We start from the raw sequence: 144,179 nt of genomic DNA on the forward strand, positions 1-144,179 counted from the left end.
TGCAGGTAGCTGTAGGAACATTTTCATATATGATATAAAACATTTCACTACAGCTATAGGAGACTATATATATAAAGTTTATTAAATGAAAGAACACTGTGGTGTAACCAGATTGCTTGTAGCTATTTAGGAGTATCTTCATACAAGTCTTTTCAAACATTTCAGTGTATTCCATCCAGAATGGTTATCACTTCCATAAAATGAAAGAACGATGTTAAGAACCCAGCTGGAAAGTTGTCTTTTAGAAATATCTTTTTATAAGTCTTAACAAATATTGCGCTATGGTCATGACAGAATGATTTTAATATTCACTCAAGGAAAGAAGGATGAGCTGAACCCTTGTTTCCTAGTATCTGTTTAGGAAGAACTTCATAAAATACTTAAAAAATTACACTACAGACTTGAAAAATATCCATAAGATTCAGACACTAAAGGAACTCTGGTGAAACAAATGTGCTTACAGCTGTTTAGGGGCATATTCACATAAGACAGTTCAAACATTTCAGCATATGCCCTACAGATGACCTATCAATTACTAACAATGTGAGAACGCTGTTCTAAGCCCAGTTTGCGGGTAGCTGTTTAGGAACATGTTCATATAAGACTTAACAAACATTTCATTGCATGTGGGACAGAATATATATAGCATTTGTTCACTGAGAGAAAACTGTGGTGAAACCATCTTACTTGCAGCCATTAAGGATCATCTTCGTATTAGTCATTATAACCATTTCAATATTTGCTGTTCTGATTCAATATGAGTTTCCAACAATGAAAGAAACACTGTGCTGAATCCAGCTTGCAAGTAAGTTTTAACTAACACTTCACTACAAGTGTCACAGAATATCTGCAATATTGTTTCACTGAAAGACCTCTGTGGTGAAAGCATCTTGAAGCTATTATTAGGAACATTTGTATTTGAGACATTTCTCACATTTCAGTATATGCCATAATGAATGGGTATCATTTTCCTACAATGAAAGAACACTGTGCTAAATAGAGCTCACAGATAGCTATCTAGGAACGTTTTTACATAAGACTTATCAAACATTTTACAATAGTCGTGACAGACTATACATAACATTCAGTCACTGAAAGAAAACTGTGGAGAAACAATCTTGCTTGTATATATTTAGAAACTTCTTCATGTTCACCATTTCAAGCATTTCCATATAAGACATACTGAATGAATATCACTTTGAGACAATGACATAACGTGCTGAAGCCAGATTGCAGGCAGCTGTTTAGGAACCTTTTCATAAGAGACTTATCATACATTTCACTACAAAGTATCTGTTACATCCATTCAGTGAAAGAACACTATTGTGAAGCCAGATTGCTGGTAGCTAATTAGGAACATCTTGATATAAGGCTTTTCTAATATTTCAGTTTATGCCAAACAGAATGACTATCATTTTCTTAAAATGAAATAACACTGTGTTGAACTCATCTTGCAGGAAGCCATTTAGGGTTTCTTCATACAAAACACCAAACATGTCACTACTGCTCTGACAGAATCTCTGTAAGATTCCTTCACTGAGGAACACACTCTGGTGAAACCAGATTGCTCATAAGTTTTTAGGAATATCTTTATATAAGGCTATTCAAACACATCATATGCTATACAGAACGATTATCACTTCCATTAAATTAAACAACATTGTGATGCAACCAGCTGGCACATGCTATTTATGAACATTTTGTGTGTGTCTTATCAAACGTTTCTCTGCAGCCACAATGTGATAATTATTGCATTCATTCAATGAAATACTGTGTTGAAAAAGCCTGCTTGTGGCTGTTTAGAAACATCTTCATGTAAGTGTTCATGCAAGCCTTATCAAACATTTCACTACAGGCATGACAGAATATCTATAACATTCAATGTCTGTAAGAAGACTGCTGTGAAACCATTTTGCTTGTAGCTACTTAGGGACATCTTCATAAAACTTATCCAGCATTTCACTACGGGTGTGATAGACTATCTATAACATCCATTCACTGAAAGAACATTGTCTGGAAAACACCTAGCAAGTAGCTCTTAAGGAACATCTTCACATATGCCATTTCAAACATTTCAGTATATGCCACAAGGAACGGCTATCACTTTCTTACAATGAAAGCGCATTGTGCTTAATCAAGCCAACAGGTAGCTGTTTAGGGATATTTTCACATAAATCATATCAAACATTTGACTACAGATGTGACAATGTCTATAACATTTGTTATCTGAAAGAAAATTATGCAAAAACCATCTTCTTTTCACTGTTTAGGAACATCTGCACATAGTACACTTCAAATACTTAAGTATATTCCACACAGAGCGACTATCATTTTCACAAAATGAAAGAACACATGCTGAATCCAGTTTATGGGTAGCTGTTTAGGAACATCATATATCAAATATTTCACCACAGATGTGACAATATCTAGAACATTCATTCACTGAAAGAACACTGTGAAGAAACCATCTTGCTTGTTAGCTGTTTAAGAATATAAATAAAAGGCTCTTCAAACATATCACTTTATGCCATACAGAATGGCTATCATCTCCATAGCCAGAAAAGAATACTGTGATGAACCCAGCTTGCAAGTAATTGTTTATTAATATTTTGCTCAAGTCTTATCAGACATTTGCCTACAGTCATGACAGGATATCTTTAATGTCTATTCAATGTAATAACACTATATTTAAAAGAATTTCCTTGTAGCTGTTTAGAAACATCTTCATGTAAGACTTATTAAACATTCCTTTGCAGGAATGACAGAATCTCTAAACATTCACTCATTGAATGAACACAGGGATGAAAGCAGTTTTCTTGTAACTGTTGAGGAACATCTTCATATAAAGCTTTTCAAGCATTTCAGTATATGGCATACAGCATGGCCATACCCTTCTTACAAGGAAAGAAGGTTGTGTTTAATAGCTTTCAGGTAGATTATTAGGAGCATTTTTATGTAAGACCTATTGAACTTTTAACTACAGGCATGACAGAATATCTATTACATCCATTCAATGAAAGAACACTATGGTGAAAGTGGCTTGGTTTGACTGTTAAGGAAGATCTTCATTTAAGTCCTTTTCAGCATTTCTGTATATGCCATACTAAACGGCTGTCACTATCTTATGATGAAATTATTCTGTCCTGAACACGTCTTGTTGGATTCTATTTAGGAACATCTTCATATAAGACCTCTCTAACATTTAAGCATATGCCATACAGAAGGGCTCTCACTTACTTACAGTTAAAGGACACTGTGCTAAACCCGGCTTGCTGGCGGCTGTTTGAAACCTCTTCATATAAGACTTATTAAACATTTCACTACAGGCATGACAGACTAGCTATAACACTCGTTCACTGAAAGAACACTGTGGTGAAGCCAGATTACTTCTGGCGCCTTGGGAATGTCTTCGTATAAGGCTCTTCAAACACTTCATTATGCCTACAGAATGGCTATCACTTCCATATCCAGAAAGAACGTTCTGATGAAACCAGTGGCTCTTTATGAGCATTTCATTTATGTCTTATCAAACGTTTCTCTACAGCCGCAACATGATATCCATAACATTCATTCAAGGAAACCACACTATGTTGAAAAAGCTTGCTTGTAGCTGTTCAGGAACACTCTCACCTAAGACATCAAATAGTTCTCTTGAGGCATGACAGAATACGTATAACATTCATTTTCTGAATGAACACTGTGGTGAAAACACCTTGCTTGCAGCTGTTTAGGGGAATCTTCAAATAAGTCCTATCAAACATTTCACTACGGGCATGATGGAATATCTATAACATTCACTCATTGAAAGAATGCTGTGGTGAAACCAACTTCCTTGTAGCTTTTAAGGAACATCTTCATGTAAGTCTTTTCTAGCATTTCAGTATGAGCCATAGAGAACAGCTATACTTTCTTAAAATGAACAAACATTGTACCTAACTCAGCTTTCAGGTAGACTTATAGTAACATTTTCATGTAAGATTTATTGAAAATTTCACAACATGTGCGACAGAATATCTATTACATTAATTCAATGAAAGATCACTATTGTGAAACCAGCTTGCTTGTATCTCTTTAGAAATACACTCATATAAGTCTTTTCTGACATTTCAGTGTATGCCATACAAAGTAACTATCACTTTATTACAATGAAAAGTCAGTGTGCTGATCCCAGCTTGCAGGTAGCTGTAGGAACCTTTTCATATATGATATAAAACATTTCACTACAGCTATAGGAGACTATATATATAAAGTTTATTAAATGAAAGAACACTGTGGTGTAACCAGATTGCTTGTAGCTATTTAGGAGTATCTTCATACAAGTCTTTTCAAACATTTCAGTGTATTCCATCCAGAATGGTTATCACTTCCATAAAATGAAAGAACGATGTTAAGAACCCAGCTGGAAAGTTGTCTTTTAGAAATATCTTTTTATAAGTCTTAACAAATATTGCGCTATGGTCATGACAGAATGATTTTAATATTCACTCAAGGAAAGAAGGATGAGCTGAACCCTTGTTTCCTAGTATCTGTTTAGGAAGAACTTCATAAAATACTTAAAAAATTACACTACAGACTTGAAAAATATCCATAAGATTCAGACACTAAAGGAACTCTGGTGAAACAAATGTGCTTACAGCTGTTTAGGGGCATATTCACATAAGACAGTTCAAACATTTCAGCATATGCCCTACAGATGACCTATCAATTACTAACAATGTGAGAACACTGTTCTAAGCCCAGTTTGCGGGTAGCTGTTTAGGAACATGTTCATATAAGACTTAACAAACATTTCATTGCATGTGGGACAGAATATATATAGCATTTGTTCACTGAGAGAAAACTGTGGTGAAACCATCTTACTTGCAGCCATTAAGGATCATCTTCGTATTAGTCATTATAACCATTTCAATATTTGCTGTTCTGATTCAATATGAGTTTCCAACAATGAAAGAAACACTGTGCTGAATCCAGCTTGCAAGTAAGTTTTAACTAACACTTCACTACAAGTGTCACAGAATATCTGCAATATTGTTTCACTGAAAGACCTCTGTGGTGAAAGCATCTTGAAGCTATTATTAGGAACATTTGTATTTAAGACATTTCTCACATTTCAGTATATGCCATAATGAATGGGTATCATTTTCCTACAATGAAAGAACACTGTGCTAAATAGAGCTCACAGATAGCTATCTAGGAACGTTTTTACATAAGACTTATCAAACATTTTACAATAGTCGTGACAGACTATACATAACATTCAGTCACTGAAAGAAAACTGTGGAGAAACAATCTTGCTTGTATATATTTAGAAACTTCTTCATGTTCACCATTTCAAGCATTTCCATATAAGACATACTGAATGAATATCACTTTGAGACAATGATATAACGTGCTGAAGCCAGATTGCAGGCAGCTGTTTAGGAACCTTTTCATAAGAGACTTATCATACATTTCACTACAAAGTATCTGTTACATCCATTCAGTGAAAGAACACTATTGTGAAGCCAGATTGCTGGTAGCTAATTAGGAACATCTTGATATAAGGCTTTTCTAATATTTCAGTTTATGCCAAACAGAATGACTATCATTTTCTTAAAATGAAATAACACTGTGTTGAACTCATCTTGCAGGAAGCCATTTAGGGTTTCTTCATACAAAACACCAAACATGTCACTACTGCTCTGACAGAATCTCTGTAAGATTCCTTCACTGAGGAACACACTCTGGTGAAACCAGATTGCTCATAAGTTTTTAGGAATATCTTTATATAAGGCTATTCAAACACATCATATGCTATACAGAATGATGATCACTTCCATTAAATTAAACAACATTGCGATGCAACCAGCTGGCACATGCTATTTATGAACATTTTGTGTGTGTCTTATCAAACGTTTCTCTGCAGCCACAATGTGATAATTATTGCATTCATTCAATGAAATACTGTGTTGAAAAAGCCTGCTTGTGGCTGTTTAGAAACATCTTCATGTAAGTGTTCATGCAAGCCTTATCAAACATTTCCCTACAGGCATGACAGAATATCTGTAACATTCAATGTCTGTAAGAACACTGTTGTGAAACCATTTTGCTTGTAGCTACTTAGGGACATCTTCATAAAACTTATCCAGCATTTCACTACGGGTGTGATAGACTATCTATAACATCCATTCACTGAAAGAACATTGTCTGGAAAACACCTAGCAAGTAGCTCTTAAGGAACATCTTCACATATGCCATTTCAAACATTTCAGTATATGCCACAAGGAACGGCTATCACTTTCTTACAATGAAAGAGCATTGTGCTTAATCAAGCCAACAGGTAGCTGTTTAGGGATATTTTCACATAAATCATATCAAACATTTGACTACAGATGTGACAATGTCTATAACATTTGTTATCTGAAAGAAAATTATGCAAAAACCATCTTCTTTTCACTGTTTAGGAACATCTGCACATAGTACACTTCAAATACTTAAGTATATTCCACACAGAGCGACTATCATTTTCACAAAATGAAAGAACACATGCTGAATCCAGTTTATGGGTAGCTGTTTAGGAACATCATATATCAAATATTTCACCACAGATGTGACAATATCTAGAACATTCATTCACTGAAAGAACACTGTGAAGAAACCATCTTGCTTGTTAGCTGTTTAAGAATATAAATAAAAGGCTCTTCAAACATATCACTTTATGCCATACAGAATGGCTATCATCTCCATAGCCAGAAAAGAATACTGTGATGAACCCAGCTTGCAAGTAATTGTTTATTAATATTTTGCTCAAGTCTTATCAGACATTTGCCTACAGTCATGACAGGATATCTTTAATGTCTATTCAATGTAATAACACTATATTTAAAAGAATTTCCTTGTAGCTGTTTAGAAACATCTTCATGTAAGACTTATTAAACATTCCTTTGCAGGAATGACAGAATCTCTAAACATTCACTCATTGAATGAACACAGGGATGAAAGCAGTTTTCTTGTAACTGTTGAGGAACATCTTCATATAAAGCTTTTCAAGCATTTCAGTATATGGCATACAGCATGGCCATACCCTTCTTACAAGGAAAGAAGGTTGTGTTTAATAGCTTTCAGGTAGATTATTAGGAGCATTTTTATGTAAGACCTATTGAACTTTTAACTACAGGCATGACAGAATATCTATTACATCCATTCAATGAAAGAACACTATGGTGAAAGTGGCTTGGTTTGACTGTTAAGGAAGATCTTCATTTAAGTCCTTTTCAGCATTTCTGTATATGCCATACTAAACGGCTGTCACTATCTTATGATGAAATTATTCTGTCCTGAACACGTCTTGTTGGATTCTATTTAGGAACATCTTCATATAAGACCTCTCTAACATTTAAGCATATGCCATACAGAAGGGCTCTCACTTACTTACAGTTAAAGGACACTGTGCTAAACCCGGCTTGCTGGCGGCTGTTTGAAACCTCTTCATATAAGACTTATTAAACATTTCACTACAGGCATGACAGACTAGCTATAACACTCGTTCACTGAAAGAACACTGTGGTGAAGCCAGATTACTTCTGGCGCCTTGGGAATGTCTTCGTATAAGGCTCTTCAAACACTTCATTATGCCTACAGAATGGCTATCACTTCCATATCCAGAAAGAACGTTCTGATGAAACCAGTGGCTCTTTATGAGCATTTCATTTATGTCTTATCAAACGTTTCTCTACAGCCGCAACATGATATCCATAACATTCATTCAAGGAAACCACACTATGTTGAAAAAGCTTGCTTGTAGCTGTTCAGGAACACTCTCACCTAAGACATCAAATAGTTCTCTTGAGGCATGACAGAATACGTATAACATTCATTTTCTGAATGAACACTGTGGTGAAAACACCTTGCTTGCAGCTGTTTAGGGGAATCTTCAAATAAGTCCTATCAAACATTTCACTACGGGCATGATGGAATATCTATAACATTCACTCATTGAAAGAATGCTGTGGTGAAACCAACTTCCTTGTAGCTTTTAAGGAACATCTTCATGTAAGTCTTTTCTAGCATTTCAGTATGAGCCATAGAGAACAGCTATACTTTCTTAAAATGAAAAAACATTGTACCTAACTCAGCTTTCAGGTAGACTTATAGTAACATTTTCATGTAAGATTTATTGAAAATTTCACAACATGTGCGACAGAATATCTATTACATTAATTCAATGAAAGATCACTATTGTGAAACCAGCTTGCTTGTATCTCTTTAGAAATACACTCATATAAGTCTTTTCTGACATTTCAGTGTATGCCATACAAAGTAACTATCACTTTATTACAATGAAAAGTCAGTGTGCTGATCCCAGCTTGCAGGTAGCTGTAGGAACCTTTTCATATATGATATAAAACATTTCACTACAGCTATAGGAGACTATATATAAAGTTTATTAAATGAAAGAACACTGTGGTGTAACCAGATTGCTTGTAGCTATTTAGGAGTATCTTCATACAAGTCTTTTCAAACATTTCAGTGTATTCCATCCAGAATGGTTATCACTTCCATAAAATGAAAGAACGATGTTAAGAACCCAGCTGGAAAGTTGTCTTTTAGAAATATCTTTTTATAAGTCTTAACAAATATTGCGCTATGGTCATGACAGAATGATTTTAATATTCACTCAAGGAAAGAAGGATGAGCTGAACCCTTGTTTCCTAGTATCTGTTTAGGAAGAACTTCATAAAATACTTAAAAAATTACACTACAGACTTGAAAAATATCCATAAGATTCAGACACTAAAGGAACTCTGGTGAAACAAATGTGCTTACAGCTGTTTAGGGGCATATTCACATAAGACAGTTCAAACATTTCAGCATATGCCCTACAGATGACCTATCAATTACTAACAATGTGAGAACACTGTTCTAAGCCCAGTTTGCGGGTAGCTGTTTAGGAACATGTTCATATAAGACTTAACAAACATTTCATTGCATGTGGGACAGAATATATATAGCATTTGTTCACTGAGAGAAAACTGTGGTGAAACCATCTTACTTGCAGCCATTAAGGATCATCTTCGTATTAGTCATTATAACCATTTCAATATTTGCTGTTCTGATTGAATATGAGTTTCCAACAATGAAAGAAACACTGTGCTGAATCCAGCTTGCAAGTAAGTTTTAACTAACACTTCACTACAAGTGTCACAGAATATCTGCAATATTGTTTCACTGAAAGACCTCTGTGGTGAAAGCATCTTGAAGCTATTATTAGGAACATTTGTATTTGAGACATTTCTCACATTTCAGTATATGCCATAATGAATGGGTATCATTTTCCTACAATGAAAGAACACTGTGCTAAATAGAGCTCACAGATAGCTATCTAGGAACGTTTTTACATAAGACTTATCAAACATTTTACAATAGTCGTGACAGACTATACATAACATTCAGTCACTGAAAGAAAACTGTGGAGAAACAATCTTGCTTGTATATATTTAGAAACTTCTTCATGTTCACCATTTCAAGCATTTCCATATAAGACATACTGAATGAATATCACTTTGAGACAATGATATAACGTGCTGAAGCCAGATTGCAGGCAGCTGTTTAGGAACCTTTTCATAAGAGACTTATCATACATTTCACTACAAAGTATCTATTACATCCATTCAGTGAAAGAACACTATTGTGAAGCCAGATTGCTGGTAGCTAATTAGGAACATCTTGATATAAGGCTTTTCTAATATTTCAGTTTATGCCAAACAGAATGACTATCATTTTCTTAAAATGAAATAACACTGTGTTGAACTCATCTTGCAGGAAGCCATTTAGGGTTTCTTCATACAAAACACCAAACATGTCACTACTGCTCTGACAGAATCTCTGTAAGATTCCTTCACTGAGGAACACACTCTGGTGAAACCAGATTGCTCATAAGTTTTTAGGAATATCTTTATATAAGGCTATTCAAACACATCATATGCTATACAGAATGATGATCACTTCCATTAAATTAAACAACATTGCGATGCAACCAGCTGGCACATGCTATTTATGAACATTTTGTGTGTGTCTTATCAACCGTTTCTCTGCAGCCACAATGTGATAATTATTGCATCATTCAATGAAATACTGTGTTGAAAAAGCCTGCTTGTGGCTGTTTAGAAACATCTTCATGTAAGTGTTCATGCAAGCCTTATCAAACATTTCACTACAGGCATGACAGAATATCTGTAACATTCAATGTCTGTAAGAAGACTGCTGTGAAACCATTTTGCTTGTAGCTACTTAGGGACATCTTCATAAAACTTATCCAGCATTTCACTACGGGTGTGATAGACTATCTATAACATCCATTCACTGAAAGAACATTGTCTGGAAAACACCTAGCAAGTAGCTCTTAAGGAACATCTTCACATATGCCATTTCAAACATTTCAGTATATGCCACAAGGAACGGCTATCACTTTCTTACAATGAAAGAGCATTGTGCTTAATCAAGCCAACAGGTAGCTGTTTAGGGATATTTTCACATAAATCATATCAAACATTTGACTACAGATGTGACAATGTCTATAACATTTGTTATCTGAAAGAAAATTATGCAAAAACCATCTTCTTTTCACTGTTTAGGAACATCTGCACATAGTACACTTCAAATACTTAAGTATATTCCACACAGAGCGACTATCATTTTCACAAAATGAAAGAACACATGCTGAATCCAGTTTATGGGTAGCTGTTTAGGAACATCATATATCAAATATTTCACCACAGATGTGACAATATCTAGAACATTCATTCACTGAAAGAACACTGTGAAGAAACCATCTTGCTTGTTAGCTGTTTAAGAATATAAATAAAAGGCTCTTCAAACATATCACTTTATGCCATACAGAATGGCTATCATCTCCATAGCCAGAAAAGAATACTGTGATGAACCCAGCTTGCAAGTAATTGTTTATTAATATTTTGCTCAAGTCTTATCAGACATTTGCCTACAGTCATGACAGGATATCTTTAATGTCTATTCAATGTAATAACACTATATTTAAAAGAATTTCCTTGTAGCTGTTTAGAAACATCTTCATGTAAGACTTATTAAACATTCCTTTGCAGGAATGACAGAATCTCTAAACATTCACTCATTGAATGAACACAGGGATGAAAGCAGTTTTCTTGTAACTGTTGAGGAACATCTTCATATAAAGCTTTTCAAGCATTTCAGTATATGGCATACAGCATGGCCATACCCTTCTTACAAGGAAAGAGGGTTGTGTTTAATAGCTTTCAGGTAGATTATTAGGAGCATTTTTATGTAAGACCTATTGAACTTTTAACTACAGGCATGACAGAATATCTATTACATCCATTCAATGAAAGAACACTATGGTGAAAGTGGCTTGGTTTGACTGTTAAGGAAGATCTTCATTTAAGTCCTTTTCAGCATTTCTGTATATGCCATACTAAACGGCTGTCACTATCTTATGATGAAATTATTCTGTCCTGAACACGTCTTGTTGGATTCTATTTAGGAACATCTTCATATAAGACCTCTCTAACATTTAAGCATATGCCATACAGAAGGGCTCTCACTTACTTACAGTTAAAGGACACTGTGCTAAACCCGGCTTGCTGGCGGCTGTTTGAAACCTCTTCATATAAGACTTATTAAACATTTCACTACAGGCATGACAGACTAGCTATAACACTCGTTCACTGAAAGAACACTGTGGTGAAGCCAGATTACTTCTGGCGCCTTGGGAATGTCTTCGTATAAGGCTCTTCAAACACTTCATTATGCCTACAGAATGGCTATCACTTCCATATCCAGAAAGAACGTTCTGATGAAACCAGTGGCTCTTTATGAGCATTTCATTTATGTCTTATCAAACGTTTCTCTACAGCCGCAACATGATATCCATAACATTCATTCAAGGAAACCACACTATGTTGAAAAAGCTTGCTTGTAGCTGTTCAGGAACACTCTCACCTAAGACATCAAATAGTTCTCTTGAGGCATGACAGAATACGTATAACATTCATTTTCTGAATGAACACTGTGGTGAAAACACCTTGCTTGCAGCTGTTTAGGGGAATCTTCAAATAAGTCCTATCAAACATTTCACTACGGGCATGATGGAATATCTATAACATTCACTCATTGAAAGAATGCTGTGGTGAAACCAACTTCCTTGTAGCTTTTAAGGAACATCTTCATGTAAGTCTTTTCTAGCATTTCAGTATGAGCCATAGAGAACAGCTATACTTTCTTAAAATGAAAAAACATTGTACTTAACTCAGCTTTCAGGTAGACTTATAGTAACATTTTCATGTAAGATTTATTGAAAATTTCACAACATGTGCGACAGAATATCTATTACATTAATTCAATGAAAGATCACTATTGTGAAACCAGCTTGCTTGTATCTCTTTAGAAATACACTCATATAAGTCTTTTCTGACATTTCAGTGTATGCCATACAAAGTAACTATCACTTTATTACAATGAAAAGTCAGTGTGCTGATCCCAGCTTGCAGGTAGCTGTAGGAACATTTTCATATATGATATAAAACATTTCACTACAGCTATAGGAGACTATATATAAAGTTTATTAAATGAAAGAACACTGTGGTGTAACCAGATTGCTTGTAGCTATTTAGGAGTATCTTCATACAAGTCTTTTCAAACATTTCAGTGTATTCCATCCAGAATGGTTATCACTTCCATAAAATGAAAGAACGATGTTAAGAACCCAGCTGGAAAGTTGTCTTTTAGAAATATCTTTTTATAAGTCTTAACAAATATTGCGCTATGGTCATGACAGAATGATTTTAATATTCACTCAAGGAAAGAAGGATGAGCTGAACCCTTGTTTCCTAGTATCTGTTTAGGAAGAACTTCATAAAATACTTAAAAAATTACACTACAGACTTGAAAAATATCCATAAGATTCAGACACTAAAGGAACTCTGGTGAAACAAATGTGCTTACAGCTGTTTAGGGGCATATTCACATAAGACAGTTCAAACATTTCAGCATATGCCCTACAGATGACCTATCAATTACTAACAATGTGAGAACACTGTTCTAAGCCCAGTTTGCGGGTAGCTGTTTAGGAACATGTTCATATAAGACTTAACAAACATTTCATTGCATGTGGGACAGAATATATATAGCATTTGTTCACTGAGAGAAAACTGTGGTGAAACCATCTTACTTGCAGCCATTAAGGATCATCTTCGTATTAGTCATTATAACCATTTCAATATTTGCTGTTCTGATTCAATATGAGTTTCCAACAATGAAAGAAACACTGTGCTGAATCCAGCTTGCAAGTAAGTTTTAACTAACACTTCACTACAAGTGTCACAGAATATCTGCAATATTGTTTCACTGAAAGACCTCTGTGGTGAAAGCATCTTGAAGCTATTATTAGGAACATTTGTATTTGAGACATTTCTCACATTTCAGTATATGCCATAATGAATGGGTATCATTTTCCTACAATGAAAGAACACTGTGCTAAATAGAGCTCACAGATAGCTATCTAGGAACGTTTTTACATAAGACTTATCAAACATTTTACAATAGTCGTGACAGACTATACATAACATTCAGTCACTGAAAGAAAACTGTGGAGAAACAATCTTGCTTGTATATATTTAGAAACTTCTTCATGTTCACCATTTCAAGCATTTCCATATAAGACATACTGAATGAATATCACTTTGAGACAATGACATAATGTGCTGAAGCCAGATTGCAGGCAGCTGTTTAGGAACCTTTTCATAAGAGACTTATCATACATTTCACTACAAAGTATCTGTTACATCCATTCAGTGAAAGAACACTATTGTGAAGCCAGATTGCTGGTAGCTAATTAGGAACATCTTGATATAAGGCTTTTCTAATATTTCAGTTTATGCCAAACAGAATGACTATCATTTTCTTAAAATGAAATAACACTGTGTTGAACTCATCTTGCAGGAAGCCATTTAGGGTTTCTTCATACAAAACACCAAACATGTCACTACTGCTCTGACAGAATCTCTGTAAGATTCCTTCACTGAGGAACACACTCTGGTGAAACCAGATTGCTCATAAGTTTTTAGGAATATCTTTATATAAGGCTATTCAAACACATCATATGCTATACAGAATGATTATCACTTCCATTAAATTAAACAACATTGTGATGCAACCAGCTGGCACATGCTATTTATGAACATTTTGTGTGTGTCTTATCAAACGTTTCTCTGCAGCCACAATGTGATAATTATTGCATTCATTCAATGAAATACTGTGTTGAAAAAGCTTGCTTGTGGCTGTTTAGAAACATCTTCATGTAAGTGTTCATGCAAGCCTTATCAAACATTTCACTACAGGCATGACAGAATATCTATAACATTCAATGTCTGTAAGAAGACTGCTGTGAAACCATTTTGCTTGTAGCTACTTAGGGACATCTTCATAAAACTTATCCAGCATTTCACTACGGGTGTGATAGACTATCTATAACATCCATTCACTGAAAGAACATTGTCTGGAAAACACCTAGCAAGTAGCTCTTAAGGAACATCTTCACATATGCCATTTCAAACATTTCAGTATATGCCACAAGGAACGGCTATCACTTTCTTACAATGAAAGCGCATTGTGCTTAATCAAGCCAACAGGTAGCTGTTTAGGGATATTTTCACATAAATCATATCAAACATTTGACTACAGATGTGACAATGTCTATAACATTTGTTATCTGAAAGAAAATTATGCAAAAACCATCTTCTTTTCACTGTTTAGGAACATCTGCACATAGTACACTTCAAATACTTAAGTATATTCCACACAGAGCGACTATCATTTTCACAAAATGAAAGAACACATGCTGAATCCAGTTTATGGGTAGCTGTTTAGGAACATCATATATCAAATATTTCACCACAGATGTGACAATATCTAGAACATTCATTCACTGAAAGAACACTGTGAAGAAACCATCTTGCTTGTTAGCTGTTTAAGAATATAAATAAAAGGCTCTTCAAACATATCACTTTATGCCATACAGAATGGCTATCATCTCCATAGCCAGAAAAGAATACTGTGATGAACCCAGCTTGCAAGTAATTGTTTATTAATATTTTGCTCAAGTCTTATCAGACATTTGCCTACAGTCATGACAGGATATCTTTAATGTCTATTCAATGTAATAACACTATATTTAAAAGAATTTCCTTGTAGCTGTTTAGAAACATCTTCATGTAAGACTTATTAAACATTCCTTTGCAGGAATGACAGAATCTCTAAACATTCACTCATTGAATGAACACAGGGATGAAAGCAGTTTTCTTGTAACTGTTGAGGAACATCTTCATATAAAGCTTTTCAAGCATTTCAGTATATGGCATACAGCATGGCCATACCCTTCTTACAAGGAAAGAAGGTTGTGTTTAATAGCTTTCAGGTAGATTATTAGGAGCATTTTTATGTAAGACCTATTGAACATTTAACTACAGGCATGACAGAATATCTATTACATCCATTCAATGAAAGAACACTATGGTGAAAGTGGCTTGGTTTGACTGTTAAGGAAGATCTTCATTTAAGTCCTTTTCAGCATTTCTGTATATGCCATACTAAACGGCTGTCACTATCTTATGATGAAATTATTCTGTCCTGAACACGTCTTGTTGGATTCTATTTAGGAACATCTTCATATAAGACCTCTCTAACATTTAAGCATATGCCATACAGAATGGCTCTCACTTACTTACAGTTAAAGGACACTGTGCTAAACCCGGCTTGCTGGCGGCTGTTTGAAACCTCTTCATATAAGACTTATTAAACATTTCACTACAGGCATGACAGACTAGCTATAACACTCGTTCACTGAAAGAACACTGTGGTGAAGCCAGATTACTTCTGGCGCCTTGGGAATGTCTTCGTATAAGGCTCTTCAAACACTTCATTATGCCTACAGAATGGCTATCACTTCCATATCCAGAAAGAACGTTCTGATGAAACCAGTGGCTCTTTATGAGCATTTCATTTATGTCTTATCAAACGTTTCTCTACAGCCGCAACATGATATCCATAACATTCATTCAAGGAAACCACACTATGTTGAAAAAGCTTGCTTGTAGCTGTTCAGGAACACTCTCACCTAAGACATCAAATAGTTCTCTTGAGGCATGACAGAATACGTATAACATTCATTTTCTGAATGAACACTGTGGTGAAAACACCTTGCTTGCAGCTGTTTATGGGAATCTTCAAATAAGTCCTATCAAACATTTCACTACGGGCATGATGGAATATCTATAACATTCACTCATTGAAAGAATGCTGTGGTGAAACCAACTTCCTTGTAGCTTTTAAGGAACATCTTCATGTAAGTCTTTTCTAGCATTTCAGTATGAGCCATAGAGAACAGCTATACTTTCTTAAAATGAACAAACATTGTACCTAACTCAGCTTTCAGGTAGACTTATAGTAACATTTTCATGTAAGATTTATTGAAAATTTCACAACATGTGCGACAGAATATCTATTACATTAATTCAATGAAAGATCACTATTGTGAAACCAGCTTGCTTGTATCTCTTTAGAAATACACTCATATAAGTCTTTTCTGACATTTCAGTGTATGCCATACAAAGTAACTATCACTTTATTACAATGAAAAGTCAGTGTGCTGATCCCAGCTTGCAGGTAGCTGTAGGAACATTTTCATATATGATATAAAACATTTCACTACAGCTATAGGAGACTATATATATAAAGTTTATTAAATGAAAGAACACTGTGGTGTAACCAGATTGCTTGTAGCTATTTAGGAGTATCTTCATACAAGTCTTTTCAAACATTTCAGTGTATTCCATCCAGAATGGTTATCACTTCCATAAAATGAAAGAACGATGTTAAGAACCCAGCTGGAAAGTTGTCTTTTAGAAATATCTTTTTATAAGTCTTAACAAATATTGCGCTATGGTCATGACAGAATGATTTTAATATTCACTCAAGGAAAGAAGGATGAGCTGAACCCTTGTTTCCTAGTATCTGTTTAGGAAGAACTTCATAAAATACTTAAAAAATTACACTACAGACTTGAAAAATATCCATAAGATTCAGACACTAAAGGAACTCTGGTGAAACAAATGTGCTTACAGCTGTTTAGGGGCATATTCACATAAGACAGTTCAAACATTTCAGCATATGCCCTACAGATGACCTATCAATTACTAACAATGTGAGAACACTGTTCTAAGCCCAGTTTGCGGGTAGCTGTTTAGGAACATGTTCATATAAGACTTAACAAACATTTCATTGCATGTGGGACAGAATATATATAGCATTTGTTCACTGAGAGAAAACTGTGGTGAAACCATCTTACTTGCAGCCATTAAGGATCATCTTCGTATTAGTCATTATAACCATTTCAATATTTGCTGTTCTGATTGAATATGAGTTTCCAACAATGAAAGAAACACTGTGCTGAATCCAGCTTGCAAGTAAGTTTTAACTAACACTTCACTACAAGTGTCACAGAATATCTGCAATATTGTTTCACTGAAAGACCTCTGTGGTGAAAGCATCTTGAAGCTATTATTAGGAACATTTGTATTTGAGACATTTCTCACATTTCAGTATATGCCATAATGAATGGGTATCATTTTCCTACAATGAAAGAACACTGTGCTAAATAGAGCTCACAGATAGCTATCTAGGAACGTTTTTACATAAGACTTATCAAACATTTTACAATAGTCGTGACAGACTATACATAACATTCAGTCACTGAAAGAAAACTGTGGAGAAACAATCTTGCTTGTATATATTTAGAAACTTCTTCATGTTCACCATTTCAAGCATTTCCATATAAGACATACTGAATGAATATCACTTTGAGACAATGATATAACGTGCTGAAGCCAGATTGCAGGCAGCTGTTTAGGAACCTTTTCATAAGAGACTTATCATACATTTCACTACAAAGTATCTATTACATCCATTCAGTGAAAGAACACTATTGTGAAGCCAGATTGCTGGTAGCTAATTAGGAACATCTTGATATAAGGCTTTTCTAATATTTCAGTTTATGCCAAACAGAATGACTATCATTTTCTTAAAATGAAATAACACTGTGTTGAACTCATCTTGCAGGAAGCCATTTAGGGTTTCTTCATACAAAACACCAAACATGTCACTACTGCTCTGACAGAATCTCTGTAAGATTCCTTCACTGAGGAACACACTCTGGTGAAACCAGATTGCTCATAAGTTTTTAGGAATATCTTTATATAAGGCTATTCAAACACATCATATGCTATACAGAATGATGATCACTTCCATTAAATTAAACAACATTGCGATGCAACCAGCTGGCACATGCTATTTATGAACATTTTGTGTGTGTCTTATCAAACGTTTCTCTGCAGCCACAATGTGATAATTATTGCATTCATTCAATGAAATACTGTGTTGAAAAAGCCTGCTTGTGGCTGTTTAGAAACATCTTCATGTAAGTGTTCATGCAAGCCTTATCAAACATTTCACTACAGGCATGACAGAATATCTGTAACATTCAATGTCTGTAAGAAGACTGCTGTGAAACCATTTTGCTTGTAGCTACTTAGGGACATCTTCATAAAACTTATCCAGCATTTCACTACGGGTGTGATAGACTATCTATAACATCCATTCACTGAAAGAACATTGTCTGGAAAACACCTAGCAAGTAGCTCTTAAGGAACATCTTCACATATGCCATTTCAAACATTTCAGTATATGCCACAAGGAACGGCTATCACTTTCTTACAATGAAAGAGCATTGTGCTTAATCAAGCCAACAGGTAGCTGTTTAGGGATATTTTCACATAAATCATATCAAACATTTGACTACAGATGTGACAATGTCTATAACATTTGTTATCTGAAAGAAAATTATGCAAAAACCATCTTCTTTTCACTGTTTAGGAACATCTGCACATAGTACACTTCAAATACTTAAGTATATTCCACACAGAGCGACTATCATTTTCACAAAATGAAAGAACACATGCTGAATCCAGTTTATGGGTAGCTGTTTAGGAACATCATATATCAAATATTTCACCACAGATGTGACAATATCTAGAACATTCATTCACTGAAAGAACACTGTGAAGAAACCATCTTGCTTGTTAGCTGTTTAAGAATATAAATAAAAGGCTCTTCAAACATATCACTTTATGCCATACAGAATGGCTATCATCTCCATAGCCAGAAAAGAATACTGTGATGAACCCAGCTTGCAAGTAATTGTTTATTAATATTTTGCTCAAGTCTTATCAGACATTTGCCTACAGTCATGACAGGATATCTTTAATGTCTATTCAATGTAATAACACTATATTTAAAAGAATTTCCTTGTAGCTGTTTAGAAACATCTTCATGTAAGACTTATTAAACATTCCTTTGCAGGAATGACAGAATCTCTAAACATTCACTCATTGAATGAACACAGGGATGAAAGCAGTTTTCTTGTAACTGTTGAGGAACATCTTCATATAAAGCTTTTCAAGCATTTCAGTATATGGCATACAGCATGGCCATACCCTTCTTACAAGGAAAGAAGGTTGTGTTTAATAGCTTTCAGGTAGATTATTAGGAGCATTTTTATGTAAGACCTATTGAACTTTTAACTACAGGCATGACAGAATATCTATTACATCCATTCAATGAAAGAACACTATGGTGAAAGTGGCTTGGTTTGACTGTTAAGGAAGATCTTCATTTAAGTCCTTTTCAGCATTTCTGTATATGCCATACTAAACGGCTGTCACTATCTTATGATGAAATTATTCTGTCCTGAACACGTCTTGTTGGATTCTATTTAGGAACATCTTCATATAAGACCTCTCTAACATTTAAGCATATGCCATACAGAAGGGCTCTCACTTACTTACAGTTAAAGGACACTGTGCTAAACCCGGCTTGCTGGCGGCTGTTTGAAACCTCTTCATATAAGACTTATTAAACATTTCACTACAGGCATGACAGACTAGCTATAACACTCGTTCACTGAAAGAACACTGTGGTGAAGCCAGATTACTTCTGGCGCCTTGGGAATGTCTTCGTATAAGGCTCTTCAAACACTTCATTATGCCTACAGAATGGCTATCACTTCCATATCCAGAAAGAACGTTCTGATGAAACCAGTGGCTCTTTATGAGCATTTCATTTATGTCTTATCAAACGTTTCTCTACAGCCGCAACATGATATCCATAACATTCATTCAAGGAAACCACACTATGTTGAAAAAGCTTGCTTGTAGCTGTTCAGGAACACTCTCACCTAAGACATCAAATAGTTCTCTTGAGGCATGACAGAATACGTATAACATTCATTTTCTGAATGAACACTGTGGTGAAAACACCTTGCTTGCAGCTGTTTAGGGGAATCTTCAAATAAGTCCTATCAAACATTTCACTACGGGCATGATGGAATATCTATAACATTCACTCATTGAAAGAATGCTGTGGTGAAACCAACTTCCTTGTAGCTTTTAAGGAACATCTTCATGTAAGTCTTTTCTAGCATTTCAGTATGAGCCATAGAGAACAGCTATACTTTCTTAAAATGAACAAACATTGTACCTAACTCAGCTTTCAGGTAGACTTATAGTAACATTTTCATGTAAGATTTATTGAAAATTTCACAACATGTGCGACAGAATATCTATTACATTAATTCAATGAAAGATCACTATTGTGAAACCAGCTTGCTTGTATCTCTTTAGAAATACACTCATATAAGTCTTTTCTGACATTTCAGTGTATGCCATACAAAGTAACTATCACTTTATTACAATGAAAAGTCAGTGTGCTGATCCCAGCTTGCAGGTAGCTGTAGGAACATTTTCATATATGATATAAAACATTTCACTACAGCTATAGGAGACTATATATATAAAGTTTATTAAATGAAAGAACACTGTGGTGTAACCAGATTGCTTGTAGCTATTTAGGAGTATCTTCATACAAGTCTTTTCAAACATTTCAGTGTATTCCATCCAGAATGGTTATCACTTCCATAAAATGAAAGAACGATGTTAAGAACCCAGCTGGAAAGTTGTCTTTTAGAAATATCTTTTTATAAGTCTTAACAAATATTGCGCTATGGTCATGACAGAATGATTTTAATATTCACTCAAGGAAAGAAGGATGAGCTGAACCCTTGTTTCCTAGTATCTGTTTAGGAAGAACTTCATAAAATACTTAAAAAATTACACTACAGACTTGAAAAATATCCATAAGATTCAGACACTAAAGGAACTCTGGTGAAACAAATGTGCTTACAGCTGTTTAGGGGCATATTCACATAAGACAGTTCAAACATTTCAGCATATGCCCTACAGATGACCTATCAATTACTAACAATGTGAGAACACTGTTCTAAGCCCAGTTTGCGGGTAGCTGTTTAGGAACATGTTCATATAAGACTTAACAAACATTTCATTGCATGTGGGACAGAATATATATAGCATTTGTTCACTGAGAGAAAACTGTGGTGAAACCATCTTACTTGCAGCCATTAAGGATCATCTTCGTATTAGTCATTATAACCATTTCAATATTTGCTGTTCTGATTGAATATGAGTTTCCAACAATGAAAGAAACACTGTGCTGAATCCAGCTTGCAAGTAAGTTTTAACTAACACTTCACTACAAGTGTCACAGAATATCTGCAATATTGTTTCACTGAAAGACCTCTGTGGTGAAAGCATCTTGAAGCTATTATTAGGAACATTTGTATTTGAGACATTTCTCACATTTCAGTATATGCCATAATGAATGGGTATCATTTTCCTACAATGAAAGAACACTGTGCTAAATAGAGCTCACAGATAGCTATCTAGGAACGTTTTTACATAAGACTTATCAAACATTTTACAATAGTCGTGACAGACTATACATAACATTCAGTCACTGAAAGAAAACTGTGGAGAAACAATCTTGCTTGTATATATTTAGAAACTTCTTCATGTTCACCATTTCAAGCATTTCCATATAAGACATACTGAATGAATATCACTTTGAGACAATGATATAACGTGCTGAAGCCAGATTGCAGGCAGCTGTTTAGGAACCTTTTCATAAGAGACTTATCATACATTTCACTACAAAGTATCTGTTACATCCATTCAGTGAAAGAACACTATTGTGAAGCCAGATTGCTGGTAGCTAATTAGGAACATCTTGATATAAGGCTTTTCTAATATTTCAGTTTATGCCAAACAGAATGACTATCATTTTCTTAAAATGAAATAACACTGTGTTGAACTCATCTTGCAGGAAGCCATTTAGGGTTTCTTCATACAAAACACCAAACATGTCACTACTGCTCTGACAGAATCTCTGTAAGATTCCTTCACTGAGGAACACACTCTGGTGAAACCAGATTGCTCATAAGTTTTTAGGAATATCTTTATATAAGGCTATTCAAACACATCATATGCTATACAGAATGATGATCACTTCCATTAAATTAAACAACATTGCGATGCAACCAGCTGGCACATGCTATTTATGAACATTTTGTGTGTGTCTTATCAACCGTTTCTCTGCAGCCACAATGTGATAATTATTGCATTCATTCAATGAAATACTGTGTTGAAAAAGCCTGCTTGTGGCTGTTTAGAAACATCTTCATGTAAGTGTTCATGCAAGCCTTATCAAACATTTCACTACAGGCATGACAGAATATCTGTAACATTCAATGTCTGTAAGAAGACTGCTGTGAAACCATTTTGCTTGTAGCTACTTAGGGACATCTTCATAAAACTTATCCAGCATTTCACTACGGGTGTGATAGACTATCTATAACATCCATTCACTGAAAGAACATTGTCTGGAAAACACCTAGCAAGTAGCTCTTAAGGAACATCTTCACATATGCCATTTCAAACATTTCAGTATATGCCACAAGGAACGGCTATCACTTTCTTACAATGAAAGAGCATTGTGCTTAATCAAGCCAACAGGTAGCTGTTTAGGGATATTTTCACATAAATCATATCAAACATTTGACTACAGATGTGACAATGTCTATAACATTTGTTATCTGAAAGAAAATTATGCAAAAACCATCTTCTTTTCACTGTTTAGGAACATCTGCACATAGTACACTTCAAATACTTAAGTATATTCCACACAGAGCGACTATCATTTTCACAAAATGAAAGAACACATGCTGAATCCAGTTTATGGGTAGCTGTTTAGGAACATCATATATCAAATATTTCACCACAGATGTGACAATATCTAGAACATTCATTCACTGAAAGAACACTGTGAAGAAACCATCTTGCTTGTTAGCTGTTTAAGAATATAAATAAAAGGCTCTTCAAACATATCACTTTATGCCATACAGAATGGCTATCATCTCCATAGCCAGAAAAGAATACTGTGATGAACCCAGCTTGCAAGTAATTGTTTATTAATATTTTGCTCAAGTCTTATCAGACATTTGCCTACAGTCATGACAGGATATCTTTAATGTCTATTCAATGTAATAACACTATATTTAAAAGAATTTCCTTGTAGCTGTTTAGAAACATCTTCATGTAAGACTTATTAAACATTCCTTTGCAGGAATGACAGAATCTCTAAACATTCACTCATTGAATGAACACAGGGATGAAAGCAGTTTTCTTGTAACTGTTGAGGAACATCTTCATATAAAGCTTTTCAAGCATTTCAGTATATGGCATACAGCATGGCCATACCCTTCTTACAAGGAAAGAAGGTTGTGTTTAATAGCTTTCAGGTAGATTATTAGGAGCATTTTTATGTAAGACCTATTGAACTTTTAACTACAGGCATGACAGAATATCTATTACATCCATTCAATGAAAGAACACTATGGTGAAAGTGGCTTGGTTTGACTGTTAAGGAAGATCTTCATTTAAGTCCTTTTCAGCATTTCTGTATATGCCATACTAAACGGCTGTCACTATCTTATGATGAAATTATTCTGTCCTGAACACGTCTTGTTGGATTCTATTTAGGAACATCTTCATATAAGACCTCTCTAACATTTAAGCATATGCCATACAGAAGGGCTCTCACTTACTTACAGTTAAAGGACACTGTGCTAAACCCGGCTTGCTGGCGGCTGTTTGAAACCTCTTCATATAAGACTTATTAAACATTTCACTACAGGCATGACAGACTAGCTATAACACTCGTTCACTGAAAGAACACTGTGGTGAAGCCAGATTACTTCTGGCGCCTTGGGAATGTCTTCGTATAAGGCTCTTCAAACACTTCATTATGCCTACAGAATGGCTATCACTTCCATATCCAGAAAGAACGTTCTGATGAAACCAGTGGCTCTTTATGAGCATTTCATTTATGTCTTATCAAACGTTTCTCTACAGCCGCAACATGATATCCATAACATTCATTCAAGGAAACCACACTATGTTGAAAAAGCTTGCTTGTAGCTGTTCAGGAACACTCTCACCTAAGACATCAAATAGTTCTCTTGAGGCATGACAGAATACGTATAACATTCATTTTCTGAATGAACACTGTGGTGAAAACACCTTGCTTGCAGCTGTTTAGGGGAATCTTCAAATAAGTCCTATCAAACATTTCACTACGGGCATGATGGAATATCTATAACATTCACTCATTGAAAGAATGCTGTGGTGAAACCAACTTCCTTGTAGCTTTTAAGGAACATCTTCATGTAAGTCTTTTCTAGCATTTCAGTATGAGCCATAGAGAACAGCTATACTTTCTTAAAATGAAAAAACATTGTACCTAACTCAGCTTTCAGGTAGACTTATAGTAACATTTTCATGTAAGATTTATTGAAAATTTCACAACATGTGCGACAGAATATCTATTACATTAATTCAATGAAAGATCACTATTGTGAAACCAGCTTGCTTGTATCTCTTTAGAAATACACTCATATAAGTCTTTTCTGACATTTCAGTGTATGCCATACAAAGTAACTATCACTTTATTACAATGAAAAGTCAGTGTGCTGATCCCAGCTTGCAGGTAGCTGTAGGAACATTTTCATATATGATATAAAACATTTCACTACAGCTATAGGAGACTATATATAAAGTTTATTAAATGAAAGAACACTGTGGTGTAACCAGATTGCTTGTAGCTATTTAGGAGTATCTTCATACAAGTCTTTTCAAACATTTCAGTGTATTCCATCCAGAATGGTTATCACTTCCATAAAATGAAAGAACGATGTTAAGAACCCAGCTGGAAAGTTGTCTTTTAGAAATATCTTTTTATAAGTCTTAACAAATATTGCGCTATGGTCATGACAGAATGATTTTAATATTCACTCAAGGAAAGAAGGATGAGCTGAACCCTTGTTTCCTAGTATCTGTTTAGGAAGAACTTCATAAAATACTTAAAAAATTACACTACAGACTTGAAAAATATCCATAAGATTCAGACACTAAAGGAACTCTGGTGAAACAAATGTGCTTACAGCTGTTTAGGGGCATATTCACATAAGACAGTTCAAACATTTCAGCATATGCCCTACAGATGACCTATCAATTACTAACAATGTGAGAACACTGTTCTAAGCCCAGTTTGCGGGTAGCTGTTTAGGAACATGTTCATATAAGACTTAACAAACATTTCATTGCATGTGGGACAGAATATATATAGCATTTGTTCACTGAGAGAAAACTGTGGTGAAACCATCTTACTTGCAGCCATTAAGGATCATCTTCGTATTAGTCATTATAACCATTTCAATATTTGCTGTTCTGATTGAATATGAGTTTCCAACAATGAAAGAAACACTGTGCTGAATCCAGCTTGCAAGTAAGTTTTAACTAACACTTCACTACAAGTGTCACAGAATATCTGCAATATTGTTTCACTGAAAGACCTCTGTGGTGAAAGCATCTTGAAGCTATTATTAGGAACATTTGTATTTGAGACATTTCTCACATTTCAGTATATGCCATAATGAATGGGTATCATTTTCCTACAATGAAAGAACACTGTGCTAAATAGAGCTCACAGATAGCTATCTAGGAACGTTTTTACATAAGACTTATCAAACATTTTACAATAGTCGTGACAGACTATACATAACATTCAGTCACTGAAAGAAAACTGTGGAGAAACAATCTTGCTTGTATATATTTAGAAACTTCTTCATGTTCACCATTTCAAGCATTTCCATATAAGACATACTGAATGAATATCACTTTGAGACAATGATATAACGTGCTGAAGCCAGATTGCAGGCAGCTGTTTAGGAACCTTTTCATAAGAGACTTATCATACATTTCACTACAAAGTATCTATTACATCCATTCAGTGAAAGAACACTATTGTGAAGCCAGATTGCTGGTAGCTAATTAGGAACATCTTGATATAAGGCTTTTCTAATATTTCAGTTTATGCCAAACAGAATGACTATCATTTTCTTAAAATGAAATAACACTGTGTTGAACTCATCTTGCAGGAAGCCATTTAGGGTTTCTTCATACAAAACACCAAACATGTCACTACTGCTCTGACAGAATCTCTGTAAGATTCCTTCACTGAGGAACACACTCTGGTGAAACCAGATTGCTCATAAGTTTTTAGGAATATCTTTATATAAGGCTATTCAAACACATCATATGCTATACAGAATGATGATCACTTCCATTAAATTAAACAACATTGCGATGCAACCAGCTGGCACATGCTATTTATGAACATTTTGTGTGTGTCTTATCAACCGTTTCTCTGCAGCCACAATGTGATAATTATTGCATTCATTCAATGAAATACTGTGTTGAAAAAGCCTGCTTGTGGCTGTTTAGAAACATCTTCATGTAAGTGTTCATGCAAGCCTTATCAAACATTTCACTACAGGCATGACAGAATATCTGTAACATTCAATGTCTGTAAGAAGACTGCTGTGAAACCATTTTGCTTGTAGCTACTTAGGGACATCTTCATAAAACTTATCCAGCATTTCACTACGGGTGTGATAGACTATCTATAACATCCATTCACTGAAAGAACATTGTCTGGAAAACACCTAGCAAGTAGCTCTTAAGGAACATCTTCACATATGCCATTTCAAACATTTCAGTATATGCCACAAGGAACGGCTATCACTTTCTTACAATGAAAGAGCATTGTGCTTAATCAAGCCAACAGGTAGCTGTTTAGGGATATTTTCACATAAATCATATCAAACATTTGACTACAGATGTGACAATGTCTATAACATTTGTTATCTGAAAGAAAATTATGCAAAAACCATCTTCTTTTCACTGTTTAGGAACATCTGCACATAGTACACTTCAAATACTTAAGTATATTCCACACAGAGCGACTATCATTTTCACAAAATGAAAGAACACATGCTGAATCCAGTTTATGGGTAGCTGTTTAGGAACATCATATATCAAATATTTCACCACAGATGTGACAATATCTAGAACATTCATTCACTGAAAGAACACTGTGAAGAAACCATCTTGCTTGTTAGCTGTTTAAGAATATAAATAAAAGGCTCTTCAAACATATCACTTTATGCCATACAGAATGGCTATCATCTCCATAGCCAGAAAAGAATACTGTGATGAACCCAGCTTGCAAGTAATTGTTTATTAATATTTTGCTCAAGTCTTATCAGACATTTGCCTACAGTCATGACAGGATATCTTTAATGTCTATTCAATGTAATAACACTATATTTAAAAGAATTTCCTTGTAGCTGTTTAGAAACATCTTCATGTAAGACTTATTAAACATTCCTTTGCAGGAATGACAGAATCTCTAAACATTCACTCATTGAATGAACACAGGGATGAAAGCAGTTTTCTTGTAACTGTTGAGGAACATCTTCATATAAAGCTTTTCAAGCATTTCAGTATATGGCATACAGCATGGCCATACCCTTCTTACAAGGAAAGAAGGTTGTGTTTAATAGCTTTCAGGTAGATTATTAGGAGCATTTTTATGTAAGACCTATTGAACTTTTAACTACAGGCATGACAGAATATCTATTACATCCATTCAATGAAAGAACACTATGGTGAAAGTGGCTTGGTTTGACTGTTAAGGAAGATCTTCATTTAAGTCCTTTTCAGCATTTCTGTATATGCCATACTAAACGGCTGTCACTATCTTATGATGAAATTATTCTGTCCTGAACACGTCTTGTTGGATTCTATTTAGGAACATCTTCATATAAGACCTCTCTAACATTTAAGCATATGCCATACAGAAGGGCTCTCACTTACTTACAGTTAAAGGACACTGTGCTAAACCCGGCTTGCTGGCGGCTGTTTGAAACCTCTTCATATAAGACTTATTAAACATTTCACTACAGGCATGACAGACTAGCTATAACACTCGTTCACTGAAAGAACACTGTGGTGAAGCCAGATTACTTCTGGCGCCTTGGGAATGTCTTCGTATAAGGCTCTTCAAACACTTCATTATGCCTACAGAATGGCTATCACTTCCATATCCAGAAAGAACGTTCTGATGAAACCAGTGGCTCTTTATGAGCATTTCATTTATGTCTTATCAAACGTTTCTCTACAGCCGCAACATGATATCCATAACATTCATTCAAGGAAACCACACTATGTTGAAAAAGCTTGCTTGTAGCTGTTCAGGAACACTCTCACCTAAGACATCAAATAGTTCTCTTGAGGCATGACAGAATACGTATAACATTCATTTTCTGAATGAACACTGTGGTGAAAACACCTTGCTTGCAGCTGTTTAGGGGAATCTTCAAATAAGTCCTATCAAACATTTCACTACGGGCATGATGGAATATCTATAACATTCACTCATTGAAAGAATGCTGTGGTGAAACCAACTTCCTTGTAGCTTTTAAGGAACATCTTCATGTAAGTCTTTTCTAGCATTTCAGTATGAGCCATAGAGAACAGCTATACTTTCTTAAAATGAAAAAACATTGTACCTAACTCAGCTTTCAGGTAGACTTATAGTAACATTTTCATGTAAGATTTATTGAAAATTTCACAACATGTGCGACAGAATATCTATTACATTAATTCAATGAAAGATCACTATTGTGAAACCAGCTTGCTTGTATCTCTTTAGAAATACACTCATATAAGTCTTTTCTGACATTTCAGTGTATGCCATACAAAGTAACTATCACTTTATTACAATGAAAAGTCAGTGTGCTGATCCCAGCTTGCAGGTAGCTGTAGGAACATTTTCATATATGATATAAAACATTTCACTACAGCTATAGGAGACTATATATAAAGTTTATTAAATGAAAGAACACTGTGGTGTAACCAGATTGCTTGTAGCTATTTAGGAGTATCTTCATACAAGTCTTTTCAAACATTTCAGTGTATTCCATCCAGAATGGTTATCACTTCCATAAAATGAAAGAACGATGTTAAGAACCCAGCTGGAAAGTTGTCTTTTAGAAATATCTTTTTATAAGTCTTAACAAATATTGCGCTATGGTCATGACAGAATGATTTTAATATTCACTCAAGGAAAGAAGGATGAGCTGAACCCTTGTTTCCTAGTATCTGTTTAGGAAGAACTTCATAAAATACTTAAAAAATTACACTACAGACTTGAAAAATATCCATAAGATTCAGACACTAAAGGAACTCTGGTGAAACAAATGTGCTTACAGCTGTTTAGGGGCATATTCACATAAGACAGTTCAAACATTTCAGCATATGCCCTACAGATGACCTATCAATTACTAACAATGTGAGAACACTGTTCTAAGCCCAGTTTGCGGGTAGCTGTTTAGGAACATGTTCATATAAGACTTAACAAACATTTCATTGCATGTGGGACAGAATATATATAGCATTTGTTCACTGAGAGAAAACTGTGGTGAAACCATCTTACTTGCAGCCATTAAGGATCATCTTCGTATTAGTCATTATAACCATTTCAATATTTGCTGTTCTGATTGAATATGAGTTTCCAACAATGAAAGAAACACTGTGCTGAATCCAGCTTGCAAGTAAGTTTTAACTAACACTTCACTACAAGTGTCACAGAATATCTGCAATATTGTTTCACTGAAAGACCTCTGTGGTGAAAGCATCTTGAAGCTATTATTAGGAACATTTGTATTTGAGACATTTCTCACATTTCAGTATATGCCATAATGAATGGGTATCATTTTCCTACAATGAAAGAACACTGTGCTAAATAGAGCTCACAGATAGCTATCTAGGAACGTTTTTACATAAGACTTATCAAACATTTTACAATAGTCGTGACAGACTATACATAACATTCAGTCACTGAAAGAAAACTGTGGAGAAACAATCTTGCTTGTATATATTTAGAAACTTCTTCATGTTCACCATTTCAAGCATTTCCATATAAGACATACTGAATGAATATCACTTTGAGACAATGATATAACGTGCTGAAGCCAGATTGCAGGCAGCTGTTTAGGAACCTTTTCATAAGAGACTTATCATACATTTCACTACAAAGTATCTATTACATCCATTCAGTGAAAGAACACTATTGTGAAGCCAGATTGCTGGTAGCTAATTAGGAACATCTTGATATAAGGCTTTTCTAATATTTCAGTTTATGCCAAACAGAATGACTATCATTTTCTTAAAATGAAATAACACTGTGTTGAACTCATCTTGCAGGAAGCCATTTAGGGTTTCTTCATACAAAACACCAAACATGTCACTACTGCTCTGACAGAATCTCTGTAAGATTCCTTCACTGAGGAACACACTCTGGTGAAACCAGATTGCTCATAAGTTTTTAGGAATATCTTTATATAAGGCTATTCAAACACATCATATGCTATACAGAATGATGATCACTTCCATTAAATTAAACAACATTGCGATGCAACCAGCTGGCACATGCTATTTATGAACATTTTGTGTGTGTCTTATCAACCGTTTCTCTGCAGCCACAATGTGATAATTATTGCATTCATTCAATGAAATACTGTGTTGAAAAAGCCTGCTTGTGGCTGTTTAGAAACATCTTCATGTAAGTGTTCATGCAAGCCTTATCAAACATTTCACTACAGGCATGACAGAATATCTGTAACATTCAATGTCTGTAAGAAGACTGCTGTGAAACCATTTTGCTTGTAGCTACTTAGGGACATCTTCATAAAACTTATCCAGCATTTCACTACGGGTGTGATAGACTATCTATAACATCCATTCACTGAAAGAACATTGTCTGGAAAACACCTAGCAAGTAGCTCTTAAGGAACATCTTCACATATGCCATTTCAAACATTTCAGTATATGCCACAAGGAACGGCTATCACTTTCTTACAATGAAAGAGCATTGTGCTTAATCAAGCCAACAGGTAGCTGTTTAGGGATATTTTCACATAAATCATATCAAACATTTGACTACAGATGTGACAATGTCTATAACATTTGTTATCTGAAAGAAAATTATGCAAAAACCATCTTCTTTTCACTGTTTAGGAACATCTGCACATAGTACACTTCAAATACTTAAGTATATTCCACACAGAGCGACTATCATTTTCACAAAATGAAAGAACACATGCTGAATCCAGTTTATGGGTAGCTGTTTAGGAACATCATATATCAAATATTTCACCACAGATGTGACAATATCTAGAACATTCATTCACTGAAAGAACACTGTGAAGAAACCATCTTGCTTGTTAGCTGTTTAAGAATATAAATAAAAGGCTCTTCAAACATATCACTTTATGCCATACAGAATGGCTATCATCTCCATAGCCAGAAAAGAATACTGTGATGAACCCAGCTTGCAAGTAATTGTTTATTAATATTTTGCTCAAGTCTTATCAGACATTTGCCTACAGTCATGACAGGATATCTTTAATGTCTATTCAATGTAATAACACTATATTTAAAAGAATTTCCTTGTAGCTGTTTAGAAACATCTTCATGTAAGACTTATTAAACATTCCTTTGCAGGAATGACAGAATCTCTAAACATTCACTCATTGAATGAACACAGGGATGAAAGCAGTTTTCTTGTAACTGTTGAGGAACATCTTCATATAAAGCTTTTCAAGCATTTCAGTATATGGCATACAGCATGGCCATACCCTTCTTACAAGGAAAGAAGGTTGTGTTTAATAGCTTTCAGGTAGATTATTAGGAGCATTTTTATGTAAGACCTATTGAACTTTTAACTACAGGCATGACAGAATATCTATTACATCCATTCAATGAAAGAACACTATGGTGAAAGTGGCTTGGTTTGACTGTTAAGGAAGATCTTCATTTAAGTCCTTTTCAGCATTTCTGTATATGCCATACTAAACGGCTGTCACTATCTTATGATGAAATTATTCTGTCCTGAACACGTCTTGTTGGATTCTATTTAGGAACATCTTCATATAAGACCTCTCTAACATTTAAGCATATGCCATACAGAAGGGCTCTCACTTACTTACAGTTAAAGGACACTGTGCTAAACCCGGCTTGCTGGTGGCTGTTTGAAACCTCTTCATATAAGACTTATTAAACATTTCACTACAGGCATGACAGACTAGCTATAACACTCGTTCACTGAAAGAACACTGTGGTGAAGCCAGATTACTTCTGGCGCCTTGGGAATGTCTTCGTATAAGGCTCTTCAAACACTTCATTATGCCTACAGAATGGCTATCACTTCCATATCCAGAAAGAACGTTCTGATGAAACCAGTGGCTCTTTATGAGCATTTCATTTATGTCTTATCAAACGTTTCTCTACAGCCGCAACATGATATCCATAACATTCATTCAAGGAAACCACACTATGTTGAAAAAGCTTGCTTGTAGCTGTTCAGGAACACTCTCACCTAAGACATCAAATAGTTCTCTTGAGGCATGACAGAATACGTATAACATTCATTTTCTGAATGAACACTGTGGTGAAAACACCTTGCTTGCAGCTGTTTAGGGGAATCTTCAAATAAGTCCTATCAAACATTTCACTACGGGCATGATGGAATATCTATAACATTCACTCATTGAAAGAATGCTGTGGTGAAACCAACTTCCTTGTAGCTTTTAAGGAACATCTTCATGTAAGTCTTTTCTAGCATTTCAGTATGAGCCATAGAGAACAGCTATACTTTCTTAAAATGAAAAAACATTGTACCTAACTCAGCTTTCAGGTAGACTTATAGTAACATTTTCATGTAAGATTTATTGAAAATTTCACAACATGTGCGACAGAATATCTATTACATTAATTCAATGAAAGATCACTATTGTGAAACCAGCTTGCTTGTATCTCTTTAGAAATACACTCATATAAGTCTTTTCTGACATTTCAGTGTATGCCATACAAAGTAACTATCACTTTATTACAATGAAAAGTCAGTGTGCTGATCCCAGCTTGCAGGTAGCTGTAGGAACATTTTCATATATGATATAAAACATTTCACTACAGCTATAGGAGACTATATATATAAAGTTTATTAAATGAAAGAACACTGTGGTGTAACCAGATTGCTTGTAGCTATTTAGGAGTATCTTCATACAAGTCTTTTCAAACATTTCAGTGTATTCCATCCAGAATGGTTATCACTTCCATAAAATGAAAGAACGATGTTAAGAACCCAGCTGGAAAGTTGTCTTTTAGAAATATCTTTTTATAAGTCTTAACAAATATTGCGCTATGGTCATGACAGAATGATTTTAATATTCACTCAAGGAAAGAAGGATGAGCTGAACCCTTGTTTCCTAGTATCTGTTTAGGAAGAACTTCATAAAATACTTAAAAAATTACACTACAGACTTGAAAAATATCCATAAGATTCAGACACTAAAGGAACTCTGGTGAAACAAATGTGCTTACAGCTGTTTAGGGGCATATTCACATAAGACAGTTCAAACATTTCAGCATATGCCCTACAGATGACCTATCAATTACTAACAATGTGAGAACACTGTTCTAAGCCCAGTTTGCGGGTAGCTGTTTAGGAACATGTTCATATAAGACTTAACAAACATTTCATTGCATGTGGGACAGAATATATATAGCATTTGTTCACTGAGAGAAAACTGTGGTGAAACCATCTTACTTGCAGCCATTAAGGATCATCTTCGTATTAGTCATTATAACCATTTCAATATTTGCTGTTCTGATTGAATATGAGTTTCCAACAATGAAAGAAACACTGTGCTGAATCCAGCTTGCAAGTAAGTTTTAACTAACACTTCACTACAAGTGTCACAGAATATCTGCAATATTGTTTCACTGAAAGACCTCTGTGGTGAAAGCATCTTGAAGCTATTATTAGCAACATTTGTATTTGAGACATTTCTCACATTTCAGTATATGCCATAATGAATGGGTATCATTTTCCTACAATGAAAGAACACTGTGCTAAATAGAGCTCACAGATAGCTATCTAGGAACGTTTTTACATAAGACTTATCAAACATTTTACAATAGTCGTGACAGACTATACATAACATTCAGTCACTGAAAGAAAACTGTGGAGAAACAATCTTGCTTGTATATATTTAGAAACTTCTTCATGTTCACCATTTCAAGCATTTCCATATAAGACATACTGAATGAATATCACTTTGAGACAATGATATAACGTGCTGAAGCCAGATTGCAGGCAGCTGTTTAGGAACCTTTTCATAAGAGACTTATCATACATTTCACTACAAAGTATCTATTACATCCATTCAGTGAAAGAACACTATTGTGAAGCCAGATTGCTGGTAGCTAATTAGGAACATCTTGATATAAGGCTTTTCTAATATTTCAGTTTATGCCAAACAGAATGACTATCATTTTCTTAAAATGAAATAACACTGTGTGAACTGTTCTTGCAGGAAGCCATTTAGGGTTTCTTCATACAAAACACCAAACATGTCACTACTGCTCTGACAGAATCTCTGTAAGATTCCTTCACTGAGGAACACACTCTGGTGAAACCAGATTGCTCATAAGTTTTTAGGAATATCTTTATATAAGGCTATTCAAACACATCATATGCTATACAGAATGATGATCACTTCCATTAAATTAAACAACATTGCGATGCAACCAGCTGGCACATGCTATTTATGAACATTTTGTGTGTGTCTTATCAAACGTTTCTCTGCAGCCACAATGTGATAATTATTACATTCATTCAATGAAATACTGTGTTGAAAAAGCCTGCTTGTGGCTGTTTAGAAACATCTTCATGTAAGTGTTCATGCAAGCCTTATCAAACATTTCACTACAGGCATGACAGAATATCTATAACATTCAATGTCTGTAAGAAGACTGCTGTGAAACCATTTTGCTTGTAGCTACTTAGGGACATCTTCATAAAACTTATCCAGCATTTCACTACGGGTGTGATAGACTATCTATAACATCCATTCACTGAAAGAACATTGTCTGGAAAACACCTAGCAAGTAGCTCTTAAGGAACATCTTCACATATGCCATTTCAAACATTTCAGTATATGCCACAAGGAACGGCTATCACTTTCTTACAATGAAAGCGCATTGTGCTTAATCAAGCCAACAGGTAGCTGTTTAGGGATATTTTCACATAAATCATATCAAACATTTGACTACAGATGTGACAATGTCTATAACATTTGTTATCTGAAAGAAAATTATGCAAAAACCATCTTCTTTTCACTGTTTAGGAACATCTGCACATAGTACACTTCAAATACTTAAGTATATTCCACACAGAGCGACTATCATTTTCACAAAATGAAAGAACACATGCTGAATCCAGTTTATGGGTAGCTGTTTAGGAACATCATATATCAAATATTTCACCACAGATGTGACAATATCTAGAACATTCATTCACTGAAAGAACACTGTGAAGAAACCATCTTGCTTGTTAGCTGTTTAAGAATATAAATAAAAGGCTCTTCAAACATATCACTTTATGCCATACAGAATGGCTATCATCTCCATAGCCAGAAAAGAATACTGTGATGAACCCAGCTTGCAAGTAATTGTTTATTAATATTTTGCTCAAGTCTTATCAGACATTTGCCTACAGTCATGACAGGATATCTTTAATGTCTATTCAATGTAATAACACTATATTTAAAAGAATTTCCTTGTAGCTGTTTAGAAACATCTTCATGTAAGACTTATTAAACATTCCTTTGCAGGAATGACAGAATCTCTAAACATTCACTCATTGAATGAACACAGGGATGAAAGCAGTTTTCTTGTAACTGTTGAGGAACATCTTCATATAAAGCTTTTCAAGCATTTCAGTATATGGCATACAGCATGGCCATACCCTTCTTACAAGGAAAGAAGGTTGTGTTTAATAGCTTTCAGGTAGATTATTAGGAGCATTTTTATGTAAGACCTATTGAACATTTAACTACAGGCATGACAGAATATCTATTACATCCATTCAATGAAAGAACACTATGGTGAAAGTGGCTTGGTTTGACTGTTAAGGAAGATCTTCATTTAAGTCCTTTTCAGCATTTCTGTATATGCCATACTAAACGGCTGTCACTATCTTATGATGAAATTATTCTGTCCTGAACACGTCTTGTTGGATTCTATTTAGGAACATCTTCATATAAGACCTCTCTAACATTTAAGCATATGCCATACAGAAGGGCTCTCACTTACTTACAGTTAAAGGACACTGTGCTAAACCCGGCTTGCTGGCGGCTGTTTGAAACCTCTTCATATAAGACTTATTAAACATTTCACTACAGGCATGACAGACTAGCTATAACACTCGTTCACTGAAAGAACACTGTGGTGAAGCCAGATTACTTCTGGCGCCTTGGGAATGTCTTCGTATAAGGCTCTTCAAACACTTCATTATGCCTACAGAATGGCTATCACTTCCATATCCAGAAAGAACGTTCTGATGAAACCAGTGGCTCTTTATGAGCATTTCATTTATGTCTTATCAAACGTTTCTCTACAGCCGCAACATGATATCCATAACATTCATTCAAGGAAACCACACTATGTTGAAAAAGCTTGCTTGTAGCTGTTCAGGAACACTCTCACCTAAGACATCAAATAGTTCTCTTGAGGCATGACAGAATACGTATAACATTCATTTTCTGAATGAACACTGTGGTGAAAACACCTTGCTTGCAGCTGTTTAGGGGAATCTTCAAATAAGTCCTATCAAACATTTCACTACGGGCATGATGGAATATCTATAACATTCACTCATTGAAAGAATGCTGTGGTGAAACCAACTTCCTTGTAGCTTTTAAGGAACATCTTCATGTAAGTCTTTTCTAGCATTTCAGTATGAGCCATAGAGAACAGCTATACTTTCTTAAAATGAACAAACATTGTACCTAACTCAGCTTTCAGGTAGACTTATAGTAACATTTTCATGTAAGATTTATTGAAAATTTCACAACATGTGCGACAGAATATCTATTACATTAATTCAATGAAAGATCACTATTGTGAAACCAGCTTGCTTGTATCTCTTTAGAAATACACTCATATAAGTCTTTTCTGACATTTCAGTGTATGCCATACAAAGTAACTATCACTTTATTACAATGAAAAGTCAGTGTGCTGATCCCAGCTTGCAGGTAGCTGTAGGAACATTTTCATATATGATATAAAACATTTCACTACAGCTATAGGAGACTATATATATAAAGTTTATTAAATGAAAGAACACTGTGGTGTAACCAGATTGCTTGTAGCTATTTAGGAGTATCTTCATACAAGTCTTTTCAAACATTTCAGTGTATTCCATCCAGAATGGTTATCACTTCCATAAAATGAAAGAACGATGTTAAGAACCCAGCTGGAAAGTTGTCTTTTAGAAATATCTTTTTATAAGTCTTAACAAATATTGCGCTATGGTCATGACAGAATGATTTTAATATTCACTCAAGGAAAGAAGGATGAGCTGAACCCTTGTTTCCTAGTATCTGTTTAGGAAGAACTTCATAAAATACTTAAAAAATTACACTACAGACTTGAAAAATATCCATAAGATTCAGACACTAAAGGAACTCTGGTGAAACAAATGTGCTTACAGCTGTTTAGGGGCATATTCACATAAGACAGTTCAAACATTTCAGCATATGCCCTACAGATGACCTATCAATTACTAACAATGTGAGAACGCTGTTCTAAGCCCAGTTTGCGGGTAGCTGTTTAGGAACATGTTCATATAAGACTTAACAAACATTTCATTGCATGTGGGACAGAATATATATAGCATTTGTTCACTGAGAGAAAACTGTGGTGAAACCATCTTACTTGCAGCCATTAAGGATCATCTTCGTATTAGTCATTATAACCATTTCAATATTTGCTGTTCTGATTCAATATGAGTTTCCAACAATGAAAGAAACACTGTGCTGAATCCAGCTTGCAAGTAAGTTTTAACTAACACTTCACTACAAGTGTCACGGAATATCTGCAATATTGTTTCACTGAAAGACCTCTGTGGTGAAAGCATCTTGAAGCTATTATTAGGAACATTTGTATTTGAGACATTTCTCACATTTCAGTATATGCCATAATGAATGGGTATCATTTTCCTACAATGAAAGAACACTGTGCTAAATAGAGCTCACAGATAGCTATCTAGGAACGTTTTTACATAAGACTTATCAAACATTTTACAATAGTCGTGACAGACTATACATAACATTCAGTCACTGAAAGAAAACTGTGGAGAAACAATCTTGCTTGTATATATTTAGAAACTTCTTCATGTTCACCATTTCAAGCATTTCCATATAAGACATACTGAATGAATATCACTTTGAGACAATGACATAACGTGCTGAAGCCAGATTGCAGGCAGCTGTTTAGGAACCTTTTCATAAGAGACTTATCATACATTTCACTACAAAGTATCTGTTACATCCATTCAGTGAAAGAACACTATTGTGAAGCCAGATTGCTGGTAGCTAATTAGGAACATCTTGATATAAGGCTTTTCTAATATTTCAGTTTATGCCAAACAGAATGACTATCATTTTCTTAAAATGAAATAACACTGTGTTGAACTCATCTTGCAGGAAGCCATTTAGGGTTTCTTCATACAAAACACCAAACATGTCACTACTGCTCTGACAGAATCTCTGTAAGATTCCTTCACTGAGGAACACACTCTGGTGAAACCAGATTGCTCATAAGTTTTTAGGAATATCTTTATATAAGGCTATTCAAACACATCATATGCTATACAGAATGATGATCACTTCCATTAAATTAAACAACATTGCGATGCAACCAGCTGGCACATGCTATTTATGAACATTTTGTGTGTGTCTTATCAACCGTTTCTCTGCAGCCACAATGTGATAATTATTACATTCATTCAATGAAATACTGTGTTGAAAAAGCCTGCTTGTGGCTGTTTAGAAACATCTTCATGTAAGTGTTCATGCAAGCCTTATCAAACATTTCACTACAGGCATGACAGAATATCTGTAACATTCAATGTCTGTAAGAAGACTGCTGTGAAACCATTTTGCTTGTAGCTACTTAGGGACATCTTCATAAAACTTATCCAGCATTTCACTACGGGTGTGATAGACTATCTATAACATCCATTCACTGAAAGAACATTGTCTGGAAAACACCTAGCAAGTAGCTCTTAAGGAACATCTTCACATATGCCATTTCAAACATTTCAGTATATGCCACAAGGAACGGCTATCACTTTCTTACAATGAAAGAGCATTGTGCTTAATCAAGCCAACAGGTAGCTGTTTAGGGATATTTTCACATAAATCATATCAAACATTTGACTACAGATGTGACAATGTCTATAACATTTGTTATCTGAAAGAAAATTATGCAAAAACCATCTTCTTTTCACTGTTTAGGAACATCTGCACATAGTACACTTCAAATACTTAAGTATATTCCACACAGAGCGACTATCATTTTCACAAAATGAAAGAACACATGCTGAATCCAGTTTATGGGTAGCTGTTTAGGAACATCATATATCAAATATTTCACCACAGATGTGACAATATCTAGAACATTCATTCACTGAAAGAACACTGTGAAGAAACCATCTTGCTTGTTAGCTGTTTAAGAATATAAATAAAAGGCTCTTCAAACATATCACTTTATGCCATACAGAATGGCTATCATCTCCATAGCCAGAAAAGAATACTGTGATGAACCCAGCTTGCAAGTAATTGTTTATTAATATTTTGCTCAAGTCTTATCAGACATTTGCCTACAGTCATGACAGGATATCTTTAATGTCTACTCAATGTAATAACACTATATTTAAAAGAATTTCCTTGTAGCTGTTTAGAAACATCTTCATGTAAGACTTATTAAACATTCCTTTGCAGGAATGACAGAATCTCTAAACATTCACTCATTGAATGAACACAGGGATGAAAGCAGTTTTCTTGTAACTGTTGAGGAACATCTTCATATAAAGCTTTTCAAGCATTTCAGTATATGGCATACAGCATGGCCATACCCTTCTTACAAGGAAAGAAGGTTGTGTTTAATAGCTTTCAGGTAGATTATTAGGAGCATTTTTATGTAAGACCTATTGAACTTTTAACTACAGGCATGACAGAATATCTATTACATCCATTCAATGAAAGAACACTATGGTGAAAGTGGCTTGGTTTGACTGTTAAGGAAGATCTTCATTTAAGTCCTTTTCAGCATTTCTGTATATGCCATACTAAACGGCTGTCACTATCTTATGATGAAATTATTCTGTCCTGAACACGTCTTGTTGGATTCTATTTAGGAACATCTTCATATAAGACCTCTCTAACATTTAAGCATATGCCATACAGAAGGGCTCTCACTTACTTACAGTTAAAGGACACTGTGCTAAACCCGGCTTGCTGGCGGCTGTTTGAAACCTCTTCATATAAGACTTATTAAACATTTCACTACAGGCATGACAGACTAGCTATAACACTCGTTCACTGAAAGAACACTGTGGTGAAGCCAGATTACTTCTGGCGCCTTGGGAATGTCTTCGTATAAGGCTCTTCAAACACTTCATTATGCCTACAGAATGGCTATCACTTCCATATCCAGAAAGAACGTTCTGATGAAACCAGTGGCTCTTTATGAGCATTTCATTTATGTCTTATCAAACGTTTCTCTACAGCCGCAACATGATATCCATAACATTCATTCAAGGAAACCACACTATGTTGAAAAAGCTTGCTTGTAGCTGTTCAGGAACACTCTCACCTAAGACATCAAATAGTTCTCTTGAGGCATGACAGAATACGTATAACATTCATTTTCTGAATGAACACTGTGGTGAAAACACCTTGCTTGCAGCTGTTTAGGGGAATCTTCAAATAAGTCCTATCAAACATTTCACTACGGGCATGATGGAATATCTATAACATTCACTCATTGAAAGAATGCTGTGGTGAAACCAACTTCCTTGTAGCTTTTAAGGAACATCTTCATGTAAGTCTTTTCTAGCATTTCAGTATGAGCCATAGAGAACAGCTATACTTTCTTAAAATGAACAAACATTGTACCTAACTCAGCTTTCAGGTAGACTTATAGTAACATTTTCATGTAAGATTTATTGAAAATTTCACAACATGTGCGACAGAATATCTATTACATTAATTCAATGAAAGATCACTATTGTGAAACCAGCTTGCTTGTATCTCTTTAGAAATACACTCATATAAGTCTTTTCTGACATTTCAGTGTATGCCATACAAAGTAACTATCACTTTATTACAATGAAAAGTCAGTGTGCTGATCCCAGCTTGCAGGTAGCTGTAGGAACATTTTCATATATGATATAAAACATTTCACTACAGCTATAGGAGACTATATATATAAAGTTTATTAAATGAAAGAACACTGTGGTGTAACCAGATTGCTTGTAGCTATTTAGGAGTATCTTCATACAAGTCTTTTCAAACATTTCAGTGTATTCCATCCAGAATGGTTATCACTTCCATAAAATGAAAGAACGATGTTAAGAACCCAGCTGGAAAGTTGTCTTTTAGAAATATCTTTTTATAAGTCTTAACAAATATTGCGCTATGGTCATGACAGAATGATTTTAATATTCACTCAAGGAAAGAAGGATGAGCTGAACCCTTGTTTCCTAGTATCTGTTTAGGAAGAACTTCATAAAATACTTAAAAAATTACACTACAGACTTGAAAAATATCCATAAGATTCAGACACTAAAGGAACTCTGGTGAAACAAATGTGCTTACAGCTGTTTAGGGGCATATTCACATAAGACAGTTCAAACATTTCAGCATATGCCCTACAGATGACCTATCAATTACTAACAATGTGAGAACGCTGTTCTAAGCCCAGTTTGCGGGTAGCTGTTTAGGAACATGTTCATATAAGACTTAACAAACATTTCATTGCATGTGGGACAGAATATATATAGCATTTGTTCACTGAGAGAAAACTGTGGTGAAACCATCTTACTTGCAGCCATTAAGGATCATCTTCGTATTAGTCATTATAACCATTTCAATATTTGCTGTTCTGATTCAATATGAGTTTCCAACAATGAAAGAAACACTGTGCTGAATCCAGCTTGCAAGTAAGTTTTAACTAACACTTCACTACAAGTGTCACGGAATATCTGCAATATTGTTTCACTGAAAGACCTCTGTGGTGAAAGCATCTTGAAGCTATTATTAGGAACATTTGTATTTGAGACATTTCTCACATTTCAGTATATGCCATAATGAATGGGTATCATTTTCCTACAATGAAAGAACACTGTGCTAAATAGAGCTCACAGATAGCTATCTAGGAACGTTTTTACATAAGACTTATCAAACATTTTACAATAGTCGTGACAGACTATACATAACATTCAGTCACTGAAAGAAAACTGTGGAGAAACAATCTTGCTTGTATATATTTAGAAACTTCTTCATGTTCACCATTTCAAGCATTTCCATATAAGACATACTGAATGAATATCACTTTGAGACAATGACATAACGTGCTGAAGCCAGATTGCAGGCAGCTGTTTAGGAACCTTTTCATAAGAGACTTATCATACATTTCACTACAAAGTATCTGTTACATCCATTCAGTGAAAGAACACTATTGTGAAGCCAGATTGCTGGTAGCTAATTAGGAACATCTTGATATAAGGCTTTTCTAATATTTCAGTTTATGCCAAACAGAATGACTATCATTTTCTTAAAATGAAATAACACTGTGTTGAACTCATCTTGCAGGAAGCCATTTAGGGTTTCTTCATACAAAACACCAAACATGTCACTACTGCTCTGACAGAATCTCTGTAAGATTCCTTCACTGAGGAACACACTCTGGTGAAACCAGATTGCTCATAAGTTTTTAGGAATATCTTTATATAAGGCTATTCAAACACATCATATGCTATACAGAATGATGATCACTTCCATTAAATTAAACAACATTGCGATGCAACCAGCTGGCACATGCTATTTATGAACATTTTGTGTGTGTCTTATCAACCGTTTCTCTGCAGCCACAATGTGATAATTATTACATTCATTCAATGAAATACTGTGTTGAAAAAGCCTGCTTGTGGCTGTTTAGAAACATCTTCATGTAAGTGTTCATGCAAGCCTTATCAAACATTTCACTACAGGCATGACAGAATATCTATAACATTCAATGTCTGTAAGAAGACTGCTGTGAAACCATTTTGCTTGTAGCTACTTAGGGACATCTTCATAAAACTTATCCAGCATTTCACTACGGGTGTGATAGACTATCTATAACATCCATTCACTGAAAGAACATTGTCTGGAAAACACCTAGCAAGTAGCTCTTAAGGAACATCTTCACATATGCCATTTCAAACATTTCAGTATATGCCACAAGGAACGGCTATCACTTTCTTACAATGAAAGAGCATTGTGCTTAATCAAGCCAACAGGTAGCTGTTTAGGGATATTTTCACATAAATCATATCAAACATTTGACTACAGATGTGACAATGTCTATAACATTTGTTATCTGAAAGAAAATTATGCAAAAACCATCTTCTTTTCACTGTTTAGGAACATCTGCACATAGTACACTTCAAATACTTAAGTATATTCCACACAGAGCGACTATCATTTTCACAAAATGAAAGAACACATGCTGAATCCAGTTTATGGGTAGCTGTTTAGGAACATCATATATCAAATATTTCACCACAGATGTGACAATATCTAGAACATTCATTCACTGAAAGAACACTGTGAAGAAACCATCTTGCTTGTTAGCTGTTTAAGAATATAAATAAAAGGCTCTTCAAACATATCACTTTATGCCATACAGAATGGCTATCATCTCCATAGCCAGAAAAGAATACTGTGATGAACCCAGCTTGCAAGTAATTGTTTATTAATATTTTGCTCAAGTCTTATCAGACATTTGCCTACAGTCATGACAGGATATCTTTAATGTCTATTCAATGTAATAACACTATATTTAAAAGAATTTCCTTGTAGCTGTTTAGAAACATCTTCATGTAAGACTTATTAAACATTCCTTTGCAGGAATGACAGAATCTCTAAACATTCACTCATTGAATGAACACAGGGATGAAAGCAGTTTTCTTGTAACTGTTGAGGAACATCTTCATATAAAGCTTTTCAAGCATTTCAGTATATGGCATACAGCATGGCCATACCCTTCTTACAAGGAAAGAAGGTTGTGTTTAATAGCTTTCAGGTAGATTATTAGGAGCATTTTTATGTAAGACCTATTGAACTTTTAACTACAGGCATGACAGAATATCTATTACATCCATTCAATGAAAGAACACTATGGTGAAAGTGGCTTGGTTTGACTGTTAAGGAAGATCTTCATTTAAGTCCTTTTCAGCATTTCTGTATATGCCATACTAAACGGCTGTCACTATCTTATGATGAAATTATTCTGTCCTGAACACGTCTTGTTGGATTCTATTTAGGAACATCTTCATATAAGACCTCTCTAACATTTAAGCATATGCCATACAGAAGGGCTCTCACTTACTTACAGTTAAAGGACACTGTGCTAAACCCGGCTTGCTGGCGGCTGTTTGAAACCTCTTCATATAAGACTTATTAAACATTTCACTACAGGCATGACAGACTAGCTATAACACTCGTTCACTGAAAGAACACTGTGGTGAAGCCAGATTACTTCTGGCGCCTTGGGAATGTCTTCGTATAAGGCTCTTCAAACACTTCATTATGCCTACAGAATGGCTATCACTTCCATATCCAGAAAGAACGTTCTGATGAAACCAGTGGCTCTTTATGAGCATTTCATTTATGTCTTATCAAACGTTTCTCTACAGCCGCAACATGATATCCATAACATTCATTCAAGGAAACCACACTATGTTGAAAAAGCTTGCTTGTAGCTGTTCAGGAACACTCTCACCTAAGACATCAAATAGTTCTCTTGAGGCATGACAGAATACGTATAACATTCATTTTCTGAATGAACACTGTGGTGAAAACACCTTGCTTGCAGCTGTTTAGGGGAATCTTCAAATAAGTCCTATCAAACATTTCACTACGGGCATGATGGAATATCTATAACATTCACTCATTGAAAGAATGCTGTGGTGAAACCAACTTCCTTGTAGCTTTTAAGGAACATCTTCATGTAAGTCTTTTCTAGCATTTCAGTATGAGCCATAGAGAACAGCTATACTTTCTTAAAATGAACAAACATTGTACCTAACTCAGCTTTCAGGTAGACTTATAGTAACATTTTCATGTAAGATTTATTGAAAATTTCACAACATGTGCGACAGAATATCTATTACATTAATTCAATGAAAGATCACTATTGTGAAACCAGCTTGCTTGTATCTCTTTAGAAATACACTCATATAAGTCTTTTCTGACATTTCAGTGTATGCCATACAAAGTAACTATCACTTTATTACAATGAAAAGTCAGTGTGCTGATCCCAGCTTGCAGGTAGCTGTAGGAACATTTTCATATATGATATAAAACATTTCACTACAGCTATAGGAGACTATATATATAAAGTTTATTAAATGAAAGAACACTGTGGTGTAACCAGATTGCTTGTAGCTATTTAGGAGTATCTTCATACAAGTCTTTTCAAACATTTCAGTGTATTCCATCCAGAATGGTTATCACTTCCATAAAATGAAAGAACGATGTTAAGAACCCAGCTGGAAAGTTGTCTTTTAGAAATATCTTTTTATAAGTCTTAACAAATATTGCGCTATGGTCATGACAGAATGATTTTAATATTCACTCAAGGAAAGAAGGATGAGCTGAACCCTTGTTTCCTAGTATCTGTTTAGGAAGAACTTCATAAAATACTTAAAAAATTACACTACAGACTTGAAAAATATCCATAAGATTCAGACACTAAAGGAACTCTGGTGAAACAAATGTGCTTACAGCTGTTTAGGGGCATATTCACATAAGACAGTTCAAACATTTCAGCATATGCCCTACAGATGACCTATCAATTACTAACAATGTGAGAACGCTGTTCTAAGCCCAGTTTGCGGGTAGCTGTTTAGGAACATGTTCATATAAGACTTAACAAACATTTCATTGCATGTGGGACAGAATATATATAGCATTTGTTCACTGAGAGAAAACTGTGGTGAAACCATCTTACTTGCAGCCATTAAGGATCATCTTCGTATTAGTCATTATAACCATTTCAATATTTGCTGTTCTGATTCAATATGAGTTTCCAACAATGAAAGAAACACTGTGCTGAATCCAGCTTGCAAGTAAGTTTTAACTAACACTTCACTACAAGTGTCACAGAATATCTGCAATATTGTTTCACTGAAAGACCTCTGTGGTGAAAGCATCTTGAAGCTATTATTAGGAACATTTGTATTTGAGACATTTCTCACATTTCAGTATATGCCATAATGAATGGGTATCATTTTCCTACAATGAAAGAACACTGTGCTAAATAGAGCTCACAGATAGCTATCTAGGAACGTTTTTACATAAGACTTATCAAACATTTTACAATAGTCGTGACAGACTATACATAACATTCAGTCACTGAAAGAAAACTGTGGAGAAACAATCTTGCTTGTATATATTTAGAAACTTCTTCATGTTCACCATTTCAAGCATTTCCATATAAGACATACTGAATGAATATCACTTTGAGACAATGACATAACGTGCTGAAGCCAGATTGCAGGCAGCTGTTTAGGAACCTTTTCATAAGAGACTTATCATACATTTCACTACAAAGTATCTGTTACATCCATTCAGTGAAAGAACACTATTGTGAAGCCAGATTGCTGGTAGCTAATTAGGAACATCTTGATATAAGGCTTTTCTAATATTTCAGTTTATGCCAAACAGAATGACTATCATTTTCTTAAAATGAAATAACACTGTGTTGAACTCATCTTGCAGGAAGCCATTTAGGGTTTCTTCATACAAAACACCAAACATGTCACTACTGCTCTGACAGAATCTCTGTAAGATTCCTTCACTGAGGAACACACTCTGGTGAAACCAGATTGCTCATAAGTTTTTAGGAATATCTTTATATAAGGCTATTCAAACACATCATATGCTATACAGAACGATTATCACTTCCATTAAATTAAACAACATTGTGATGCAACCAGCTGGCACATGCTATTTATGAACATTTTGTGTGTGTCTTATCAAACGTTTCTCTGCAGCCACAATGTGATAATTATTGCATTCATTCAATGAAATACTGTGTTGAAAAAGCCTGCTTGTGGCTGTTTAGAAACATCTTCATGTAAGTGTTCATGCAAGCCTTATCAAACATTTCACTACAGGCATGACAGAATATCTATAACATTCAATGTCTGTAAGAAGACTGCTGTGAAACCATTTTGCTTGTAGCTACTTAGGGACATCTTCATAAAACTTATCCAGCATTTCACTACGGGTGTGATAGACTATCTATAACATCCATTCACTGAAAGAACATTGTCTGGAAAACACCTAGCAAGTAGCTCTTAAGGAACATCTTCACATATGCCATTTCAAACATTTCAGTATATGCCACAAGGAACGGCTATCACTTTCTTACAATGAAAGCGCATTGTGCTTAATCAAGCCAACAGGTAGCTGTTTAGGGATATTTTCACATAAATCATATCAAACATTTGACTACAGATGTGACAATGTCTATAACATTTGTTATCTGAAAGAAAATTATGCAAAAACCATCTTCTTTTCACTGTTTAGGAACATCTGCACATAGTACACTTCAAATACTTAAGTATATTCCACACAGAGCGACTATCATTTTCACAAAATGAAAGAACACATGCTGAATCCAGTTTATGGGTAGCTGTTTAGGAACATCATATATCAAATATTTCACCACAGATGTGACAATATCTAGAACATTCATTCACTGAAAGAACACTGTGAAGAAACCATCTTGCTTGTTAGCTGTTTAAGAATATAAATAAAAGGCTCTTCAAACATATCACTTTATGCCATACAGAATGGCTATCATCTCCATAGCCAGAAAAGAATACTGTGATGAACCCAGCTTGCAAGTAATTGTTTATTAATATTTTGCTCAAGTCTTATCAGACATTTGCCTACAGTCATGACAGGATATCTTTAATGTCTATTCAATGTAATAACACTATATTTAAAAGAATTTCCTTGTAGCTGTTTAGAAACATCTTCATGTAAGACTTATTAAACATTCCTTTGCAGGAATGACAGAATCTCTAAACATTCACTCATTGAATGAACACAGGGATGAAAGCAGTTTTCTTGTAACTGTTGAGGAACATCTTCATATAAAGCTTTTCAAGCATTTCAGTATATGGCATACAGCATGGCCATACCCTTCTTACAAGGAAAGAAGGTTGTGTTTAATAGCTTTCAGGTAGATTATTAGGAGCATTTTTATGTAAGACCTATTGAACTTTTAACTACAGGCATGACAGAATATCTATTACATCCATTCAATGAAAGAACACTATGGTGAAAGTGGCTTGGTTTGACTGTTAAGGAAGATCTTCATTTAAGTCCTTTTCAGCATTTCTGTATATGCCATACTAAACGGCTGTCACTATCTTATGATGAAATTATTCTGTCCTGAACACGTCTTGTTGGATTCTATTTAGGAACATCTTCATATAAGACCTCTCTAACATTTAAGCATATGCCATACAGAAGGGCTCTCACTTACTTACAGTTAAAGGACACTGTGCTAAACCCGGCTTGCTGGCGGCTGTTTGAAACCTCTTCATATAAGACTTATTAAACATTTCACTACAGGCATGACAGACTAGCTATAACACTCGTTCACTGAAAGAACACTGTGGTGAAGCCAGATTACTTCTGGCGCCTTGGGAATGTCTTCGTATAAGGCTCTTCAAACACTTCATTATGCCTACAGAATGGCTATCACTTCCATATCCAGAAAGAACGTTCTGATGAAACCAGTGGCTCTTTATGAGCATTTCATTTATGTCTTATCAAACGTTTCTCTACAGCCGCAACATGATATCCATAACATTCATTCAAGGAAACCACACTATGTTGAAAAAGCTTGCTTGTAGCTGTTCAGGAACACTCTCACCTAAGACATCAAATAGTTCTCTTGAGGCATGACAGAATACGTATAACATTCATTTTCTGAATGAACACTGTGGTGAAAACACCTTGCTTGCAGCTGTTTAGGGGAATCTTCAAATAAGTCCTATCAAACATTTCACTACGGGCATGATGGAATATCTATAACATTCACTCATTGAAAGAATGCTGTGGTGAAACCAACTTCCTTGTAGCTTTTAAGGAACATCTTCATGTAAGTCTTTTCTAGCATTTCAGTATGAGCCATAGAGAACAGCTATACTTTCTTAAAATGAACAAACATTGTACCTAACTCAGCTTTCAGGTAGACTTATAGTAACATTTTCATGTAAGATTTATTGAAAATTTCACAACATGTGCGACAGAATATCTATTACATTAATTCAATGAAAGATCACTATTGTGAAACCAGCTTGCTTGTATCTCTTTAGAAATACACTCATATAAGTCTTTTCTGACATTTCAGTGTATGCCATACAAAGTAACTATCACTTTATTACAATGAAAAGTCAGTGTGCTGATCCCAGCTTGCAGGTAGCTGTAGGAACATTTTCATATATGATATAAAACATTTCACTACAGCTATAGGAGACTATATATATAAAGTTTATTAAATGAAAGAACACTGTGGTGTAACCAGATTGCTTGTAGCTATTTAGGAGTATCTTCATACAAGTCTTTTCAAACATTTCAGTGTATTCCATCCAGAATGGTTATCACTTCCATAAAATGAAAGAACGATGTTAAGAACCCAGCTGGAAAGTTGTCTTTTAGAAATATCTTTTTATAAGTCTTAACAAATATTGCGCTATGGTCATGACAGAATGATTTTAATATTCACTCAAGGAAAGAAGGATGAGCTGAACCCTTGTTTCCTAGTATCTGTTTAGGAAGAACTTCATAAAATACTTAAAAAATTACACTACAGACTTGAAAAATATCCATAAGATTCAGACACTAAAGGAACTCTGGTGAAACAAATGTGCTTACAGCTGTTTAGGGGCATATTCACATAAGACAGTTCAAACATTTCAGCATATGCCCTACAGATGACCTATCAATTACTAACAATGTGAGAACGCTGTTCTAAGCCCAGTTTGCGGGTAGCTGTTTAGGAACATGTTCATATAAGACTTAACAAACATTTCATTGCATGTGGGACAGAATATATATAGCATTTGTTCACTGAGAGAAAACTGTGGTGAAACCATCTTACTTGCAGCCATTAAGGATCATCTTCGTATTAGTCATTATAACCATTTCAATATTTGCTGTTCTGATTCAATATGAGTTTCCAACAATGAAAGAAACACTGTGCTGAATCCAGCTTGCAAGTAAGTTTTAACTAACACTTCACTACAAGTGTCACAGAATATCTGCAATATTGTTTCACTGAAAGACCTCTGTGGTGAAAGCATCTTGAAGCTATTATTAGGAACATTTGTATTTGAGACATTTCTCACATTTCAGTATATGCCATAATGAATGGGTATCATTTTCCTACAATGAAAGAACACTGTGCTAAATAGAGCTCACAGATAGCTATCTAGGAACGTTTTTACATAAGACTTATCAAACATTTTACAATAGTCGTGACAGACTATACATAACATTCAGTCACTGAAAGAAAACTGTGGAGAAACAATCTTGCTTGTATATATTTAGAAACTTCTTCATGTTCACCATTTCAAGCATTTCCATATAAGACATACTGAATGAATATCACTTTGAGACAATGACATAACGTGCTGAAGCCAGATTGCAGGCAGCTGTTTAGGAACCTTTTCATAAGAGACTTATCATACATTTCACTACAAAGTATCTGTTACATCCATTCAGTGAAAGAACACTATTGTGAAGCCAGATTGCTGGTAGCTAATTAGGAACATCTTGATATAAGGCTTTTCTAATATTTCAGTTTATGCCAAACAGAATGACTATCATTTTCTTAAAATGAAATAACACTGTGTTGAACTCATCTTGCAGGAAGCCATTTAGGGTTTCTTCATACAAAACACCAAACATGTCACTACTGCTCTGACAGAATCTCTGTAAGATTCCTTCACTGAGGAACACACTCTGGTGAAACCAGATTGCTCATAAGTTTTTAGGAATATCTTTATATAAGGCTATTCAAACACATCATATGCTATACAGAATGATTATCACTTCCATTAAATTAAACAACATTGTGATGCAACCAGCTGGCACATGCTATTTATGAACATTTTGTGTGTGTCTTATCAAACGTTTCTCTGCAGCCACAATGTGATAATTATTGCATTCATTCAATGAAATACTGTGTTGAAAAAGCCTGCTTGTGGCTGTTTAGAAACATCTTCATGTAAGTGTTCATGCAAGCCTTATCAAACATTTCACTACAGGCATGACAGAATATCTATAACATTCAATGTCTGTAAGAAGACTGCTGTGAAACCATTTTGCTTGTAGCTACTTAGGGACATCTTCATAAAACTTATCCAGCATTTCACTACGGGTGTGATAGACTATCTATAACATCCATTCACTGAAAGAACATTGTCTGGAAAACACCTAGCAAGTAGCTCTTAAGGAACATCTTCACATATGCCATTTCAAACATTTCAGTATATGCCACAAGGAACGGCTATCACTTTCTTACAATGAAAGCGCATTGTGCTTAATCAAGCCAACAGGTAGCTGTTTAGGGATATTTTCACATAAATCATATCAAACATTTGACTACAGATGTGACAATGTCTATAACATTTGTTATCTGAAAGAAAATTATGCAAAAACCATCTTCTTTTCACTGTTTAGGAACATCTGCACATAGTACACTTCAAATACTTAAGTATATTCCACACAGAGCGACTATCATTTTCACAAAATGAAAGAACACATGCTGAATCCAGTTTATGGGTAGCTGTTTAGGAACATCATATATCAAATATTTCACCACAGATGTGACAATATCTAGAACATTCATTCACTGAAAGAACACTGTGAAGAAACCATCTTGCTTGTTAGCTGTTTAAGAATATAAATAAAAGGCTCTTCAAACATATCACTTTATGCCATACAGAATGGCTATCATCTCCATAGCCAGAAAAGAATACTGTGATGAACCCAGCTTGCAAGTAATTGTTTATTAATATTTTGCTCAAGTCTTATCAGACATTTGCCTACAGTCATGACAGGATATCTTTAATGTCTATTCAATGTAATAACACTATATTTAAAAGAATTTCCTTGTAGCTGTTTAGAAACATCTTCATGTAAGACTTATTAAACATTCCTTTGCAGGAATGACAGAATCTCTAAACATTCACTCATTGAATGAACACAGGGATGAAAGCAGTTTTCTTGTAACTGTTGAGGAACATCTTCATATAAAGCTTTTCAAGCATTTCAGTATATGGCATACAGCATGGCCATACCCTTCTTACAAGGAAAGAAGGTTGTGTTTAATAGCTTTCAGGTAGATTATTAGGAGCATTTTTATGTAAGACCTATTGAACTTTTAACTACAGGCATGACAGAATATCTATTACATCCATTCAATGAAAGAACACTATGGTGAAAGTGGCTTGGTTTGACTGTTAAGGAAGATCTTCATTTAAGTCCTTTTCAGCATTTCTGTATATGCCATACTAAACGGCTGTCACTATCTTATGATGAAATTATTCTGTCCTGAACACGTCTTGTTGGATTCTATTTAGGAACATCTTCATATAAGACCTCTCTAACATTTAAGCATATGCCATACAGAAGGGCTCTCACTTACTTACAGTTAAAGGACACTGTGCTAAACCCGGCTTGCTGGCGGCTGTTTGAAACCTCTTCATATAAGACTTATTAAACATTTCACTACAGGCATGACAGACTAGCTATAACACTCGTTCACTGAAAGAACACTGTGGTGAAGCCAGATTACTTCTGGCGCCTTGGGAATGTCTTCGTATAAGGCTCTTCAAACACTTCATTATGCCTACAGAATGGCTATCACTTCCATATCCAGAAAGAACGTTCTGATGAAACCAGTGGCTCTTTATGAGCATTTCATTTATGTCTTATCAAACGTTTCTCTACAGCCGCAACATGATATCCATAACATTCATTCAAGGAAACCACACTATGTTGAAAAAGCTTGCTTGTAGCTGTTCAGGAACACTCTCACCTAAGACATCAAATAGTTCTCTTGAGGCATGACAGAATACGTATAACATTCATTTTCTGAATGAACACTGTGGTGAAAACACCTTGCTTGCAGCTGTTTAGGGGAATCTTCAAATAAGTCCTATCAAACATTTCACTACGGGCATGATGGAATATCTATAACATTCACTCATTGAAAGAATGCTGTGGTGAAACCAACTTCCTTGTAGCTTTTAAGGAACATCTTCATGTAAGTCTTTTCTAGCATTTCAGTATGAGCCATAGAGAACAGCTATACTTTCTTAAAATGAACAAACATTGTACCTAACTCAGCTTTCAGGTAGACTTATAGTAACATTTTCATGTAAGATTTATTGAAAATTTCACAACATGTGCGACAGAATATCTATTACATTAATTCAATGAAAGATCACTATTGTGAAACCAGCTTGCTTGTATCTCTTTAGAAATACACTCATATAAGTCTTTTCTGACATTTCAGTGTATGCCATACAAAGTAACTATCACTTTATTACAATGAAAAGTCAGTGTGCTGATCCCAGCTTGCAGGTAGCTGTAGGAACATTTTCATATATGATATAAAACATTTCACTACAGCTATAGGAGACTATATATATAAAGTTTATTAAATGAAAGAACACTGTGGTGTAACCAGATTGCTTGTAGCTATTTAGGAGTATCTTCATACAAGTCTTTTCAAACATTTCAGTGTATTCCATCCAGAATGGTTATCACTTCCATAAAATGAAAGAACGATGTTAAGAACCCAGCTGGAAAGTTGTCTTTTAGAAATATCTTTTTATAAGTCTTAACAAATATTGCGCTATGGTCATGACAGAATGATTTTAATATTCACTCAAGGAAAGAAGGATGAGCTGAACCCTTGTTTCCTAGTATCTGTTTAGGAAGAACTTCATAAAATACTTAAAAAATTACACTACAGACTTGAAAAATATCCATAAGATTCAGACACTAAAGGAACTCTGGTGAAACAAATGTGCTTACAGCTGTTTAGGGGCATATTCACATAAGACAGTTCAAACATTTCAGCATATGCCCTACAGATGACCTATCAATTACTAACAATGTGAGAACACTGTTCTAAGCCCAGTTTGCGGGTAGCTGTTTAGGAACATGTTCATATAAGACTTAACAAACATTTCATTGCATGTGGGACAGAATATATATAGCATTTGTTCACTGAGAGAAAACTGTGGTGAAACCATCTTACTTGCAGCCATTAAGGATCATCTTCGTATTAGTCATTATAACCATTTCAATATTTGCTGTTCTGATTGAATATGAGTTTCCAACAATGAAAGAAACACTGTGCTGAATCCAGCTTGCAAGTAAGTTTTAACTAACACTTCACTACAAGTGTCACAGAATATCTGCAATATTGTTTCACTGAAAGACCTCTGTGGTGAAAGCATCTTGAAGCTATTATTAGGAACATTTGTATTTAAGACATTTCTCACATTTCAGTATATGCCATAATGAATGGGTATCATTTTCCTACAATGAAAGAACACTGTGCTAAATAGAGCTCACAGATAGCTATCTAGGAACGTTTTTACATAAGACTTATCAAACATTTTACAATAGTCGTGACAGACTATACATAACATTCAGTCACTGAAAGAAAACTGTGGAGAAACAATCTTGCTTGTATATATTTAGAAACTTCTTCATGTTCACCATTTCAAGCATTTCCATATAAGACATACTGAATGAATATCACTTTGAGACAATGATATAACGTGCTGAAGCCAGATTGCAGGCAGCTGTTTAGGAACCTTTTCATAAGAGACTTATCATACATTTCACTACAAAGTATCTGTTACATCCATTCAGTGAAAGAACACTATTGTGAAGCCAGATTGCTGGTAGCTAATTAGGAACATCTTGATATAAGGCTTTTCTAATATTTCAGTTTATGCCAAACAGAATGACTATCATTTTCTTAAAATGAAATAACACTGTGTTGAACTCATCTTGCAGGAAGCCATTTAGGGTTTCTTCATACAAAACACCAAACATGTCACTACTGCTCTGACAGAATCTCTGTAAGATTCCTTCACTGAGGAACACACTCTGGTGAAACCAGATTGCTCATAAGTTTTTAGGAATATCTTTATATAAGGCTATTCAAACACATCATATGCTATACAGAATGATGATCACTTCCTTTAAATTAAACAACATTGCGATGCAACCAGCTGGCACATGCTATTTATGAACATTTTGTGTGTGTCTTATCAAACGTTTCTCTGCAGCCACAATGTGATAATTATTGCATTCATTCAATGAAATACTGTGTTGAAAAAGCCTGCTTGTGGCTGTTTAGAAACATCTTCATGTAAGTGTTCATGCAAGCCTTATCAAACATTTCACTACAGGCATGACAGAATATCTATAACATTCAATGTCTGTAAGAAGACTGCTGTGAAACCATTTTGCTTGTAGCTACTTAGGGACATCTTCATAAAACTTATCCAGCATTTCACTACGGGTGTGATAGACTATCTATAACATCCATTCACTGAAAGAACATTGTCTGGCAAACACCTAGCAAGTAGCTCTTAAGGAACATCTTCACATATGCCATTTCAAACATTTCAGTATATGCCACAAGGAACGGCTATCACTTTCTTACAATGAAAGAGCATTGTGCTTAATCAAGCCAACAGGTAGCTGTTTAGGGATATTTTCACATAAATCATATCAAACATTTGACTACAGATGTGACAATGTCTATAACATTTGTTATCTGAAAGAAAATTATGCAAAAACCATCTTCTTTTCACTGTTTAGGAACATCTGCACATAGTACACTTCAAATACTTAAGTATATTCCACACAGAGCGACTATCATTTTCACAAAATGAAAGAACACATGCTGAATCCAGTTTATGGGTAGCTGTTTAGGAACATCATATATCAAATATTTCACCACAGATGTGACAATATCTAGAACATTCATTCACTGAAAGAACACTGTGAAGAAACCATCTTGCTTGTTAGCTGTTTAAGAATATAAATAAAAGGCTCTTCAAACATATCACTTTATGCCATACAGAATGGCTATCATCTCCATAGCCAGAAAAGAATACTGTGATGAACCCAGCTTGCAAGTAATTGTTTATTAATATTTTGCTCAAGTCTTATCAGACATTTGCCTACAGTCATGACAGGATATCTTTAATGTCTATTCAATGTAATAACACTATATTTAAAAGAATTTCCTTGTAGCTGTTTAGAAACATCTTCATGTAAGACTTATTAAACATTCCTTTGCAGGAATGACAGAATCTCTAAACATTCACTCATTGAATGAACACAGGGATGAAAGCAGTTTTCTTGTAACTGTTGAGGAACATCTTCATATAAAGCTTTTCAAGCATTTCAGTATATGGCATACAGCATGGCCATACCCTTCTTACAAGGAAAGAAGGTTGTGTTTAATAGCTTTCAGGTAGATTATTAGGAGCATTTTTATGTAAGACCTATTGAACTTTTAACTACAGGCATGACAGAATATCTATTACATCCATTCAATGAAAGAACACTATGGTGAAAGTGGCTTGGTTTGACTGTTAAGGAAGATCTTCATTTAAGTCCTTTTCAGCATTTCTGTATATGCCATACTAAACGGCTGTCACTATCTTATGATGAAATTATTCTGTCCTGAACACGTCTTGTTGGATTCTATTTAGGAACATCTTCATATAAGACCTCTCTAACATTTAAGCATATGCCATACAGAAGGGCTCTCACTTACTTACAGTTAAAGGACACTGTGCTAAACCCGGCTTGCTGGCGGCTGTTTGAAACCTCTTCATATAAGACTTATTAAACATTTCACTACAGGCATGACAGACTAGCTATAACACTCGTTCACTGAAAGAACACTGTGGTGAAGCCAGATTACTTCTGGCGCCTTGGGAATGTCTTCGTATAAGGCTCTTCAAACACTTCATTATGCCTACAGAATGGCTATCACTTCCATATCCAGAAAGAACGTTCTGATGAAACCAGTGGCTCTTTATGAGCATTTCATTTATGTCTTATCAAACGTTTCTCTACAGCCGCAACATGATATCCATAACATTCATTCAAGGAAACCACACTATGTTGAAAAAGCTTGCTTGTAGCTGTTCAGGAACACTCTCACCTAAGACATCAAATAGTTCTCTTGAGGCATGACAGAATACGTATAACATTCATTTTCTGAATGAACACTGTGGTGAAAACACCTTGCTTGCAGCTGTTTAGGGGAATCTTCAAATAAGTCCTATCAAACATTTCACTACGGGCATGATGGAATATCTATAACATTCACTCATTGAAAGAATGCTGTGGTGAAACCAACTTCCTTGTAGCTTTTAAGGAACATCTTCATGTAAGTCTTTTCTAGCATTTCAGTATGAGCCATAGAGAACAGCTATACTTTCTTAAAATGAACAAACATTGTACCTAACTCAGCTTTCAGGTAGACTTATAGTAACATTTTCATGTAAGATTTATTGAAAATTTCACAACATGTGCGACAGAATATCTATTACATTAATTCAATGAAAGATCACTATTGTGAAACCAGCTTGCTTGTATCTCTTTAGAAATACACTCATATAAGTCTTTTCTGACATTTCAGTGTATGCCATACAAAGTAACTATCACTTTATTACAATGAAAAGTCAGTGTGCTGATCCCAGCTTGCAGGTAGCTGTAGGAACATTTTCATATATGATATAAAACATTTCACTACAGCTATAGGAGACTATATATATAAAGTTTATTAAATGAAAGAACACTGTGGTGTAACCAGATTGCTTGTAGCTATTTAGGAGTATCTTCATACAAGTCTTTTCAAACATTTCAGTGTATTCCATCCAGAATGGTTATCACTTCCATAAAATGAAAGAACGATGTTAAGAACCCAGCTGGAAAGTTGTCTTTTAGAAATATCTTTTTATAAGTCTTAACAAATATTGCGCTATGGTCATGACAGAATGATTTTAATATTCACTCAAGGAAAGAAGGATGAGCTGAACCCTTGTTTCCTAGTATCTGTTTAGGAAGAACTTCATAAAATACTTAAAAAATTACACTACAGACTTGAAAAATATCCATAAGATTCAGACACTAAAGGAACTCTGGTGAAACAAATGTGCTTACAGCTGTTTAGGGGCATATTCACATAAGACAGTTCAAACATTTCAGCATATGCCCTACAGATGACCTATCAATTACTAACAATGTGAGAAGACTGTTCTAAGCCCAGTTTGCGGGTAGCTGTTTAGGAACATGTTCATATAAGACTTAACAAACATTTCATTGCATGTGGGACAGAATATATATAGCATTTGTTCACTGAGAGAAAACTGTGGTGAAACCATCTTACTTGCAGCCATTAAGGATCATCTTCGTATTAGTCATTATAACCATTTCAATATTTGCTGTTCTGATTGAATATGAGTTTCCAACAATGAAAGAAACACTGTGCTGAATCCAGCTTGCAAGTAAGTTTTAACTAACACTTCACTACAAGTGTCACAGAATATCTGCAATATTGTTTCACTGAAAGACCTCTGTGGTGAAAGCATCTTGAAGCTATTATTAGGAACATTTGTATTTAAGACATTTCTCACATTTCAGTATATGCCATAATGAATGGGTATCATTTTCCTACAATGAAAGAACACTGTGCTAAATAGAGCTCACAGATAGCTATCTAGGAACGTTTTTACATAAGACTTATCAAACATTTTACAATAGTCGTGACAGACTATACATAACATTCAGTCACTGAAAGAAAACTGTGGAGAAACAATCTTGCTTGTATATATTTAGAAACTTCTTCATGTTCACCATTTCAAGCATTTCCATATAAGACATACTGAATGAATATCACTTTGAGACAATGATATAACGTGCTGAAGCCAGATTGCAGGCAGCTGTTTAGGAACCTTTTCATAAGAGACTTATCATACATTTCACTACAAAGTATCTGTTACATCCATTCAGTGAAAGAACACTATTGTGAAGCCAGATTGCTGGTAGCTAATTAGGAACATCTTGATATAAGGCTTTTCTAATATTTCAGTTTATGCCAAACAGAATGACTATCATTTTCTTAAAATGAAATAACACTGTGTTGAACTCATCTTGCAGGAAGCCATTTAGGGTTTCTTCATACAAAACACCAAACATGTCACTACTGCTCTGACAGAATCTCTGTAAGATTCCTTCACTGAGGAACACACTCTGGTGAAACCAGATTGCTCATAAGTTTTTAGGAATATCTTTATATAAGGCTATTCAAACACATCATATGCTATACAGAATGATGATCACTTCCTTTAAATTAAACAACATTGCGATGCAACCAGCTGGCACATGCTATTTATGAACATTTTGTGTGTGTCTTATCAAACGTTTCTCTGCAGCCACAATGTGATAATTATTGCATTCATTCAATGAAATACTGTGTTGAAAAAGCCTGCTTGTGGCTGTTTAGAAACATCTTCATGTAAGTGTTCATGCAAGCCTTATCAAACATTTCACTACAGGCATGACAGAATATCTATAACATTCAATGTCTGTAAGAACACTGTTGTGAAACCATTTTGCTTGTAGCTACTTAGGGACATCTTCATAAAACTTATCCAGCATTTCACTACGGGTGTGATAGACTATCTATAACATCCATTCACTGAAAGAACATTGTCTGGCAAACACCTAGCAAGTAGCTCTTAAGGAACATCTTCACATATGCCATTTCAAACATTTCAGTATATGCCACAAGGAACGGCTATCACTTTCTTACAATGAAAGAGCATTGTGCTTAATCAAGCCAACAGGTAGCTGTTTAGGGATATTTTCACATAAATCATATCAAACATTTGACTACAGATGTGACAATGTCTATAACATTTGTTATCTGAAAGAAAATTATGCAAAAACCATCTTCTTTTCACTGTTTAGGAACATCTGCACATAGTACACTTCAAATACTTAAGTATATTCCACACAGAGCGACTATCATTTTCACAAAATGAAAGAACACATGCTGAATCCAGTTTATGGGTAGCTGTTTAGGAACATCATATATCAAATATTTCACCACAGATGTGACAATATCTAGAACATTCATTCACTGAAAGAACACTGTGAAGAAACCATCTTGCTTGTTAGCTGTTTAAGAATATAAATAAAAGGCTCTTCAAACATATCACTTTATGCCATACAGAATGGCTATCATCTCCATAGCCAGAAAAGAATACTGTGATGAACCCAGCTTGCAAGTAATTGTTTATTAATATTTTGCTCAAGTCTTATCAGACATTTGCCTACAGTCATGACAGGATATCTTTAATGTCTATTCAATGTAATAACACTATATTTAAAAGAATTTCCTTGTAGCTGTTTAGAAACATCTTCATGTAAGACTTATTAAACATTCCTTTGCAGGAATGACAGAATCTCTAAACATTCACTCATTGAATGAACACAGGGATGAAAGCAGTTTTCTTGTAACTGTTGAGGAACATCTTCATATAAAGCTTTTCAAGCATTTCAGTATATGGCATACAGCATGGCCATACCCTTCTTACAAGGAAAGAAGGTTGTGTTTAATAGCTTTCAGGTAGATTATTAGGAGCATTTTTATGTAAGACCTATTGAACTTTTAACTACAGGCATGACAGAATATCTATTACATCCATTCAATGAAAGAACACTATGGTGAAAGTGGCTTGGTTTGACTGTTAAGGAAGATCTTCATTTAAGTCCTTTTCAGCATTTCTGTATATGCCATACTAAACGGCTGTCACTATCTTATGATGAAATTATTCTGTCCTGAACACGTCTTGTTGGATTCTATTTAGGAACATCTTCATATAAGACCTCTCTAACATTTAAGCATATGCCATACAGAAGGGCTCTCACTTACTTACAGTTAAAGGACACTGTGCTAAACCCGGCTTGCTGGCGGCTGTTTGAAACCTCTTCATATAAGACTTATTAAACATTTCACTACAGGCATGACAGACTAGCTATAACACTCGTTCACTGAAAGAACACTGTGGTGAAGCCAGATTACTTCTGGCGCCTTGGGAATGTCTTCGTATAAGGCTCTTCAAACACTTCATTATGCCTACAGAATGGCTATCACTTCCATATCCAGAAAGAACGTTCTGATGAAACCAGTGGCTCTTTATGAGCATTTCATTTATGTCTTATCAAACGTTTCTCTACAGCCGCAACATGATATCCATAACATTCATTCAAGGAAACCACACTATGTTGAAAAAGCTTGCTTGTAGCTGTTCAGGAACACTCTCACCTAAGACATCAAATAGTTCTCTTGAGGCATGACAGAATACGTATAACATTCATTTTCTGAATGAACACTGTGGTGAAAACACCTTGCTTGCAGCTGTTTAGGGGAATCTTCAAATAAGTCCTATCAAACATTTCACTACGGGCATGATGGAATATCTATAACATTCACTCATTGAAAGAATGCTGTGGTGAAACCAACTTCCTTGTAGCTTTTAAGGAACATCTTCATGTAAGTCTTTTCTAGCATTTCAGTATGAGCCATAGAGAACAGCTATACTTTCTTAAAATGAACAAACATTGTACCTAACTCAGCTTTCAGGTAGACTTATAGTAACATTTTCATGTAAGATTTATTGAAAATTTCACAACATGTGCGACAGAATATCTATTACATTAATTCAATGAAAGATCACTATTGTGAAACCAGCTTGCTTGTATCTCTTTAGAAATACACTCATATAAGTCTTTTCTGACATTTCAGTGTATGCCATACAAAGTAACTATCACTTTATTACAATGAAAAGTCAGTGTGCTGATCCCAGCTTGCAGGTAGCTGTAGGAACCTTTTCATATATGATATAAAACATTTCACTCCAGCTATAGGAGACTATATATAAAGTTTATTAAATGAAAGAACACTGTGGTGTAACCAGATTGCTTGTAGCTATTTAGGAGTATCTTCATACAAGTCTTTTCAAACATTTCAGTGTATTCCATCCAGAATGGTTATCACTTCCATAAAATGAAAGAACGATGTTAAGAACCCAGCTGGAAAGTTGTCTTTTAGAAATATCTTTTTATAAGTCTTAACAAATATTGCGCTATGGTCATGACAGAATGATTTTAATATTCACTCAAGGAAAGAAGGATGAGCTGAACCCTTGTTTCCTAGTATCTGTTTAGGAAGAACTTCATAAAATACTTAAAAAATTACACTACAGACTTGAAAAATATCCATAAGATTCAGACACTAAAGGAACTCTGGTGAAACAAATGTGCTTACAGCTGTTTAGGGGCATATTCACATAAGACAGTTCAAACATTTCAGCATATGCCCTACAGATGACCTATCAATTACTAACAATGTGAGAACGCTGTTCTAAGCCCAGTTTGCGGGTAGCTGTTTAGGAACATGTTCATATAAGACTTAACAAACATTTCATTGCATGTGGGACAGAATATATATAGCATTTGTTCACTGAGAGAAAACTGTGGTGAAACCATCTTACTTGCAGCCATTAAGGATCATCTTCGTATTAGTCATTATAACCATTTCAATATTTGCTGTTCTGATTCAATATGAGTTTCCAACAATGAAAGAAACACTGTGCTGAATCCAGCTTGCAAGTAAGTTTTAACTAACACTTCACTACAAGTGTCACAGAATATCTGCAATATTGTTTCACTGAAAGACCTCTGTGGTGAAAGCATCTTGAAGCTATTATTAGGAACATTTGTATTTGAGACATTTCTCACATTTCAGTATATGCCATAATGAATGGGTATCATTTTCCTACAATGAAAGAACACTGTGCTAAATAGAGCTCACAGATAGCTATCTAGGAACGTTTTTACATAAGACTTATCAAACATTTTACAATAGTCGTGACAGACTATACATCACATTCAGTCACTGAAAGAAAACTGTGGAGAAACAATCTTGCTTGTATATATTTAGAAACTTCTTCATGTTCACCATTTCAAGCATTTCCATATAAGACATACTGAATGAATATCACTTTGAGACAATGACATAACGTGCTGAAGCCAGATTGCAGGGAGCTGTTTAGGAACCTTTTCATAAGAGACTTATCATACATTTCACTACAAAGTATCTGTTACATCCATTCAGTGAAAGAACACTATTGTGAAGCCAGATTGCTGGTAGCTAATTAGGAACATCTTGATATAAGGCTTTTCTAATATTTCAGTTTATGCCAAACAGAATGACTATCATTTTCTTAAAATGAAATAACACTGTGTTGAACTCATCTTGCAGGAAGCCATTTAGGGTTTCTTCATACAAAACACCAAACATGTCACTACTGCTCTGACAGAATCTCTGTAAGATTCCTTCACTGAGGAACACACTCTGGTGAAACCAGATTGCTCATAAGTTTTTAGGAATATCTTTATATAAGGCTATTCAAACACATCATATGCTATACAGAATGATGATCACTTCCATTAAATTAAACAACATTGTGATGCAACCAGCTGGCACATGCTATTTATGAACATTTTGTGTGTGTCTTATCAAACGTTTCTCTGCAGCCACAATGTGATAATTATTGCATTCATTCAATGAAATACTGTGTTGAAAAAGCCTGCTTGTGGCTGTTTAGAAACATCTTCATGTAAGTGTTCATGCAAGCCTTATCAAACATTTCACTACAGGCATGACAGAATATCTATAACATTCAATGTCTGTAAGAAGACTGCTGTGAAACCATTTTGCTTGTAGCTACTTAGGGACATCTTCATAAAACTTATCCAGCATTTCACTACGGGTGTGATAGACTATCTATAACATCCATTCACTGAAAGAACATTGTCTGGAAAACACCTAGCAAGTAGCTCTTAAGGAACATCTTCACATATGCCATTTCAAACATTTCAGTATATGCCACAAGGAACGGCTATCACTTTCTTACAATGAAAGCGCATTGTGCTTAATCAAGCCAACAGGTAGCTGTTTAGGGATATTTTCACATAAATCATATCAAACATTTGACTACAGATGTGACAATGTCTATAACATTTGTTATCTGAAAGAAAATTATGCAAAAACCATCTTCTTTTCACTGTTTAGGAACATCTGCACATAGTACACTTCAAATACTTAAGTATATTCCACACAGAGCGACTATCATTTTCACAAAATGAAAGAACACATGCTGAATCCAGTTTATGGGTAGCTGTTTAGGAACATCATATATCAAATATTTCACCACAGATGTGACAATATCTAGAACATTCATTCACTGAAAGAACACTGTGAAGAAACCATCTTGCTTGTTAGCTGTTTAAGAATATAAATAAAAGGCTCTTCAAACATATCACTTTATGCCATACAGAATGGCTATCATCTCCATAGCCAGAAAAGAATACTGTGATGAACCCAGCTTGCAAGTAATTGTTTATTAATATTTTGCTCAAGTCTTATCAGACATTTGCCTACAGTCATGACAGGATATCTTTAATGTCTATTCAATGTAATAACACTGTGTTTAAAAGAATTTCCTTGTAGCTGTTTAGAAACATCTTCATGTAAGACTTATTAAACATTCCTTTGCAGGAATGACAGAATCTCTAAACATTCACTCATTGAATGAACACAGGGATGAAAGCAGTTTTCTTGTAACTGTTGAGGAACATCTTCATATAAAGCTTTTCAAGCATTTCAGTATATGGCATACAGCATGGCCATACCCTTCTTACAAGGAAAGAAGGTTGTGTTTAATAGCTTTCAGGTAGATTATTAGGAGCATTTTTATGTAAGACCTATTGAACATTTAACTACAGGCATGACAGAATATCTATTACATCCATTCAATGAAAGAACACTATGGTGAAAGTGGCTTGGTTTGACTGTTAAGGAAGATCTTCATTTAAGTCCTTTTCAGCATTTCTGTATATGCCATACTAAACGGCTGTCACTATCTTATGATGAAATTATTCTGTCCTGAACACGTCTTGTTGGATTCTATTTAGGAACATCTTCATATAAGACCTCTCTAACATTTAAGCATATGCCATACAGAATGGCTCTCACTTACTTACAGTTAAAGGACACTGTGCTAAACCCGGCTTGCTGGCGGCTGTTTGAAACCTCTTCATATAAGACTTATTAAACATTTCACTACAGGCATGACAGACTAGCTATAACACTCGTTCACTGAAAGAACACTGTGGTGAAGCCAGATTACTTCTGGCGCCTTGGGAATGTCTTCGTATAAGGCTCTTCAAACACTTCATTATGCCTACAGAATGGCTATCACTTCCATATCCAGAAAGAACGTTCTGATGAAACCAGTGGCTCTTTATGAGCATTTCATTTATGTCTTATCAAACGTTTCTCTACAGCCGCAACATGATATCCATAACATTCATTCAAGGAAACCACACTATGTTGAAAAAGCTTGCTTGTAGCTGTTCAGGAACACTCTCACCTAAGACATCAAATAGTTCTCTTGAGGCATGACAGAATACGTATAACATTCATTTTCTGAATGAACACTGTGGTGAAAACACCTTGCTTGCAGCTGTTTAGGGGAATCTTCAAATAAGTCCTATCAAACATTTCACTACGGGCATGATGGAATATCTATAACATTCACTCATTGAAAGAATGCTGTGGTGAAACCAACTTCCTTGTAGCTTTTAAGGAACATCTTCATGTAAGTCTTTTCTAGCATTTCAGTATGAGCCATAGAGAACAGCTATACTTTCTTAAAATGAACAAACATTGTACCTAACTCAGCTTTCAGGTAGACTTATAGTAACATTTTCATGTAAGATTTATTGAAAATTTCACAACATGTGCGACAGAATATCTATTACATTAATTCAATGAAAGATCACTATTGTGAAACCAGCTTGCTTGTATCTCTTTAGAAATACACTCATATAAGTCTTTTCTGACATTTCAGTGTATGCCATACAAAGTAACTATCACTTTATTACAATGAAAAGTCAGTGTGCTGATCCCAGCTTGCAGGTAGCTGTAGGAACATTTTCATATATGATATAAAACATTTCACTACAGCTATAGGAGACTATATATATAAAGTTTATTAAATGAAAGAACACTGTGGTGTAACCAGATTGCTTGTAGCTATTTAGGAGTATCTTCATACAAGTCTTTTCAAACATTTCAGTGTATTCCATCCAGAATGGTTATCACTTCCATAAAATGAAAGAACGATGTTAAGAACCCAGCTGGAAAGTTGTCTTTTAGAAATATCTTTTTATAAGTCTTAACAAATATTGCGCTATGGTCATGACAGAATGATTTTAATATTCACTCAAGGAAAGAAGGATGAGCTGAACCCTTGTTTCCTAGTATCTGTTTAGGAAGAACTTCATAAAATACTTAAAAAATTACACTACAGACTTGAAAAATATCCATAAGATTCAGACACTAAAGGAACTCTGGTGAAACAAATGTGCTTACAGCTGTTTAGGGGCATATTCACATAAGACAGTTCAAACATTTCAGCATATGCCCTACAGATGACCTATCAATTACTAACAATGTGAGAACACTGTTCTAAGCCCAGTTTGCGGGTAGCTGTTTAGGAACATGTTCATATAAGACTTAACAAACATTTCATTGCATGTGGGACAGAATATATATAGCATTTGTTCACTGAGAGAAAACTGTGGTGAAACCATCTTACTTGCAGCCATTAAGGATCATCTTCGTATTAGTCATTATAACCATTTCAATATTTGCTGTTCTGATTGAATATGAGTTTCCAACAATGAAAAAAACACTGTGCTGAATCCAGCTTGCAAGTAAGTTTTAACTAACACTTCACTACAAGTGTCACAGAATATCTGCAATATTGTTTCACTGAAAGACCTCTGTGGTGAAAGCATCTTGAAGCTATTATTAGGAACATTTGTATTTGAGACATTTCTCACATTTCAGTATATGCCATAATGAATGGGTATCATTTTCCTACAATGAAAGAACACTGTGCTAAATAGAGCTCACAGATAGCTATCTAGGAACGTTTTTACATAAGACTTATCAAACATTTTACAATAGTCGTGACAGACTATACATAACATTCAGTCACTGAAAGAAAACTGTGGAGAAACAATCTTGCTTGTATATATTTAGAAACTTCTTCATGTTCACCATTTCAAGCATTTCCATATAAGACATACTGAATGAATATCACTTTGAGACAATGATATAACGTGCTGAAGCCAGATTGCAGGCAGCTGTTTAGGAACCTTTTCATAAGAGACTTATCATACATTTCACTACAAAGTATCTATTACATCCATTCAGTGAAAGAACACTATTGTGAAGCCAGATTGCTGGTAGCTAATTAGGAACATCTTGATATAAGGCTTTTCTAATATTTCAGTTTATGCCAAACAGAATGACTATCATTTTCTTAAAATGAAATAACACTGTGTTGAACTCATCTTGCAGGAAGCCATTTAGGGTTTCTTCATACAAAACACCAAACATGTCACTACTGCTCTGACAGAATCTCTGTAAGATTCCTTCACTGAGGAACACACTCTGGTGAAACCAGATTGCTCATAAGTTTTTAGGAAGATCTTTATATAAGGCTATTCAAACACATCATATGCTATACAGAACGATGATCACTTCCATTAAATTAAACAACATTGCGATGCAACCAGCTGGCACATGCTATTTATGAACATTTTGTGTGTGTCTTATCAAACGTTTCTCTGCAGCCACAATGTGATAATTATTGCATTCATTCAATGAAATACTGTGTTGAAAAAGCCTGCTTGTGGCTGTTTAGAAACATCTTCATGTAAGTGTTCATGCAAGCCTTATCAAACATTTCACTACAGGCATGACAGAATATCTATAACATTCAATGTCTGTAAGAAGACTGCTGTGAAACCATTTTGCTTGTAGCTACTTAGGGACATCTTCATAAAACTTATCCAGCATTTCACTACGGGTGTGATAGACTATCTATAACATCCATTCACTGAAAGAACATTGTCTGGAAAACACCTAGCAAGTAGCTCTTAAGGAACATCTTCACATATGCCATTTCAAACATTTCAGTATATGCCACATGGAACGGCTATCACTTTCTTACAATGAAAGAGCATTGTGCTTAATCAAGCCAACAGGTAGCTGTTTAGGGATATTTTCACATAAATCATATCAAACATTTGACTACAGATGTGACAATGTCTATAACATTTGTTATCTGAAAGAAAATTATGCAAAAACCATCTTCTTTTCACTGTTTAGGAACATCTGCACATAGTACACTTCAAATACTTAAGTATATTCCACACAGAGCGACTATCATTTTCACAAAATGAAAGAACACATGCTGAATCCAGTTTATGGGTAGCTGTTTAGGAACATCATATATCAAATATGTCACCACAGATGTGACAATATCTAGAACATTCATTCACTGAAAGAACACTGTGAAGAAACCATCTTGCTTGTTAGCTGTTTAAGAATATAAATAAAAGGCTCTTCAAACATATCACTTTATGCCATACAGAATGGCTATCATCTCCATAGCCAGGAAAGAATACTGTGATGAACCCAGCTTGCAAGTAATTGTTTATTAATATTTTGCTCAAGTCTTATCAGACATTTGCCTACAGTCATGACAGGATATCTTTAATGTCTATTCAATGTAATAACACTGTATTTAAAAGAATTTCCTTGTAGCTGTTTAGAAACATCTTCATGTAAGACTTATTAAGCATTCCTTTGCAGGAATGACAGAATCTCTAAACATTCACTCATTGAATGAACACAGGGATGAAAGCAGTTTTCTTGTAACTGTTGAGGAACATCTTCATATAAAGCTTTTCAAGCATTTCAGTATATGGCATACAGCATGGCCATACCCTTCTTACAAGGAAAGAAGGTTGTGTTTAATAGCTTTCAGGTAGATTATTAGGAGCATTTTTATGTAAGACCTATTGAACATTTAACTACAGGCATGACAGAATATCTATTACATCCATTCAATGAAAGAACACTATGGTGAAAGTGGCTTGGTTTGACTGTTAAGGAAGATCTTCATTTAAGTCCTTTTCAGCATTTCTGTATATGCCATACTAAACGGCTGTCACTATCTTATGATGAAATTATTCTGTCCTGAACACGTCTTGTTGGATTCTATTTAGGAACATCTTCATATAAGACCTCTCTAACATTTAAGCATATGCCATACAGAAGGGCTCTCACTTACTTACAGTTAAAGGACACTGTGCTAAACCCGGCTTGCTGGCGGCTGTTTGAAACCTCTTCATATAAGACTTATTAAACATTTCACTACAGGCATGACAGACTAGCTATAACACTCGTTCACTGAAAGAACACTGTGGTGAAGCCAGATTACTTCTGGCGCCTTGGGAATGTCTTCGTATAAGGCTCTTCAAACACTTCATTATGCCTACAGAATGGCTATCACTTCCATATCCAGAAAGAACGTTCTGATGAAACCAGTGGCTCTTTATGAGCATTTCATTTATGTCTTATCAAACGTTTCTCTACAGCCGCAACATGATATCCATAACATTCATTCAAGGAAACCACACTATGTTGAAAAAGCTTGCTTGTAGCTGTTCAGGAACACTCTCACCTAAGACATCAAATAGTTCTCTTGAGGCATGACAGAATACGTATAACATTCATTTTCTGAATGAACACTGTGGTGAAAACACCTTGCTTGCAGCTGTTTAGGGGAATCTTCAAATAAGTCCTATCAAACATTTCACTACGGGCATGATGGAATATCTATAACATTCACTCATTGAAAGAATGCTGTGGTGAAACCAACTTCCTTGTAGCTTTTAAGGAACATCTTCATGTAAGTCTTTTCTAGCATTTCAGTATGAGCCATAGAGAACAGCTATACTTTCTTAAAATGAACAAACATTGTACCTAACTCAGCTTTCAGGTAGACTTATAGTAACATTTTCATGTAAGATTTATTGAAAATTTCACAACGTGTGCGACAGAATATCTATTACATTAATTCAATGAAAGATCACTATTGTGAAACCAGCTTGCTTGTATCTCTTTAGAAATACACTCATATAAGTCTTTTCTGACATTTCAGTGTATGCCATACAAAGTAACTATCACTTTATTACAATGAAAAGTCAGTGTGCTGATCCCAGCTTGCAGGTAGCTGTAGGAACATTTTCATATATGATATAAAACATTTCACTACAGCTATAGGAGACTATATATATAAAGTTTATTAAATGAAAGAACACTGTGGTGTAACCAGATTGCTTGTAGCTATTTAGGAGTATCTTCATACAAGTCTTTTCAAACATTTCAGTGTATTCCATCCAGAATGGTTATCACTTCCATAAAATGAAAGAACGATGTTAAGAACCCAGCTGGAAAGTTGTCTTTTAGAAATATCTTTTTATAAGTCTTAACAAATATTGCGCTATGGTCATGACAGAATGATTTTAATATTCACTCAAGGAAAGAAGGATGAGCTGAACCCTTGTTTCCTAGTATCTGTTTAGGAAGAACTTCATAAAATACTTAAAAAATTACACTACAGACTTGAAAAATATCCATAAGATTCAGACACTAAAGGAACTCTGGTGAAACAAATGTGCTTACAGCTGTTTAGGGGCATATTCACATAAGACAGTTCAAACATTTCAGCATATGCCCTACAGATGACCTATCAATTACTAACAATGTGAGAACACTGTTCTAAGCCCAGTTTGCGGGTAGCTGTTTAGGAACATGTTCATATAAGACTTAACAAACATTTCATTGCATGTGGGACAGAATATATATAGCATTTGTTCACTGAGAGAAAACTGTGGTGAAACCATCTTACTTGCAGCCATTAAGGATCATCTTCGTATTAGTCATTATAACCATTTCAATATTTGCTGTTCTGATTGAATATGAGTTTCCAACAATGAAAAAAACACTGTGCTGAATCCAGCTTGCAAGTAAGTTTTAACTAACACTTCACTACAAGTGTCACAGAATATCTGCAATATTGTTTCACTGAAAGACCTCTGTGGTGAAAGCATCTTGAAGCTATTATTAGGAACATTTGTATTTGAGACATTTCTCACATTTCAGTATATGCCATAATGAATGGGTATCATTTTCCTACAATGAAAGAACACTGTGCTAAATAGAGCTCACAGATAGCTATCTAGGAACGTTTTTACATAAGACTTATCAAACATTTTACAATAGTCGTGACAGACTATACATAACATTCAGTCACTGAAAGAAAACTGTGGAGAAACAATCTTGCTTGTATATATTTAGAAACTTCTTCATGTTCACCATTTCAAGCATTTCCATATAAGACATACTGAATGAATATCACTTTGAGACAATGATATAACGTGCTGAAGCCAGATTGCAGGCAGCTGTTTAGGAACCTTTTCATAAGAGACTTATCATACATTTCACTACAAAGTATCTATTACATCCATTCAGTGAAAGAACACTATTGTGAAGCCAGATTGCTGGTAGCTAATTAGGAACATCTTGATATAAGGCTTTTCTAATATTTCAGTTTATGCCAAACAGAATGACTATCATTTTCTTAAAATGAAATAACACTGTGTTGAACTCATCTTGCAGGAAGCCATTTAGGGTTTCTTCATACAAAACACCAAACATGTCACTACTGCTCTGACAGAATCTCTGTAAGATTCCTTCACTGAGGAACACACTCTGGTGAAACCAGATTGCTCATAAGTTTTTAGGAAGATCTTTATATAAGGCTATTCAAACACATCATATGCTATACAGAACGATGATCACTTCCATTAAATTAAACAACATTGCGATGCAACCAGCTGGCACATGCTATTTATGAACATTTTGTGTGTGTCTTATCAAACGTTTCTCTGCAGCCACAATGTGATAATTATTGCATTCATTCAATGAAATACTGTGTTGAAAAAGCCTGCTTGTGGCTGTTTAGAAACATCTTCATGTAAGTGTTCATGCAAGCCTTATCAAACATTTCACTACAGGCATGACAGAATATCTATAACATTCAATGTCTGTAAGAAGACTGCTGTGAAACCATTTTGCTTGTAGCTACTTAGGGACATCTTCATAAAACTTATCCAGCATTTCACTACGGGTGTGATAGACTATCTATAACATCCATTCACTGAAAGAACATTGTCTGGAAAACACCTAGCAAGTAGCTCTTAAGGAACATCTTCACATATGCCATTTCAAACATTTCAGTATATGCCACATGGAACGGCTATCACTTTCTTACAATGAAAGAGCATTGTGCTTAATCAAGCCAACAGGTAGCTGTTTAGGGATATTTTCACATAAATCATATCAAACATTTGACTACAGATGTGACAATGTCTATAACATTTGTTATCTGAAAGAAAATTATGCAAAAACCATCTTCTTTTCACTGTTTAGGAACATCTGCACATAGTACACTTCAAATACTTAAGTATATTCCACACAGAGCGACTATCATTTTCACAAAATGAAAGAACACATGCTGAATCCAGTTTATGGGTAGCTGTTTAGGAACATCATATATCAAATATGTCACCACAGATGTGACAATATCTAGAACATTCATTCACTGAAAGAACACTGTGAAGAAACCATCTTGCTTGTTAGCTGTTTAAGAATATAAATAAAAGGCTCTTCAAACATATCACTTTATGCCATACAGAATGGCTATCATCTCCATAGCCAGGAAAGAATACTGTGATGAACCCAGCTTGCAAGTAATTGTTTATTAATATTTTGCTCAAGTCTTATCAGACATTTGCCTACAGTCATGACAGGATATCTTTAATGTCTATTCAATGTAATAACACTGTATTTAAAAGAATTTCCTTGTAGCTGTTTAGAAACATCTTCATGTAAGACTTATTAAGCATTCCTTTGCAGGAATGACAGAATCTCTAAACATTCACTCATTGAATGAACACAGGGATGAAAGCAGTTTTCTTGTAACTGTTGAGGAACATCTTCATATAAAGCTTTTCAAGCATTTCAGTATATGGCATACAGCATGGCCATACCCTTCTTACAAGGAAAGAAGGTTGTGTTTAATAGCTTTCAGGTAGATTATTAGGAGCATTTTTATGTAAGACCTATTGAACATTTAACTACAGGCATGACAGAATATCTATTACATCCATTCAATGAAAGAACACTATGGTGAAAGTGGCTTGGTTTGACTGTTAAGGAAGATCTTCATTTAAGTCCTTTTCAGCATTTCTGTATATGCCATACTAAACGGCTGTCACTATCTTATGATGAAATTATTCTGTCCTGAACACGTCTTGTTGGATTCTATTTAGGAACATCTTCATATAAGACCTCTCTAACATTTAAGCATATGCCATACAGAAGGGCTCTCACTTACTTACAGTTAAAGGACACTGTGCTAAACCCGGCTTGCTGGCGGCTGTTTGAAACCTCTTCATATAAGACTTATTAAACATTTCACTACAGGCATGACAGACTAGCTATAACACTCGTTCACTGAAAGAACACTGTGGTGAAGCCAGATTACTTCTGGCGCCTTGGGAATGTCTTCGTATAAGGCTCTTCAAACACTTCATTATGCCTACAGAATGGCTATCACTTCCATATCCAGAAAGAACGTTCTGATGAAACCAGTGGCTCTTTATGAGCATTTCATTTATGTCTTATCAAACGTTTCTCTACAGCCGCAACATGATATCCATAACATTCATTCAAGGAAACCACACTATGTTGAAAAAGCTTGCTTGTAGCTGTTCAGGAACACTCTCACCTAAGACATCAAATAGTTCTCTTGAGGCATGACAGAATACGTATAACATTCATTTTCTGAATGAACACTGTGGTGAAAACACCTTGCTTGCAGCTGTTTAGGGGAATCTTCAAATAAGTCCTATCAAACATTTCACTACGGGCATGATGGAATATCTATAACATTCACTCATTGAAAGAATGCTGTGGTGAAACCAACTTCCTTGTAGCTTTTAAGGAACATCTTCATGTAAGTCTTTTCTAGCATTTCAGTATGAGCCATAGAGAACAGCTATACTTTCTTAAAATGAACAAACATTGTACCTAACTCAGCTTTCAGGTAGACTTATAGTAACATTTTCATGTAAGATTTATTGAAAATTTCACAACGTGTGCGACAGAATATCTATTACATTAATTCAATGAAAGATCACTATTGTGAAACCAGCTTGCTTGTATCTCTTTAGAAATACACTCATATAAGTCTTTTCTGACATTTCAGTGTATGCCATACAAAGTAACTATCACTTTATTACAATGAAAAGTCAGTGTGCTGATCCCAGCTTGCAGGTAGCTGTAGGAACATTTTCATATATGATATAAAACATTTCACTACAGCTATAGGAGACTATATATATAAAGTTTATTAAATGAAAGAACACTGTGGTGTAACCAGATTGCTTGTAGCTATTTAGGAGTATCTTCATACAAGTCTTTTCAAACATTTCAGTGTATTCCATCCAGAATGGTTATCACTTCCATAAAATGAAAGAACGATGTTAAGAACCCAGCTGGAAAGTTGTCTTTTAGAAATATCTTTTTATAAGTCTTAACAAATATTGCGCTATGGTCATGACAGAATGATTTTAATATTCACTCAAGGAAAGAAGGATGAGCTGAACCCTTGTTTCCTAGTATCTGTTTAGGAAGAACTTCATAAAATACTTAAAAAATTACACTACAGACTTGAAAAATATCCATAAGATTCAGACACTAAAGGAACTCTGGTGAAACAAATGTGCTTACAGCTGTTTAGGGGCATATTCACATAAGACAGTTCAAACATTTCAGCATATGCCCTACAGATGACCTATCAATTACTAACAATGTGAGAACACTGTTCTAAGCCCAGTTTGCGGGTAGCTGTTTAGGAACATGTTCATATAAGACTTAACAAACATTTCATTGCATGTGGGACAGAATATATATAGCATTTGTTCACTGAGAGAAAACTGTGGTGAAACCATCTTACTTGCAGCCATTAAGGATCATCTTCGTATTAGTCATTATAACCATTTCAATATTTGCTGTTCTGATTGAATATGAGTTTCCAACAATGAAAGAAACACTGTGCTGAATCCAGCTTGCAAGTAAGTTTTAACTAACACTTCACTACAAGTGTCACAGAATATCTGCAATATTGTTTCACTGAAAGACCTCTGTGGTGAAAGCATCTTGAAGCTATTATTAGGAACATTTGTATTTAAGACATTTCTCACATTTCAGTATATGCCATAATGAATGGGTATCATTTTCCTACAATGAAAGAACACTGTGCTAAATAGAGCTCACAGATAGCTATCTAGGAACGTTTTTACATAAGACTTATCAAACATTTTACAATAGTCGTGACAGACTATACATAACATTCAGTCACTGAAAGAAAACTGTGGAGAAACAATCTTGCTTGTATATATTTAGAAACTTCTTCATGTTCACCATTTCAAGCATTTCCATATAAGACATACTGAATGAATATCACTTTGAGACAATGATATAACGTGCTGAAGCCAGATTGCAGGCAGCTGTTTAGGAACCTTTTCATAAGAGACTTATCATACATTTCACTACAAAGTATCTGTTACATCCATTCAGTGAAAGAACACTATTGTGAAGCCAGATTGCTGGTAGCTAATTAGGAACATCTTGATATAAGGCTTTTCTAATATTTCAGTTTATGCCAAACAGAATGACTATCATTTTCTTAAAATGAAATAACACTGTGTTGAACTCATCTTGCAGGAAGCCATTTAGGGTTTCTTCATACAAAACACCAAACATGTCACTACTGCTCTGACAGAATCTCTGTAAGATTCCTTCACTGAGGAACACACTCTGGTGAAACCAGATTGCTCATAAGTTTTTAGGAATATCTTTATATAAGGCTATTCAAACACATCATATGCTATACAGAATGATGATCACTTCCATTAAATTAAACAACATTGCGATGCAACCAGCTGGCACATGCTATTTATGAACATTTTGTGTGTGTCTTATCAAACGTTTCTCTGCAGCCACAATGTGATAATTATTGCATTCATTCAATGAAATACTGTGTTGAAAAAGCCTGCTTGTGGCTGTTTAGAAACATCTTCATGTAAGTGTTCATGCAAGCCTTAGCAAACATTTCACTACAGGCATGACAGAATATCTATAACATTCAATGTCTGTAAGAAGACTGCTGTGAAACCATTTTGCTTGTAGCTACTTAGGGACATCTTCATAAAACTTATCCAGCATTTCACTACGGGTGTGATAGACTATCTATAACATCCATTCACTGAAAGAACATTGTCTGGAAAACACCTAGCAAGTAGCTCTTAAGGAACATCTTCACATATGCCATTTCAAACATTTCAGTATATGCCACATGGAACGGCTATCACTTTCTTACAATGAAAGAGCATTGTGCTTAATCAAGCCAACAGGTAGCTGTTTAGGGATATTTTCACATAAATCATATCAAACATTTGACTACAGATGTGACAATGTCTATAACATTTGTTATCTGAAAGAAAATTATGCAAAAACCATCTTCTTTTCACTGTTTAGGAACATCTGCACATAGTACACTTCAAATACTTAAGTATATTCCACACAGAGCGACTATCATTTTCACAAAATGAAAGAACACATGCTGAATCCAGTTTATGGGTAGCTGTTTAGGAACATCATATATCAAATATGTCACCACAGATGTGACAATATCTAGAACATTCATTCACTGAAAGAACACTGTGAAGAAACCATCTTGCTTGTTAGCTGTTTAAGAATATAAATAAAAGGCTCTTCAAACATATCACTTTATGCCATACAGAATGGCTATCATCTCCATAGCCAGGAAAGAATACTGTGATGAACCCAGCTTGCAAGTAATTGTTTATTAATATTTTGCTCAAGTCTTATCAGACATTTGCCTACAGTCATGACAGGATATCTTTAATGTCTATTCAATGTAATAACACTGTATTTAAAAGAATTTCCTTGTAGCTGTTTAGAAACATCTTCATGTAAGACTTATTAAGCATTCCTTTGCAGGAATGACAGAATCTCTAAACATTCACTCATTGAATGAACACAGGGATGAAAGCAGTTTTCTTGTAACTGTTGAGGAACATCTTCATATAAAGCTTTTCAAGCATTTCAGTATATGGCATACAGCATGGCCATACCCTTCTTACAAGGAAAGAAGGTTGTGTTTAATAGCTTTCAGGTAGATTATTAGGAGCATTTTTATGTAAGACCTATTGAACATTTAACTACAGGCATGACAGAATATCTATTACATCCATTCAATGAAAGAACACTATGGTGAAAGTGGCTTGGTTTGACTGTTAAGGAAGATCTTCATTTAAGTCCTTTTCAGCATTTCTGTATATGCCATACTAAACGGCTGTCACTATCTTATGATGAAATTATTCTGTCCTGAACACGTCTTGTTGGATTCTATTTAGGAACATCTTCATATAAGACCTCTCTAACATTTAAGCATATGCCATACAGAAGGGCTCTCACTTACTTACAGTTAAAGGACACTGTGCTAAACCCGGCTTGCTGGCGGCTGTTTGAAACCTCTTCATATAAGACTTATTAAACATTTCACTACAGGCATGACAGACTAGCTATAACACTCGTTCACTGAAAGAACACTGTGGTGAAGCCAGATTACTTCTGGCGCCTTGGGAATGTCTTCGTATAAGGCTCTTCAAACACTTCATTATGCCTACAGAATGGCTATCACTTCCATATCCAGAAAGAACGTTCTGATGAAACCAGTGGCTCTTTATGAGCATTTCATTTATGTCTTATCAAACGTTTCTCTACAGCCGCAACATGATATCCATAACATTCATTCAAGGAAACCACACTATGTTGAAAAAGCTTGCTTGTAGCTGTTCAGGAACACTCTCACCTAAGACATCAAATAGTTCTCTTGAGGCATGACAGAATACGTATAACATTCATTTTCTGAATGAACACTGTGGTGAAAACACCTTGCTTGCAGCTGTTTAGGGGAATCTTCAAATAAGTCCTATCAAACATTTCACTACGGGCATGATGGAATATCTATAACATTCACTCATTGAAAGAATGCTGTGGTGAAACCAACTTCCTTGTAGCTTTTAAGGAACATCTTCATGTAAGTCTTTTCTAGCATTTCAGTATGAGCCATAGAGAACAGCTATACTTTCTTAAAATGAAAAAACATTGTACTTAACTCAGCTTTCAGGTAGACTTATAGTAACATTTTCATGTAAGATTTATTGAAAATTTCACAACATGTGCGACAGAATATCTATTACATTAATTCAATGAAAGATCACTATTGTGAAACCAGCTTGCTTGTATCTCTTTAGAAATACACTCATATAAGTCTTTTCTGACATTTCAGTGTATGCCATACAAAGTAACTATCACTTTATTACAATGAAAAGTCAGTGTGCTGATCCCAGCTTGCAGGTAGCTGTAGGAACATTTTCATATATGATATAAAACATTTCACTACAGCTATAGGAGACTATATATATAAAGTTTATTAAATGAAAGAACACTGTGGTGTAACCAGATTGCTTGTAGCTATTTAGGAGTATCTTCATACAAGTCTTTTCAAACATTTCAGTGTATTCCATCCAGAATGGTTATCACTTCCATAAAATGAAAGAACGATGTTAAGAACCCAGCTGGAAAGTTGTCTTTTAGAAATATCTTTTTATAAGTCTTAACAAATATTGCGCTATGGTCATGACAGAATGATTTTAATATTCACTCAAGGAAAGAAGGATGAGCTGAACCCTTGTTTCCTAGTATCTGTTTAGGAAGAACTTCATAAAATACTTAAAAAATTACACTACAGACTTGAAAAATATCCATAAGATTCAGACACTAAAGGAACTCTGGTGAAACAAATGTGCTTACAGCTGTTTAGGGGCATATTCACATAAGACAGTTCAAACATTTCAGCATATGCCCTACAGATGACCTATCAATTACTAACAATGTGAGAACACTGTTCTAAGCCCAGTTTGCGGGTAGCTGTTTAGGAACATGTTCATATAAGACTTAACAAACATTTCATTGCATGTGGGACAGAATATATATAGCATTTGTTCACTGAGAGAAAACTGTGGTGAAACCATCTTACTTGCAGCCATTAAGGATCATCTTCGTATTAGTCATTATAACCATTTCAATATTTGCTGTTCTGATTGAATATGAGTTTCCAACAATGAAAGAAACACTGTGCTGAATCCAGCTTGCAAGTAAGTTTTAACTAACACTTCACTACAAGTGTCACAGAATATCTGCAATATTGTTTCACTGAAAGACCTCTGTGGTGAAAGCATCTTGAAGCTATTATTAGGAACATTTGTATTTAAGACATTTCTCACATTTCAGTATATGCCATAATGAATGGGTATCATTTTCCTACAATGAAAGAACACTGTGCTAAATAGAGCTCACAGATAGCTATCTAGGAACGTTTTTACATAAGACTTATCAAACATTTTACAATAGTCGTGACAGACTATACATAACATTCAGTCACTGAAAGAAAACTGTGGAGAAACAATCTTGCTTGTATATATTTAGAAACTTCTTCATGTTCACCATTTCAAGCATTTCCATATAAGACATACTGAATGAATATCACTTTGAGACAATGATATAACGTGCTGAAGCCAGATTGCAGGCAGCTGTTTAGGAACCTTTTCATAAGAGACTTATCATACATTTCACTACAAAGTATCTGTTACATCCATTCAGTGAAAGAACACTATTGTGAAGCCAGATTGCTGGTAGCTAATTAGGAACATCTTGATATAAGGCTTTTCTAATATTTCAGTTTATGCCAAACAGAATGACTATCATTTTCTTAAAATGAAATAACACTGTGTTGAACTCATCTTGCAGGAAGCCATTTAGGGTTTCTTCATACAAAACACCAAACATGTCACTACTGCTCTGACAGAATCTCTGTAAGATTCCTTCACTGAGGAACACACTCTGGTGAAACCAGATTGCTCATAAGTTTTTAGGAATATCTTTATATAAGGCTATTCAAACACATCATATGCTATACAGAACGATGATCACTTCCATTAAATTAAACAACATTGTGATGCAACCAGCTGGCACATGCTATTTATGAACATTTTGTGTGTGTCTTATCAAACGTTTCTCTGCAGCCACAATGTGATAATTATTACATTCATTCAATGAAATACTGTGTTGAAAAAGCCTGCTTGTGGCTGTTTAGAAACATCTTCATGTAAGTGTTCATGCAAGCCTTATCAAACATTTCACTACAGGCATGACAGAATATCTATAACATTCAATGTCTGTAAGAACACTGTTGTGAAACCATTTTGCTTGTAGCTACTTAGGGACATCTTCATAAAACTTATCCAGCATTTCACTACGGGTGTGATAGACTATCTATAACATCCATTCACTGAAAGAACATTGTCTGGCAAACACCTAGCAAGTAGCTCTTAAGGAACATCTTCACATATGACATTTCAAACATTTCAGTATATGCCACAAGGAACGGCTATCACTTTCTTACAATGAAAGAGCATTGTGCTTAATCAAGCCAACAGGTAGCTGTTTAGGGATATTTTCACAGAAATCATATCAAACATTTGACTACAGATGTGACAATGTCTATAACATTTGTTATCTGAAAGAAAATTATGCAAAAACCATCTTCTTTTCACTGTTTAGGAACATCTGCACATAGTACACTTCAAATACTTAAGTATATTCCACACAGAGCGACTATCATTTTCACAAAATGAAAGAACACATGCTGAATCCAGTTTATGGGTAGCTGTTTAGGAACATCATATATCAAATATTTCACCACAGATGTGACAATATCTAGAACATTCATTCACTGAAAGAACACTGTGAAGAAACCATCTTGCTTGTTAGCTGTTTAAGAATATAAATAAAAGGCTCTTCAAACATATCACTTTATGCCATACAGAATGGCTATCATCTCCATAGCCAGAAAAGAATACTGTGATGAACCCAGCTTGCAAGTAATTGTTTATTAATATTTTGCTCAAGTCTTATCAGACATTTGCCTACAGTCATGACAGGATATCTTTAATGTCTATTCAATGTAATAACACTGTATTTAAAAGAATTTCCTTGTAGCTGTTTAGAAACATCTTCATGTAAGACTTATTAAACATTCCTTTGCAGGAATGACAGAATCTCTAAACATTCACTCATTGAATGAACACAGGGATGAAAGCAGTTTTCTTGTAACTGTTGAGGAACATCTTCATATAAAGCTTTTCAAGCATTTCAGTATATGGCATACAGCATGGCCATACCCTTCTTACAAGGAAAGAAGGTTGTGTTTAATAGCTTTCAGGTAGATTATTAGGAGCATTTTTATGTAAGACCTATTGAACATTTAACTACAGGCATGACAGAATATCTATTACATCCATTCAATGAAAGAACACTATGGTGAAAGTGGCTTGGTTTGACTGTTAAGGAAGATCTTCATTTAAGTCCTTTTCAGCATTTCTGTATATGCCATACTAAACGGCTGTCACTATCTTATGATGAAATTATTCTGTCCTGAACACGTCTTGTTGGATTCTATTTAGGAACATCTTCATATAAGACCTCTCTAACATTTAAGCATATGCCATACAGAATGGCTCTCACTTACTTACAGTTAAAGGACACTGTGCTAAACCCGGCTTGCTGGCAGCTGTTTGAAACCTCTTCATATAAGACTTATTAAACATTTCACTACAGGCATGACAGACTAGCTATAACACTCGTTCACTGAAAGAACACTGTGGTGAAGCCAGATTACTTCTGGCGCCTTGGGAATGTCTTCGTATAAGGCTCTTCAAACACTTCACTATGCCTACAGAATGGCTATCACTTCCATATCCAGAAAGAACGTTCTGATGAAACCAGTGGCTCTTTATGAGCATTTCATTTATGTCTTATCAAACGTTTCTCTACAGCCGCAACATGATATCCATAACATTCATTCAAGGAAACCACACTATGTTGAAAAAGCTTGCTTGTAGCTGTTCAGGAACACTCTCACCTAAGACATCAAATAGTTCTCTTGAGGCATGACAGAATACGTATAACATTCATTTTCTGAATGAACACTGTGGTGAAAACACCTTGCTTGCAGCTGTTTAGGGGAATCTTCAAATAAGTCCTATCAAACATTTCACTACGGGCATGATGGAATATCTATAACATTCACACATTGAAAGAATGCTGTGGTGAAACCAACTTCCTTGTAGCTTTTAAGGAACATCTTCATGTAAGTCTTTTCTAGCATTTCAGTATGAGCCATAGAGAACAGCTATACTTTCTTAAAATGAAAAAACATTGTACCTAACTCAGCTTTCAGGTAGACTTATAGTAACATTTTCATGTAAGATTTATTGAAAATTTCACAACATGTGCGACAGAATATCTATTACATTAATTCAATGAAAGATCACTATTGTGAAACCAGCTTGCTTGTATCTCTTTAGAAATACACTCATATAAGTCTTTTCTGACATTTCAGTGTATGCCATACAAAGTAACTATCACTTTATTACAATGAAAAGTCAGTGTGCTGATCCCAGCTTGCAGGTAGCTGTAGGAACCTTTTCATATATGATATAAAACATTTCACTACAGCTATAGGAGACTATATATAAAGTTTATTAAATGAAAGAACACTGTGGTGTAACCAGATTGCTTGTAGCTATTTAGGAGTATCTTCATACAAGTCTTTTCAAACATTTCAGTGTATTCCATCCAGAATGGTTATCACTTCCATAAAACGAAAGAACGATGTTAAGAACCCAGCTGGAAAGTTGTCTTTTAGAAATATCTTTTTATAAGTCTTAACAAATATTGCGCTATGGTCATGACAGAATGATTTTAATATTCACTCAAGGAAAGAAGGATGAGCTGAACCCTTGTTTCCTAGTATCTGTTTAGGAAGAACTTCATAAAATACTTAAAAAATTACACTACAGACTTGAAAAATATCCATAAGATTCAGACACTAAAGGAACTCTGGTGAAACAAATGTGCTTACAGCTGTTTAGGGGCATATTCACATAAGATAGTTCAAACATTTCAGCATATGCCCTACAGATGACCTATCAATTACTAACAATGTGAGAACACTGTTCTAAGCCCAGTTTGCGGGTAGCTGTTTAGGAACATGTTCATATAAGACTTAACAAACATTTCATTGCATGTGGGACAGAATATATATAGCATTTGTTCACTGAGAGAAAACTGTGGTGAAACCATCTTACTTGCAGCCATTAAGGATCATCTTCGTATTAGTCATTATAACCATTTCAATATTTGCTGTTCTGATTCAATATGAGTTTCCAACAATGAAAGAAACACTGTGCTGAATCCAGCTTGCAAGTAAGTTTTAACTAACACTTCACTACAAGTGTCACAGAATATCTGCAATATTGTTTCACTGAAAGACCTCTGTGGTGAAAGCATCTTGAAGCTATTATTAGGAACATTTGTATTTAAGACATTTCTCACATTTCAGTATATGCCATAATGAATGGGTATCATTTTCCTACAATGAAAGAACACTGTGCTAAATAGAGCTCACAGATAGCTATCTAGGAACGTTTTTACATAAGACTTATCAAACATTTTACAATAGTCGTGACAGAATATACATAACATTCAGTCACTGAAAGAAAACTGTGGAGAAACAATCTTGCTTGTATATATTTAGAAACTTCTTCATGTTCACCATTTCAAGCATTTCCATATAAGACATACTGAATGAATATCACTTTGAGACAATGATATAACGTGCTGAAGCCAGATTGCAGGCAGCTGTTTAGGAACCTTTTCATAAGAGACTTATCATACATTTCACTACAAAGTATCTATTACATCCATTCAGTGAAAGAACACTATTGTGAAGCCTGATTGCTGGTAGCTAATTAGGAACATCTTGATATAAGGCTTTTCTAATATTTCAGTTTATGCCAAACAGAATGACTATCATTTTCTTAAAATGAAATAACACTGTGTTGAACTCATCTTGCAGGAAGCCATTTAGGGTTTCTTCATACAAAACACCAAACATGTCACTACTGCTCTGACAGAATCTCTGTAAGATTCCTTCACTGAGGAACACACTCTGGTGAAACCAGATTGCTCATAAGTTTTTAGGAATATCTTTATATAAGGCTATTCAAACACATCATATGCTGTACAGAATGATGATCACTTCCATTAAATTAAACAACATTGCGATGCAACCAGCTGGCACACGCTATTTATGAACATTTTGTGCGTGTCTTATCACACGTTTCTCTGCAGCCACAATGTGATAATTATTGCATTCATTCAATGAAATACTGTGTTGAAAAAGGCTGCTTGTGGCTGTTTAGAAACATCTTCATGTAAGTGTTCATGCAAGCCTTATCAAACATTTCACTACAGGCATGACAGAATATCTATAACATTCAATGTCTGTAAGAAGACTGTTGTGAAACCATTTTGCTTGTAGCTACTTAGGGACATCTTCATAAAACTTATCCAGCATTTCACTACGGGTGTGATAGACTATCTATAACATCCGTTCACTGAAAGAACATTGTCTGGAAAACTCCTAGCAAGTAGCTCTTAAGGAACATCTTCACATATGCCATTTCAAACATTTCAGTATATGCCACAAGGAACGGCTATCACTTTCTTACAATGAAAGCGCATTGTGCTTAATCAAGCCAACAGGTAGCTGTTTAGGGATATTTTCACATAAATCATATCAAACATTTGACTACAGATGTGACAATGTCTATAACATTTGTTATCTGAAAGAAAATTATGCAAAAACCATCTTCTTTTCACTGTTTAGGAACATCTGCACATAGTACACTTCAAATACTTAAGTATATTCCACACAGAGCGACTATCATTTTCACAAAATGAAAGAACACATGCTGAATCCAGTTTATGGGTAGCTGTTTAGGAACATCATATATCAAATATTTCACCACAGATGTGACAATATCTAGAACATTCATTCACTGAAAGAACACTGTGAAGAAACCATCTTGCTTGTTAGCTGTTTAAGAATATAAATAAAAGGCTCTTCAAACATATCACTTTATGCCATACAGAATGGCTATCATCTCCATAGCCAGAAAAGAATACTGTGATGAACCCAGCTTGCAAGTAATTGTTTATTAATATTTTGCTCAAGTCTTATCAGACATTTGCCTACAGTCATGACAGGATATCTTTAATGTCTATTCAATGTAATAACACTATATTTAAAAGAATTTCCTTGTAGCTGTTTAGAAACATCTTCATGTAAGACTTATTAAACATTCCTTTGCAGGAATGACAGAATCTCTAAACATTCACTCATTGAATGAACACAGGGATGAAAGCAGTTTTCTTGTAACTGTTGAGGAACATCTTCATATAAAGCTTTTCAAGCATTTCAGTATATGGCATACAGCATGGCCATACCCTTCTTACAAGGAAAGAAGGTTGTGTTTAATAGCTTTCAGGTAGATTATTAGGAGCATTTTTATGTAAGACCTATTGAACATTTAACTACAGGCATGACAGAATATCTATTACATCCATTCAATGAAAGAACACTATGGTGAAAGTGGCTTGGTTTGACTGTTAAGGAAGATCTTCATTTAAGTCCTTTTCAGCATTTCTGTATATGCCATACTAAACGGCTGTCACTATCTTATGATGAAATTATTCTGTCCTGAACACGTCTTGTTGGATTCTATTTAGGAACATCTTCATATAAGACCTCTCTAACATTTAAGCATATGCCATACAGAATGGCTCTCACTTACTTACAGTTAAAGGACACTGTGCTAAACCCGGCTTGCTGGCGGCTGTTTGAAACCTCTTCATATAAGACTTATTAAACATTTCACTACAGGCATGACAGACTAGCTATAACACTCGTTCACTGAAAGAACACTGTGGTGAAGCCAGATTACTTCTGGCGCCTTGGGAATGTCTTCGTATAAGGCTCTTCAAACACTTCATTATGCCTACAGAATGGCTATCACTTCCATATCCAGAAAGAACGTTCTGATGAAACCAGTGGCTCTTTATGAGCATTTCATTTATGTCTTATCAAACGTTTCTCTACAGCCGCAACATGATATCCATAACATTCATTCAAGGAAACCACACTATGTTGAAAAAGCTTGCTTGTAGCTGTTCAGGAACACTCTCACCTAAGACATCAAATAGTTCTCTTGAGGCATGACAGAATACGTATAACATTCATTTTCTGAATGAACACTGTGGTGAAAACACCTTGCTTGCAGCTGTTTAGGGGAATCTTCAAATAAGTCCTATCAAACATTTCACTACGGGCATGATGGAATATCTATAACATTCACACATTGAAAGAATGCTGTGGTGAAACCAACTTCCTTGTAGCTTTTAAGGAACATCTTCATGTAAGTCTTTTCTAGCATTTCAGTATGAGCCATAGAGAACAGCTATACTTTCTTAAAATGAAACAACATTGTACCTAACTCAGCTTTCAGGTAGACTTATAGTAACATTTTCATGTAAGATTTATTGAAAATTTCACAACATGTGCGACAGAATATCTATTACATTAATTCAATGAAAGATCACTATTGTGAAACCAGCTTGCTTGTATCTCTTTAGAAATACACTCATATAAGTCTTTTCTGACATTTCAGTGTATGCCATACAAAGTAACTATCACTTTATTACAATGAAAAGTCAGTGTGCTGATCCCAGCTTGCAGGTAGCTGTAGGAACATTTTCATATATGATATAAAACATTTCACTACAGCTATAGGAGACTATATATAAAGTTTATTAAATGAAAGAACACTGTGGTGTAACCAGATTGCTTGTAGCTATTTAGGAGTATCTTCATACAAGTCTTTTCAAACATTTCAGTGTATTCCATCCAGAATGGTTATCACTTCCATAAAACGAAAGAACGATGTTAAGAACCCAGCTGGAAAGTTGTCTTTTAGAAATATCTTTTTATAAGTCTTAACAAATATTGCGCTATGGTCATGACAGAATGATTTTAATATTCACTCAAGGAAAGAAGGATGAGCTGAACCCTTGTTTCCTAGTATCTGTTTAGGAAGAACTTCATAAAATACTTAAAAAATTACACTACAGACTTGAAAAATATCCATAAGATTCAGACACTAAAGGAACTCTGGTGAAACAAATGTGCTTACAGCTGTTTAGGGGCATATTCACATAAGACAGTTCAAACATTTCAGCATATGCCCTACAGATGACCTATCAATTACTAACAATGTGAGAACACTGTTCTAAGCCCAGTTTGCGGGTAGCTGTTTAGGAACATGTTCATATAAGACTTAACAAACATTTCATTGCATGTGGGACAGAATATATATAGCATTTGTTCACTGAGAGAAAACTGTGGTGAAACCATCTTACTTGCAGCCATTATGGATCATCTTCGTATTAGTCATTATAACCATTTCAATATTTGCTGTTCTGATTGAATATGAGTTTCCAACAATGAAAGAAACACTGTGCTGAATCCAGCTTGCAAGTAAGTTTTAACTAACACTTCACTACAAGTGTCACGGAATATCTGCAATATTGTTTCACTGAAAGACCTCTGTGGTGAAAGCATCTTGAAGCTATTATTAGGAACATTTTTATTTGAGACATTTCTCACATTTCAGTATATGCCATAATGAATGGGTATCATTTTCCTACAATGAAAGAACACTGTGCTAAATAGAGCTCACAGATAGCTATCTAGGAACGTTTTTACATAAGACTTATCAAACATTTTACAATAGTCGTGACAGACTATACATAACATTCAGTCACTGAAAGAAAACTGTGGAGAAACAATCTTGCTTGTATATATTTAGAAACTTCTTCATGTTCACCATTTCAAGCATTTCCGTATAAGACATACTGAATGAATATCACTTTGAGACAATGATATAACGTGCTGAAGCCAGATTGCAGGCAGCTGTTTAGGAACCTTTTCATAAGAGACTTATCATACATTTCACTACAAAGTATCTATTACATCCATTCAGTGAAAGAACACTATTGTGATGCCAGATTGCTGGTAGCTAATTAGGAACATCTTGATATAAGGCTTTTCTAATATTTCAGTTTATGCCAAACAGAATGACTATCATTTTCTTAAAATGAAATAACACTGTGTTGAACTCATCTTGCAGGAAGCCATTTAGGGTTTCTTCATACAAAACACCAAACATGTCACTACTGCTCTGACAGAATCTCTGTAAGATTCCTTCACTGAGGAACACACTCTGGTGAAACCAGATTGCTCATAAGTTTTTAGGAATATCTTTATATAAGGCTATTCAAACACATCATATGCTGTACAGAATGATGATCACTTCCATTAAATTAAACAACATTGCGATGCAACCAGCTGGCACACGCTATTTATGAACATTTTGTGCGTGTCTTATCAAACGTTTCTCTGCAGCCACAATGTGATAATTATTGCATTCATTCAATGAAATACTGTGTTGAAAAAGCCTGCTTGTGGCTGTTTAGAAACATCTTCATGTAAGTGTTCATGCAAGCCTTATCAAACATTTCACTACAGGCATGACAGAATATCTATAACATTCAATGTCTGTAAGAAGACTGCTGTGAAACCATTTTGCTTGTAGCTACTTAGGGACATCTTCATAAAACTTATCCAGCATTTCACTACGGGTGTGATAGACTATCTATAACATCCGTTCACTGAAAGAACATTGTCTGGAAAACACCTAGCAAGTAGCTCTTAAGGAACATCTTCACATATGCCATTTCAAACATTTCAGTATATGCCACAAGGAACGGCTATCACTTTCTTACAATGAAAGAGCATTGTGCTTAATCAAGCCAACAGGTAGCTGTTTAGGGATATTTTCACATAAATCATATCAAACATTTGACTACAGATGTGACAATGTCTATAACATTTGTTATCTGAAAGAAAATTATGCAAAAACCATCTTCTTTTCACTGTTTAGGAACATCTGCACATAGTACACTTCAAATACTTAAGTATATTCCACACAGAGCGACTATCATTTTCACAAAATGAAAGAACACATGCTGAATCCAGTTTATGGGTAGCTGTTTAGGAACATCATATATCAAATATGTCACCACAGATGTGACAATATCTAGAACATTCATTCACTGAAAGAACACTGTGAAGAAACCATCTTGCTTGTTAGCTGTTTAAGAATATAAATAAAAGGCTCTTCAAACATATCACTTTATGCCATACAGAATGGCTATCATCTCCATAGCCAGAAAAGAATACTGTGATGAACCCAGCTTGCAAGTAATTGTTTATTAATATTTTGCTCAAGTCTTATCAGACATTTGCCTACAGTCATGACAGGATATCTTTAATGTCTATTCAATGTAATAACACTGTATTTAAAAGAATTTCCTTGTAGCTGTTTAGAAACATCTTCATGTAAGACTTATTAAACATTCCTTTGCAGGAATGACAGAATCTCTAAACATTCACTCATTGAATGAACACAGGGATGAAAGCAGTTTTCTTGTAACTGTTGAGGAACATCTTCATATAAAGCTTTTCAAGCATTTCAGTATATGGCATACAGCATGGCCATACCCTTCTTACAAGGAAAGAAGGTTGTGTTTAATAGCTTTCAGGTAGATTATTAGGAGCATTTTTATGTAAGACCTATTGAACATTTAACTACAGGCATGACAGAATATCTATTACATCCATTCAATGAAAGAACACTATGGTGAAAGTGGCTTGGTTTGACTGTTAAGGAAGATCTTCATTTAAGTCCTTTTCAGCATTTCTGTATATGCCATACTAAACGGCTGTCACTATCTTATGATGAAATTATTCTGTCCTGAACACGTCTTGTTGGATTCTATTTAGGAACATCTTCATATAAGACCTCTCTAACATTTAAGCATATGCCATACAGAAGGGCTCTCACTTACTTACAGTTAAAGGACACTGTGCTAAACCCGGCTTGCTGGCGGCTGTTTGAAACCTCTTCATATAAGACTTATTAAACATTTCACTACAGGCATGACAGACTAGCTATAACACTCGTTCACTGAAAGAACACTGTGGTGAAGCCAGATTACTTCTGGCGCCTTGGGAATGTCTTCGTATAAGGCTCTTCAAACACTTCATTATGCCTACAGAATGGCTATCACTTCCATATCCAGAAAGAACGTTCTGATGAAACCAGTGGCTCTTTATGAGCATTTCATTTATGTCTTATCAAACGTTTCTCTACAGCCGCAACATGATATCCATAACATTCATTCAAGGAAACCACACTATGTTGAAAAAGCTTGCTTGTAGCTGTTCAGGAACACTCTCACCTAAGACATCAAATAGTTCTCTTGAGGCATGACAGAATACGTATAACATTCATTTTCTGAATGAACACTGTGGTGAAAACACCTTGCTTGCAGCTGTTTAGGGGAATCTTCAAATAAGTCCTATCAAACATTTCACTACGGGCATGATGGAATATCTATAACATTCACTCATTGAAAGAATGCTGTGGTGAAACCAACTTCCTTGTAGCTTTTAAGGAACATCTTCATGTAAGTCTTTTCTAGCATTTCAGTATGAGCCATAGAGAACAGCTATACTTTCTTAAAATGAAACAACATTGTACCTAACTCAGCTTTCAGGTAGACTTATAGTAACATTTTCATGTAAGATTTATTGAAAATTTCACAACATGTGCGACAGAATATCTATTACATTAATTCAATGAAAGATCACTATTGTGAAACCAGCTTGCTTGTATCTCTTTAGAAATACACTCATATAAGTCTTTTCTGACATTTCAGTGTATGCCATACAAAGTAACTATCACTTTATTACAATGAAAAGTCAGTGTGCTGATCCCAGCTTGCAGGTAGCTGTAGGAACATTTTCATATATGATATAAAACATTTCACTACAGCTATAGGAGACTATATATAAAGTTTATTAAATGAAAGAACACTGTGGTGTAACCAGATTGCTTGTAGCTATTTAGGAGTATCTTCATACAAGTCTTTTCAAACATTTCAGTGTATTCCATCCAGAATGGTTATCACTTCCATAAAATGAAAGAACGATGTTAAGAACCCAGCTGGAAAGTTGTCTTTTAGAAATATCTTTTTATAAGTCTTAACAAATATTGCGCTATGGTCATGACAGAATGATTTTAATATTCACTCAAGGAAAGAAGGATGAGCTGAACCCTTGTTTCCTAGTATCTGTTTAGGAAGAACTTCATAAAATACTTAAAAAATTACACTACAGACTTGAAAAATATCCATAAGATTCAGACACTAAAGGAACTCTGGTGAAACAAATGTGCTTACAGCTGTTTAGGGGCATATTCACATAAGACAGTTCAAACATTTCAGCATATGCCCTACAGATGACCTATCAATTACTAACAATGTGAGAACACTGTTCTAAGCCCAGTTTGCGGGTAGCTGTTTAGGAACATGTTCATATAAGACTTAACAAACATTTCATTGCATGTGGGACAGAATATATATAGCATTTGTTCACTGAGAGAAAACTGTGGTGAAACCATCTTACTTGCAGCCATTACGGATCATCTTCGTATTAGTCATTATAACCATTTCAATATTTGCTGTTCTGATTGAATATGAGTTTCCAACAATGAAAGAAACACTGTGCTGAATCCAGCTTGCAAGTAAGTTTTAACTAACACTTCACTACAAGTGTCACAGAATATCTGCAATATTGTTTCACTGAAAGACCTCTGTGGTGAAAGCATCTTGAAGCTATTATTAGGAACATTTGTATTTAAGACATTTCTCACATTTCAGTATATGCCATAATGAATGGGTATCATTTTCCTACAATGAAAGAACACTGTGCTAAATAGAGCTCACAGATAGCTATCTAGGAACGTTTTTACATAAGACTTATCAAACATTTTACAATAGTCGTGACAGAATATACATAACATTCAGTCACTGAAAGAAAACTGTGGAGAAACAATCTTGCTTGTATATATTTAGAAACTTCTTCATGTTCACCATTTCAAGCATTTCCATATAAGACATACTGAATGAATATCACTTTGAGACAATGATATAACGTGCTGAAGCCAGATTGCAGGCAGCTGTTTAGGAACCTTTTCATAAGAGACTTATCATACATTTCACTACAAAGTATCTATTACATCCATTCAGTGAAAGAACACTATTGTGAAGCCAGATTGCTGGTAGCTAATTAGGAACATCTTGATATAAGGCTTTTCTAATATTTCAGTTTATGCCAAACAGAATGACTATCATTTTCTTAAAATGAAATAACACTGTGTTGAACTCATCTTGCAGGAAGCCATTTAGGGTTTCTTCATACAAAACACCAAACATGTCACTACTGCTCTGACAGAATCTCTGTAAGATTCCTTCACTGAGGAACACACTCTGGTGAAACCAGATTGCTCATAAGTTTTTAGGAATATCTTTATATAAGGCTATTCAAACACATCATATGCTATACAGAACGATGATCACTTCCATTAAATTAAACAACATTGCGATGCAACCAGCTGGCACACGCTATTTATGAACATTTTGTGCGTGTCTTATCAAACGTTTCTCTGCAGCCACAATGTGATAATTATTGCATTCATTCAATGAAATACTGTGTTGAAAAAGGCTGCTTGTGGCTGTTTAGAAACATCTTCATGTAAGTGTTCATGCAAGCCTTATCAAACATTTCACTACAGGCATGACAGAATATCTATAACATTCAATGTCTGTAAGAAGACTGCTGTGAAACCATTTTGCTTGTAGCTACTTAGGGACATCTTCATAAAACTTATCCAGCATTTCACTACGGGTGTGATAGACTATCTATAACATCCGTTCACTGAAAGAACATTGTCTGGAAAACACCTAGCAAGTAGCTCTTAAGGAACATCTTCACATATGACATTTCAAACATTTCAGTATATGCCACATGGAACGGCTATCACTTTCTTACAATGAAAGAGCATTGTGCTTAATCAAGCCAACAGGTAGCTGTTTAGGGATATTTTCACATAAATCATATCAAACATTTGACTACAGATGTGACAATGTCTATAACATTTGTTATCTGAAAGAAAATTATGCAAAAACCATCTTCTTTTCACTGTTTAGGAACATCTGCACATAGTACACTTCAAATACTTAAGTATATTCCACACAGAGCGACTATCATTTTCACAAAATGAAAGAACACATGCTGAATCCAGTTTATGGGTAGCTGTTTAGGAACATCATATATCAAATATGTCACCACAGATGTGACAATATCTAGAACATTCATTCACTGAAAGAACACTGTGAAGAAACCATCTTGCTTGTTAGCTGTTTAAGAATATAAATAAAAGGCTCTTCAAACATATCACTTTATGCCATACAGAATGGCTATCATCTCCATAGCCAGAAAAGAATACTGTGATGAACCCAGCTTGCAAGTAATTGTTTATTAATATTTTGCTCAAGTCTTATCAGACATTTGCCTACAGTCATGACAGGATATCTTTAATGTCTATTCAATGTAATAACACTGTATTTAAAAGAATTTCCTTGTAGCTGTTTAGAAACATCTTCATGTAAGACTTATTAAACATTCCTTTGCAGGAATGACAGAATCTCTAAACATTCACTCATTGAATGAACACAGGGATGAAAGCAGTTTTCTTGTAACTGTTGAGGAACATCTTCATATAAAGCTTTTCAAGCATTTCAGTATATGGCATACAGCATGGCCATACCCTTCTTACAAGGAAAGAAGGTTGTGTTTAATAGCTTTCAGGTAGATTATTAGGAGCATTTTTATGTAAGACCTATTGAACATTTAACTACAGGCATGACAGAATATCTATTACATCCATTCAATGAAAGAACACTATGGTGAAAGTGGCTTGGTTTGACTGTTAAGGAAGATCTTCATTTAAGTCCTTTTCAGCATTTCTGTATATGCCATACTAAACGGCTGTCACTATCTTATGATGAAATTATTCTGTCCTGAACACGTCTTGTTGGATTCTATTTAGGAACATCTTCATATAAGACCTCTCTAACATTTAAGCATATGCCATACAGAAGGGCTCTCACTTACTTACAGTTAAAGGACACTGTGCTAAACCCGGCTTGCTGGCGGCTGTTTGAAACCTCTTCATATAAGACTTATTAAACATTTCACTACAGGCATGACAGACTAGCTATAACACTCGTTCACTGAAAGAACACTGTGGTGAAGCCAGATTACTTCTGGCGCCTTGGGAATGTCTTCGTATAAGGCTCTTCAAACACTTCATTATGCCTACAGAATGGCTATCACTTCCATATCCAGAAAGAACGTTCTGATGAAACCAGTGGCTCTTTATGAGCATTTCATTTATGTCTTATCAAACGTTTCTCTACAGCCGCAACATGATATCCATAACATTCATTCAAGGAAACCACACTATGTTGAAAAAGCTTGCTTGTAGCTGTTCAGGAACACTCTCACCTAAGACATCAAATAGTTCTCTTGAGGCATGACAGAATACGTATAACATTCATTTTCTGAATGAACACTGTGGTGAAAACACCTTGCTTGCAGCTGTTTAGGGGAATCTTCAAATAAGTCCTATCAAACATTTCACTACGGGCATGATGGAATATCTATAACATTCACTCATTGAAAGAATGCTGTGGTGAAACCAACTTCCTTGTAGCTTTTAAGGAACATCTTCATGTAAGTCTTTTCTAGCATTTCAGTATGAGCCATAGAGAACAGCTATACTTTCTTAAAATGAAACAACATTGTACCTAACTCAGCTTTCAGGTAGACTTATAGTAACATTTTCATGTAAGATTTATTGAAAATTTCACAACATGTGCGACAGAATATCTATTACATTAATTCAATGAAAGATCACTATTGTGAAACCAGCTTGCTTGTATCTCTTTAGAAATACACTCATATAAGTCTTTTCTGACATTTCAGTGTATGCCATACAAAGTAACTATCACTTTATTACAATGAAAAGTCAGTGTGCTGATCCCAGCTTGCAGGTAGCTGTAGGAACATTTTCATATATGATATAAAACATTTCACTACAGCTATAGGAGACTATATATAAAGTTTATTAAATGAAAGAACACTGTGGTGTAACCAGATTGCTTGTAGCTATTTAGGAGTATCTTCATACAAGTCTTTTCAAACATTTCAGTGTATTCCATCCAGAATGGTTATCACTTCCATAAAACGAAAGAACGATGTTAAGAACCCAGCTGGAAAGTTGTCTTTTAGAAATATCTTTTTATAAGTCTTAACAAATATTGCGCTATGGTCATGACAGAATGATTTTAATATTCACTCAAGGAAAGAAGGATGAGCTGAACCCTTGTTTCCTAGTATCTGTTTAGGAAGAACTTCATAAAATACTTAAAAAATTACACTACAGACTTGAAAAATATCCATAAGATTCAGACACTAAAGGAACTCTGGTGAAACAAATGTGCTTACAGCTGTTTAGGGGCATATTCACATAAGACAGTTCAAACATTTCAGCATATGCCCTACAGATGACCTATCAATTACTAACAATGTGAGAACACTGTTCTAAGCCCAGTTTGCGGGTAGCTGTTTAGGAACATGTTCATATAAGACTTAACAAACATTTCATTGCATGTGGGACAGAATATATATAGCATTTGTTCACTGAGAGAAAACTGTGGTGAAACCATCTTACTTGCAGCCATTACGGATCATCTTCGTATTAGTCATTATAACCATTTCAATATTTGCTGTTCTGATTGAATATGAGTTTCCAACAATGAAAGAAACACTGTGCTGAATCCAGCTTGCAAGTAAGTTTTAACTAACACTTCACTACAAGTGTCACGGAATATCTGCAATATTGTTTCACTGAAAGACCTCTGTGGTGAAAGCATCTTGAAGCTATTATTAGGAACATTTTTATTTGAGACATTTCTCACATTTCAGTATATGCCATAATGAATGGGTATCATTTTCCTACAATGAAAGAACACTGTGCTAAATAGAGCTCACAGATAGCTATCTAGGAACGTTTTTACATAAGACTTATCAAACATTTTACAATAGTCGTGACAGACTATACATAACATTCAGTCACTGAAAGAAAACTGTGGAGAAACAATCTTGCTTGTATATATTTAGAAACTTCTTCATGTTCACCATTTCAAGCATTTCCATATAAGACATACTGAATGAATATCACTTTGAGACAATGATATAACGTGCTGAAGCCAGATTGCAGGCAGCTGTTTAGGAACCTTTTCATAAGAGACTTATCATACATTTCACTACAAAGTATCTATTACATCCATTCAGTGAAAGAACACTATTGTGAAGCCAGATTGCTGGTAGCTAATTAGGAACATCTTGATATAAGGCTTTTCTAATATTTCAGTTTATGCCAAACAGAATGACTATCATTTTCTTAAAATGAAATAACACTGTGTTGAACTCATCTTGCAGGAAGCCATTTAGGGTTTCTTCATACAAAACACCAAACATGTCACTACTGCTCTGACAGAATCTCTGTAAGATTCCTTCACTGAGGAACACACTCTGGTGAAACCAGATTGCTCATAAGTTTTTAGGAATATCTTTATATAAGGCTATTCAAACACATCATATGCTGTACAGAATGATGATCACTTCCATTAAATTAAACAACATTGCGATGCAACCAGCTGGCACACGCTATTTATGAACATTTTGTGCGTGTCTTATCAAACGTTTCTCTGCAGCCACAATGTGATAATTATTGCATTCATTCAATGAAATACTGTGTTGAAAAAGCCTGCTTGTGGCTGTTTAGAAACATCTTCATGTAAGTGTTCATGCAAGCCTTATCAAACATTTCACTACAGGCATGACAGAATATCTATAACATTCAATGTCTGTAAGAAGACTGTTGTGAAACCATTTTGCTTGTAGCTACTTAGGGACATCTTCATAAAACTTATCCAGCATTTCACTACGGGTGTGATAGACTATCTATAACATCCGTTCACTGAAAGAACATTGTCTGGAAAACACCTAGCAAGTAGCTCTTAAGGAACATCTTCACATATGCCATTTCAAACATTTCAGTATATGCCACAAGGAACGGCTATCACTTTCTTACAATGAAAGAGCATTGTGCTTAATCAAGCCAACAGGTAGCTGTTTAGGGATATTTTCACATAAATCATATCAAACATTTGACTACAGATGTGACAATGTCTATAACATTTGTTATCTGAAAGAAAATTATGCAAAAACCATCTTCTTTTCACTGTTTAGGAACATCTGCACATAGTACACTTCAAATACTTAAGTATATTCCACACAGAGCGACTATCATTTTCACAAAATGAAAGAACACATGCTGAATCCAGTTTATGGGTAGCTGTTTAGGAACATCATATATCAAATATGTCACCACAGATGTGACAATATCTAGAACATTCATTCACTGAAAGAACACTGTGAAGAAACCATCTTGCTTGTTAGCTGTTTAAGAATATAAATAAAAGGCTCTTCAAACATATCACTTTATGCCATACAGAATGGCTATCATCTCCATAGCCAGAAAAGAATACTGTGATGAACCCAGCTTGCAAGTAATTGTTTATTAATATTTTGCTCAAGTCTTATCAGACATTTGCCTACAGTCATGACAGGATATCTTTAATGTCTATTCAATGTAATAACACTGTATTTAAAAGAATTTCCTTGTAGCTGTTTAGAAACATCTTCATGTAAGACTTATTAAGCATTCCTTTGCAGGAATGACAGAATCTCTAAACATTCACTCATTGAATGAACACAGGGATGAAAGCAGTTTTCTTGTAACTGTTGAGGAACATCTTCATATAAAGCTTTTCAAGCATTTCAGTATATGGCATACAGCATGGCCATACCCTTCTTACAAGGAAAGAAGGTTGTGTTTAATAGCTTTCAGGTAGATTATTAGGAGCATTTTTATGTAAGACCTATTGAACATTTAACTACAGGCATGACAGAATATCTATTACATCCATTCAATGAAAGAACACTATGGTGAAAGTGGCTTGGTTTGACTGTTAAGGAAGATCTTCATTTAAGTCCTTTTCAGCATTTCTGTATATGCCATACTAAACGGCTGTCACTATCTTATGATGAAATTATTCTGTCCTGAACACGTCTTGTTGGATTCTATTTAGGAACATCTTCATATAAGACCTCTCTAACATTTAAGCATATGCCATACAGAAGGGCTCTCACTTACTTACAGTTAAAGGACACTGTGCTAAACCCGGCTTGCTGGCGGCTGTTTGAAACCTCTTCATATAAGACTTATTAAACATTTCACTACAGGCATGACAGACTAGCTATAACACTCGTTCACTGAAAGAACACTGTGGTGAAGCCAGATTACTTCTGGCGCCTTGGGAATGTCTTCGTATAAGGCTCTTCAAACACTTCATTATGCCTACAGAATGGCTATCACTTCCATATCCAGAAAGAACGTTCTGATGAAACCAGTGGCTCTTTATGAGCATTTCATTTATGTCTTATCAAACGTTTCTCTACAGCCGCAACATGATATCCATAACATTCATTCAAGGAAACCACACTATGTTGAAAAAGCTTGCTTGTAGCTGTTCAGGAACACTCTCACCTAAGACATCAAATAGTTCTCTTGAGGCATGACAGAATACGTATAACATTCATTTTCTGAATGAACACTGTGGTGAAAACACCTTGCTTGCAGCTGTTTAGGGGAATCTTCAAATAAGTCCTATCAAACATTTCACTACGGGCATGATGGAATATCTATAACATTCACACATTGAAAGAATGCTGTGGTGAAACCAACTTCCTTGTAGCTTTTAAGGAACATCTTCATGTAAGTCTTTTCTAGCATTTCAGTATGAGCCATAGAGAACAGCTATACTTTCTTAAAATGAAACAACATTGTACCTAACTCAGCTTTCAGGTAGACTTATAGTAACATTTTCATGTAAGATTTATTGAAAATTTCACAACATGTGCGACAGAATATCTATTACATTAATTCAATGAAAGATCACTATTGTGAAACCAGCTTGCTTGTATCTCTTTAGAAATACACTCATATAAGTCTTTTCTGACATTTCAGTGTATGCCATACAAAGTAACTATCACTTTATTACAATGAAAAGTCAGTGTGCTGATCCCAGCTTGCAGGTAGCTGTAGGAACATTTTCATATATGATATAAAACATTTCACTACAGCTATAGGAGACTATATATAAAGTTTATTAAATGAAAGAACACTGTGGTGTAACCAGATTGCTTGTAGCTATTTAGGAGTATCTTCATACAAGTCTTTTCAAACATTTCAGTGTATTCCATCCAGAATGGTTATCACTTCCATAAAATGAAAGAACGATGTTAAGAACCCAGCTGGAAAGTTGTCTTTTAGAAATATCTTTTTATAAGTCTTAACAAATATTGCGCTATGGTCATGACAGAATGATTTTAATATTCACTCAAGGAAAGAAGGATGAGCTGAACCCTTGTTTCCTAGTATCTGTTTAGGAAGAACTTCATAAAATACTTAAAAAATTACACTACAGACTTGAAAAATATCCATAAGATTCAGACACTAAAGGAACTCTGGTGAAACAAATGTGCTTACAGCTGTTTAGGGGCATATTCACATAAGACAGTTCAAACATTTCAGCATATGCCCTACAGATGACCTATCAATTACTAACAATGTGAGAACACTGTTCTAAGCCCAGTTTGCGGGTAGCTGTTTAGGAACATGTTCATATAAGACTTAACAAACATTTCATTGCATGTGGGACAGAATATATATAGCATTTGTTCACTGAGAGAAAACTGTGGTGAAACCATCTTACTTGCAGCCATTACGGATCATCTTCGTATTAGTCATTATAACCATTTCAATATTTGCTGTTCTGATTGAATATGAGTTTCCAACAATGAAAGAAACACTGTGCTGAATCCAGCTTGCAAGTAAGTTTTAACTAACACTTCACTACAAGTGTCACGGAATATCTGCAATATTGTTTCACTGAAAGACCTCTGTGGTGAAAGCATCTTGAAGCTATTATTAGGAACATTTTTATTTGAGACATTTCTCACATTTCAGTATATGCCATAATGAATGGGTATCATTTTCCTACAATGAAAGAACACTGTGCTAAATAGAGCTCACAGATAGCTATCTAGGAACGTTTTTACATAAGACTTATCAAACATTTTACAATAGTCGTGACAGACTATACATAACATTCAGTCACTGAAAGAAAACTGTGGAGAAACAATCTTGCTTGTATATATTTAGAAACTTCTTCATGTTCACCATTTCAAGCATTTCCGTATAAGACATACTGAATGAATATCACTTTGAGACAATGATATAACGTGCTGAAGCCAGATTGCAGGCAGCTGTTTAGGAACCTTTTCATAAGAGACTTATCATACATTTCACTACAAAGTATCTATTACATCCATTCAGTGAAAGAACACTATTGTGATGCCAGATTGCTGGTAGCTAATTAGGAACATCTTGATATAAGGCTTTTCTAATATTTCAGTTTATGCCAAACAGAATGACTATCATTTTCTTAAAATGAAATAACACTGTGTTGAACTCATCTTGCAGGAAGCCATTTAGGGTTTCTTCATACAAAACACCAAACATGTCACTACTGCTCTGACAGAATCTCTGTAAGATTCCTTCACTGAGGAACACACTCTGGTGAAACCAGATTGCTCATAAGTTTTTAGGAATATCTTTATATAAGGCTATTCAAACACATCATATGCTGTACAGAATGATGATCACTTCCATTAAATTAAACAACATTGCGATGCAACCAGCTGGCACACGCTATTTATGAACATTTTGTGCGTGTCTTATCAAACGTTTCTCTGCAGCCACAATGTGATAATTATTGCATTCATTCAATGAAATACTGTGTTGAAAAAGCCTGCTTGTGGCTGTTTAGAAACATCTTCATGTAAGTGTTCATGCAAGCCTTATCAAACATTTCACTACAGGCATGACAGAATATCTATAACATTCAATGTCTGTAAGAAGACTGTTGTGAAACCATTTTGCTTGTAGCTACTTAGGGACATCTTCATAAAACTTATCCAGCATTTCACTACGGGTGTGATAGACTATCTATAACATCCGTTCACTGAAAGAACATTGTCTGGAAAACACCTAGCAAGTAGCTCTTAAGGAACATCTTCACATATGCCATTTCAAACATTTCAGTATATGCCACATGGAACGGCTATCACTTTCTTACAATGAAAGAGCATTGTGCTTAATCAAGCCAACAGGTAGCTGTTTAGGGATATTTTCACATAAATCATATCAAACATTTGACTACAGATGTGACAATGTCTATAACATTTGTTATCTGAAAGAAAATTATGCAAAAACCATCTTCTTTTCACTGTTTAGGAACATCTGCACATAGTACACTTCAAATACTTAAGTATATTCCACACAGAGCGACTATCATTTTCACAAAATGAAAGAACACATGCTGAATCCAGTTTATGGGTAGCTGTTTAGGAACATCATATATCAAATATGTCACCACAGATGTGACAATATCTAGAACATTCATTCACTGAAAGAACACTGTGAAGAAACCATCTTGCTTGTTAGCTGTTTAAGAATATAAATAAAAGGCTCTTCAAACATATCACTTTATGCCATACAGAATGGCTATCATCTCCATAGCCAGAAAAGAATACTGTGATGAACCCAGCTTGCAAGTAATTGTTTATTAATATTTTGCTCAAGTCTTATCAGACATTTGCCTACAGTCATGACAGGATATCTTTAATGTCTATTCAATGTAATAACACTGTATTTAAAAGAATTTCCTTGTAGCTGTTTAGAAACATCTTCATGTAAGACTTATTAAGCATTCCTTTGCAGGAATGACAGAATCTCTAAACATTCACTCATTGAATGAACACAGGGATGAAAGCAGTTTTCTTGTAACTGTTGAGGAACATCTTCATATAAAGCTTTTCAAGCATTTCAGTATATGGCATACAGCATGGCCATACCCTTCTTACAAGGAAAGAAGGTTGTGTTTAATAGCTTTCAGGTAGATTATTAGGAGCATTTTTATGTAAGACCTATTGAACATTTAACTACAGGCATGACAGAATATCTATTACATCCATTCAATGAAAGAACACTATGGTGAAAGTGGCTTGGTTTGACTGTTAAGGAAGATCTTCATTTAAGTCCTTTTCAGCATTTCTGTATATGCCATACTAAACGGCTGTCACTATCTTATGATGAAATTATTCTGTCCTGAACACGTCTTGTTGGATTCTATTTAGGAACATCTTCATATAAGACCTCTCTAACATTTAAGCATATGCCATACAGAAGGGCTCTCACTTACTTACAGTTAAAGGACACTGTGCTAAACCCGGCTTGCTGGCGGCTGTTTGAAACCTCTTCATATAAGACTTATTAAACATTTCACTACAGGCATGACAGACTAGCTATAACACTCGTTCACTGAAAGAACACTGTGGTGAAGCCAGATTACTTCTGGCGCCTTGGGAATGTCTTCGTATAAGGCTCTTCAAACACTTCATTATGCCTACAGAATGGCTATCACTTCCATATCCAGAAAGAACGTTCTGATGAAACCAGTGGCTCTTTATGAGCATTTCATTTATGTCTTATCAAACGTTTCTCTACAGCCGCAACATGATATCCATAACATTCATTCAAGGAAACCACACTATGTTGAAAAAGCTTGCTTGTAGCTGTTCAGGAACACTCTCACCTAAGACATCAAATAGTTCTCTTGAGGCATGACAGAATACGTATAACATTCATTTTCTGAATGAACACTGTGGTGAAAACACCTTGCTTGCAGCTGTTTAGGGGAATCTTCAAATAAGTCCTATCAAACATTTCACTACGGGCATGATGGAATATCTATAACATTCACACATTGAAAGAATGCTGTGGTGAAACCAACTTCCTTGTAGCTTTTAAGGAACATCTTCATGTAAGTCTTTTCTAGCATTTCAGTATGAGCCATAGAGAACAGCTATACTTTCTTAAAATGAAACAACATTGTACCTAACTCAGCTTTCAGGTAGACTTATAGTAACATTTTCATGTAAGATTTATTGAAAATTTCACAACATGTGCGACAGAATATCTATTACATTAATTCAATGAAAGATCACTATTGTGAAACCAGCTTGCTTGTATCTCTTTAGAAATACACTCATATAAGTCTTTTCTGACATTTCAGTGTATGCCATACAAAGTAACTATCACTTTATTACAATGAAAAGTCAGTGTGCTGATCCCAGCTTGCAGGTAGCTGTAGGAACATTTTCATATATGATATAAAACATTTCACTACAGCTATAGGAGACTATATATAAAGTTTATTAAATGAAAGAACACTGTGGTGTAACCAGATTGCTTGTAGCTATTTAGGAGTATCTTCATACAAGTCTTTTCAAACATTTCAGTGTATTCCATCCAGAATGGTTATCACTTCCATAAAATGAAAGAACGATGTTAAGAACCCAGCTGGAAAGTTGTCTTTTAGAAATATCTTTTTATAAGTCTTAACAAATATTGCGCTATGGTCATGACAGAATGATTTTAATATTCACTCAAGGAAAGAAGGATGAGCTGAACCCTTGTTTCCTAGTATCTGTTTAGGAAGAACTTCATAAAATACTTAAAAAATTACACTACAGACTTGAAAAATATCCATAAGATTCAGACACTAAAGGAACTCTGGTGAAACAAATGTGCTTACAGCTGTTTAGGGGCATATTCACATAAGACAGTTCAAACATTTCAGCATATGCCCTACAGATGACCTATCAATTACTAACAATGTGAGAACACTGTTCTAAGCCCAGTTTGCGGGTAGCTGTTTAGGAACATGTTCATATAAGACTTAACAAACATTTCATTGCATGTGGGACAGAATATATATAGCATTTGTTCACTGAGAGAAAACTGTGGTGAAACCATCTTACTTGCAGCCATTACGGATCATCTTCGTATTAGTCATTATAACCATTTCAATATTTGCTGTTCTGATTGAATATGAGTTTCAAACAATGAAAGAAACACTGTGCTGAATCCAGCTTGCAAGTAAGTTTTAACTAACACTTCACTACAAGTGTCACGGAATATCTGCAATATTGTTTCACTGAAAGACCTCTGTGGTGAAAGCATCTTGAAGCTATTATTAGGAACATTTTTATTTGAGACATTTCTCACATTTCAGTATATGCCATAATGAATGGGTATCATTTTCCTACAATGAAAGAACACTGTGCTAAATAGAGCTCACAGATAGCTATCTAGGAACGTTTTTACATAAGACTTATCAAACATTTTACAATAGTCGTGACAGACTATACATAACATTCAGTCACTGAAAGAAAACTGTGGAGAAACAATCTTGCTTGTATATATTTAGAAACTTCTTCATGTTCACCATTTCAAGCATTTCCGTATAAGACATACTGAATGAATATCACTTTGAGACAATGATATAACGTGCTGAAGCCAGATTGCAGGCAGCTGTTTAGGAACCTTTTCATAAGAGACTTATCATACATTTCACTACAAAGTATCTATTACATCCATTCAGTGAAAGAACACTATTGTGATGCCAGATTGCTGGTAGCTAATTAGGAACATCTTGATATAAGGCTTTTCTAATATTTCAGTTTATGCCAAACAGAATGACTATCATTTTCTTAAAATGAAATAACACTGTGTTGAACTCATCTTGCAGGAAGCCATTTAGGGTTTCTTCATACAAAACACCAAACATGTCACTACTGCTCTGACAGAATCTCTGTAAGATTCCTTCACTGAGGAACACACTCTGGTGAAACCAGATTGCTCATAAGTTTTTAGGAATATCTTTATATAAGGCTATTCAAACACATCATATGCTGTACAGAACGATGATCACTTCCATTAAATTAAACAACATTGCGATGCAACCAGCTGGCACACGCTATTTATGAACATTTTGTGCGTGTCTTATCAAACGTTTCTCTGCAGCCACAATGTGATAATTATTGCATTCATTCAATGAAATACTGTGTTGAAAAAGCCTGCTTGTGGCTGTTTAGAAACATCTTCATGTAAGTGTTCATGCAAGCCTTATCAAACATTTCACTACAGGCATGACAGAATATCTATAACATTCAATGTCTGTAAGAAGACTGCTGTGAAACCATTTTGCTTGTAGCTACTTAGGGACATCTTCATAAAACTTATCCAGCATTTCACTACGGGTGTGATAGACTATCTATAACATCCGTTCACTGAAAGAACATTGTCTGGAAAACACCTAGCAAGTAGCTCTTAAGGAACATCTTCACATATGCCATTTCAAACATTTCAGTATATGCCACAAGGAACGGCTATCACTTTCTTACAATGAAAGAGCATTGTGCTTAATCAAGCCAACAGGTAGCTGTTTAGGGATATTTTCACATAAATCATATCAAACATTTGACTACAGATGTGACAATGTCTATAACATTTGTTATCTGAAAGAAAATTATGCAAAAACCATCTTCTTTTCACTGTTTAGGAACATCTGCACATAGTACACTTCAAATACTTAAGTATATTCCACACAGAGCGACTATCATTTTCACAAAATGAAAGAACACATGCTGAATCCAGTTTATGGGTAGCTGTTTAGGAACATCATATATCAAATATGTCACCACAGATGTGACAATATCTAGAACATTCATTCACTGAAAGAACACTGTGAAGAAACCATCTTGCTTGTTAGCTGTTTAAGAATATAAATAAAAGGCTCTTCAAACATATCACTTTATGCCATACAGAATGGCTATCATCTCCATAGCCAGAAAAGAATACTGTGATGAACCCAGCTTGCAAGTAATTGTTTATTAATATTTTGCTCAAGTCTTATCAGACATTTGCCTACAGTCATGACAGGATATCTTTAATGTCTATTCAATGTAATAACACTATATTTAAAAGAATTTCCTTGTAGCTGTTTAGAAACATCTTCATGTAAGACTTATTAAACATTCCTTTGCAGGAATGACAGAATCTCTAAACATTCACTCATTGAATGAACACAGGGATGAAAGCAGTTTTCTTGTAACTGTTGAGGAACATCTTCATATAAAGCTTTTCAAGCATTTCAGTATATGGCATACAGCATGGCCATACCCTTCTTACAAGGAAAGAAGGTTGTGTTTAATAGCTTTCAGGTAGATTATTAGGAGCATTTTTATGTAAGACCTATTGAACATTTAACTACAGGCATGACAGAATATCTATTACATCCATTCAATGAAAGAACACTATGGTGAAAGTGGCTTGGTTTGACTGTTAAGGAAGATCTTCATTTAAGTCCTTTTCAGCATTTCTGTATATGCCATACTAAACGGCTGTCACTATCTTATGATGAAATTATTCTGTCCTGAACACGTCTTGTTGGATTCTATTTAGGAACATCTTCATATAAGACCTCTCTAACATTTAAGCATATGCCATACAGAATGGCTCTCACTTACTTACAGTTAAAGGACACTGTGCTAAACCCGGCTTGCTGGCGGCTGTTTGAAACCTCTTCATATAAGACTTATTAAACATTTCACTACAGGCATGACAGACTAGCTATAACACTCGTTCACTGAAAGAACACTGTGGTGAAGCCAGATTACTTCTGGCGCCTTGGGAATGTCTTCGTATAAGGCTCTTCAAACACTTCATTATGCCTACAGAATGGCTATCACTTCCATATCCAGAAAGAACGTTCTGATGAAACCAGTGGCTCTTTATGAGCATTTCATTTATGTCTTATCAAACGTTTCTCTACAGCCGCAACATGATATCCATAACATTCATTCAAGGAAACCACACTATGTTGAAAAAGCTTGCTTGTAGCTGTTCAGGAACACTCTCACCTAAGACATCAAATAGTTCTCTTGAGGCATGACAGAATACGTATAACATTCATTTTCTGAATGAACACTGTGGTGAAAACACCTTGCTTGCAGCTGTTTAGGGGAATCTTCAAATAAGTCCTATCAAACATTTCACTACGGGCATGATGGAATATCTATAACATTCACTCATTGAAAGAATGCTGTGGTGAAACCAACTTCCTTGTAGCTTTTAAGGAACATCTTCATGTAAGTCTTTTCTAGCATTTCAGTATGAGCCATAGAGAACAGCTATACTTTCTTAAAATGAAAAAACATTGTACCTAACTCAGCTTTCAGGTAGACTTATAGTAACATTTTCATGTAAGATTTATTGAAAATTTCACAACATGTGCGACAGAATATCTATTACATTAATTCAATGAAAGATCACTATTGTGAAACCAGCTTGCTTGTATCTCTTTAGAAATACACTCATATAAGTCTTTTCTGACATTTCAGTGTATGCCATACAAAGTAACTATCACTTTATTACAATGAAAAGTCAGTGTGCTGATCCCAGCTTGCAGGTAGCTGTAGGAACATTTTCATATATGATATAAAACATTTCACTACAGCTATAGGAGACTATATATAAAGTTTATTAAATGAAAGAACACTGTGGTGTAACCAGATTGCTTGTAGCTATTTAGGAGTATCTTCATACAAGTCTTTTCAAACATTTCAGTGTATTCCATCCAGAATGGTTATCACTTCCATAAAATGAAAGAACGATGTTAAGAACCCAGCTGGAAAGTTGTCTTTTAGAAATATCTTTTTATAAGTCTTAACAAATATTGCGCTATGGTCATGACAGAATGATTTTAATATTCACTCAAGGAAAGAAGGATGAGCTGAACCCTTGTTTCCTAGTATCTGTTTAGGAAGAACTTCATAAAATACTTAAAAAATTACACTACAGACTTGAAAAATATCCATAAGATTCAGACACTAAAGGAACTCTGGTGAAACAAATGTGCTTACAGCTGTTTAGGGGCATATTCACATAAGACAGTTCAAACATTTCAGCATATGCCCTACAGATGACCTATCAATTACTAACAATGTGAGAACACTGTTCTAAGCCCAGTTTGCGGGTAGCTGTTTAGGAACATGTTCATATAAGACTTAACAAACATTTCATTGCATGTGGGACAGAATATATATAGCATTTGTTCACTGAGAGAAAACTGTGGTGAAACCATCTTACTTGCAGCCATTACGGATCATCTTCGTATTAGTCATTATAACCATTTCAATATTTGCTGTTCTGATTGAATATGAGTTTCCAACAATGAAAGAAACACTGTGCTGAATCCAGCTTGCAAGTAAGTTTTAACTAACACTTCACTACAAGTGTCACGGAATATCTGCAATATTGTTTCACTGAAAGACCTCTGTGGTGAAAGCATCTTGAAGCTATTATTAGGAACATTTTTATTTGAGACATTTCTCACATTTCAGTATATGCCATAATGAATGGGTATCATTTTCCTACAATGAAAGAACACTGTGCTAAATAGAGCTCACAGATAGCTATCTAGGAACGTTTTTACATAAGACTTATCAAACATTTTACAATAGTCGTGACAGACTATACATAACATTCAGTCACTGAAAGAAAACTGTGGAGAAACAATCTTGCTTGTATATATTTAGAAACTTCTTCATGTTCACCATTTCAAGCATTTCCGTATAAGACATACTGAATGAATATCACTTTGAGACAATGATATAACGTGCTGAAGCCAGATTGCAGGCAGCTGTTTAGGAACCTTTTCATAAGAGACTTATCATACATTTCACTACAAAGTATCTATTACATCCATTCAGTGAAAGAACACTATTGTGATGCCAGATTGCTGGTAGCTAATTAGGAACATCTTGATATAAGGCTTTTCTAATATTTCAGTTTATGCCAAACAGAATGACTATCATTTTCTTAAAATGAAATAACACTGTGTTGAACTCATCTTGCAGGAAGCCATTTAGGGTTTCTTCATACAAAACACCAAACATGTCACTACTGCTCTGACAGAATCTCTGTAAGATTCCTTCACTGAGGAACACACTCTGGTGAAACCAGATTGCTCATAAGTTTTTAGGAATATCTTTATATAAGGCTATTCAAACACATCATATGCTATACAGAACGATGATCACTTCCATTAAATTAAACAACATTGTGATGCAACCAGCTGGCACATGCTATTTATGAACATTTTGTGTGTGTCTTATCAAACGTTTCTCTGCAGCCACAATGTGATAATTATTACATTCATTCAATGAAATACTGTGTTGAAAAAGCCTGCTTGTGGCTGTTTAGAAACATCTTCATGTAAGTGTTCATGCAAGCCTTATCAAACATTTCACTACAGGCATGACAGAATATCTATAACATTCAATGTCTGTAAGAAGACTGCTGTGAAACCATTTTGCTTGTAGCTACTTAGGGACATCTTCATAAAACTTATCCAGCATTTCACTACGGGTGTGATAGACTATCTATAACATCCATTCACTGAAAGAACATTGTCTGGAAAACACCTAGCAAGTAGCTCTTAAGGAACATCTTCACATATGCCATTTCAAACATTTCAGTATATGCCACATGGAACGGCTATCACTTTCTTACAATGAAAGAGCATTGTGCTTAATCAAGCCAACAGGTAGCTGTTTAGGGATATTTTCACATAAATCATATCAAACATTTGACTACAGATGTGACAATGTCTATAACATTTGTTATCTGAAAGAAAATTATGCAAAAACCATCTTCTTTTCACTGTTTAGGAACATCTGCACATAGTACACTTCAAATACTTAAGTATATTCCACACAGAGCGACTATCATTTTCACAAAATGAAAGAACACATGCTGAATCCAGTTTATGGGTAGCTGTTTAGGAACATCATATATCAAATATGTCACCACAGATGTGACAATATCTAGAACATTCATTCACTGAAAGAACACTGTGAAGAAACCATCTTGCTTGTTAGCTGTTTAAGAATATAAATAAAAGGCTCTTCAAACATATCACTTTATGCCATACAGAATGGCTATCATCTCCATAGCCAGAAAAGAATACTGTGATGAACCCAGCTTGCAAGTAATTGTTTATTAATATTTTGCTCAAGTCTTATCAGACATTTGCCTACAGTCATGACAGGATATCTTTAATGTCTATTCAATGTAATAACACTGTATTTAAAAGAATTTCCTTGTAGCTGTTTAGAAACATCTTCATGTAAGACTTATTAAGCATTCCTTTGCAGGAATGACAGAATCTCTAAACATTCACTCATTGAATGAACACAGGGATGAAAGCAGTTTTCTTGTAACTGTTGAGGAACATCTTCATATAAAGCTTTTCAAGCATTTCAGTATATGGCATACAGCATGGCCATACCCTTCTTACAAGGAAAGAAGGTTGTGTTTAATAGCTTTCAGGTAGATTATTAGGAGCATTTTTATGTAAGACCTATTGAACATTTAACTACAGGCATGACAGAATATCTATTACATCCATTCAATGAAAGAACACTATGGTGAAAGTGGCTTGGTTTGACTGTTAAGGAAGATCTTCATTTAAGTCCTTTTCAGCATTTCTGTATATGCCATACTAAACGGCTGTCACTATCTTATGATGAAATTATTCTGTCCTGAACACGTCTTGTTGGATTCTATTTAGGAACATCTTCATATAAGACCTCTCTAACATTTAAGCATATGCCATACAGAAGGGCTCTCACTTACTTACAGTTAAAGGACACTGTGCTAAACCCGGCTTGCTGGCGGCTGTTTGAAACCTCTTCATATAAGACTTATTAAACATTTCACTACAGGCATGACAGACTAGCTATAACACTCGTTCACTGAAAGAACACTGTGGTGAAGCCAGATTACTTCTGGCGCCTTGGGAATGTCTTCGTATAAGGCTCTTCAAACACTTCATTATGCCTACAGAATGGCTATCACTTCCATATCCAGAAAGAACGTTCTGATGAAACCAGTGGCTCTTTATGAGCATTTCATTTATGTCTTATCAAACGTTTCTCTACAGCCGCAACATGATATCCATAACATTCATTCAAGGAAACCACACTATGTTGAAAAAGCTTGCTTGTAGCTGTTCAGGAACACTCTCACCTAAGACATCAAATAGTTCTCTTGAGGCATGACAGAATACGTATAACATTCATTTTCTGAATGAACACTGTGGTGAAAACACCTTGCTTGCAGCTGTTTAGGGGAATCTTCAAATAAGTCCTATCAAACATTTCACTACGGGCATGATGGAATATCTATAACATTCACTCATTGAAAGAATGCTGTGGTGAAACCAACTTCCTTGTAGCTTTTAAGGAACATCTTCATGTAAGTCTTTTCTAGCATTTCAGTATGAGCCATAGAGAACAGCTATACTTTCTTAAAATGAAACAACATTGTACCTAACTCAGCTTTCAGGTAGACTTATAGTAACATTTTCATGTAAGATTTATTGAAAATTTCACAACATGTGCGACAGAATATCTATTACATTAATTCAATGAAAGATCACTATTGTGAAACCAGCTTGCTTGTATCTCTTTAGAAATACACTCATATAAGTCTTTTCTGACATTTCAGTGTATGCCATACAAAGTAACTATCACTTTATTACAATGAAAAGTCAGTGTGCTGATCCCAGCTTGCAGGTAGCTGTAGGAACATTTTCATATATGATATAAAACATTTCACTACAGCTATAGGAGACTATATATAAAGTTTATTAAATGAAAGAACACTGTGGTGTAACCAGATTGCTTGTAGCTATTTAGGAGTATCTTCATACAAGTCTTTTCAAACATTTCAGTGTATTCCATCCAGAATGGTTATCACTTCCATAAAATGAAAGAACGATGTTAAGAACCCAGCTGGAAAGTTGTCTTTTAGAAATATCTTTTTATAAGTCTTAACAAATATTGCGCTATGGTCATGACAGAATGATTTTAATATTCACTCAAGGAAAGAAGGATGAGCTGAACCCTTGTTTCCTAGTATCTGTTTAGGAAGAACTTCATAAAATACTTAAAAAATTACACTACAGACTTGAAAAATATCCATAAGATTCAGACACTAAAGGAACTCTGGTGAAACAAATGTGCTTACAGCTGTTTAGGGGCATATTCACATAAGACAGTTCAAACATTTCAGCATATGCCCTACAGATGACCTATCAATTACTAACAATGTGAGAACACTGTTCTAAGCCCAGTTTGCGGGTAGCTGTTTAGGAACATGTTCATATAAGACTTAACAAACATTTCATTGCATGTGGGACAGAATATATATAGCATTTGTTCACTGAGAGAAAACTGTGGTGAAACCATCTTACTTGCAGCCATTACGGATCATCTTCATATTAGTCATTATAACCATTTCAATATTTGCTGTTCTGATTGAATATGAGTTTCCAACAATGAAAGAAACACTGTGCTGAATCCAGCTTGCAAGTAAGTTTTAACTAACACTTCACTACAAGTGTCACGGAATATCTGCAATATTGTTTCACTGAAAGACCTCTGTGGTGAAAGCATCTTGAAGCTATTATTAGGAACATTTTTATTTGAGACATTTCTCACATTTCAGTATATGCCATAATGAATGGGTATCATTTTCCTACAATGAAAGAACACTGTGCTAAATAGAGCTCACAGATAGCTATCTAGGAACGTTTTTACATAAGACTTATCAAACATTTTACAATAGTCGTGACAGACTATACATAACATTCAGTCACTGAAAGAAAACTGTGGAGAAACAATCTTGCTTGTATATATTTAGAAACTTCTTCATGTTCACCATTTCAAGCATTTCCGTATAAGACATACTGAATGAATATCACTTTGAGACAATGATATAACGTGCTGAAGCCAGATTGCAGGCAGCTGTTTAGGAACCTTTTCATAAGAGACTTATCATACATTTCACTACAAAGTATCTATTACATCCATTCAGTGAAAGAACACTATTGTGATGCCAGATTGCTGGTAGCTAATTAGGAACATCTTGATATAAGGCTTTTCTAATATTTCAGTTTATGCCAAACAGAATGACTATCATTTTCTTAAAATGAAATAACACTGTGTTGAACTCATCTTGCAGGAAGCCATTTAGGGTTTCTTCATACAAAACACCAAACATGTCACTACTGCTCTGACAGAATCTCTGTAAGATTCCTTCACTGAGGAACACACTCTGGTGAAACCAGATTGCTCATAAGTTTTTAGGAATATCTTTATATAAGGCTATTCAAACACATCATATGCTATACAGAACGATGATCACTTCCATTAAATTAAACAACATTGTGATGCAACCAGCTGGCACATGCTATTTATGAACATTTTGTGTGTGTCTTATCAAACGTTTCTCTGCAGCCACAATGTGATAATTATTACATTCATTCAATGAAATACTGTGTTGAAAAAGCCTGCTTGTGGCTGTTTAGAAACATCTTCATGTAAGTGTTCATGCAAGCCTTATCAAACATTTCACTACAGGCATGACAGAATATCTATAACATTCAATGTCTGTAAGAAGACTGCTGTGAAACCATTTTGCTTGTAGCTACTTAGGGACATCTTCATAAAACTTATCCAGCATTTCACTACGGGTGTGATAGACTATCTATAACATCCATTCACTGAAAGAACATTGTCTGGAAAACACCTAGCAAGTAGCTCTTAAGGAACATCTTCACATATGCCATTTCAAACATTTCAGTATATGCCACATGGAACGGCTATCACTTTCTTACAATGAAAGAGCATTGTGCTTAATCAAGCCAACAGGTAGCTGTTTAGGGATATTTTCACATAAATCATATCAAACATTTGACTACAGATGTGACAATGTCTATAACATTTGTTATCTGAAAGAAAATTATGCAAAAACCATCTTCTTTTCACTGTTTAGGAACATCTGCACATAGTACACTTCAAATACTTAAGTATATTCCACACAGAGCGACTATCATTTTCACAAAATGAAAGAACACATGCTGAATCCAGTTTATGGGTAGCTGTTTAGGAACATCATATATCAAATATGTCACCACAGATGTGACAATATCTAGAACATTCATTCACTGAAAGAACACTGTGAAGAAACCATCTTGCTTGTTAGCTGTTTAAGAATATAAATAAAAGGCTCTTCAAACATATCACTTTATGCCATACAGAATGGCTATCATCTCCATAGCCAGAAAAGAATACTGTGATGAACCCAGCTTGCAAGTAATTGTTTATTAATATTTTGCTCAAGTCTTATCAGACATTTGCCTACAGTCATGACAGGATATCTTTAATGTCTATTCAATGTAATAACACTGTATTTAAAAGAATTTCCTTGTAGCTGTTTAGAAACATCTTCATGTAAGACTTATTAAGCATTCCTTTGCAGGAATGACAGAATCTCTAAACATTCACTCATTGAATGAACACAGGGATGAAAGCAGTTTTCTTGTAACTGTTGAGGAACATCTTCATATAAAGCTTTTCAAGCATTTCAGTATATGGCATACAGCATGGCCATACCCTTCTTACAAGGAAAGAAGGTTGTGTTTAATAGCTTTCAGGTAGATTATTAGGAGCATTTTTATGTAAGACCTATTGAACATTTAACTACAGGCATGACAGAATATCTATTACATCCATTCAATGAAAGAACACTATGGTGAAAGTGGCTTGGTTTGACTGTTAAGGAAGATCTTCATTTAAGTCCTTTTCAGCATTTCTGTATATGCCATACTAAACGGCTGTCACTATCTTATGATGAAATTATTCTGTCCTGAACACGTCTTGTTGGATTCTATTTAGGAACATCTTCATATAAGACCTCTCTAACATTTAAGCATATGCCATACAGAAGGGCTCTCACTTACTTACAGTTAAAGGACACTGTGCTAAACCCGGCTTGCTGGCGGCTGTTTGAAACCTCTTCATATAAGACTTATTAAACATTTCACTACAGGCATGACAGACTAGCTATAACACTCGTTCACTGAAAGAACACTGTGGTGAAGCCAGATTACTTCTGGCGCCTTGGGAATGTCTTCGTATAAGGCTCTTCAAACACTTCATTATGCCTACAGAATGGCTATCACTTCCATATCCAGAAAGAACGTTCTGATGAAACCAGTGGCTCTTTATGAGCATTTCATTTATGTCTTATCAAACGTTTCTCTACAGCCGCAACATGATATCCATAACATTCATTCAAGGAAACCACACTATGTTGAAAAAGCTTGCTTGTAGCTGTTCAGGAACACTCTCACCTAAGACATCAAATAGTTCTCTTGAGGCATGACAGAATACGTATAACATTCATTTTCTGAATGAACACTGTGGTGAAAACACCTTGCTTGCAGCTGTTTAGGGGAATCTTCAAATAAGTCCTATCAAACATTTCACTACGGGCATGATGGAATATCTATAACATTCACTCATTGAAAGAATGCTGTGGTGAAACCAACTTCCTTGTAGCTTTTAAGGAACATCTTCATGTAAGTCTTTTCTAGCATTTCAGTATGAGCCATAGAGAACAGCTATACTTTCTTAAAATGAAAAAACATTGTACTTAACTCAGCTTTCAGGTAGACTTATAGTAACATTTTCATGTAAGATTTATTGAAAATTTCACAACATGTGCGACAGAATATCTATTACATTAATTCAATGAAAGATCACTATTGTGAAACCAGCTTGCTTGTATCTCTTTAGAAATACACTCATATAAGTCTTTTCTGACATTTCAGTGTATGCCATACAAAGTAACTATCACTTTATTACAATGAAAAGTCAGTGTGCTGATCCCAGCTTGCAGGTAGCTGTAGGAACATTTTCATATATGATATAAAACATTTCACTACAGCTATAGGAGACTATATATATAAAGTTTATTAAATGAAAGAACACTGTGGTGTAACCAGATTGCTTGTAGCTATTTAGGAGTATCTTCATACAAGTCTTTTCAAACATTTCAGTGTATTCCATCCAGAATGGTTATCACTTCCATAAAATGAAAGAACGATGTTAAGAACCCAGCTGGAAAGTTGTCTTTTAGAAATATCTTTTTATAAGTCTTAACAAATATTGCGCTATGGTCATGACAGAATGATTTTAATATTCACTCAAGGAAAGAAGGATGAGCTGAACCCTTGTTTCCTAGTATCTGTTTAGGAAGAACTTCATAAAATACTTAAAAAATTACACTACAGACTTGAAAAATATCCATAAGATTCAGACACTAAAGGAACTCTGGTGAAACAAATGTGCTTACAGCTGTTTAGGGGCATATTCACATAAGACAGTTCAAACATTTCAGCATATGCCCTACAGATGACCTATCAATTACTAACAATGTGAGAACGCTGTTCTAAGCCCAGTTTGCGGGTAGCTGTTTAGGAACATGTTCATATAAGACTTAACAAACATTTCATTGCATGTGGGACAGAATATATATAGCATTTGTTCACTGAGAGAAAACTGTGGTGAAACCATCTTACTTGCAGCCATTAAGGATCATCTTCGTATTAGTCATTATAACCATTTCAATATTTGCTGTTCTGATTGAATATGAGTTTCCAACAATGAAAGAAACACTGTGCTGAATCCAGCTTGCAAGTAAGTTTTAACTAACACTTCACTACAAGTGTCACGGAATATCTGCAATATTGTTTCACTGAAAGACCTCTGTGGTGAAAGCATCTTGAAGCTATTATTAGGAACATTTTTATTTGAGACATTTCTCACATTTCAGTATATGCCATAATGAATGGGTATCATTTTCCTACAATGAAAGAACACTGTGCTAAATAGAGCTCACAGATAGCTATCTAGGAACGTTTTTACATAAGACTTATCAAACATTTTACAATAGTCGTGACAGACTATACATAACATTCAGTCACTGAAAGAAAACTGTGGAGAAACAATCTTGCTTGTATATATTTAGAAACTTCTTCATGTTCACCATTTCAAGCATTTCCGTATAAGACATACTGAATGAATATCACTTTGAGACAATGATATAACGTGCTGAAGCCAGATTGCAGGCAGCTGTTTAGGAACCTTTTCATAAGAGACTTATCATACATTTCACTACAAAGTATCTATTACATCCATTCAGTGAAAGAACACTATTGTGATGCCAGATTGCTGGTAGCTAATTAGGAACATCTTGATATAAGGCTTTTCTAATATTTCAGTTTATGCCAAACAGAATGACTATCATTTTCTTAAAATGAAATAACACTGTGTTGAACTCATCTTGCAGGAAGCCATTTAGGGTTTCTTCATACAAAACACCAAACATGTCACTACTGCTCTGACAGAATCTCTGTAAGATTCCTTCACTGAGGAACACACTCTGGTGAAACCAGATTGCTCATAAGTTTTTAGGAATATCTTTATATAAGGCTATTCAAACACATCATATGCTATACAGAACGATGATCACTTCCATTAAATTAAACAACATTGTGATGCAACCAGCTGGCACATGCTATTTATGAACATTTTGTGTGTGTCTTATCAAACGTTTCTCTGCAGCCACAATGTGATAATTATTACATTCATTCAATGAAATACTGTGTTGAAAAAGCCTGCTTGTGGCTGTTTAGAAACATCTTCATGTAAGTGTTCATGCAAGCCTTATCAAACATTTCACTACAGGCATGACAGAATATCTATAACATTCAATGTCTGTAAGAAGACTGCTGTGAAACCATTTTGCTTGTAGCTACTTAGGGACATCTTCATAAAACTTATCCAGCATTTCACTACGGGTGTGATAGACTATCTATAACATCCATTCACTGAAAGAACATTGTCTGGAAAACACCTAGCAAGTAGCTCTTAAGGAACATCTTCACATATGCCATTTCAAACATTTCAGTATATGCCACATGGAACGGCTATCACTTTCTTACAATGAAAGAGCATTGTGCTTAATCAAGCCAACAGGTAGCTGTTTAGGGATATTTTCACATAAATCATATCAAACATTTGACTACAGATGTGACAATGTCTATAACATTTGTTATCTGAAAGAAAATTATGCAAAAACCATCTTCTTTTCACTGTTTAGGAACATCTGCACATAGTACACTTCAAATACTTAAGTATATTCCACACAGAGCGACTATCATTTTCACAAAATGAAAGAACACATGCTGAATCCAGTTTATGGGTAGCTGTTTAGGAACATCATATATCAAATATGTCACCACAGATGTGACAATATCTAGAACATTCATTCACTGAAAGAACACTGTGAAGAAACCATCTTGCTTGTTAGCTGTTTAAGAATATAAATAAAAGGCTCTTCAAACATATCACTTTATGCCATACAGAATGGCTATCATCTCCATAGCCAGAAAAGAATACTGTGATGAACCCAGCTTGCAAGTAATTGTTTATTAATATTTTGCTCAAGTCTTATCAGACATTTGCCTACAGTCATGACAGGATATCTTTAATGTCTATTCAATGTAATAACACTGTATTTAAAAGAATTTCCTTGTAGCTGTTTAGAAACATCTTCATGTAAGACTTATTAAGCATTCCTTTGCAGGAATGACAGAATCTCTAAACATTCACTCATTGAATGAACACAGGGATGAAAGCAGTTTTCTTGTAACTGTTGAGGAACATCTTCATATAAAGCTTTTCAAGCATTTCAGTATATGGCATACAGCATGGCCATACCCTTCTTACAAGGAAAGAAGGTTGTGTTTAATAGCTTTCAGGTAGATTATTAGGAGCATTTTTATGTAAGACCTATTGAACATTTAACTACAGGCATGACAGAATATCTATTACATCCATTCAATGAAAGAACACTATGGTGAAAGTGGCTTGGTTTGACTGTTAAGGAAGATCTTCATTTAAGTCCTTTTCAGCATTTCTGTATATGCCATACTAAACGGCTGTCACTATCTTATGATGAAATTATTCTGTCCTGAACACGTCTTGTTGGATTCTATTTAGGAACATCTTCATATAAGACCTCTCTAACATTTAAGCATATGCCATACAGAAGGGCTCTCACTTACTTACAGTTAAAGGACACTGTGCTAAACCCGGCTTGCTGGCGGCTGTTTGAAACCTCTTCATATAAGACTTATTAAACATTTCACTACAGGCATGACAGACTAGCTATAACACTCGTTCACTGAAAGAACACTGTGGTGAAGCCAGATTACTTCTGGCGCCTTGGGAATGTCTTCGTATAAGGCTCTTCAAACACTTCATTATGCCTACAGAATGGCTATCACTTCCATATCCAGAAAGAACGTTCTGATGAAACCAGTGGCTCTTTATGAGCATTTCATTTATGTCTTATCAAACGTTTCTCTACAGCCGCAACATGATATCCATAACATTCATTCAAGGAAACCACACTATGTTGAAAAAGCTTGCTTGTAGCTGTTCAGGAACACTCTCACCTAAGACATCAAATAGTTCTCTTGAGGCATGACAGAATACGTATAACATTCATTTTCTGAATGAACACTGTGGTGAAAACACCTTGCTTGCAGCTGTTTAGGGGAATCTTCAAATAAGTCCTATCAAACATTTCACTACGGGCATGATGGAATATCTATAACATTCACTCATTGAAAGAATGCTGTGGTGAAACCAACTTCCTTGTAGCTTTTAAGGAACATCTTCATGTAAGTCTTTTCTAGCATTTCAGTATGAGCCATAGAGAACAGCTATACTTTCTTAAAATGAAACAACATTGTACCTAACTCAGCTTTCAGGTAGACTTATAGTAACATTTTCATGTAAGATTTATTGAAAATTTCACAACATGTGCGACAGAATATCTATTACATTAATTCAATGAAAGATCACTATTGTGAAACCAGCTTGCTTGTATCTCTTTAGAAATACACTCATATAAGTCTTTTCTGACATTTCAGTGTATGCCATACAAAGTAACTATCACTTTATTACAATGAAAAGTCAGTGTGCTGATCCCAGCTTGCAGGTAGCTGTAGGAACATTTTCATATATGATATAAAACATTTCACTACAGCTATAGGAGACTATATATAAAGTTTATTAAATGAAAGAACACTGTGGTGTAACCAGATTGCTTGTAGCTATTTAGGAGTATCTTCATACAAGTCTTTTCAAACATTTCAGTGTATTCCATCCAGAATGGTTATCACTTCCATAAAATGAAAGAACGATGTTAAGAACCCAGCTGGAAAGTTGTCTTTTAGAAATATCTTTTTATAAGTCTTAACAAATATTGCGCTATGGTCATGACAGAATGATTTTAATATTCACTCAAGGAAAGAAGGATGAGCTGAACCCTTGTTTCCTAGTATCTGTTTAGGAAGAACTTCATAAAATACTTAAAAAATTACACTACAGACTTGAAAAATATCCATAAGATTCAGACACTAAAGGAACTCTGGTGAAACAAATGTGCTTACAGCTGTTTAGGGGCATATTCACATAAGACAGTTCAAACATTTCAGCATATGCCCTACAGATGACCTATCAATTACTAACAATGTGAGAACACTGTTCTAAGCCCAGTTTGCGGGTAGCTGTTTAGGAACATGTTCATATAAGACTTAACAAACATTTCATTGCATGTGGGACAGAATATATATAGCATTTGTTCACTGAGAGAAAACTGTGGTGAAACCATCTTACTTGCAGCCATTACGGATCATCTTCGTATTAGTCATTATAACCATTTCAATATTTGCTGTTCTGATTGAATATGAGTTTCAAACAATGAAAGAAACACTGTGCTGAATCCAGCTTGCAAGTAAGTTTTAACTAACACTTCACTACAAGTGTCACGGAATATCTGCAATATTGTTTCACTGAAAGACCTCTGTGGTGAAAGCATCTTGAAGCTATTATTAGGAACATTTTTATTTGAGACATTTCTCACATTTCAGTATATGCCATAATGAATGGGTATCATTTTCCTACAATGAAAGAACACTGTGCTAAATAGAGCTCACAGATAGCTATCTAGGAACGTTTTTACATAAGACTTATCAAACATTTTACAATAGTCGTGACAGACTATACATAACATTCAGTCACTGAAAGAAAACTGTGGAGAAACAATCTTGCTTGTATATATTTAGAAACTTCTTCATGTTCACCATTTCAAGCATTTCCGTATAAGACATACTGAATGAATATCACTTTGAGACAATGATATAACGTGCTGAAGCCAGATTGCAGGCAGCTGTTTAGGAACCTTTTCATAAGAGACTTATCATACATTTCACTACAAAGTATCTATTACATCCATTCAGTGAAAGAACACTATTGTGATGCCAGATTGCTGGTAGCTAATTAGGAACATCTTGATATAAGGCTTTTCTAATATTTCAGTTTATGCCAAACAGAATGACTATCATTTTCTTAAAATGAAATAACACTGTGTTGAACTCATCTTGCAGGAAGCCATTTAGGGTTTCTTCATACAAAACACCAAACATGTCACTACTGCTCTGACAGAATCTCTGTAAGATTCCTTCACTGAGGAACACACTCTGGTGAAACCAGATTGCTCATAAGTTTTTAGGAATATCTTTATATAAGGCTATTCAAACACATCATATGCTATACAGAACGATGATCACTTCCATTAAATTAAACAACATTGTGATGCAACCAGCTGGCACATGCTATTTATGAACATTTTGTGTGTGTCTTATCAAACGTTTCTCTGCAGCCACAATGTGATAATTATTACATTCATTCAATGAAATACTGTGTTGAAAAAGCCTGCTTGTGGCTGTTTAGAAACATCTTCATGTAAGTGTTCATGCAAGCCTTATCAAACATTTCACTACAGGCATGACAGAATATCTATAACATTCAATGTCTGTAAGAAGACTGCTGTGAAACCATTTTGCTTGTAGCTACTTAGGGACATCTTCATAAAACTTATCCAGCATTTCACTACGGGTGTGATAGACTATCTATAACATCCATTCACTGAAAGAACATTGTCTGGAAAACACCTAGCAAGTAGCTCTTAAGGAACATCTTCACATATGCCATTTCAAACATTTCAGTATATGCCACATGGAACGGCTATCACTTTCTTACAATGAAAGAGCATTGTGCTTAATCAAGCCAACAGGTAGCTGTTTAGGGATATTTTCACATAAATCATATCAAACATTTGACTACAGATGTGACAATGTCTATAACATTTGTTATCTGAAAGAAAATTATGCAAAAACCATCTTCTTTTCACTGTTTAGGAACATCTGCACATAGTACACTTCAAATACTTAAGTATATTCCACACAGAGCGACTATCATTTTCACAAAATGAAAGAACACATGCTGAATCCAGTTTATGGGTAGCTGTTTAGGAACATCATATATCAAATATGTCACCACAGATGTGACAATATCTAGAACATTCATTCACTGAAAGAACACTGTGAAGAAACCATCTTGCTTGTTAGCTGTTTAAGAATATAAATAAAAGGCTCTTCAAACATATCACTTTATGCCATACAGAATGGCTATCATCTCCATAGCCAGAAAAGAATACTGTGATGAACCCAGCTTGCAAGTAATTGTTTATTAATATTTTGCTCAAGTCTTATCAGACATTTGCCTACAGTCATGACAGGATATCTTTAATGTCTATTCAATGTAATAACACTGTATTTAAAAGAATTTCCTTGTAGCTGTTTAGAAACATCTTCATGTAAGACTTATTAAGCATTCCTTTGCAGGAATGACAGAATCTCTAAACATTCACTCATTGAATGAACACAGGGATGAAAGCAGTTTTCTTGTAACTGTTGAGGAACATCTTCATATAAAGCTTTTCAAGCATTTCAGTATATGGCATACAGCATGGCCATACCCTTCTTACAAGGAAAGAAGGTTGTGTTTAATAGCTTTCAGGTAGATTATTAGGAGCATTTTTATGTAAGACCTATTGAACATTTAACTACAGGCATGACAGAATATCTATTACATCCATTCAATGAAAGAACACTATGGTGAAAGTGGCTTGGTTTGACTGTTAAGGAAGATCTTCATTTAAGTCCTTTTCAGCATTTCTGTATATGCCATACTAAACGGCTGTCACTATCTTATGATGAAATTATTCTGTCCTGAACACGTCTTGTTGGATTCTATTTAGGAACATCTTCATATAAGACCTCTCTAACATTTAAGCATATGCCATACAGAAGGGCTCTCACTTACTTACAGTTAAAGGACACTGTGCTAAACCCGGCTTGCTGGCGGCTGTTTGAAACCTCTTCATATAAGACTTATTAAACATTTCACTACAGGCATGACAGACTAGCTATAACACTCGTTCACTGAAAGAACACTGTGGTGAAGCCAGATTACTTCTGGCGCCTTGGGAATGTCTTCGTATAAGGCTCTTCAAACACTTCATTATGCCTACAGAATGGCTATCACTTCCATATCCAGAAAGAACGTTCTGATGAAACCAGTGGCTCTTTATGAGCATTTCATTTATGTCTTATCAAACGTTTCTCTACAGCCGCAACATGATATCCATAACATTCATTCAAGGAAACCACACTATGTTGAAAAAGCTTGCTTGTAGCTGTTCAGGAACACTCTCACCTAAGACATCAAATAGTTCTCTTGAGGCATGACAGAATACGTATAACATTCATTTTCTGAATGAACACTGTGGTGAAAACACCTTGCTTGCAGCTGTTTAGGGGAATCTTCAAATAAGTCCTATCAAACATTTCACTACGGGCATGATGGAATATCTATAACATTCACTCATTGAAAGAATGCTGTGGTGAAACCAACTTCCTTGTAGCTTTTAAGGAACATCTTCATGTAAGTCTTTTCTAGCATTTCAGTATGAGCCATAGAGAACAGCTATACTTTCTGAAAATGAAAAAACATTGTACCTAACTCAGCTTTCAGGTAGACTTATAGTAACATTTTCATGTAAGATTTATTGAAAATTTCACAACATGTGCGACAGGATATCTATTACATTAATTCAATGAAAGATCACTATTGTGAAACCAGCTTGCTTGTATCTCTTTAGAAATACACTCATATAAGTCTTTTCTGACATTTCAGTGTATGCCATACAAAGTAACTATCACTTTATTACAATGAAAAGTCAGTGTGCTGATCCCAGCTTGCAGGTAGCTGTAGGAACATTTTCATATATGATATAAAACATTTCACTACAGCTATAGGAGACTATATATAAAGTTTATTAAATGAAAGAACACTGTGGTGTAACCAGATTGCTTGTAGCTATTTAGGAGTATCTTCATACAAGTCTTTTCAAACATTTCAGTGTATTCCATCCAGAATGGTTATCACTTCCATAAAATGAAAGAACGATGTTAAGAACCCAGCTGGAAAGTTGTCTTTTAGAAATATCTTTTTATAAGTCTTAACAAATATTGCGCTATGGTCATGACAGAATGATTTTAATATTCACTCAAGGAAAGAAGGATGAGCTGAACCCTTGTTTCCTAGTATCTGTTTAGGAAGAACTTCATAAAATACTTAAAAAATTACACTACAGACTTGAAAAATATCCATAAGATTCAGACACTAAAGGAACTCTGGTGAAACAAATGTGCTTACAGCTGTTTAGGGGCATATTCACATAAGACAGTTCAAACATTTCAGCATATGCCCTACAGATGACCTATCAATTACTAACAATGTGAGAACACTGTTCTAAGCCCAGTTTGCGGGTAGCTGTTTAGGAACATGTTCATATAAGACTTAACAAACATTTCATTGCATGTGGGACAGAATATATATAGCATTTGTTCACTGAGAGAAAACTGTGGTGAAACCATCTTACTTGCAGCCATTACGGATCATCTTCGTATTAGTCATTATAACCATTTCAATATTTGCTGTTCTGATTGAATATGAGTTTCAAACAATGAAAGAAACACTGTGCTGAATCCAGCTTGCAAGTAAGTTTTAACTAACACTTCACTACAAGTGTCACGGAATATCTGCAATATTGTTTCACTGAAAGACCTCTGTGGTGAAAGCATCTTGAAGCTATTATTAGGAACATTTTTATTTGAGACATTTCTCACATTTCAGTATATGCCATAATGAATGGGTATCATTTTCCTACAATGAAAGAACACTGTGCTAAATAGAGCTCACAGATAGCTATCTAGGAACGTTTTTACATAAGACTTATCAAACATTTTACAATAGTCGTGACAGACTATACATAACATTCAGTCACTGAAAGAAAACTGTGGAGAAACAATCTTGCTTGTATATATTTAGAAACTTCTTCATGTTCACCATTTCAAGCATTTCCGTATAAGACATACTGAATGAATATCACTTTGAGACAATGATATAACGTGCTGAAGCCAGATTGCAGGCAGCTGTTTAGGAACCTTTTCATAAGAGACTTATCATACATTTCACTACAAAGTATCTATTACATCCATTCAGTGAAAGAACACTATTGTGATGCCAGATTGCTGGTAGCTAATTAGGAACATCTTGATATAAGGCTTTTCTAATATTTCAGTTTATGCCAAACAGAATGACTATCATTTTCTTAAAATGAAATAACACTGTGTTGAACTCATCTTGCAGGAAGCCATTTAGGGTTTCTTCATACAAAACACCAAACATGTCACTACTGCTCTGACAGAATCTCTGTAAGATTCCTTCACTGAGGAACACACTCTGGTGAAACCAGATTGCTCATAAGTTTTTAGGAATATCTTTATATAAGGCTATTCAAACACATCATATGCTATACAGAACGATGATCACTTCCATTAAATTAAACAACATTGTGATGCAACCAGCTGGCACATGCTATTTATGAACATTTTGTGTGTGTCTTATCAAACGTTTCTCTGCAGCCACAATGTGATAATTATTACATTCATTCAATGAAATACTGTGTTGAAAAAGCCTGCTTGTGGCTGTTTAGAAACATCTTCATGTAAGTGTTCATGCAAGCCTTATCAAACATTTCACTACAGGCATGACAGAATATCTATAACATTCAATGTCTGTAAGAAGACTGCTGTGAAACCATTTTGCTTGTAGCTACTTAGGGACATCTTCATAAAACTTATCCAGCATTTCACTACGGGTGTGATAGACTATCTATAACATCCATTCACTGAAAGAACATTGTCTGGAAAACACCTAGCAAGTAGCTCTTAAGGAACATCTTCACATATGCCATTTCAAACATTTCAGTATATGCCACATGGAACGGCTATCACTTTCTTACAATGAAAGAGCATTGTGCTTAATCAAGCCAACAGGTAGCTGTTTAGGGATATTTTCACATAAATCATATCAAACATTTGACTACAGATGTGACAATGTCTATAACATTTGTTATCTGAAAGAAAATTATGCAAAAACCATCTTCTTTTCACTGTTTAGGAACATCTGCACATAGTACACTTCAAATACTTAAGTATATTCCACACAGAGCGACTATCATTTTCACAAAATGAAAGAACACATGCTGAATCCAGTTTATGGGTAGCTGTTTAGGAACATCATATATCAAATATGTCACCACAGATGTGACAATATCTAGAACATTCATTCACTGAAAGAACACTGTGAAGAAACCATCTTGCTTGTTAGCTGTTTAAGAATATAAATAAAAGGCTCTTCAAACATATCACTTTATGCCATACAGAATGGCTATCATCTCCATAGCCAGAAAAGAATACTGTGATGAACCCAGCTTGCAAGTAATTGTTTATTAATATTTTGCTCAAGTCTTATCAGACATTTGCCTACAGTCATGACAGGATATCTTTAATGTCTATTCAATGTAATAACACTGTATTTAAAAGAATTTCCTTGTAGCTGTTTAGAAACATCTTCATGTAAGACTTATTAAGCATTCCTTTGCAGGAATGACAGAATCTCTAAACATTCACTCATTGAATGAACACAGGGATGAAAGCAGTTTTCTTGTAACTGTTGAGGAACATCTTCATATAAAGCTTTTCAAGCATTTCAGTATATGGCATACAGCATGGCCATACCCTTCTTACAAGGAAAGAAGGTTGTGTTTAATAGCTTTCAGGTAGATTATTAGGAGCATTTTTATGTAAGACCTATTGAACATTTAACTACAGGCATGACAGAATATCTATTACATCCATTCAATGAAAGAACACTATGGTGAAAGTGGCTTGGTTTGACTGTTAAGGAAGATCTTCATTTAAGTCCTTTTCAGCATTTCTGTATATGCCATACTAAACGGCTGTCACTATCTTATGATGAAATTATTCTGTCCTGAACACGTCTTGTTGGATTCTATTTAGGAACATCTTCATATAAGACCTCTCTAACATTTAAGCATATGCCATACAGAAGGGCTCTCACTTACTTACAGTTAAAGGACACTGTGCTAAACCCGGCTTGCTGGCGGCTGTTTGAAACCTCTTCATATAAGACTTATTAAACATTTCACTACAGGCATGACAGACTAGCTATAACACTCGTTCACTGAAAGAACACTGTGGTGAAGCCAGATTACTTCTGGCGCCTTGGGAATGTCTTCGTATAAGGCTCTTCAAACACTTCATTATGCCTACAGAATGGCTATCACTTCCATATCCAGAAAGAACGTTCTGATGAAACCAGTGGCTCTTTATGAGCATTTCATTTATGTCTTATCAAACGTTTCTCTACAGCCGCAACATGATATCCATAACATTCATTCAAGGAAACCACACTATGTTGAAAAAGCTTGCTTGTAGCTGTTCAGGAACACTCTCACCTAAGACATCAAATAGTTCTCTTGAGGCATGACAGAATACGTATAACATTCATTTTCTGAATGAACACTGTGGTGAAAACACCTTGCTTGCAGCTGTTTAGGGGAATCTTCAAATAAGTCCTATCAAACATTTCACTACGGGCATGATGGAATATCTATAACATTCACACATTGAAAGAATGCTGTGGTGAAACCAACTTCCTTGTAGCTTTTAAGGAACATCTTCATGTAAGTCTTTTCTAGCATTTCAGTATGAGCCATAGAGAACAGCTATACTTTCTTAAAATGAAACAACATTGTACCTAACTCAGCTTTCAGGTAGACTTATAGTAACATTTTCATGTAAGATTTATTGAAAATTTCACAACATGTGCGACAGAATATCTATTACATTAATTCAATGAAAGATCACTATTGTGAAACCAGCTTGCTTGTATCTCTTTAGAAATACACTCATATAAGTCTTTTCTGACATTTCAGTGTATGCCATACAAAGTAACTATCACTTTATTACAATGAAAAGTCAGTGTGCTGATCCCAGCTTGCAGGTAGCTGTAGGAACATTTTCATATATGATATAAAACATTTCACTACAGCTATAGGAGACTATATATAAAGTTTATTAAATGAAAGAACACTGTGGTGTAACCAGATTGCTTGTAGCTATTTAGGAGTATCTTCATACAAGTCTTTTCAAACATTTCAGTGTATTCCATCCAGAATGGTTATCACTTCCATAAAATGAAAGAACGATGTTAAGAACCCAGCTGGAAAGTTGTCTTTTAGAAATATCTTTTTATAAGTCTTAACAAATATTGCGCTATGGTCATGACAGAATGATTTTAATATTCACTCAAGGAAAGAAGGATGAGCTGAACCCTTGTTTCCTAGTATCTGTTTAGGAAGAACTTCATAAAATACTTAAAAAATTACACTACAGACTTGAAAAATATCCATAAGATTCAGACACTAAAGGAACTCTGGTGAAACAAATGTGCTTACAGCTGTTTAGGGGCATATTCACATAAGACAGTTCAAACATTTCAGCATATGCCCTACAGATGACCTATCAATTACTAACAATGTGAGAACACTGTTCTAAGCCCAGTTTGCGGGTAGCTGTTTAGGAACATGTTCATATAAGACTTAACAAACATTTCATTGCATGTGGGACAGAATATATATAGCATTTGTTCACTGAGAGAAAACTGTGGTGAAACCATCTTACTTGCAGCCATTACGGATCATCTTCGTATTAGTCATTATAACCATTTCAATATTTGCTGTTCTGATTGAATATGAGTTTCAAACAATGAAAGAAACACTGTGCTGAATCCAGCTTGCAAGTAAGTTTTAACTAACACTTCACTACAAGTGTCACGGAATATCTGCAATATTGTTTCACTGAAAGACCTCTGTGGTGAAAGCATCTTGAAGCTATTATTAGGAACATTTTTATTTGAGACATTTCTCACATTTCAGTATATGCCATAATGAATGGGTATCATTTTCCTACAATGAAAGAACACTGTGCTAAATAGAGCTCACAGATAGCTATCTAGGAACGTTTTTACATAAGACTTATCAAACATTTTACAATAGTCGTGACAGACTATACATAACATTCAGTCACTGAAAGAAAACTGTGGAGAAACAATCTTGCTTGTATATATTTAGAAACTTCTTCATGTTCACCATTTCAAGCATTTCCGTATAAGACATACTGAATGAATATCACTTTGAGACAATGATATAACGTGCTGAAGCCAGATTGCAGGCAGCTGTTTAGGAACCTTTTCATAAGAGACTTATCATACATTTCACTACAAAGTATCTATTACATCCATTCAGTGAAAGAACACTATTGTGATGCCAGATTGCTGGTAGCTAATTAGGAACATCTTGATATAAGGCTTTTCTAATATTTCAGTTTATGCCAAACAGAATGACTATCATTTTCTTAAAATGAAATAACACTGTGTTGAACTCATCTTGCAGGAAGCCATTTAGGGTTTCTTCATACAAAACACCAAACATGTCACTACTGCTCTGACAGAATCTCTGTAAGATTCCTTCACTGAGGAACACACTCTGGTGAAACCAGATTGCTCATAAGTTTTTAGGAATATCTTTATATAAGGCTATTCAAACACATCATATGCTATACAGAACGATGATCACTTCCATTAAATTAAACAACATTGTGATGCAACCAGCTGGCACATGCTATTTATGAACATTTTGTGTGTGTCTTATCAAACGTTTCTCTGCAGCCACAATGTGATAATTATTACATTCATTCAATGAAATACTGTGTTGAAAAAGCCTGCTTGTGGCTGTTTAGAAACATCTTCATGTAAGTGTTCATGCAAGCCTTATCAAACATTTCACTACAGGCATGACAGAATATCTATAACATTCAATGTCTGTAAGAAGACTGCTGTGAAACCATTTTGCTTGTAGCTACTTAGGGACATCTTCATAAAACTTATCCAGCATTTCACTACGGGTGTGATAGACTATCTATAACATCCATTCACTGAAAGAACATTGTCTGGAAAACACCTAGCAAGTAGCTCTTAAGGAACATCTTCACATATGCCATTTCAAACATTTCAGTATATGCCACATGGAACGGCTATCACTTTCTTACAATGAAAGAGCATTGTGCTTAATCAAGCCAACAGGTAGCTGTTTAGGGATATTTTCACATAAATCATATCAAACATTTGACTACAGATGTGACAATGTCTATAACATTTGTTATCTGAAAGAAAATTATGCAAAAACCATCTTCTTTTCACTGTTTAGGAACATCTGCACATAGTACACTTCAAATACTTAAGTATATTCCACACAGAGCGACTATCATTTTCACAAAATGAAAGAACACATGCTGAATCCAGTTTATGGGTAGCTGTTTAGGAACATCATATATCAAATATGTCACCACAGATGTGACAATATCTAGAACATTCATTCACTGAAAGAACACTGTGAAGAAACCATCTTGCTTGTTAGCTGTTTAAGAATATAAATAAAAGGCTCTTCAAACATATCACTTTATGCCATACAGAATGGCTATCATCTCCATAGCCAGGAAAGAATACTGTGATGAACCCAGCTTGCAAGTAATTGTTTATTAATATTTTGCTCAAGTCTTATCAGACATTTGCCTACAGTCATGACAGGATATCTTTAATGTCTATTCAATGTAATAACACTGTATTTAAAAGAATTTCCTTGTAGCTGTTTAGAAACATCTTCATGTAAGACTTATTAAGCATTCCTTTGCAGGAATGACAGAATCTCTAAACATTCACTCATTGAATGAACACAGGGATGAAAGCAGTTTTCTTGTAACTGTTGAGGAACATCTTCATATAAAGCTTTTCAAGCATTTCAGTATATGGCATACAGCATGGCCATACCCTTCTTACAAGGAAAGAAGGTTGTGTTTAATAGCTTTCAGGTAGATTATTAGGAGCATTTTTATGTAAGACCTATTGAACATTTAACTACAGGCATGACAGAATATCTATTACATCCATTCAATGAAAGAACACTATGGTGAAAGTGGCTTGGTTTGACTGTTAAGGAAGATCTTCATTTAAGTCCTTTTCAGCATTTCTGTATATGCCATACTAAACGGCTGTCACTATCTTATGATGAAATTATTCTGTCCTGAACACGTCTTGTTGGATTCTATTTAGGAACATCTTCATATAAGACCTCTCTAACATTTAAGCATATGCCATACAGAAGGGCTCTCACTTACTTACAGTTAAAGGACACTGTGCTAAACCCGGCTTGCTGGCGGCTGTTTGAAACCTCTTCATATAAGACTTATTAAACATTTCACTACAGGCATGACAGACTAGCTATAACACTCGTTCACTGAAAGAACACTGTGGTGAAGCCAGATTACTTCTGGCGCCTTGGGAATGTCTTCGTATAAGGCTCTTCAAACACTTCATTATGCCTACAGAATGGCTATCACTTCCATATCCAGAAAGAACGTTCTGATGAAACCAGTGGCTCTTTATGAGCATTTCATTTATGTCTTATCAAACGTTTCTCTACAGCCGCAACATGATATCCATAACATTCATTCAAGGAAACCACACTATGTTGAAAAAGCTTGCTTGTAGCTGTTCAGGAACACTCTCACCTAAGACATCAAATAGTTCTCTTGAGGCATGACAGAATACGTATAACATTCATTTTCTGAATGAACACTGTGGTGAAAACACCTTGCTTGCAGCTGTTTAGGGGAATCTTCAAATAAGTCCTATCAAACATTTCACTACGGGCATGATGGAATATCTATAACATTCACTCATTGAAAGAATGCTGTGGTGAAACCAACTTCCTTGTAGCTTTTAAGGAACATCTTCATGTAAGTCTTTTCTAGCATTTCAGTATGAGCCATAGAGAACAGCTATACTTTCTTAAAATGAAACAACATTGTACCTAACTCAGCTTTCAGGTAGACTTATAGTAACATTTTCATGTAAGATTTATTGAAAATTTCACAACATGTGCGACAGAATATCTATTACATTAATTCAATGAAAGATCACTATTGTGAAACCAGCTTGCTTGTATCTCTTTAGAAATACACTCATATAAGTCTTTTCTGACATTTCAGTGTATGCCATACAAAGTAACTATCACTTTATTACAATGAAAAGTCAGTGTGCTGATCCCAGCTTGCAGGTAGCTGTAGGAACATTTTCATATATGATATAAAACATTTCACTACAGCTATAGGAGACTATATATAAAGTTTATTAAATGAAAGAACACTGTGGTGTAACCAGATTGCTTGTAGCTATTTAGGAGTATCTTCATACAAGTCTTTTCAAACATTTCAGTGTATTCCATCCAGAATGGTTATCACTTCCATAAAATGAAAGAACGATGTTAAGAACCCAGCTGGAAAGTTGTCTTTTAGAAATATCTTTTTATAAGTCTTAACAAATATTGCGCTATGGTCATGACAGAATGATTTTAATATTCACTCAAGGAAAGAAGGATGAGCTGAACCCTTGTTTCCTAGTATCTGTTTAGGAAGAACTTCATAAAATACTTAAAAAATTACACTACAGACTTGAAAAATATCCATAAGATTCAGACACTAAAGGAACTCTGGTGAAACAAATGTGCTTACAGCTGTTTAGGGGCATATTCACATAAGACAGTTCAAACATTTCAGCATATGCCCTACAGATGACCTATCAATTACTAACAATGTGAGAACACTGTTCTAAGCCCAGTTTGCGGGTAGCTGTTTAGGAACATGTTCATATAAGACTTAACAAACATTTCATTGCATGTGGGACAGAATATATATAGCATTTGTTCACTGAGAGAAAACTGTGGTGAAACCATCTTACTTGCAGCCATTACGGATCATCTTCGTATTAGTCATTATAACCATTTCAATATTTGCTGTTCTGATTGAATATGAGTTTCAAACAATGAAAGAAACACTGTGCTGAATCCAGCTTGCAAGTAAGTTTTAACTAACACTTCACTACAAGTGTCACGGAATATCTGCAATATTGTTTCACTGAAAGACCTCTGTGGTGAAAGCATCTTGAAGCTATTATTAGGAACATTTTTATTTGAGACATTTCTCACATTTCAGTATATGCCATAATGAATGGGTATCATTTTCCTACAATGAAAGAACACTGTGCTAAATAGAGCTCACAGATAGCTATCTAGGAACGTTTTTACATAAGACTTATCAAACATTTTACAATAGTCGTGACAGACTATACATAACATTCAGTCACTGAAAGAAAACTGTGGAGAAACAATCTTGCTTGTATATATTTAGAAACTTCTTCATGTTCACCATTTCAAGCATTTCCGTATAAGACATACTGAATGAATATCACTTTGAGACAATGATATAACGTGCTGAAGCCAGATTGCAGGCAGCTGTTTAGGAACCTTTTCATAAGAGACTTATCATACATTTCACTACAAAGTATCTATTACATCCATTCAGTGAAAGAACACTATTGTGATGCCAGATTGCTGGTAGCTAATTAGGAACATCTTGATATAAGGCTTTTCTAATATTTCAGTTTATGCCAAACAGAATGACTATCATTTTCTTAAAATGAAATAACACTGTGTTGAACTCATCTTGCAGGAAGCCATTTAGGGTTTCTTCATACAAAACACCAAACATGTCACTACTGCTCTGACAGAATCTCTGTAAGATTCCTTCACTGAGGAACACACTCTGGTGAAACCAGATTGCTCATAAGTTTTTAGGAATATCTTTATATAAGGCTATTCAAACACATCATATGCTATACAGAACGATGATCACTTCCATTAAATTAAACAACATTGTGATGCAACCAGCTGGCACATGCTATTTATGAACATTTTGTGTGTGTCTTATCAAACGTTTCTCTGCAGCCACAATGTGATAATTATTACATTCATTCAATGAAATACTGTGTTGAAAAAGCCTGCTTGTGGCTGTTTAGAAACATCTTCATGTAAGTGTTCATGCAAGCCTTATCAAACATTTCACTACAGGCATGACAGAATATCTATAACATTCAATGTCTGTAAGAAGACTGCTGTGAAACCATTTTGCTTGTAGCTACTTAGGGACATCTTCATAAAACTTATCCAGCATTTCACTACGGGTGTGATAGACTATCTATAACATCCATTCACTGAAAGAACATTGTCTGGAAAACACCTAGCAAGTAGCTCTTAAGGAACATCTTCACATATGCCATTTCAAACATTTCAGTATATGCCACATGGAACGGCTATCACTTTCTTACAATGAAAGAGCATTGTGCTTAATCAAGCCAACAGGTAGCTGTTTAGGGATATTTTCACATAAATCATATCAAACATTTGACTACAGATGTGACAATGTCTATAACATTTGTTATCTGAAAGAAAATTATGCAAAAACCATCTTCTTTTCACTGTTTAGGAACATCTGCACATAGTACACTTCAAATACTTAAGTATATTCCACACAGAGCGACTATCATTTTCACAAAATGAAAGAACACATGCTGAATCCAGTTTATGGGTAGCTGTTTAGGAACATCATATATCAAATATGTCACCACAGATGTGACAATATCTAGAACATTCATTCACTGAAAGAACACTGTGAAGAAACCATCTTGCTTGTTAGCTGTTTAAGAATATAAATAAAAGGCTCTTCAAACATATCACTTTATGCCATACAGAATGGCTATCATCTCCATAGCCAGGAAAGAATACTGTGATGAACCCAGCTTGCAAGTAATTGTTTATTAATATTTTGCTCAAGTCTTATCAGACATTTGCCTACAGTCATGACAGGATATCTTTAATGTCTATTCAATGTAATAACACTGTATTTAAAAGAATTTCCTTGTAGCTGTTTAGAAACATCTTCATGTAAGACTTATTAAGCATTCCTTTGCAGGAATGACAGAATCTCTAAACATTCACTCATTGAATGAACACAGGGATGAAAGCAGTTTTCTTGTAACTGTTGAGGAACATCTTCATATAAAGCTTTTCAAGCATTTCAGTATATGGCATACAGCATGGCCATACCCTTCTTACAAGAAAGAAGGTTGTGTTTAATAGCTTTCAGGTAGATTATTAGGAGCATTTTTATGTAAGACCTATTGAACATTTAACTACAGGCATGACAGAATATCTATTACATCCATTCAATGAAAGAACACTATGGTGAAAGTGGCTTGGTTTGACTGTTAAGGAAGATCTTCATTTAAGTCCTTTTCAGCATTTCTGTATATGCCATACTAAACGGCTGTCACTATCTTATGATGAAATTATTCTGTCCTGAACACGTCTTGTTGGATTCTATTTAGGAACATCTTCATATAAGACCTCTCTAACATTTAAGCATATGCCATACAGAAGGGCTCTCACTTACTTACAGTTAAAGGACACTGTGCTAAACCCGGCTTGCTGGCGGCTGTTTGAAACCTCTTCATATAAGACTTATTAAACATTTCACTACAGGCATGACAGACTAGCTATAACACTCGTTCACTGAAAGAACACTGTGGTGAAGCCAGATTACTTCTGGCGCCTTGGGAATGTCTTCGTATAAGGCTCTTCAAACACTTCATTATGCCTACAGAATGGCTATCACTTCCATATCCAGAAAGAACGTTCTGATGAAACCAGTGGCTCTTTATGAGCATTTCATTTATGTCTTATCAAACGTTTCTCTACAGCCGCAACATGATATCCATAACATTCATTCAAGGAAACCACACTATGTTGAAAAAGCTTGCTTGTAGCTGTTCAGGAACACTCTCACCTAAGACATCAAATAGTTCTCTTGAGGCATGACAGAATACGTATAACATTCATTTTCTGAATGAACACTGTGGTGAAAACACCTTGCTTGCAGCTGTTTAGGGGAATCTTCAAATAAGTCCTATCAAACATTTCACTACGGGCATGATGGAATATCTATAACATTCACACATTGAAAGAATGCTGTGGTGAAACCAACTTCCTTGTAGCTTTTAAGGAACATCTTCATGTAAGTCTTTTCTAGCATTTCAGTATGAGCCATAGAGAACAGCTATACTTTCTTAAAATGAAACAACATTGTACCTAACTCAGCTTTCAGGTAGACTTATAGTAACATTTTCATGTAAGATTTATTGAAAATTTCACAACATGTGCGACAGAATATCTATTACATTAATTCAATGAAAGATCACTATTGTGAAACCAGCTTGCTTGTATCTCTTTAGAAATACACTCATATAAGTCTTTTCTGACATTTCAGTGTATGCCATACAAAGTAACTATCACTTTATTACAATGAAAAGTCAGTGTGCTGATCCCAGCTTGCAGGTAGCTGTAGGAACATTTTCATATATGATATAAAACATTTCACTACAGCTATAGGAGACTATATATAAAGTTTATTAAATGAAAGAACACTGTGGTGTAACCAGATTGCTTGTAGCTATTTAGGAGTATCTTCATACAAGTCTTTTCAAACATTTCAGTGTATTCCATCCAGAATGGTTATCACTTCCATAAAATGAAAGAACGATGTTAAGAACCCAGCTGGAAAGTTGTCTTTTAGAAATATCTTTTTATAAGTCTTAACAAATATTGCGCTATGGTCATGACAGAATGATTTTAATATTCACTCAAGGAAAGAAGGATGAGCTGAACCCTTGTTTCCTAGTATCTGTTTAGGAAGAACTTCATAAAATACTTAAAAAATTACACTACAGACTTGAAAAATATCCATAAGATTCAGACACTAAAGGAACTCTGGTGAAACAAATGTGCTTACAGCTGTTTAGGGGCATATTCACATAAGACAGTTCAAACATTTCAGCATATGCCCTACAGATGACCTATCAATTACTAACAATGTGAGAACACTGTTCTAAGCCCAGTTTGCGGGTAGCTGTTTAGGAACATGTTCATATAAGACTTAACAAACATTTCATTGCATGTGGGACAGAATATATATAGCATTTGTTCACTGAGAGAAAACTGTGGTGAAACCATCTTACTTGCAGCCATTACGGATCATCTTCGTATTAGTCATTATAACCATTTCAATATTTGCTGTTCTGATTGAATATGAGTTTCAAACAATGAAAGAAACACTGTGCTGAATCCAGCTTGCAAGTAAGTTTTAACTAACACTTCACTACAAGTGTCACGGAATATCTGCAATATTGTTTCACTGAAAGACCTCTGTGGTGAAAGCATCTTGAAGCTATTATTAGGAACATTTTTATTTGAGACATTTCTCACATTTCAGTATATGCCATAATGAATGGGTATCATTTTCCTACAATGAAAGAACACTGTGCTAAATAGAGCTCACAGATAGCTATCTAGGAACGTTTTTACATAAGACTTATCAAACATTTTACAATAGTCGTGACAGACTATACATAACATTCAGTCACTGAAAGAAAACTGTGGAGAAACAATCTTGCTTGTATATATTTAGAAACTTCTTCATGTTCACCATTTCAAGCATTTCCGTATAAGACATACTGAATGAATATCACTTTGAGACAATGATATAACGTGCTGAAGCCAGATTGCAGGCAGCTGTTTAGGAACCTTTTCATAAGAGACTTATCATACATTTCACTACAAAGTATCTATTACATCCATTCAGTGAAAGAACACTATTGTGATGCCAGATTGCTGGTAGCTAATTAGGAACATCTTGATATAAGGCTTTTCTAATATTTCAGTTTATGCCAAACAGAATGACTATCATTTTCTTAAAATGAAATAACACTGTGTTGAACTCATCTTGCAGGAAGCCATTTAGGGTTTCTTCATACAAAACACCAAACATGTCACTACTGCTCTGACAGAATCTCTGTAAGATTCCTTCACTGAGGAACACACTCTGGTGAAACCAGATTGCTCATAAGTTTTTAGGAATATCTTTATATAAGGCTATTCAAACACATCATATGCTATACAGAACGATGATCACTTCCATTAAATTAAACAACATTGTGATGCAACCAGCTGGCACATGCTATTTATGAACATTTTGTGTGTGTCTTATCAAACGTTTCTCTGCAGCCACAATGTGATAATTATTACATTCATTCAATGAAATACTGTGTTGAAAAAGCCTGCTTGTGGCTGTTTAGAAACATCTTCATGTAAGTGTTCATGCAAGCCTTATCAAACATTTCACTACAGGCATGACAGAATATCTATAACATTCAATGTCTGTAAGAAGACTGCTGTGAAACCATTTTGCTTGTAGCTACTTAGGGACATCTTCATAAAACTTATCCAGCATTTCACTACGGGTGTGATAGACTATCTATAACATCCATTCACTGAAAGAACATTGTCTGGAAAACACCTAGCAAGTAGCTCTTAAGGAACATCTTCACATATGACATTTCAAACATTTCAGTATATGCCACATGGAACGGCTATCACTTTCTTACAATGAAAGAGCATTGTGCTTAATCAAGCCAACAGGTAGCTGTTTAGGGATATTTTCACAGAAATCATATCAAACATTTGACTACAGATGTGACAATGTCTATAACATTTGTTATCTGAAAGAAAATTATGCAAAAACCATCTTCTTTTCACTGTTTAGGAACATCTGCACATAGTACACTTCAAATACTTAAGTATATTCCACACAGAGCGACTATCATTTTCACAAAATGAAAGAACACATGCTGAATCCAGTTTATGGGTAGCTGTTTAGGAACATCATATATCAAATATGTCACCACAGATGTGACAATATCTAGAACATTCATTCACTGAAAGAACACTGTGAAGAAACCATCTTGCTTGTTAGCTGTTTAAGAATATAAATAAAAGGCTCTTCAAACATATCACTTTATGCCATACAGAATGGCTATCATCTCCATAGCCAGGAAAGAATACTGTGATGAACCCAGCTTGCAAGTAATTGTTTATTAATATTTTGCTCAAGTCTTATCAGACATTTGCCTACAGTCATGACAGGATATCTTTAATGTCTATTCAATGTAATAACACTGTATTTAAAAGAATTTCCTTGTAGCTGTTTAGAAACATCTTCATGTAAGACTTATTAAACATTCCTTTGCAGGAATGACAGAATCTCTAAACATTCACTCATTGAATGAACACAGGGATGAAAGCAGTTTTCTTGTAACTGTTGAGGAACATCTTCATATAAAGCTTTTCAAGCATTTCAGTATATGGCATACAGCATGGCCATACCCTTCTTACAAGGAAAGAAGGTTGTGTTTAATAGCTTTCAGGTAGATTATTAGGAGCATTTTTATGTAAGACCTATTGAACATTTAACTACAGGCATGACAGAATATCTATTACATCCATTCAATGAAAGAACACTATGGTGAAAGTGGCTTGGTTTGACTGTTAAGGAAGATCTTCATTTAAGTCCTTTTCAGCATTTCTGTATATGCCATACTAAACGGCTGTCACTATCTTATGATGAAATTATTCTGTCCTGAACACGTCTTGTTGGATTCTATTTAGGAACATCTTCATATAAGACCTCTCTAACATTTAAGCATATGCCATACAGAAGGGCTCTCACTTACTTACAGTTAAAGGACACTGTGCTAAACCCGGCTTGCTGGCGGCTGTTTGAAACCTCTTCATATAAGACTTATTAAACATTTCACTACAGGCATGACAGACTAGCTATAACACTCGTTCACTGAAAGAACACTGTGGTGAAGCCAGATTACTTCTGGCGCCTTGGGAATGTCTTCGTATAAGGCTCTTCAAACACTTCATTATGCCTACAGAATGGCTATCACTTCCATATCCAGAAAGAACGTTCTGATGAAACCAGTGGCTCTTTATGAGCATTTCATTTATGTCTTATCAAACGTTTCTCTACAGCCGCAACATGATATCCATAACATTCATTCAAGGAAACCACACTATGTTGAAAAAGCTTGCTTGTAGCTGTTCAGGAACACTCTCACCTAAGACATCAAATAGTTCTCTTGAGGCATGACAGAATACGTATAACATTCATTTTCTGAATGAACACTGTGGTGAAAACACCTTGCTTGCAGCTGTTTAGGGGAATCTTCAAATAAGTCCTATCAAACATTTCACTACGGGCATGATGGAATATCTATAACATTCACACATTGAAAGAATGCTGTGGTGAAACCAACTTCCTTGTAGCTTTTAAGGAACATCTTCATGTAAGTCTTTTCTAGCATTTCAGTATGAGCCATAGAGAACAGCTATACTTTCTTAAAATGAAACAACATTGTACCTAACTCAGCTTTCAGGTAGACTTATAGTAACATTTTCATGTAAGATTTATTGAAAATTTCACAACATGTGCGACAGAATATCTATTACATTAATTCAATGAAAGATCACTATTGTGAAACCAGCTTGCTTGTATCTCTTTAGAAATACACTCATATAAGTCTTTTCTGACATTTCAGTGTATGCCATACAAAGTAACTATCACTTTATTACAATGAAAAGTCAGTGTGCTGATCCCAGCTTGCAGGTAGCTGTAGGAACATTTTCATATATGATATAAAACATTTCACTACAGCTATAGGAGACTATATATAAAGTTTATTAAATGAAAGAACACTGTGGTGTAACCAGATTGCTTGTAGCTATTTAGGAGTATCTTCATACAAGTCTTTTCAAACATTTCAGTGTATTCCATCCAGAATGGTTATCACTTCCATAAAATGAAAGAACGATGTTAAGAACCCAGCTGGAAAGTTGTCTTTTAGAAATATCTTTTTATAAGTCTTAACAAATATTGCGCTATGGTCATGACAGAATGATTTTAATATTCACTCAAGGAAAGAAGGATGAGCTGAACCCTTGTTTCCTAGTATCTGTTTAGGAAGAACTTCATAAAATACTTAAAAAATTACACTACAGACTTGAAAAATATCCATAAGATTCAGACACTAAAGGAACTCTGGTGAAACAAATGTGCTTACAGCTGTTTAGGGGCATATTCACATAAGACAGTTCAAACATTTCAGCATATGCCCTACAGATGACCTATCAATTACTAACAATGTGAGAACACTGTTCTAAGCCCAGTTTGCGGGTAGCTGTTTAGGAACATGTTCATATAAGACTTAACAAACATTTCATTGCATGTGGGACAGAATATATATAGCATTTGTTCACTGAGAGAAAACTGTGGTGAAACCATCTTACTTGCAGCCATTACGGATCATCTTCGTATTAGTCATTATAACCATTTCAATATTTGCTGTTCTGATTGAATATGAGTTTCCAACAATGAAAGAAACACTGTGCTGAATCCAGCTTGCAAGTAAGTTTTAACTAACACTTCACTACAAGTGTCACGGAATATCTGCAATATTGTTTCACTGAAAGACCTCTGTGGTGAAAGCATCTTGAAGCTATTATTAGGAACATTTTTATTTGAGACATTTCTCACATTTCAGTATATGCCATAATGAATGGGTATCATTTTCCTACAATGAAAGAACACTGTGCTAAATAGAGCTCACAGATAGCTATCTAGGAACGTTTTTACATAAGACTTATCAAACATTTTACAATAGTCGTGACAGAATATACATAACATTCAGTCACTGAAAGAAAACTGTGGAGAAACAATCTTGCTTGTATATATTTAGAAACTTCTTCATGTTCACCATTTCAAGCATTTCCGTATAAGACATACTGAATGAATATCACTTTGAGACAATGATATAACGTGCTGAAGCCAGATTGCAGGCAGCTGTTTAGGAACCTTTTCATAAGAGACTTATCATACATTTCACTACAAAGTATCTATTACATCCATTCAGTGAAAGAACACTATTGTGATGCCAGATTGCTGGTAGCTAATTAGGAACATCTTGATATAAGGCTTTTCTAATATTTCAGTTTATGCCAAACAGAATGACTATCATTTTCTTAAAATGAAATAACACTGTGTTGAACTCATCTTGCAGGAAGCCATTTAGGGTTTCTTCATACAAAACACCAAACATGTCACTACTGCTCTGACAGAATCTCTGTAAGATTCCTTCACTGAGGAACACACTCTGGTGAAACCAGATTGCTCATAAGTTTTTAGGAATATCTTTATATAAGGCTATTCAAACACATCATATGCTATACAGAACGATGATCACTTCCATTAAATTAAACAACATTGTGATGCAACCAGCTGGCACATGCTATTTATGAACATTTTGTGTGTGTCTTATCAAACGTTTCTCTGCAGCCACAATGTGATAATTATTACATTCATTCAATGAAATACTGTGTTGAAAAAGCCTGCTTGTGGCTGTTTAGAAACATCTTCATGTAAGTGTTCATGCAAGCCTTATCAAACATTTCACTACAGGCATGACAGAATATCTATAACATTCAATGTCTGTAAGAAGACTGCTGTGAAACCATTTTGCTTGTAGCTACTTAGGGACATCTTCATAAAACTTATCCAGCATTTCACTACGGGTGTGATAGACTATCTATAACATCCATTCACTGAAAGAACATTGTCTGGAAAACACCTAGCAAGTAGCTCTTAAGGAACATCTTCACATATGACATTTCAAACATTTCAGTATATGCCACATGGAACGGCTATCACTTTCTTACAATGAAAGAGCATTGTGCTTAATCAAGCCAACAGGTAGCTGTTTAGGGATATTTTCACAGAAATCATATCAAACATTTGACTACAGATGTGACAATGTCTATAACATTTGTTATCTGAAAGAAAATTATGCAAAAACCATCTTCTTTTCACTGTTTAGGAACATCTGCACATAGTACACTTCAAATACTTAAGTATATTCCACACAGAGCGACTATCATTTTCACA

Source organism: Equus asinus, chromosome 29 (genome assembly GCF_041296235.1).
Source record: "Equus asinus isolate D_3611 breed Donkey chromosome 29, EquAss-T2T_v2, whole genome shotgun sequence".
NCBI lineage: Eukaryota > Metazoa > Chordata > Mammalia > Perissodactyla > Equidae > Equus > Equus asinus.